This window comes from Uloborus diversus, chromosome 10 (genome assembly GCF_026930045.1).
Source record: "Uloborus diversus isolate 005 chromosome 10, Udiv.v.3.1, whole genome shotgun sequence".
NCBI classification, from domain to species: Eukaryota; Metazoa; Arthropoda; class Arachnida; order Araneae; family Uloboridae; genus Uloborus; species Uloborus diversus.
In genome coordinates this window covers 125068578-125190473 of record NC_072740.1, presented here as the reverse complement: position 1 = coordinate 125190473, position 121896 = coordinate 125068578, and the positions used below count along the sequence as shown (strand labels likewise).

The window sequence follows — 121896 nt, the reverse complement described above, 5'->3', positions numbered from 1 at the left end:
TTCAATAAGCACCTAGGAGAACAAGAAGAAAAGCGCAATTTTTGATGATCAGTCGCAATGTGTTGTTATTTTTATTTTTTGATTTTTAACATCAATGAAATTAAAAATAATGAGTATTTTAATCAGTGCGTCGCCCCTAGAGGTGTTACCGCCCTGGGTAAATCCTCTCCAGGCCCTCTCTTCAACCAGATCTGACTTTCAAATAGCTGTGACATGTGATGACATTTCTGAAAAGTGAAGACTACAATCAGGGCCCGACAAAGCCCGGACGACTAAAGAAAGCACCTCTTCGACTAGTTCCTTCTGAAAAATAATTTGTCAGAAGCTTGCACTGAATTTTCCCATAAACTCTGAGGAATAATTCGTCTGGCGCCTAACATTTTTTCCTGACTCCTAAGATTTTACAACTTTTGTTAGTCTCTTCGTGTATTGCCCTTTCCTGGAAAACTTCTAGATGACGGGTCTGGTAAACCCCCTACATGGAAAATGTCTCGCTCGACAAGCGATTTGAAGTGGATAGTTGCCAGATTGGCGGCGAGGTGTGTCGCCAAGGGAGAGAACCAGTGGCAACCTCCTGCCTTTGTGTGGTGCGTCCGGAGGAAAGGAACAAAGGCGTCCGCCCGTATTATAAAGCGGAAGAGGGCTTCCAGGCTGCGTCATTTGTACCCGCGCACGAGGATATCCATGGCTCAGACACTGCAGCCAGGTAAGCCCCTCTCACTCATTTTCCAACCGTTTCTCTCATTCTGTGTGCTCATTATTTCATTTATCAGTTTCAAATGATCGCGCGGAGAAAGTTGTTGTCATTCTGATAGAGAAGCGAGGATTTCTACTCCACTAGCTCCGTCTGAAACAGAGCTTGTGTAGTTGACGCGCGATTTTACGAACTCGAAGAGACCACGAAAAATCGAAATAGCTTTGTTCAATGAAATAACATTTTGGGACTGGGAAGATGTTCGTAAAATCGTGAGTGTTCGGAAATTAGAGGTTCGTAAAATCGAGCGTCAACTCAAATTCATCGTAGGGAAAGGGGATGATGGTGGACTAGCCTTTGTTCCGTACTTGGGGGGAGGAAAAATAAATAGATTCGAACAAACATGTGTTTTGAGTTTTAACGTTTGACAATCATAGTTAACAGTCATTTCAAGCTTTCAGAAAAGAAAAATCAGGCGGATGTTAGGGTTACCCCCCCCCCCTCTCCCCTCAAGAACCAAGGTTGCGCTCAAGCCGGTTATTGGGGGGGGGGGCAGTAGTAAACAATCAGATCATAGTAAACAGTCATTTCAAGTTTTGAGAAAAGAAATATCAGGCGGATATTACGTCACCCCCCCCCCCAGAGCCAAGGTTACACTCAAGCCCGCTATTAAGGGGGGGGGGTAATCCCCCTCCCAGATTTTAGAAACAAATTGCAAACATACATTTGTGTATGTATTTTATTGTCTTTTAGTTTTGAATGTAGACCCTGGTTGCACTGGCGCTAACAATTGTGTGATGAAATTGTATTAATGGTACATCTCATAAATTTTCTCTTTTGTTATATAACATACAACATTAAGAGATACATGCAATAAACCGATACATATACGTTATTGTGAAAGCCTGAAATTGCTGTGTATGTCAAAATTGACTAGTTAATGTGAAAAAACAACAAAATAGTCTGCCTTTTGCTAATGTATTTCTTCTGAGGTTGTTGACATTCACTGGCGAATGTCCACATTAACTAGATTTCGGTCTTTCATAGTAGCATAATATACTGTTAAAAAAAAAATATAGGGCTAACTTGAACAAACTTTTAGTCTTCAACATTAAAATTTGTTGAAGTTTGCTTTCTTGATCAACGAAATAATGACATTAAAATCTATTATTTTTTAAAAACATTTTTTTTTTTGTAAATTTTCATTGTTTAGTATGATCATATTCGTTAAACTTTAGGATAAAGTTTTTAGTTGAAGTTTCGCAGCTAATTTTCCTTTATTATACCATTAATCTTTATAAATAATATTGTGTTGAATTACTTAAAGTAGATTTATTTCTTAAGTTGATGCTTAACTTTTAAATGCGTTTTTTTTTTAGAAATATCACGGACAAAATCGATCCAAACTTGCGAAGTCACAATAAAATGTTACGCTCATTGAAGAATATGATATTAAATGTTTTAAAGAATCGACTATATGTCAGTAAGAAAAACAACCTTACAAATTCACAAACTGTTGTTAGTTTCAAAATTTGCTCATTGATAACGTTGTTTCTTCTGACTGGCACAGAGGAATTTATTCATTTCTTTTCTTGTATTTACTAAGTTATTACAATTATTATGCCTCTATCATGAATCTCTTGCCAATTTGTTGTTTTTCCACTACACTTTCCTTCCTTTACGTTTTGTAATAATCGATAATAGTAATAGTCTAACTTCGATATCGCATTTCATTTAGTTCATCACCTACTTATTTAACAACATATTTAGTTAAATTTTCACAACGTATCCTTTAATGATTTGACGACAATCATTAATGCACCATGAGCTTTGATGAAAATTTCTTCTTGCAAATAGTCTGAAATAAATGTTGGAACATCAAATACAGTACAACCTCAATTAACCGATCTTCGATTAACCGAGCCGATAATTTTAGGCAGTAGACTTCTTTAAAAAAATAAAGTAAATTAAATAAAGTGATAAATGTTCAATTTGAATTTAAAAATAGTTACTGGAATTTTTTTTAATGCATCTTTCAGTATTTATTTTGTCATTGAAAAAAAATTCAGTTGATTTTTTAAAACATACTTCAAGTTATTTTCTATTTTAGATTTAATTTTAAAACATTATTTTTATACGTTAATTTTCATCTTTAAAAAATATGCTATTGTATTTTTTAATTAATTTTAAGAAATGACAACCCTTTAGTTTTTATACGAAGTTTCTAATAATCGAGATTTCCGACATCCAAGACTCGAGCGAGTGGTCCCAATCAACTCGGATAATCAATTTTCTATAGTTCAAAAAAAATTTGAGTTGTTAAAATCTGAAAAAAAAATGTGATTTGTCACTTTGATTACATTGTTTGTACACCACCATGCACTAAACTGACTTAGTGCTAGTTTTCTGGCAAGAAAGAGATTAAAAATTTATTATTCAGAGTTTTTGAGAGGAGCCGCTATAGTCGACGGTAAGCAATATGTTTTCATTTTTCGAGATTTTTTTTTTTTTTTGCATTTTTCCGCACACTGAACAGCTAATTTGGGCTGTCCATATATAAATGATGTCATACCTTTTTTCAACGGTTTTGAGCCCTCTCCTTCCTTTGTCACAAAGTCACACTTCACCGTATCCCGGGGGGAGAGGGGCTTATTCACATGTCACGCTATTTTTTCATAAACATATTCTTACGAAAACAGCATGATGTCACACTTATTATTGCCCCCTTCCCCCTTGTCACAATTTCACCCCCCCCCCCACACACACATCAAAGCGTGACGTCATTTATGGACAACTCCTTTCAGGTAAAGCTTGACCACGGAGAGATGGCAGATGACCTTGAAGCAAAAACATCATTTGTATTATTTGTAATAGGTTCTTTCATATTATTTTGCAACAGATAGGATAAGCGAGAATGCGCCTTTTGCGACTCGGCGCTTTCTGGCCGATCTTACCTATTACAAAACGATGCAAATGATGTATTCTCTTCAAGGTCATCCGCTATCTCTCCGAGATTAAGCTTTGGTTTTGTTTGGGTTAATTCAAAACAAAACGTTTTATATTGTAATTGTGCTTGACAGTTTTGACGTGTTCAGGCTGATTAAAACTCGAAACTCATAGGGGGCTCGTACTAGAGGGAAGGGGGGGGGGGCAGCTGCCCCCTCACTAAAGAAACTTGCCCACTAATTTTTTAGATGAAAAAAATGATGATCGATTGAAAAGTGATTTGTTACAGGGTGGATTGATTTATTTCACGAAAATAAAAACTGAAGATAACTATTGAATAGACTTTTTTCATGTTATTTCAAAAGAATGGACTTTTGAATTGGAAGGGAGAAGAAACCGGGGTGGCCATCCGTTCTTATTTTGAAGCCATATTTCACATATTTTAGAAGTCATTTAATCAGTGTTGTTAAAATCTAATTATTAAACCCAATTTCACAGAAAAAAAATTTAAAAAAAAAATCAGCTTCAGGGGCGCCGCCACCTACCCCCCCCCCCCCCATTTTTTTGTGTACCTCCCGCCTGTGTCTAAACTAACGTTTTCAACCTGTTTTGGCCCACTGATCGAATAAAATTTTGCCAACCGGTATCGTTGTGAGTTTATCTTTTCCTTAAAAGAAAGCTTTACCACGTATCAGCTAACTGTTTGGGTTAATTGTAGCATTTTATTATTATTTACTAAAAATAATGCTTTTTTAAGTAATCTTTATTGCGATTGTTTTATACAAGTAAAAAAAAACGTTCTTTAGACCAGCCAGTGAATGAACAAGCGCACTTTCATTTTTAAATTTTCATAACGTCGTTAATCCTCGCATTTGGAACATGATAGTTAAACAATGATAGTTTAAGGTATCCGACTACGTTGATCATGTAAATGATGAAATATTTTTTGATTTATATCTTTTTTACCGAAAAAAGGTGACACATTTTTGAGAAATTTCTGGATGAAGTCACGTAATTTGTCATAAACCTACGAATTCTTGAAATATTTCTTAACCTGCGGTCTGTTTCATGTGTAATATTTATACATGTGAAAAAATCTAAGCAAATTGTTTATAGCTAGTTAATTTTTATTGATACAGTGTTTCTCCTAACTGGTAATTTTCAGTCATTTTTGCCAAAAAATCACCCATTTAAAAAAAGTTATTGATATTATGGTTTATTTTTAAGCAAAATACATGTTTTAAGATCATTCTGCTTCTAAAAAAACATTAATATTATTTCATAATAGTGTTTTTAAAAAAAAACTGCTCCGAACCTAGTCGGATACCTTAATTAATGAAAGTATTTAAAATTGGGAGAACTTTTACGGTTCTGCGTCAGCCTTTTTTTTATGAGTGGGGGGGGGGCGCCAACCCAGTTTATGACCCCCCACCCCAAACTAGAGGACTGACACAGCATTACCTAGGTGAGGTTTCTTTCGCAAATGTAAACTGTTTAATAAATAATTAATAATTTCGTAAAATGATATTAATATGAGTCATGGTCCCATAACACACACCCAGGATCCGGGCTGGAGAAGGGGGGGGGGAGGATTCCTGATCTGAACAGCGTATGGGCGAGACATAAATGTTGACTGGTACCCCGGTAGCACAATTTCATTCAGCAGTCTGCGACGCAAATTGAAAATCCAAAAAATAGTGTGCAAGATAAATCGGCATTAGATCAATCGTAAAACCGAAAGGAGCACAGAGAAATCCATGAAAATAAGGTGCTCTATTAAAAATTTACATGTACATGCCTCCTGTGGATAACATCCCAGAAAGTACGATACAAATCTTCATTTAGGTTCGCTAAAAATTTTATTATTTTTTCTCAAAAAAATTTAAGTTTATTTTCGTCCATAACTAAGAAATAGTCCGCAGTCTTTTTCTAAGAATCTGCGACGTACATTGCAGCGTCACGCTGTTTCTGCTATGGGCTTGTAACTATATCTAATTTGTTTATTTTTCATTTTAAATGGTAAAGAATAAAGTGATTTAAAAGATTCTTCACATTTACATCTAAATACATAAATATAACGTTCCTTCAAGAAATATCATTAGAAATAATGTTTTCCGCAGATTTTTTTTCTTCTGTAGTATTTTCTATTTTAAGCTGATTAACTCAAAGCAAGTTATATTTTATCTATTTTCTTCGAAAGTAATTGAATTTAGAACGGCAGTGGAGCTTAGCGAAGTTTCTGTCGTTCAGGGATCTATTTTATTCACCGGCACTGCCATGTGGGTGGGCATTCCTTTGAATGCAAGTGGCTCCAAACCTTCCGAAACGTAAACAGCAACTGGTCTAAAATTGCCGATTTTTTTTTGCATAAAAGAAACAAGCGATTGTTACGATTTTAATGACTTCCATTCAAAACAAAGATTGACGGTACCCTATTATTACGTGCGAAATAAAATCTCTTTAAGCGAAAAGAAGAAATAATCATGCAATTTGAAAGGAAATTCCAGACCAGACTTTTCAAGTAAACGTCTGAATTTCGTGACTCCCCCTTTCATTTTCCCAATTATTTCCTTTTTATTCTTAAGGAATTATTTCTTAGCTCAGCCTATAGGCGCCACATTTGTGAATCTGCCTCTGTGCTTAACTCCAGACTAAATAACTCGTCATTACTTTCTAGTGGAGCCATAAAACCAGATTTTTGCTTAAAAATAAAATAGTTCAAAATTGTAGGACTTCATCATTAGTGTTGTGAGGTTGGTGCGCTGATGTTGTCCGAACCAAACGAACAAATCTAGAACATTTGCAAAGTGGTCTCTTTCCCCCCCCCCCCCCCTTTGAGATATTTGTTATTTAAGGAGTTTTTTCTGCTCTTTGTTAGTAAGTTATGGAGGAGCGAAGTTATGAAAGTGAATAACAATTTTAAGTTGTCGGATAAGGTTTCTCTTCAAAATAAAATAAGTCTTTTATGATTAGCACCTAATTATACAATTAATATTAATCCCAGTAACCTTTTTTTTTTGCATTATTTGAACTGCTAGTTTCTATGCTTTAGTAGCAATTAAAAAAAAAAAACTTTTTTTTTCTGTACCTTTTTTTTTTTTTTTGGCATGCAAAAATGGGGCGACAAGAAAAGAGGTTGACGACTAATTAATGTTTCTACTAGCCTTTGACGACAAGAAAAATTTTCCGCTCTTAATCTTTATCACCTGACCAGGCAATTTTGTTTTAAAATTTGTGTTTTCGGATTGATTAAGGAGATACATCTTGAATAGTTAAGTGAGATAAACTCTAGGAAGAAAATCAAAAGTAAGATTTCTAGTATTCAAGAGGACTTCTAGGATTTAAGTTATAAATTGATTTAAAGCGGTTTTTTTTTAATCATTTGATTCTCAACTCACTGATTGTAAATCAATTGACTTGAATTCTTGACACCAAGATTAAAACTATAAGTAAAACACCATGGTTAATTTACGACATAATCCATTTGCTAGTTCTATCATAAGTTAAAGCTGCATTTTCTTTTGAATCTCTTTGGATTCTTTGTTAAAAATAAGGATGCACCGCATATTGATTTTACCGGATATCGGGAGTTTCTTTGTCTACCGGACTCGGATATCCGGCTCCACAGACAACAGTTGCTTTCAATTACCTAACATGCTCAGTTATTTTTATGAAATGCTACTTCTAAACAATAAATCAAACTTGTTTCACACATTATTTCTCACACATTCTTCATAAATTTAAATGTGTTTAATATGTTTTTAAACATATTAAACACATTTAAATTTTTAAAACCTCTATATTTAATGTATAGTGTACCGGAGTAATGCTGCATTAAAAAGGAAACACGAAAATGCTGTTTTATTTTTAGACTTTTCCCAAGAGAACTTTAGTTCAAAAAAAATTTCTGTACATACCTATTTAGCTTAAGTTTTGGAGCTTTTCTGTTTCACGGATCATTCAAATAAGTTATGTGTACAATACTCGCTTAAAATATTTTATTGATATTCTATCCATATCCATGTTTAGTTGATTTTCACAAAAAAATCTGAACTTAGTTAAATTGTTTAAAATAAATAAATTAATTAATAATTACTATTCCAGCTCGCTTACAATATTCCCCCCCCCCCCTCAAACAGGGTTTTGTGACTGCTTCGTTATTCGTTTGGGGCTGTCCAGGGATGATCTCATTATTTTTTCAAACTTCGTACTACTTACCTTGAGCTTGTACTAATTTTCATGAGTTATGTGTAAGTATCCTCAAACCAAGTAAGCATTCCCTCCCTTTTCAATAGGATTTTCTTCAGATATAAATACTGAATATCTACTGCCCCCCCCCCCCCCCCCACGGTACAAACAGTAAAAAGGAGCTTATATTTGTGGAAAGAAGTAAAGATTTATGAATAAAATAAAAACTAAAAACGCCCGCGTCAAAGCTGCATACAAACAATCAAAGTCATGTTGCACTCAAACGCAATATGACTTAGAAAATTACCAATTTTTCTATTTCGCATTGTATTAAAGTGTAAAAAAAAAAATGAGCGGAAACATTTTTTTTTTTTTAAATTATTATACCCCATTAAATCCCTATTGAAAATGGATCAAATCAAATATAAAATGTTTCTGTTCTAATGATTCGGACCCCACTCTAAGCTTTAGGTCCTCCAGCGATCAGTAGGCAAGTGGCAGGCGCCTAATTTACAATTTTTTGGACGGGTGAGGGCAAAGGATTATGTAACAGGTTTAATATTACTAAATGCATATTATATCGAAAAAAAGCGAAAACCATGCCCGCACATATTGTTGCCTCAGAGCAACAGTAAGACATCTTAGCCTCAAAATAACAGTAAGATATCCTACTGTTCCTCTCAGACGACGATATGCAAATGGATCGACTTATCTAAGCAATTCCTCTTCCTGACCTCCCTGAATGATGGGTTTGTCCGTAGGGGCACTTCGGGCTCTGAGATCGTTTAGGAAAATTTTTGTGAACAAGGTGGTTAGTAGTTTCTTTGTGCTACGAAAAGATGGCGGATGAACTGGAACAGAAAACTTCATTTTGTAGTTGGTAGGACCAGCGAGAACGCGCAAGCAGTAAAAACTTTACTGCTTACGCGTTCTTACTAATCCTACCTATAAAAAGATGAAATGTTCTGCTTCCGCTTAAAGTTCTTCCACCATTACAATCATAGAGATAGTCTCGGATCTCGGTAACCCTGCAGAATCTAGAAAACTCGGAACCACTTTGGCAGGAAGAAAAAGCTTCGCGCGAAAAACCTTACCCGGCTTTTTGTACTACTAACTCTGTCACTTTTCACACTAGGACTTTTAAGTAGGCCGAGTTTTCGAAACCGCAGATGTTAAAGAATTTTTTATGCAACATTTCATCAATTTAAGCATCATAGTGGTTTTTTAACGGCAATATTGAATTTAAGCATGACATTTAAGTTTAAGTGAAGGCATTTGAATTAGATCAACGACTTTTAGCGATGATTTGCGATGTTTATATTCAGTAACTCACATTATATTGCGTCTCATTTAATCGCTCATTCGGACATATCGTCGTTCTCGTGTCTCGCAAAAAGTTAAAAAAACTATTCTTTTAAATTTGAAACCTCTGAAATAAAGATGTTACATTTCTCAAGAAAACTCTTTTTCTTCCTTTCCTAATCGATGAACGCAACGGGAATGTTTTCTATTCATCAGAGAGCGCCACATTTAAGTTACAACTGTGGATTCTTATTTCACCAAACATAGAAATGTTTTCAATTCATTTATCTGAAAAGAGCAAAAGCTGATTTTTTTTCCTTCTTTAAATAAAAATAAAGAAAGTATTTCTAAGTATGAGAATAAACTTAATCTTTTGTAGAAACTTTTAAAAATTTCGTTTTTATTTAATCTGATGAAGCGAACGTTTAAAATTACAGTCGGACCTCCATATATCGAAGTAGCAAATTGCCAGAAAAAAATTCGATATACAGAAACTTCGATATATAAAAACGATCTTATTTTATCCTAAAAATCTCCTAAAACATTAAAATTCAAGCTCATCCCTATCACAATTTTCGTGTATGAAACCTAATTTATACGAGCATTGTATTAAATGAAAGTTAATAATTAAAACAATAACAGAAATTACATTTTTGCGCCTTCATACATCTTCATTCTTCGGCAATTCAACTTGATCCGCAACAATAGGGGATTTTCGTTTTGACGATGTAATCGCTAGAAAAGTAAAAAATCAATCTGTTTAACTTGAATGAGTTTTACTGCAGCTAAAAAGACTAGGAATGATAATCAACAGACAAAAGAGCTAACTTGAAACTGATTTTACAATGTTAGTGGTTACAACTAAGATATTTGAAATAAACTTGAGGGAATTTAAGAACTAAAGAACGAAACAACGATATCTACACACTCATCAACCCCAGATTCCATATGAGTTTCGTAGCAACCTTTAGTGAACATAATTTTCTCCCCTAACCTTTATTTTTCATGAGACAAACAGTTTAAAGTGGAAAAAAAATTTACGAATGTCTCGAAAAAAAATTCCGATATGTAGAGATTTTTTTGATATATAAAAACAATTTTTCTATGTAATGAACATAGAAATTTGTTGGGATTTCGATGTATAGAAAATTTCGATATGTGGAAGTTCGATATATGGAGGTTCGACTGTATATTTAGTGAATTCACACTGACATAGAACCAAGAATTAAATGCTCAACTTTCTCTTTACCAGTGGTTACACACAGAGCCCGACTATTATTTTTGAGGAGTCTGGGCAGAAAATTTATTTTGTGCCCGCCCTCTACGCTTATACTATGGAGGGAATCTATAAGCTATATTTTGATCCTAACGTAATAAAATCGCAACCAAACCAAATTTGGTAATGTTTTATACCACAAGATATAAACAGAAGTAATATAAGTATAAGTGATATGTAGGATAAATACTTTACAAAACGTAAGCTATCGTCATATTTTGCCTGATTACAATAAGATAGTGTAAATATAATCAGTGGCGGCGATTCCGGTAAGGGGGGGGGGAAGGGGGGAAACCGCCAACCTCCCCCCACTTTTCATGGTTAATTCATTTTATTTTCCAATTTAGGAACCTAAACTAGAAATTATAAAAACAACAGAAATGTCAAAATCTTCAGGTCAAAATTTTTTGTTTTACTTGTGTATCTGATTACGAAACATTATTTAGCACAAGCAGTAACTTTTACTTTATGTATTCATTGTTTAGTTATTAGTAAATCAATTATTTTACTTAAGGAAGCCATACTTGCTTAATGAAATTACCACCAAATGTTTGTGACATCTTAAAGTACTCTGGGGTAAATAATGTAAGTCTAATTCATGTCTGAGAGTGCTTTTGGGGAAAGTTTACATAATTCATCAAAATTTTAATAAGAACTAGTTTAGCTGTTAGATTTGCATCAATTCCCAGTCATATGCTCTCAAAACCAGCCTTAGCAAAATTTTACATTTTTTTTCTTTCATTTTCTTGCAGTCGCTAAAAATCTTATGGCTTTTTTTTTTTTTTTAATTTTCAGTCCAATCGCAGTCTCTGAATATAAAATTAAGCTTAGGGTGACTTCAAATTTTAAGGGAATCTTTTTTCTTTATTTAGTAACAGTGCGATACGAAATTACTGTATTTTATTAAAACTTTATTGGTGGATTTGGTGCCTCTAATTGTTGGTGCCTCGGGCCTGTGCCCTATGGACCCATGCCTTAATCTTACCCGACACCTTTTCGTTTAGTAAAAGTATGAAAAATCATAACCAGTGGCCGACAAAATTTTAAAAATCTTAAGAGCTAGGAAAATATTTGTAGGCGCCAAACAAATTGCTTCTCCAAGTTAATAGGAAAGTTCAGTATAACATTTGAATATAATTTTTGATATTTAAACTTTTAATTTAACCTTTTAATTAACTTTTAATTTCAACTTTTAATTTAAACTTTAAAAAGTTATAATTTCAAAAATTATAACTTTTAATAATTTTTGAAATATTCTTGTTCCAAAAGAACTAGTCCCCAATTGTTATTCTTAGTCGCCTGGGCGACCTGGCGCTCGGGATTTGTTGGACCCTGATCAAAACTGATACAAATTAAAAAAAAAAAAAAAACGCGTAGCTGCATTGCTTAGCCTTATTTATGTATATTTTAGCCCTAAATTATTATACACCCCCCCCCCCTCCACTTGCACAGAGAGAAGGTATATTGCGGTTGCGCTAGTGATCTGTGCTATTGTAGCAAAATTTCACTGCTCTCCACGATCCACAGTTTGGAAACCACTGTTCAGATGATAGACATAATTACATGATGACACCCCTTCCCCTATATTTTGCACGCAAGTTTTGACTGAAGGTTTGCACTTGAGTATTCTACAAAAAAAAAAAAAAAAAAAGAAAAAAAAAAAGAAAATGCGGGAGCAAAAATTTTTTACTCAAGTATCCTATGTTCCCTCTAATATGTAAAAAATAACATAGCATTGAAAAGATGAACAAGAGCTGAGCTTCCACGCAAGTTAAGCCCAGTTTGAAGGCATTGTTTTTGGATACATAAATTATCCCCCCCCCCCCCAAAAAAAAAAGAAAAAAGTTTCAGTCCGGTGTCCTTTATTACTCATAACTGGATCATCTGAAATCAAAAAACCAAACTGATTTTAAAAGTGAACAAGTTTCTGCAAGTAACTAAGTAGAGTTTTTCTAATGGAAAATCAGTATTTTGACTTCTAAGTGCTGCAAAAAATTGAAAAATTAATTTAAAAAAAAAAGGAAAAAAATAAAAGAAAACCTTTAACGTTGTTACCGAAAAAAAATTGTGAACTAATAAAATCATTTTGGTTTTTTGATTTCCGATGAGCTAGTGATGAGTTGTTAAAAGCAACGCAATGAAACAATTTTTGTTCTTTTGAGATTTCAGCGGAGATTCGCTGTCAAAGGCTCACATCTTCATAAAAATGAATGAAAAGTTTACAGTATTCATTAAATGTTACTTTACTATGCAATAATTAAAGAAGTAAGTACTATATCCAGGGGTCTGTCCAGGATTTTTCACAGGGTCCGTTTTTTGTGAAAAATCAAATAATTTTGTGAAAAATCAAATACTTTTGTGAAAAATCAAATAATTTTGCAAAAAAAAAAAAAAAAAAAAAAAATTTGCAAAAACGCAAGTTTAGACTCTTGAGATGGTGGAAACTGCATCATTGATACTTAAAGTTGAGTGTTTTCCCTCTTTTCTGTTGAGAATATCATTCTTTAGTGCTTTTCTAGTATTTGGGGGGGGGGAGGGGAGGCACCGCTCACTGGGAGATGGGCACCCCTCAAGTATCAATATTTATCTACCATTCTACATCATGTTAAATTATACTAGAAATGTTATTTGTATAGTATTTAAAACAACTGTAAGAAAGAAAAATTCAGTCAGGGGTTCAGCATTTAAATTTTTAACCCAAGACACTGCTTAAGAGCACAGAGTTTCGTTTAAAACTAATAAATTCCGTGATTTTTACAAAAATAAAAAAATATTTTGTTTACTTCTTAAGTAAGCGTACTAAACATCGAAAATGCGAAAAATCAGACTCCCATAGCGGATGCAAAGAGATTGCAATCCTCAAAGTGAAGGCATCAAAAGTATAAAAATGGCTTGTTTAGAATTGCATTTTAGAGCCCTATGATAAACATATCATTAATATCTGGACACAGTTGAAGCAAAAAAAAAAAAAAATAATAATAATAATAAATAAATAAAATAAAAAATAAACGATCGATTCAGCATTTTAATTTTTGACTCATAAAAGAAAATGGAATTCCGCTTTAAAAACCTGAAATAAGCTTTGTTACAAAAATAAAGAACCCTTTTCATTTATTTGCATCCTAATAAAGCGAAGTTAGCTAGAAAAAATAATGAAATATATCGAATGTAAAAAGATTTCGTTTTTCAAAATGTAGGCATCTATAGAAAAAAAACGGTAAATAAAAGAGTTTATTTTAAGTTAATTATCCTTTTTAGCATCGAAAAATCAAACCCATAAAACTTTCGCCCAAAATAACAATTAAACATCGCACCGCTAGACGCTGACCCTAAGTGGTGATTAGTTTGAATTTGGTAACTCTATCTGAAGCGATCACACCCCCCCCCCCTACTACCCTTTGCAGTTCTAAGTTCATTTCGCTGTATATTATTGTTATTAAATCATGAGTGGGGAGAAAAGTGCTTACTACGCCTATTCAGAGAATGTTGACGCTTTTTCAAAGAAGTTTACAACAACACCGCTGCATAAAACAAACAAGCAAAATTATAAACCAAACTGACTTTCAGCTGTTAATTTCTTTCAAAGAAACCAACAACAGGCATTATATTTATTTGGCCGTAGTAATTATTTATGGCTTGCAGGAGCATCACAAGAGTGCCGATTTTTTTTTTTCTTTTGCGAAATTAGCTGATTTTGTATAAGTTGATTCCTCTAGTTTAACTTTAAAAAAGGTTCCAACCATTATCGTTTTTATACAGGAAATATGCTGTATTATTTTAATCTGAGATTTGCTCTTTCAATAAACAATTTCTGAAAGATCTGTTTTTGTTTATCAGAATTTTGTGAAGGGTCCGTTTTGGTTGATCGGGATTTTGTGAAAGGTCCGTTTTGGTTGATTGGATTTTTGTGAAAGGTCCGTTTTGGTTGATCGTATTTTTGTGAAGGGTCCGATAACGGACCCAAATTTGCTCTGGCCAGACCCCTGATATCGTAAATCCAGTTCACAATATTACCATAAGGGCAATTTTATATTTTTGACGGTATTGTACTGCTAGCACGTTAGACTTCAAAATTCAACACAGCAGCAAGTGATTAAGTTTAATATTATAGAATATTTGCAGATATGGTCTTAAGAAGTGCAGCCTAACATTTGTTAGGTCTGCAATACCGTCATAAAATCAAAAACTTGCGGTTTTGGCGGTATTGAAATAGATGTGCGATATATATTAACTGCATCGTAAAAACAAATTATCGAAAGTATGCTTTGTTTTTGAATTGCCCCCCCCCCCCCCGTAAGTAAAATATTTGAAGCATTTTTCAAGATAATGATGTTTTTGTAGATAACTCTTCTGAGCCTAATGGTTTTAACATTTACACCCAAATTTTAACGTTAAAATGAAAACCAGTTAAGTAACTGCGATGTTTTCTTTAAATTTTTTCTTGGCTCCTCCTTTATCGACAGACTGCCATGTATTTACCTATTACCTGTACATCCACAGTAACTAGGGAAAAAAAAAGTTAAATCTCATTAAAATAAACGTTGGGTTAAAAAAAGGTTATGAGCGACTTCTTTTAAAACCAGTCTTGGCTTCTTGTTTTTGCGATGAAAACTCGTCCGCTCCGCGTGCTATCAAATTTTCTAATGACAGTACATTTTATCAGCTAGATGTTTAAATCTGTTACTGCGTTTCTTTCAAGGTGAATATTATTTATTTGGATGTATTATGTAAACCCTTTTTTTATTCCGCCCTACGCATAAAGGGCGTACCTTAAAAACTCAATTATTTGCTATGAGCATCTTCGAGTTTTCTTTTAACCCTGTAACCATGCTTCTCCCTAAGTATAGTGCCTCCTAAGATTTGATGCATGAAAATGAAAATAAGCTTCCGGGAACAATTGAGATACATACGCGTTTCTTGCTTATTAGATGGCATTGTGCGTCGTCGTTGTTATGTTGGTTTTGCTGAAAAGTTCCATGTTGTTTCTTTCCATTTTCGATTCTTATAGGGGAGAGTAGGAGCATGACGAAAAACAATGAACATTTAGCCAAATTACTCAAAAAAACCAAAAAATAAATAAAAAATGCGAAGCGTAACTCCAAAGCCTAAGGAACAGTTTGCAATCAACTAAATGACATAAAAATTTTAGTTTTTTTTATATCCTTTATTAAATAACAGCGTTGATCTGTGGAAAGAAAATCTGTTGGAAATTAAAGGATTTCATAATCAAATGTTTTGCTTTTATTCAAATAGAAAGTGTCATGTCGAACATTCTTAGAACTAAAAATGAGAAAGGTGTGCAACTTTTCTTTCAATGTCATCTATTTCATTTTAAAAAGTTTTAATTATTTTTATAGAATAAATCAATATTAAAGTCTTCACTGTTTCCGTATATTCATTCCTCCAAAATGTGTTTCACTCCTTTAAAAAAAAAAAAAAATGTCAAGGAGTCGCTCCTTAAAATTCTAGTCACATCTTTCTATGCTTGCGATACTGAAACTTTTTGCTTGAAAAGGGAAATTTTGTGTAGTTTACTATTTGGAATTGAGTTTTTAAGCAGAGGGGGGGGGGGGGATGAAAAAGAAAGGAGAAAAAAAAAGAGCAGGGTTCACCCTTGTCACAAGTCAAAGCAATCACCGATTATTTGCTTATCGGCACGGATGACTTATTTTACTTATCGTCAAGGAACTTGTTTCTCAGCGTGCTAGCTTCTCGAACAAATACTCCATGAACTGAATTTTCACAATTCTAAAAATTGTAACTGCTTCGTTACTTCTTTCACTCAAGTACATATTCAGATTCGATTGTTAAAAACTTCCCATTAGTTGATAGCGGTGTTGATAGATTGACATCAATATAGGATCGAGATATGAGTTGGTTTATAGCTAATAGTCAATTAGCTATAAAGTCAATTAGCTAATAAGTCAATTGCTTAAAACTTCTCACGACCAGTTGTCAATAGCCCTTTTCCATTTTATCTAATTTTCTACAAAATCTTATGAAAGCATGTTGGAAATTGAATGAAAAATAAACACGACACTACAGTCAAACCCCGTTAACACGAACTTGCATAACGCGAAATTTCGCTTAGCGCGAAATAAATGCCATTCCCGGTCAGATAAAGCTACAAATTAGTGTTAAATCAATCACTTAATACGAAGAGAATTTAGACGAAATCTCGCATAAGACGAAGAAGATTTTTTTGTCTTGAAGAAAAAAAGGAAAATAAAATAGAAAATCCCTATACTTTTACATGAAATTACTTTTGAAAGTCGAAAGATCTGCACTTGAACGCAAGCGACATGGATGGCAGCGAGAAAATTTCTCTCATTGTGTAGGAAAATCTGGAAAAACCACGTTGCATCAAGAAAGTATAAATTTTAGCTGTAGACTATGACAGTAAAAAAGATTTGATGAAAAGTGAAATCTTTAGTGTAGTTTTAGTGTGTTTCTTGTATCTAGGCTAACAAACCTAGACACAAAATTTCATCGTGGAAAAAAAAAAGTCTAATTTTGGATACCTGTTCTGCTCATGTAGAGGTTTAAGGTCTAAAAGCGATCAAGTGTTTTTTTACCCGTTAACACTACATCGAAAATGCAGTCTTGCGATCAAGGAAAAGTCAAATGTTTAAAAATGCACTGTCGTAGAGAAATGGACCGAATAGTCATTGCCTGTTTCGGATTACTCGTTTTTCTTACTTAAACTGTTAATTTAAATGCTTGGGTGTACATTTTTGTACAAAGATACTTTGGTTAATATATTTCCTGAGACCCCCCCCCCAAAAAAAAATCTACTTAAACAAAATCCGATAAACGTCGAAATCGGTTAACACGAAATATTTTGACGTCCCCGTTGAGTTCGTGTTAACGAGGTTTGACTGTATACATAATGAAACCAATTGAACTCTTAGGCCAACCTACAGCTCAGTTGCTTTAACACAAATGTTGCTATAATTCAATTCCAAAAACGGTAGAGCAAAAGGCTCTCGCACTATGGTCCTGGCTTCAATCCTTGCCGAGGGCATGGTTGTTATTGATCAGTATAGCATTTCTTCTGGTCGTAAGAGAATGATTCGGATCCCAAGTTCAGTCGTATAAGTCCTCGGCGATCCATACGGACATACATTTTGTCTGACGATTCGGCAAATTGGAAAGTACTAGTGCAGAATTGCGTTATTTTTATTTTCGGGTTTATTTTATGGTGCAGTGAGAAGCAAAGGGATCTAAGTAGGCTTTTTGAAGCTTTGAGTGAAACAGGTTTTAAGTTCAGACTCTACTTTCATAGATTTTTTTTTTCTACAATATTCTATATATTAGTACTTACAGGGCTATTAGTACCGTATCTTTCCCCCAAACAGAGGAAAAGTTCTCCTACGAATTGTATTGGTTAATTTTAAATTTTGGCTGCCTCAAATATCATCTCATTAGGTGTAGGTATCAGTGCATGAGCGTATTAAATTATTCGGTAAAATTTAAAGTTTCATTCGGCAAATTCAGAATTTTCTTCTCAAAAAATGTAAGTTCGGAGCGCCCTTGATTTTACATTTTAATGGTAGAAGACAAATGAGATTATTACTGGCGGGGAAAGCAGTACATTGAATCAAGTCTGGAACGTTTATGTCCTAGAAATATGATTGAAACTTCTGTGCAGATTCTATTGGTAAACAAATTGATAAAGATGGTGTTTGTTGGACTATCAGCAAAAAAAAAGCAATTTTTCAAAAGCTGCTCAGTAAAGACGTGTGCTAGGCACGGAAATCTCCAGGAGGCTTGAGAAAGTGTGTTTTTGGTTTGCCGGAAATCTATTCTTTTTGAAAAAGAAAAAGGCGCCCCTCTTCCGCAAAGGAACCGTCCCGCAGCAGCGGCTACTTCCGGCGCAAGGCACTCTCACGGATACCTCTAATGCGGCAACCTAAAACGAACACACGACCCCTTCCACTCCCCAGTTTCATTATTCCAAAACTACAAATGATCGCTTCCGTTTTTGGAAATCAGTTTTTGTTGGGCAAAAGGCAATAGATACAGGGACCGATCAAGCCAAGGGGGATGCCCAAGGTCTGGAAAAATTTGGTGCCCCCTCTCACAAGAAATCCGCAGTTTCAAAGTAAAAGTTTCCAAAAAAGTAGAAAAAGATAGAAATTTACCAGATTTTGGAGTTCCAAAAAGTGTGGTTCCCTGGACCAAAGATTTGCAAGATCGTACGTTAATCGGACCTTGAACACATAGGCATTTTTCCAAAAAAAGAAATTAATAAATGGGAATAAGAACTTTTAAAGCTTAAGATTTCTATATTGCAGTCATTTTCAGAGAAATTTTGGGTCACACTTTCTCTATTTTGAACTGCTTCCCACATATTTAATTAGTTTCATTGCATTTTTTCGGCCCGATACGAAAGAAACGTTTAAAAAGTATATTGCCGTAAGGCAGTAACGGCAAATTTTTCAGTTCATTGCATTTTTATCATCTATTGCACATTAGCTGTATTGCACAAGCTTATGGTTTTCGCTGGTAAAAGAGAAAGAAAAAAAAAGTAAAATTCCAACATTTCCCTGTTAGTATTGAATCCAAAATGAGTTTTTTCAGTACCTCGAAAACTCATTTCTGCTAGGTGGTTAGCACATGCATTGAAAAACAGGATTTTATTTCTAGAAAATTTGCTTTGGGATAACTTGTGTTTGTGCTATATTATCTAACATTTATCACTGTTCAAGTTTCCGGACCATCATATTGCACCCCGGCAAGGAAAGTGAGTGGCATAACTCAAAATTAGAGGAAAACGTACTTAATTTTGGTTTAAAAATCTAAATGAATTGCTCTGTCTTACCACAAAACTAGTACAAAGTTAGCTTAAATAACTGATGCGTGGAGGCAAAAAAAAAAAAAAAAAAAAAAAGATATAATCAATAGAGACACATCATTAAAATTTCATAATTTGAAAGAAAAATTTCGAATTTAAAGTATGTATTATTGATTTACGTAACAAAAAACAACCAGTAAACATCACATCACAAATTTTTTGCTCGTACTGTAATATTTGCGACGAGATCGCTCAAAACAACTATCTATCGCTTGTAAATCTTGATTTTTTTCAATGTTGTTTTTTTTTTTTTTTTTTTTGAGTTGTGTCCTTTTACTTGTCGGGGTGCGATATGGTCATTCACCATTCCAGAAGACCGGGCAACGCATTACCAGATACTACGGGGCGGAATAGTGTAAATAAAAAAAGGTTGTTTTAAAAATTGTCTTTGGACTTATTTTTGGACTTATCTGTGTGCTTTTAGAGAGCGGACTTACTTCAGTGAAAGGCTCGATTGAGCGTCAGGTCAAATTTCTTCTTTTAAATACATTCGTACAAGGAAAAATAAATTAATAAATTTAAGAAAAGGCAGTCATGGGACTGCCGACAGAAATGAAAACTTAAAACTATAAAATAAATTTGGTGTTTGTGTGTGTGTGTGTGCTCGCGCGCATGTGTGATCTGCGTTTAATATTAATTTAAAATTAATTGTAGTTTCAAAAATTAAAATTTTATAATTTATAAATTCAAAATATCAGCTACAGTCTAGTTTTTACGTTTATCAGCAATCCGAGCATCAATTATCTACATTTTTGTATGATCTGTTTCAGTTCATTTATAAAGTAAATATAAAATATTGAATGCAAATAGAGGAAATACTTGAAAATAAATTCTTAGTTTTGAGTTATTCAGTTTTCCATGCCATAAAAACAATAAACAGAACACATACTGAACTTTCCACGTAATCAATTTACTGTATTTAGCCCACATGCCTTAAGATTCACCAGCTCGCCGGAAAGTTCGAATTTGGAGGCATTCCAGATAATTTGGGGTTCATTTCGGGAAAACAATGAGAAAAAAGCGTGAGCGTATGGATGAAAAGACATTTGGTAAAAGCTTAATGCCGATTTGTCTAAGCCGATTAGTCTTGTTCTAAAGCCTTAAAAAAAAAAAAAAAATCCGACTGATATAAATAAAAAAAAAATCCCCTTTATTTTTCAAAAAAAAATCTTTTTTTTTTTTTTTCACCCTGATCATTATATTTCAAAAGGGTCAATCCATACAGGTTCGACGGATAGCTGATTGTACGAAAATAATAATAGTAAAGCTTTGCACCTTTTTTTAACACTTATAATAACCCTACATTAATATACCGCGGAGAGGCTATGGGAACTGTTCACATGTGCCCCTACATATTATGTTCAGAAGTGCCCCGTCATCAACCTTAGAACTAATTCTCAAAAATAAAGAATTCTTAATTTAATTTAAAAAAAAAAACATTGTCATAAATTTACTTATATATTCATATAATGGTTTGCAATAATTAATTTTAGCATAAAATATGTTTCTATATGAAGAACAGAGTGATAAAATTACATCAGCATCTGCTAAAACAAAGAAGCTTTCACCACAGGAACATAAACTGGCTCCTTGCTCTAAGCGTTTGGTGAAGAAGTAGGACTAGTGCTGCCATTACTTGAGAATTTTGCAAGATTTTTTGCTTGAACGTTATCCTAGTAAAATATAGCATGTTCACATGTGCCCCCTTTGCAAATCTTTATCTTTGTGGCACGTGGTAGCCATATCTAGAACCTAGTTCTGGGAAGGATTGATCTATTTTGTTGATCAAGCACAGACATGTGTTGACCTTTTGCTTGAATTGTAAAGCTTGATTACGGAGAGATGGTGGATGACCTTGAAGCGGAAACACGATTTGTATCATTTGCAATAGGTATAATCAGCCAGAAAGAGCCGTTCTCACTGATACTATGTGTTACAAAATAATAACAAACATCCCTTTAAAAAAAGGCTACAAATGATGATTCCGCTTCAAGGTCATCCATCATCTCACCGTGGTCAAGCTATACACTGTGTTCTGTTGCTCAACTAAAAGATGGAACATTCTAAAGTCGCATTCCCCCAAACAAATGGTTTTCAACCGGGTGATACGCCCTTTGGGGTACGTGAAAATCTGTACGAATTAGCCAGTTAACAGTCAAAATGTATACCAAATTATAGCAAGAATTTATTTCTGACAAAAGTTTAAATAAATATTGTGTGATTCTGCATTGAAACAAAAGTATTGAAGTACTTTGTTTATGTACTTCTAGACTTGTATTGAAAAATACGACAGAGAAATAACAGGTATGGCAGTGATGTACTTTCTGAAGTTTACTTGTGCGGAAGGGTTTTGAGTTGAACTAACTTAATGAGCAAGTATAGAAACAAAAATTACGCCTCCTGAAAACGTATTTCGCGCATTGAAAGTCGAAAATACGCCTCAGCGATTTAGCAAAGTGTACGTTCGCACTTTGTTTTTCAAGTAAAAATTTAACGTGTTGGAAAATGGGGAGAAAAAAAGCAATTGAAATTTTAAAAACATTACGTAGGGATGTTTTCTACATTTTTTTTAAGTTCAAAATGTCAAACATTCTAAAACGTCAGAAATTAAAATTGTACGCCTCTCTTCTTTAGTCTTCCGTTTCATCCTTAGAAAGTTTTAAAATGGAATTGATTATTACCGTGGTCATCGCACTTTTGTCGTATATTTCACTCCTCTGAGATAAACTATAATCTCAAAAAAAAAACTGAAGGAGTATTTTCACGCTTTGAAGGAATAAAAAAAGAAAAGAAAAACCCTAGAGCTATGTCTTTGATTGGAATATTTTTTTGTCTCAGTAGATATGTTTTGGGAAGGATCAGGCACTTGCACAGCCAGAATGTACGCACTGCAGGGGGTTCATGTCCTAACATGTATATAAAATACTGCATTAGGATAAGCTATATATGTTGAAACCAAGGGTTCTGGTGGTTGAACTGCACTTCACCCTGTGACCAGGTTATGATTTATGCGAGAACTCACTTTAGCTCAGCTACTGAACCTTTTTTTCGGTGAATTTCTACAGTTCAGATGGAATTTCATTCTATTTTATGTACATGAATATAAGTTTAGGAGAATATTGGGATCTTGTGGGTTTTTTTTTTAATCCGAAATCATATCCCGAGCATGATGTTCGCCAATATAATAGCTTAATTTAGCCAGAAATCGATAATTTTGAACTTGGAAAGTACTCGTCCTTTGGATCCTTTCATCGCTTGCTTGGCGCCATTTTTTTTCCTGTGTTTTCCGCGAAGAGCGATGAATTTTGTCGTTTGACACAGCAAAAACCCAGCGCACGTTCACCTTTCTCGGTTGGCCAATGACATTTGACGGCGAAGCTTCGAGGACGCGCGTTTTCCAGTGCCGGATAGAGTCACAATAGCGGCTAAAAGGAACTCAAAAAGAATTCTTTCTTCCCAAAATCCCGAAGACCGGCGATATACCTAGTTTTTTTTTTTTCCTCAAGAGGTAGAAATACTCCTTGACATTTTTTGAAGGTGTGAAACTCATGTTGGAGAAATGACGTATGTGAAAAGCGAAGACCATAAAAGAGATGAAGTCTATTAAAACTCACCATCTGAGGGTGAAATGAAAGATGCCAAAGAGAGAAGAGTTGTTAACTGTTTCAATTTTCTTTTAAAATTTAGAATGTTTTATTTTTTGTTAGAAGAAAAAAAGTTAACTCTGTAATATGATGCAGTGAGCAGCAGCAAAGAGATGTAGGTGCCAAAATTAAAAATTTTGAGATAATCAGTACAAATGGTAGGAGAACCTCTCGTCTGTTTTAAGGCAAGAGATGGTACTATTAGCTCTGGTAGGTGCTGTATAGGGTCATTCAACGCCAAACCAACGAGCCTCTGAAATTGACCCATCGTCGATTGCTACAAAATTTGCAGGTTTTGAGTCTACCCACTGGATAATCGAAAAAAATGTTTTCTTTTTTTTTAGGTTTTTTTAACCATTAGTTTTCTTGTATGAGACCCTCCAAAGTACTCGAAAAGTGGCAAAAAGTGACATTTCGGTAGTTACAAAGAGGAGTTGGAGCTAGAGTGTCGTACTAGGTGTCATTTTAAAGCTCTTTTAATATGCTTTCACATGGTATGTAACTTGGCAAGGTTACGTGACATTAATATTTCAAGGTCATGCAAATCATTATATGACCTTGAATATTTTTTAAAAAGTTGATTTTTTTTTTAAAAAACGTGAAAAAAAATTTTTTTTTCTTGCTTTCTAATGTGGTCTACACGTGGTAAAAATTTCAGAATGGAACAGGAATGAGATCGTACTGAAAATTAAATATTTCTTTTCAATTAGCAACCGCACTTTGGGAAAATTGCATTATTCTGCGGTATCGAAATATTTCATAATTAATTTTCAATACGATCCCATTGCTGTCCCATTCTAAAATTTTTACCTCGTTAAGAAAACATTAGTAGCCATTTTTTTAGATTTAAAAAAAAAAAATCTACTTTTTGAAATATTCAAGGTCAAATGATGACTTATATGACCTTGAAATCTATGTTATGTAACCTTGTCAAGTGACATATCACGTGAAAACCTATAAAAAGAGCTATAAAATGACACCCAGTACGACACTCTAAGTCATATATGAGCTGAGAAAAACTAATTTTTGTAACTACTGAAATGTCATTTTTTACCATTTTTCGAATATTTGGGGTCTCATACAAAAATTTAATATTAAAAAAAATCTAAATGTTTTATCGATCATCACGTGGGTAAACTCAAACCTGTAAATTTTGTAGAAATCGATGATGGGTCAATTTCAGAGGCTCGTTGATTTGTCGTGGAATGAATCTATGCAACGTGATTTATAAAAACCTTTTCAAATGAAAAACTACCTAGGCTCTGAACTTTAAACGCGTTTAACTTGAAACTTTGAAACGTCCACTTACACCCCTTTGCTTCTCACTGCCTCACAGGGGCACCGACTCCGGGGGTGCTGATGTGCTCAAGCACACCCAAAATATTTTTGGGGGTGCTTGTCACCCTCACCGCAAGTAAGCAGGAGAAAAGAGGGAAATACATCTTATTCCTGATTTCTTAATTAATATAGAAGAGATTTCTTTATGAGTCTAGGGAATATATAAATATACGATTCTGTTTTAATGTGTGACAATGCATAAAATTCGCATAACAAAAATGATTTTGAGGCAGGAAGATTAATTTTACACAGAAATATAATGCAAGATATTTGTGCCAAAAAAATTCTAGAAAATTTAGTAATCTCTTTAATCTCAAAAAAATATGCCATCGAATTGATTCTAGAAGTGGTTACATTTATAAAAATGTTATTAGCTGTTTTAGATATCACTTTGCGTTTCTACATGTGCAACAGAACGTTCATCGGAAGTTCGACTATTTGTAAAAACACCTTTAAAAATATATATATATATATATAATTAGTGGTAGTTAAAGGTATCAAACGCGTATTTACGATATTACTCCTTGGCTCTGAGGTGGAAGCTTCGCTTCTTATGCCGGAGATCAAGGGTTCGATTCCCAACGGAGTCATTGGTATTATATCCACTTTTTGTGCTGTGAATATTTCTTGTGTTGTCTTATATGTTGAAGAAGAAGTTAAACAACACAATGGCACTCCATACCTTCATATAAAAAATTATTATTAACTATGACAAAACAACTCCACAAAGATTTTTAACTCTGATTTATCATAAAAAAAACTTCCCCTTTCTCTCTTAGTTTAAAATGGCAGTAAAATTTGTGACATTTTGTTTTGCCCCCCCCCCTTTTTTTTTACTCAGTTTTGCAAAACTCAAAGATCAGATTGGATTATACACTTATTTTTAGTTTGCATTCTTTGTAGAATTCACTTATGGTAACAATCTAAAGAGAAAGTTGATGTTTTTCCTCAAGTGTTTCGCTTTTAAAACAAATTAAAACAAATCTTTTTGAAGGGTGAATTTAGAAATTTTACTTTCTTTTGGATTCACTTGCATTTCTTTTAGACCACAACCGCCACTAGTTTTCAAAACCCGGCGCCACTGCTGCCTGACATGTAAATCTAATTGCTTTTGTTTTCCATTTTCAATACGCAAAATTTAAATTTAAGATACAAAGCGTGAAAACACGCTTGACTAAATTTTGAGGCATATTACCGGTTTTTATAACTGTTGTAGAAGCGATATAAATATCTCTGCCAGTAACCCAAAATAGACTCAAACGCAAGCCAAAGTTATTAAGTGGGTCCTATTACCAATAGTTAAAACAGTAGCAGAAACGAGCGCTTTTTACAGTAAATTTACTTCTGTTTGATCTCGGAATGAAATGACAGTCATTCAAAATGTGTAAAACATGATCAAAAATTCTTAGTTCTAAAATATGAATAGAAACATTAATGAACGTAATTAAAGCACAAAATTGTTGAAAATTAAACGAAAGGAGAAAACAAAATTATTCACAGTTTGTGCTTGATTTTCGTTTATTTTTTGTTTTATTCACATCCTTCATTTGTGTGTGTGTGATGGGGAGAAAAGCTTCTTTAATGGGCGGCTGTAATGTTTGAAGATTAATTAATGATAACCCTTACTACAGTAAAATGTCATTACAGCGAATGTCAGTACAAGAAGATAACCATTTTAACGAAATCTTCAGTCCTGTTTTAATTGCCATTACAATTGCTTGAATTCCGCTCTACAAAGAAATTCCCGCTACCCCGAACAAAATTTGAGGTCCCTTGTAGTTCGTTATAACGAAATATTACAGTAGTTTGTTTTTTCGGTCTTACTTTTTCTTTTTTTCCTTCTCTCTCTCTTATGTTTTACCCAAACTTTTCTGCAATGTGTCCTTGTAAATTATTTGTACTGTGATCGCTTTTTCGTTGCGAAATGTTCAAGATTAGAAAAATTTCCTTGGAATTTTATATGAATCTGAGAAATGTTTAGTTTTATAATGAAGTAAAATTAATAGGAATAATATCAGGTATACATTTTTAGGAAAGAATGTTCAAACATACGAAATTTATAAGGAAAACTTACACTTTACAAGAGAGGAGTGTTGCGTTTTACTCAATGACCAATTTATACAATATATGTACGTAAAGGGGAACGCAATTATCTAAATCGATACTTAATATTGCCAAAAAAGTTACGAATGTGTAAGATATACAAGTTCCGTCTGGCACTAAATTTTCAATACTCGTTCAATGACAGTAGACCCTCGTCGGGTTTATTTTACGTGGTTTCGGTTATACGCGGTCTAAAATTTGACACTTTTGTTCTATTTTACGCGGATGAGTTTCGGTTTTATGCGGATGCGGCAATGCAAACAGATAAAATTTCCCCTCTTTCAAAATCCAAACTCCTAAAGATTGCAGATTACGTGCAATCAACTGCATTTTGACGTATTAATAATCGAGCTTGGGCCACTGCAGACATTTTATGCGATTGGTTCCAGAGCTCTTTCCAGAAGTAAAGTTATTAAACTCACACAGTTCAGAAATCACTGAAAGAAGAGTTTTTAGGAGTGACAAAGGTGGCCAAAACCAACGAGGATACCGACGCCGGTGACGAACAACCAAAAACGTCCACATTGAAAATTTTGAGCCATTCCTAGACAATAGAAATGATTTTTCTGATTTGTTAGTGAAGGAAGATTATATCATGGAAAGGACGTAAGTGATCATGGATGCGTTAATGCTCTGCAAAGAATTACAGAGAAAAATTCTTAATGACTGCCAAAAGATTAGCTTCTTTTTATAAACAGAACACCAAAATTAATTTATGTTTTCTTTATACATGTTGTGCATAAAAGTCGATAAAAGTACACATTAAACTTATTATACAATTAGTCACCACTAGAATGAATTATTTTGTTATCTACGGAACCAAACCCTTATTTTAACACTAGTATTAGGTCTCAATTTACGCGGTTTCAATTTATGCAGCATTTCCGTGGAACGTAACCCCCGCATAAAACAAGGGTCTACTGTACTTCATTTATTTCTGTTTTTTTTTTTTTTTGGTTTTCTTTTACTCTTACGGAAAAGGAGAGGCTAAAGAACACAGACTGAGAAATTGCAGAAAAATCTTTCCCCCCCCCCCCTGCTAAACAACAAAATCAATTAAAGGAAATCAAGGTTACTAATTGCTTTCTTCGTACCTCATGTGTAATACTTTAAAAAAATTTAAACTATTTGAATCATTTTTGGGGATAAGAAGAATCTAGAGGTGGGGGCAGCTTTAGCTCAGGGGTGAGTGGACTCAATTAAAAAAATACCTTCTGAAGGGGTTTTTTTTCCATCAAAAATACCTCCTGGAAGGGTTTTTTTCGATAAACTCCATTCTGGAGGGGTTTTTTTTCGATGAAAACTCCCATCTGGAGGTGTTTTTTCGATCAAAAATACCTTCCGGAGGGATCTTTTTAAAATCAAAAACTTCTGAAGGGGATTTTTTGATCAGCCCTTTCATATGAATAAACTACTGTATTAGAATTTGCATTTTTGTTAAAAACCAATGCATCTGGGAGAGTTTTCACCCCCAAAACCCCCCTTCGCTGCGATCAACAATTAGTGAGTACAGAATACTATAAACACACGAAAAAATAAGGAAACGTTCTTCCGGAGTGGAGTAGGGAGCCGAGCCATCGCTCAAGGCCAGGGCCGACGAGAGGGCACGTCAGCCCCCCCCCCCCCGCCCCCCGGCGACCAAATTGACCAAGGGGCCGTTTTTGCTGCCATGCCATTCCGCTGACCACTCGGCCTGTTCGGATACTTGAAATCCCGCCTATGTAAGTTATCTTTGAGTTGCGATTTCTGCCTGTGCTCGCGCTTTTTCGAGTGTCGTGAGAAGAGGAGGGTAGGTGGAGGGGGTAGTGCGGGTAGCTCCCTCTCTCGGGCGGCGTAGGAAAGCGCCACTGCAGCCTACTCTTTCAGCAGGTCCGGATGGCGGGCTAGCTAGCCCAGGTATAGGCCTTCTTCTCTCGCTTATACCATCCTAAGATGGCCGTCGCAAGAGGGCCATTTTGCACCATCTGCCCCTTCCGATGGCTGACAGAGACTTCCACACTTTTTGCTGGGCTGGATCCCATGCCTTCTCGCTGACACACCAGCGGCTATCCCCGTTCAAAGGCTCTATTTAAGGCGCACCTCAGATGCTCTGAGTTCGTAAGTACTGTCTCACTGATGAATGATACATTGACATTTTGCTGTAATATTTATTTATTTTTGTATGTGATCGACCTGTTACGTGATTGCCGCCGCGGATGTGACGTTCCACGCGTTCATGCTTTGGTCCGGTGTTTCTTCGTTCTCTCGGTTTATATCTTTGTATTGCGTTTCATTTCTTTTCCCGTCTAACTTTGACTCCTTTTCGTGAATGCATTCGCACAATCGCGAAAAATCACCGAGTACTGTCGGCATGAAGTACTTAATTTTTAAAACTCGTATTTAGTGAATCATTTGCACGAGCGATGTAGTTGGGTACCCCGTAGAGAAAAGTCAAAGATAGTATTCGTAGTTAGAATGATTTAAATTTTGCTAAATGTTAAAGCTTCGTATTTCAAGCGGAATAATTAATATTAGTAGCTCGTAAGAGTTTAAGAGTATCATTTGAATTCCCTCCAAAATTACAGTTGCCATGTTTGATTTTTGCAACGAAATCGGGTCTTGAAGGGTACAATTCTCCTTACAAAGCAGGAATGTAGATTCATTTTTTGTAGAACAGAAAACTAAAAAGTTGAACACTGCATTGTAACGTTGAAGAAAAATAGTTTTAAAAGCTCATACATCTGAAACAATATTTTGTACTTTCCCCCCAAATGAGTTGCGGTCTGGTCAGTTACCGGCTCGCAGAAAATTCTGGCATCAAATAAATGAGTTGCAATATGAATAAATTATGATAATAGCGATTCGGTACTGCTCCGCAGAAAAGTTGGGAATCAAAAAAATGAATTGAATAATAAATTATGATAATAAGGTTGCTTTTGTTTGATGTCATCTCATTTCACGTATAGTGTGATAACATTAAAGAAATTATACAAACTTATAAATTTAAACCGCACAAATATGTAGTTCGGTGTTTTATGAAGAAAACGTAAACAAATGGATTGTTATTTTAAAAAATTTAAGCAGGCGCAGTATTTCTTCTTTTTTTTTTCAGCAAGATATTTAATTGAGATCATTTTATATAGATATTTAATGAAGAATAGAATTTCATTGGTGATACTATTCTTTGAGATTTCTTAGTCACTCAGCAGTTTGTAAATACTGAAGCAATACTTTAAAAGTCGTTATTTACAAAGTCTAAAAAACATTCGTGGCAAATATAGATGCACACAAGTTATATTGTATATTCTGTGTTCTGCATGCTTTTCTTCTAAATAAATAAATAAATAAATAATAATAATAAATACAATTTTTTATTTTTCTTATTGTTTATAAAAGTGCTCTTTCGGTAAAAAAAGTTGTTTTGAAATTCAGAAACGTTTTGTCCACAAAAATCGCTTCATTGCATGAGAAAGCTTTTAAATGAAAGCTGAAATTTTAAAAACCTGTCATGCATTTAAATTTGAATCTTAAGGGGATTGTAGAACCTTGTTCCCTTTGTTTCAGTCATTGGCTATAAGACTTCCTAAAATCCTTTGTTCATTTTGAGTTTTATTTTATCTACAGCTGCAAAGCAGACTCATAGAATTCATTCATAAAAATAATTTGAAGTTATTTCTTTTTAACATAAAAAGCACTGCAAACACACATTGTGATAATTTGTAAAAATGAATCCTTAATTGATAACTATTGACAGAAAGTAGTAAAGCAAGGGCTCACTTCCTTATGTATCACAACCCTCCCCCCCTCCCCCAAAGCAAGAGCCCCCTCCCAGATGAGAAAAATACCCTTCGAAATAATCCCTGAAAAATTTCAATGACAGTCTGTGCCATGACCCTCCCTAGGTGGGGGCATTCCTGATTTAAGTTTAAAACATAAATTAGTTTTAATCGACTCTCCTCTATATAAGAGTTGCCATGTATATTGGTCCATGTAAAATCAAAGGCTGAGCACAGTTGGTTAGAATAATACTTATGAAATAATGTAAATTTTGTAAATGGTATTTTTTTTAAATATTGACTTATTTTTGCTGCTTGTACAGTCCATTTTATACTAGTTTGATCTTCTCTTATTCCCCCCTCCCCTTTTCTTGTGTTTCAATCAAAGTATAAAGTTAAATCTTGTCTGCATTTTTATTGTGACAAATATATTCATGTATATAAATATCTATATTAGCAACAAAGCATGTGCTGTATTTTCCTGTTATTTCTGAAATGTAATGGTTTTGTTACAGAGCACTTTGTCCTTTGATCAGATAGTTTTTCATTTGTTTTATACATAGGCGGATTTAGGACTGAGTTCTTGGGGGGGGGGGAGGATTTTTTTAGCAACATTTTATTGCCCCCCACTCCCATGTTTTTTGTTTACTGTGATGCATAAGTCCGTGCTTTACCTTTTTGTGTGTTGTTTTCATTAATGTGTGTTTTCATGCTGTCCTTAAGAGAGGGAGCTGGTATCAAGAGAGTGACGCAGGGTTACCTTTTACGTGGGAAATAGAATATCAACAATTTTAGGGGGCCGGGGGGGGGGGGGGTTCTTCCCCGGAGAAAATTTTGTAAAATAGATGTAAAATTCCGAGTTTTGTAGTCTTATAAAGGTTAATTGGATAGGCGTAGAAATTGATAACTAGATTATACAGTTGTACAGTATTGTTCAAACTTTGTAAGAATCACCCATTTTAAGTTTGAAAAAAAAAAAACTATAGATTTCTCATTACAACAACCTTTTTAAAATTATAAGTAGTGCAGAAAACGAAAAGGAATAGAGGTAGTGTATCATTTTTTTTTCCTGGCTAAACAGATTAACAATATAGGTCATTCCATGTCAAATCAACCAATCATTCAAAATGACCATCTCAGATTTTCATGAAACTTTCAGGGATTATATGTTTGACATTCTAAATTCAGATCTACTTTTTAAAAAAATATCTTTTTTGGTTAATGAGTTATTAATTTTTTAAATGTGTAAAAACTCACTTTTTTTTACTCATCTGTTGTGCTTAAAAATGCTACAATTTTAGTTCTATGGGGTCAATACAGTTGGTTAACAGCTCATTTTAAGGGCAGTTCTCAAAAGGTGGGAACAAAAAAGTTAACTTTGAGCAATTTCAAAAATTTTCGAATTTGATATCAATTTTGCTTTTATTCTATAGTATGCATACCTAGAACACAATATATGAACATGAAAAGACAGCAGGTATTTGTAAAAATTGTTAATTAGCAAATTAAATCAGCAATCTGTAGGTAACAGATTTTGGACATTGTTGTCCTGTAGGTAACGGATTTTGGACATCATCATAATGTAAGTTTCACCATTTTTGACAACTGTTAATCTGATTTTTAACTTTTCCAATGAAAATTTTATTTACTACTTTTTGAATTTTGCAATTTAATGATAAAGAGGATATTAATGAAGTACTTGAATGGCTATACATACTGCTCTTTACATATAATAAAGTTTTGGAATGATTTTGAAGAAGTTGATGAAAGGTAGAAAAAAGCTTCATGGAAATAATTATACAAACTTCTAGTTTGATTTATTGGGACAAATAAGGAATAAAAATAGAAACAAATACGACATATATATTTTTAAAGGAAAAATAAACAAAATATGCTTTAAGAAAGAATAAAAAATGACATCAGTTTTAATAATGAATATTTTTTTTAATGTCATAAGAATTAAAACGATGTCTAAAAAAAATTATTGAAAAAAGAAATTCGTATTTCTATTTCCAGATCGTTAAATTATGTTTAAAAGAAAGAAGAGAAAAAAAAATTCTAAAACAATAAAAGCGGCGGGAAAAAAAATTGCTAGCGCAGGTGATAACGTCGCCAAAACTGGTGCAGCTGACGATTAACTACATTTGTCAAACTGGAATCCCCCTCTGGTAACCTTTAGCTTTTCGTATACTGTGTTGTCGCTAACGGAGGTTTGCTTGGCGATTTTCGCGCAAAATGGCTTTCGTTCGATCATAACCAGCCATGTTTCTACTGTAATTTATGTATTGTTCAATGTGTAACGTATTAATTAGGCAAAATATTAATGGATTACAGAAGATAACATCATAATAATCTTTTTTATTGATGTTAGAAGACAGTGGATTATAAAAAAATTATAAATAAACGGACAGAATTATCGGCGTCAAGACCGTAACGCGATTTGGACATCTCACATGTATGTTTAAAAAAAATGATTTTTCTTCTAAGATACTGCATAAAAGCTTATGAAAACACTTTTAAACAATTGAAAACTGATTCTGAGGATCGATAAATACCTTTAAAACGAAAACATCATATACTTAGTTCTCAAATAATAGCATTGTAAAGATCGCAACTTTTGGACATGCATCAAATTTCAAACTTACTTTTTTCTAAAATCGTTTACAAAGTAAATTATCTGTCTTTACTTTTATTATTTGTGTAAAATATTAACAAAAAATTATTCATTGTAAGATTCATGCCTTTAATTTTTTTTTGAAACGTATGGAAATAATTAAAAAAAAATTTTTTTAAATGGTACATTTGCTCAGTTAACGTTTTGGTATGTCCAAAATTGTGCCATTTAGCAAAGAAAATATTTTTTAAGGGCATTTGAAGAGCTTTTTTTCCATAATTTATGTCAATTCTTGTCTCTATACAGCATTATAATTTACCTCAAAAATTTTAGAGTTAATTAAAATGAAAGTTATTTGGTGTTGAAGCTTCAAAGTTGAAGTCTGTGTTTGCTCCCACCTTTTGAGAACTGCCCTTAAAGAGAATTGCATGAGCTTTAATTTGACATGCAACTTGCATATTTCTCTTAAATTTTTAATATTTTTTTTTTAATTTAAATTTTTTTAAAGTTAGTGTCCTTTAAAAATTTTGAAATAAATATGTTTTTTAATATGGTTAAATAAATCCTAAAAATTTCAGAGTGGGGACATGATGGGATCAGCAGTTAACGCAAATAATACAATGACACTTTTTTTGTAATATATATATATACAGTGAAACCCCTCTATTACGGACACTAACGGGACAAACTTTTTTGTCCGTAAGAGAGGGGTGTCCGCTTTACAGAGGTTTTTTAAATTTAATTAACTTTAGTTATTTGTTTATGTTTTTTGAAATCTTAAATGAAATATGTGTGAATTCTACTCTTTCATATGCATAGATTTTTTTTAATTTACTAGTTTTTACCAACATATACATAATAAACAATTATTTTATCAGGTTAAATTCAAATATTACAGTTTTGCACACTCAAAGAGATTTAAATAACAGGTTCGCATAAAAATTACATACCTAATTTGTACTTTTAAAAAATTGTTCGATTGATGTCTGTTGATATGTTTTGATCGATGAAAGTCTTTCATTTTCGAAATGTATCTTAAGTTCTTGTACCAAGTCTAGTCCTTTAGGATCGTTGTGTTTAATTGAAAATTCCCTGAGTCCATCTAATACGCTTAAAGCTTCGTTAACATTTTTAATTGTTTTAACGTCTTCTTTTACGGACAGTTCATCTTCATCGTCGTCCTCAACTGTATGATCTTCGTTAATTTCGCGCACTATGCTTGCAATTTCTGTTTCGCTTTCTTCAGTGAAAACTTGGTCGTCGATGGGAGCATAGTCTTCAGCGGTCACATTTGTGAACCCTGCTTGTTGCATTAACGACTGCAAATCGGATCCATCATTGTCACAATCAACTTCGTTGTCAATTTCCTCTGTGGCAGATCCTTTTTTGAATCCAACGCGATTAAAGCAACTTACTATTGTTTCTTTTTTAACTTCCTTCCATGCGTGCTTAACCCAGCTGATTGCATCTAACACATCAATTGTTTTGGACAATTCGCTACTTGTTTTAGTTTCTTCCATTTTATTGATTAAATGCTTCATAACTAGTTGTCTGTATTGAATTTTAAATGCTTGAATTATCCCAGCATCCATAGGTTGGCATTTCGATGTTGTGTTTGCTGGCAAGAAGACTATTTCTATATTTTTCAAGTGAAAGTCTTTGGGATGGGAGGGCGCGTTGTCCATAAAAATAACAATATGCCTTTTTTCTCTCCCCAACTTCTTATCAAAAGTTACAAGCCAATCAGATATGACACTGGTTGTCATCCACGCTCTTCTATTTGAATACCAGTCTACAGGTAATTTTTTTATATCCAGTCCTTTAAAACACCGAGGTCTGGCTGCTTTTCCGATGACAACTGGTTTTAATTTTGTACCATCCATGCTGGCACCCAACAAAACTGTTAAGCGTTCTTTGGAGATTTTGCCACCAGAGCAGTTTTCTTTCCGTAAAGTTAAGGTTTTATCTGGCAGAGCTCTATAAAACAAACCGGTCTCATCAATGTTATAAATGTCACATGGCTCGTAATTTTCAATCAAACTAGGCACTTTCTCCAACCATTTTTCGCAAACGTCAGCATCCACATCCATGGATTCACCACATATTTTTTTTAAAACGATATCATGTCTCGTTCGAAAACGATCTAACCATCCATTGGAAGCTTTGAAATTTTCTATACCCATTTCAGTAGCTGCTTCTTTCGCCTTTTCTTGTAAAATAGGACCAGAAATCGGAATATTTTTGCTTCTTGCGGACACAAACCATTTAAACACAATTTCATCCACTGCAAGGGCATTACTTTTAGGAAAATCTTTTTTCTTCTCTTGGTTTCCATTTATGAACCATTCTTTCTTAAACTTCTCTTTTCCTTTTAATATACAGCAAATTTGTGTGCGTCCCACACCAAACTTTTCAGCAATGTTCCGTATTCCAATTTTATTTTTTTCTGCGAAATCTATAACTTCAATTTTTTCTTTAAGAGAAAGAGTACGACGCTGACGATGAGTATTCAGAGCCATTTCAATGAGAACGATGAAACAACTGAATGCTTTAACCCTTAAGTTTACTTTATGATATTGCATTGGCTTTACTTTTACTCTCTATAAAATATTTTTGTTAGATGGCGCGTCAACTCAACTCGGCTCCACTTAAACACAACACGCCTGCTTGTTAGTCATCTGAAAAGGAACAAGGCAACGGGGGAGGGTGGGGGTATACAGACAGAAACTTGCAGAATAATCATTTTCTCTTTTCTTTTCTTTTATTTTTGACGATTTGATGATGTTTTTTGGAATGCATTTCGGTGTCAAGCTGAAAATTTTTTGCTACGCAGTAGATGCAAAGTAAAATTGCAAAGAAATATTTTTTTTTATCTCCGTATAAGCTGGTCGACTTTGCATTAAATGAAGCCTTTCAATGGAGTAGCTATTTAATTCTCAAGTTTTAAATACTGTCCGCAAAAAAGGATATATCAATGTAAATGACTTCGAAAAGGGTGTCCGTGTCCGTATTTGAGGGTGTCCGTACGAGAGAGGTTCCTTATACATTAGGTTTAATGTCTCTCTGCCGGGGAATTAAAAACTGTCCGCATAAGAGGGGTGTCCGCATTAAAGGGGTGTCCGTTAGGAGGGGTTTCACTGTATATATATATATATATATATATATATATATATATATATATATAATTTTTTAATAGACATTTTTTTAGATTATTTTCTTTTACTCTTTTAAAATCATATTTTTTAAATTAAACTCTTACTTTTTAAAATTACTCTTATTTTAAATTGTCTTTAAAATTATTTTTTAATTTTATTTTTAACTAAGCAATTTCTAATTTGGCAGCATTTTATTTCAAAATTATGATGTAAATTAAAATATAATTGAAAATGAAATGCATTAAAACCATTTAAAGAACAAGCAGATCGTGCAGCAGCTTGTTTACATACGTGTTGAACACTCCCTGACATGTTCAAACAGGTGTGTGACGTATTAAGTCCAATAGCTGAAGGAAGCTGTTCATTCTTATTCTGGCTTTCAAATAGTAAAGTAGGTTGTGTTTGATGTATTGATAATTGTGGTTTTTAAAATTTTACAATCTCTCAGAATCTGAAAGTTCAAAGGCGAGTAAAAAGCTACTTTCGAAACTGAGGAGATGAAAGACTTATCTGCCACAAGGTATTTTTATTTATCGAATTCTACTTTGTGCTTATACATTTCAAAATTACATCCTCGAAGTTTCTGTGACAGTTCTGTTTACTGAACTTCAAAGGAATAAAAGATAACCAAAATTTTTTTGAAATTTAAAGGTTTTTTAATTAATTGAACTATTTATAGTTTTACTACAAAATGTTTATAATATTATTAAAAAAAACTAAAACATGTATATTTTGAAATAAATTTAAATTGTGAAAAATAGTTTTGTGCATTTAAAAAAGTATTTTTTATTTATTTATTGTTTTTTTAATTTTTAAACAAATGCTAAGTAGCACCATTGCATTATTTGCTATAACTGCTGATCCCATCATGTCCCCACTCTGAAATTTTTAGGATGTATTTATTAAAACATATTAAACATATTTTTTTCAAAAATTTTAAAAAACACTAACTTAAAAAAAATTTAAATTTTAAAAATTAAAAAAATATTAAAAATTCAAGAGAAATATGCAAGTTGCATGTCAAATTAAAGCTCATGCAATTCTCTTTAAAATGAGCTGTTAACCAAATGTATTGGCCCCATGGGACTAAAATTGTAGCATTTTAAAGCACAACAGATGAGTAAAAGAACGTGAGTTTTTACACATTTAAAAAATTAATAACTCATTAACCAAAAAAGATAGATTTTTTTAAAAAGTAGATCTGGATTTAGAATGTCAAACAGTATAATCCCTGAAATTTTCATGAAAATCTGAGATGGTAAATTTGAAATTTTTTTTTTTTTGGTTGATTTGACATGGCAGTAGAAGCATTGGAAGAGAAGCCCATATGCAGTAGAAGTAATTGGAGCCCACTTTGCTTAGGATTTTCAGACTTATCTAATTATTTTCAAGGACTCTAGAATAAATTAAATTCTTTAACACACTTCATTTGTACATTCCAGTCTCTGATATTTTAGTACTTGATTGTAAATTTTTACAGTCCTGTTCTAACTTTGTGAGAAATAGTTATTTTAAATTTAAAAGAAAAAACAAACCATAGATTTCTCATGACAACAACTTTTCTTCAGTTGCAAGTGGGGCAAAAATGAATAGAAATAGAAGTAGTGTGTATTTTTTTCCGTGCTAAACAGATAGACAATATGCAGAAGTAACTAAGATAAAAGCAATCAATACAAAAGAATTTCCAAAATACTGCATTCGGGATTGAATAAATAGCAAGATATGGAATATGCGAGTCACAAAAATTTATTTTAAATAATATGTTACCAACGTGAGAACCATGATTTTTACATTTTTAATACAGGATGTGGCAAGGAGCTGAATTTGACATATTCTGGCATTCCTCCCCCTCTACCATTTGTTAGAAATTTTAAAATTTAAGGTTTGTAGCCACACGTTTCCCCAAATATTCAAGGTTTTCAAGCACTTAAAAATGAAATTAGTTTTTTCAAGTAATTTCCATTTTTTAAGGAATGAATCATGAATTTTTTTGGGAGTTAGGGACCCACTTCAAAGCAGGGGCCGTAATCAATAGCTTGTTTATCTTATAGGCAAATTCGGTCCCGTTTGTAATTCATTCTTAACTGCAGATTTTTGCTTGATTTTTTTTTTTTTGTAATTTTTACGAAAATTCGTCAGTTTTTATGGTTAAAGGATTTTTACGATTTTACCAATCTTTGTTAGGTTTTTATAGACTTTTATAAAATTTTAGTAAATTTTTCTAAAATATTTGACTCAATTATTAAGATTTCAATAATGACAAGGACAGTCTCACTTAGACTTAGATGATTATGACTTACCTTACTTTTTAAACAGTATTTATAAAGTAAGTAAAATTGTACTCTCCCTCTAAGTAAAAAGATTCATTTAATCAAAACACTCAGGTCACTGAAATTTTTTCAGTTTGCGACAGATTTATTTTCTCTTAAGATAGAGAGAGAAGGAAAATGATTTTTAGGATTTATCAAAAGGTCAATTAATCTACTAAGAACACAAATATACTCTAAATGTGGACACAAATCATAACGAGTAGATCGTTTTGTTAGCGCGAATGGGGGAGGGGTTTTTTCCCCTTTGCTTTAGTTTCTAATTTGTTAAAATAATCAACAATTATTATAAGTGTTGCAGCTTGATGTATAGCTTGTTTAGTCTATATTTTCATTCATATACTTGCCCAAACGGTTTTCAGTCCAAAATACTGAATTTACACATTTTCAGCACCCCAGTGACAGTTGTACTATTTGTATTGAATGTTATTTTTTTTTTCCTTTTCTTTTCTCCCATCAGAAAAGGACATTCGCTTTTCTCTTCATTTTCATTGAACTATTCAAAAAAGAAAGTCATGATTTTGTTTTAAGATTTTGGAAGATGTGTTGTTACTATAAAAAGTCCTCCCAAAACTGGGGGGCATTGCCCCCTCTGCCCCCCCCCCCACAAATCCGCCCATGGTTTTATAGCTTAAAAAATTAAAAATGTTAACTTAATCTGTTTGAGTTTTTATTTCATCATTAATTAGTTGCCATATGCAGACAAACAATTTCCAGAAGGAGGGAGGGGTTATTCAAGTAGGGCATCTCAATTAATGTAATTGGGAAGTTAAATTTTGAATCTCTGTCATCAATGCTGAATTAAAGTGAGAAAAATTAATCTTGAAAGAAAATGTTTGATCATTATTACTCTTGTAACTTATTTTAGCTGGGCCCAGAGTGTGTTGCTGGTCGTCACATTTGTATAACTGTAAAAACTAAATTTTTTTTACATCATTGGGTAGAAATCAAAATGAAAAGATCATAATTTGAACAATTTTATTCATTGAAAGTTGGCTGTTGCACCAAAAAAAGTGGGGTCACAGCTTAAAAAAATGAAAGGGGGGGGGGGGGTGAAGAAGGCACAACATGAACAGACTCTTTCTTTGAAAATGTAATGTTGTAGGGTTTTAGAATCATAATGGATGAAAAGCCTCAAAATATTAGAGACACTGCCTCTAAAATCGTAAAGGATGGCAGGGGGTGCAAGTTTTCATTTTAACAGATTTCCATCATTTTGAAAAATTTTCGAAACGGACTGAGGCGGAAAAAAATAAAAGTTAAAAAGTAATAATATGTGAAAGAGTTAAATATGGAGAGATTCAGAAAAATGAGCTGTTCTTATTCAATTTTTATGATTTCAGAACTATTCTTTCCCTGGTGATGAATAGTTCTAGATTTAAAATAAGACAATTTAGTTAAAATTTTATTGCTTAAGCTATTATCTTCAATGTGTTCATTTATATGGGGGTGGCTATCTGGAAATGTAGAAAATAGAAAAGAATTGTTTTTTTTTTTTTTTTTTTTTTTTTGAGCAAGTCTGATATTCAGAGAGGATCTCAAATGAACCTTAAATGGTTAAATGCCACCATTCAAAAGAATGACATTTTGGAAATGAGACAAGTTCATAGCAAATTTTTGAAAATTCAAAAAAAAAGTCATATTGAAATACTCTTATCAGATTTTTATACAGAAGATTCGGCTTGATGTTCCAGTCATGGTAGCCTAAAATCTGATGATTATTTAGCAGGGTATTATTAATAGGACCGCTAAAAAAAAAACTCATGTCATAGCTTCTAGCCAATGAAGTATTCTGCTGTCTAATAACCCGCCACCTCACCCTAGTCAATTTTTAACAGTACTGTAGCTTTGTAAGCGGCTGTGATCACTTACTGCACATGTGTCCACTCTGAACTTGATCGCTTGTAAAAGTCAGCAGATTACATATTTTCCTTTAAAATAAGAGAAATCACACTAAAGAATGTCAAGACATTTTTTTTACAACTTTGTTACCTTCCCAAACCCTTAGGTGACGCTCAAATCATCACGTTTTCTAAATGGTGTAACCTTTAGCTCGTAATTAACTCACTTTATCTTAACCCATTAATGCCGGTTTCGAAAAAAACAGTGATAATTATATTAGTATTTATTTATTTTATGTCTAGTAAGTGCATTACATACAAATTTAATTTTTCCCGTTAAATTTTCTATTTTTATTTTTATGGTAGATTTTTCTACCAACCGACGTTTGTATGGTGTGAGCACATTTTGTTTGCAAATTTTACATTGTTTGATTGCAATAATTGCATTGATTATCACTTATAATTATTTATAATTGTAGAATATTACTTACACTTACATAAAAGAGTTTTCTTATTACAATTTCATTTATTTCAAAAGAAAAAAAATGTGTTCATTTTGTAAAATAAAATTTTATGAAATATGAACTTGAAAAAAATAGATACTAAAAATGTAGTAAAATTTCAAATTGAATATATTTTTAACCGAATATTTATGCATCACAATCTTCTCGGAATGAATAGCAAATCTTCTTTTCAAAAAGTCTGGAACATTCGCCATTCATTTATAGCACTTTGCAGAAATTGCCCCCCCCCCCCCCAAAAAAAAAAGTGACCACCACATTTTTTTTTCTTTTGCAACAATTTCTAATACCGTATTCTTCTACGGATCAAAAAGGTCTATCCGACAGATGCACTTGCTATGTGTTTCAATAACTACAATATTGGAATATTAAAATTATTTTTCTCAAAAGCATCTCATTTACTGCTTGATTCACATCATGTCCTGAATACTTTGTTGCTTGTAATTGCTACTGCAGTACTGCCGTTCCATTTTACAGCATCATCTTTATTGCAGCATTACCACATGCTGTTCTTGGTTGATTGTGTGTGTATTTCTTCCTTTCATTTCTTGAACCCAATGGAACATACATTTGTATAATCTTTCAATGTATAAGTTGAAAGAATATCATTTAGCACAGGAATAAAAGTAAAAAATTGTCCATAATGGCATGCGTTTCCTCTGGTACTTAGGTTCTTATTATTTTTCCATACTATACCAATATACTATACAAATACTATACCAATACTAATATTTTATGCTATACCAATTCGTTTAGGTGACGCAATATGGTACCGAAAAAAATAAAAGTCCGTATTACGAGAATAACACCCACAGCTTATATTCAAATCTAATCGAATTTCCTCTTATCAGCTTTTTGCGTCCATGACGTCCATAATAAATTAACAACACTACTAAAATACTTTAAAAATCTTTTGAAAATATCACTTATTTGTACAAATTTTAGATTAAACACTTCATTTGCCCGAAGCAAGACAGTGACTACATATTCGCCGATTGGTACAATTTTCTACCATTGAAAGTAAAAGAGAATTCATAACACGAAACAAAGATAAAAACAACGTTTTAAAAGTATATCTGAATCAAATACACTGTTACAATAATGGTACAATTTTTAAACCTTTTTGAAATTACTAAAATACATGCAAAACTTGCATTTTACTTTTTGACAGAAGACGAATGCTTTTGGAGTTATGATTTATTCAAGTTTTAAGGCTACTGTTACGACCGTTTTTAACAAAGATACAGTAAACATATTTTTTTCCCTTTTTGTGATTATTTACTATGTAAAATGTACAGCTATTGGGAAGATAGCATCATATGAGGACGAATTATAATTTTTTTCCCGGTTGGTATATTTTTGTACCAACCGGCATGAATGGGTTAATCTGATGAGCTTCAATAAAGCTGATGATAATTTTTTTTTATTAATCTGATGGGCAGTTCCAGAAGCATCCACCAACTAAAAGGGCCAACATTTGGTGTAGGTACTAACCAGGATATAAAATATCTTCCCAATGTTTATCTGACATGTTCGAGTAAATTCCAAAAACACTTTCGACTCCCCTACTATAAACTGCGACATTCTTGTCCTTGCTCCAAAAATGACAAATTAACTTGAATAAATTGTAGAATGCTTTGATGAAATTATTTGATGTTTGTAAAATTGGCTAAAACAAGCCGTGTTACTTATTTAAATATTTATTTACATGATAAATTATTCTCCTGTGTGTCCCTACCCCCCTCCCCCCACTTAAAGCAACATTAATTCTAAAATGTCGGGAATCCATATACACTATATAACCAAAAGTATTGGGACACTTTTTAAGGATTTCTCAAGAAATGACTGACCAATTGTTTTGTAACTTTTGTCACATAAAAGGTATGTTCTAACTGTCATTTTCCGTTGAAAGTTATATCGCCCATGCATACTTCCCTTGCTGTGCCACTGGTAAAATCTCATTGAAAACATTGTTTAAAACTTAAACAAATTGTAAAGCATTCATACCAGGTTTTTTTGTAAATCCATGGTACATTTTTGCAGACATTTTTCAAGAACCAAAGGTGAATTTTTTTCAAAGTGTTCAAAAATGTTCAAACAACTGTAGCCTAAGAAGTTAAGCCTAATTTTTTCCCAGAAAACAATGTTTATTAATGATATTTTGGCAAAGCAACATTGTCCAGGATGATGTCAAGATCGACTGAAAATGAGCTTGAGATCAACCGGTCGATCGAGATTAATGGGTTGCCTGTTGCCTACCGCTGCTTTAGGTGATGATTTTTCTTTTGTATGTACAATGTACAGTATAACTTCAATTTAACAAAATCCTCAACTTATTGATAAGTTTCACTGGTCTGGATTTGACTGCACTGAATGTCTATGCTCCTGGATTTTACAATAACTTTTTCCAGTCTCTTGACTATCGTTAAATCTGTTATAATGTAGTTATGACAAAATGTAAGTTAAACTTGACTTTTGTCACTCCCCTGTCCGGTGTGTGGAGGGGGGGGATGACAACAAAGATTACTTTTTTTTTGCAAAACCACATTGAATCACTTTTAACATACTTCAAAAAAGCAGGTTAAACATTCTTCTGCGGCTTTTTATGTATGTTCTTCAATTTCTCGAAGTCGTTTGGAACAATTTGAAAAATTATTTGTTTGAAAGGGTATACTTTTCCCAGGTGGTCCCATGGTAATTTGGTCTGGGTCTGATTAAGGGTTCTGGAATAATCCAAGAAACTTCCAATTTCCTACATTGTGGCTACGTAAATGACCCGTGTCTGCAGGTGGAGTTTAACGATATGTCAGAGGTCACATGGTTTTGCCGATGAGCAGTAAATCTCCCTCTTAACGACACCTCTCTTATGGGGATAGTTTTTAATTCTCCGCTAGTAAGGCATTGAGCCTAATCTATTAGAAAACCCTCTCGTACGGACACTGACACTTTTGGAAGTTATTTACATGGATCTTTCCTTTTTTCCGAACAGTTGAACTCGGGAATAAAATATAAAAATAAGTTCGAGAATAAAAGAACTAAACATTGGGAAGTTTGTTACGTTTATGCAGTTGATGAAAGCCCACTTGTTTTATAGAGTTTGGCAGAAAGAAACCCAATTTTAACAGACAGAAAGCTGCTCTGGTAAGCTATATTCTAAAGATGTTTAACATGACTTTTTAAAAAGAGCCTGGATGAATGGTGTTAAGTGAACAAGTATCATGTCAGATCAGCTTATGATTTTGGATAAAATGTCTGCTGGAGAAAAGAGGCATGTTGTTTTCTTAATTAATCAATGACACTCTATTTCAAACAAATTTGTAAACAAAATAGAGACCAACTTCTTGTTGGCAAACATTCCGTCAAAATGTCAACTTCTGGTTTTCGGAATTGAGTCTTCAAATTTCATCAGCTTGCTAGTTTTAATGCATTTGAGATATAAGAGTAAAAACACTAAAACTAATAGCCAGTTGCTCAAAACTGTTGATGTTTTGAATGCGATCAGCTGTATAAAGTGCGTATGGAGGGGGGGTTAAAACTAAAACTATCTAGTTTTTATTGCAAATCATGTTAGATTTATAAAAGGATATGTCAGAGTGGAAAATTTTGTGGCAATGATGAATCCAAAAATTTCCAGTCGTTATTGCATCCCGGTAAGGTTTGACAACTTGATATAACATAACCTGATAAAATAGTTGATATCTGTTTAAAAAACTAGTAAACTAAACAGTTGTGGAGACATTAAGTGTAATTTATAACTATTTAAGTTGAGTAAAAAATTAATGTAAAATAAACAAATATAATTGTAAAACCCCTTTCCTGCAGACACCTCTCTGTTACGGACAAGAATGTTTGTCTTGAACAATATTTGATTCTCTCATCCTTGAGTTAATTTTCAAGGGACTGCATGCTAATTTTAATTATTACTAAATATAACTAACAAAGCAGTAATTAAATGAATTATTGTATATTAAATGCTAGAATGATCTTACAAAAAGGGATCGTTGTCACTCAGCATTTCCACGGCTGTACAGATCCTTTTTGGGGAAACCAAGGTGCCATATCCATCCATTATTCCTGAGTCTTGAGGACTTCACTTCTTGATAAGCTCCAGGTGACCCCTAATCGAGGAAAGAAAATATCCAAACTCTTATTAGCTTGTATTTGACAGTGACTTCATTGTTATTTCAATTTCGTCTTGCATGAGCTTTGCGAGAGTTGAAATGTTTCTTCTCTAAGTCTTACCATAATTCATGTTGATAAAATGTTACCCCTATAGCTCTGCATGTACCACAAAAATATTTAAAATGTCCAGCAAGAGGCCTAAAATTTATAATTTTCTTGAAATTTTTTTTTTTCTATTCCTTTTAAAAAATTAAATAATATATTTAAATGAAAAGTTCAAAAATTATTAGCGAACACATTTTCAATTCAACAATTGCAAATGAATAATAAAAAAATAATTTTTCTTAAAATGAATGTTTAAACTTAATGGGAGGCTTAATATCGCAAGAGCAAAAAATTTCTATTCAACGCAAATTAGACTTTACTGTTTATATTTTTCAGCTTTATAACTTTCCTTACATTAATATATATATATATATATATATATATATATATATATATATATAATAATAATAATAATAATAATAATAATAATAATAATAATAAAAGTGAAAAATATTGAAAAGACCACACCAAGAGCCCATAGATGCGCAACCAGCAAAACTAAAAAGCCAAGTAAATATAAAATTAAGCAAACAGAATTTCAAATATTAAACAAATTAAAAATAATTAATGATGATAAAGAAAAATGCAAACAGCTATTAAGTAGGAAAAGATAAAGTGTGAATCCAGAGCTCATCAGCCATGGAGGATTCATTAAATATGGTCAAAAGACCAAAATTTTAACTATGAACTAAAAGAGAATGTTTAAGCTCCAGTACATGCAATATAGAGTAACAATGGGCAAAAGCACCACTTGCTAAACTAAAAACAATAAACTAGAGCTCAAACCTGAAACTAAAAGCAGGGGGTTTCGCCTCGACTAATTAGGAAAACAAGTTCCGATAATTAGCCATCCACGGGACAGTACCTGCCTATAACAAAATTGTCTTACCTTGAAATCCACGTAAACACAGCCAAGTCCATTATTCAACCTGATCAAGTTCATTCCAGTTGTCAACGAAACAATAAAATAACGATAAAAACATATCCAGAAAAACAATCCATAGACATACCGAGTTGCCTGTTGGATTGTTTCTTTAAAATCTGCATTATTACTGGAACAAATTGAAAAAATTCCCTCTCCCCCAGGTATCTTGACTAGGCTGCTAGAAAAGAATGCATACAATTCAATTAAAAATGCTCCTCATCCTCAGAAAAATTTTTCACTGAACTTTAAAAAGAAAAATAAATACCCCCCCCCCCCCCAAAGGCCTGATAGTTCAATTTTTTCTAAAAGGGTACGTGCAAAAGGCAAATAGTCGATGTATGTTGTGTCGAAAAAGAGGAAAAATTAAGCCAAATTTATGGAAATAGTTATTTTCTGAATGTGTCTGAGGAGGCAATGCCTCCCTTGACCCTCTCAAAAAGCGGACCTGTCCACCCTCCCCCAAGGAAAATGAACGTAACTATAAGAAGAGTGAATAACTCTAGAAAAAACAATTGTACACCACAAAAGCTATGTATTGCGGAATTTTAACCCGATTCACATGTAAAAACTATCTATGCTCCTCAAATGATGTATACAGGTGGCTTATATGTAACTTAAGATCACTAAAAGTTAATGACAACCTTGAACCTCAGTTGCCATATGGGCATGCCATACTCTCTTCAGCACGGCAGTACTCAAAAATTATATTGCCCTACGTGGCCCTGTGCATGTAAAAATTCGATTAGGCATGAATCTTTTGCTCTTGCATGCTCGGCTGGGCATGTAATTTTTTTTAATCTAGCATTTCTTTATCAAACTTTATAATTTGGTATTTCATTGAAAACTTAACGAATCCTTAAAATTTATCAATTTATTTCAAGCTAAAATCATATTTAGACAAACATAAAGAGTCTATTTAAACTCCTCATTAATGGCTGGATATTGTCGATATTTTAGCAACTCTGTTAACGTTTCAAGCTGACAACTTGATAATTTTGGATGTACAGTACAACCTCAATTTAACGATTGTCAAGGGACTAGAAAAAGTCATCGTTTAAATCAAGGTTGTCGTTGAATCGAGGAGCATATACATTTCAATGCAGTGAAATCTATCGTTAAATTGAGGACATTGTTTAAATCTGGTATCGTTAAACTAAAGTTAAACTGTAGTCAGTTTTGATCACAGGACCCCCCATAACACACTTAAGAGATACCACTGTGACTACTGACTTACCAACTAGTCTAACATGACCTCTTGTTGGCCCTCTCTGCCACTTACTCAGAGACGGCCTGTACAGGGGGTGGGGGTTGCAATTGCGCCCTTTACTTTTCAGGAGCTAAAAATTAATGATTGATTGAAAATATTTTTCATGAGGAGGATTGATTTATTTCACGAAAGACTAAAAATTTCAAATACATGAATTTTTCTCATCTTTTTTCATAAGAATAGAACTTTAAAATGGAAAGTGAAGTCTACAGTGGCCATCCATACCAATTTTTGATGCCATATTTCACATATAATAGACCAATTCTATAATTACATAGTCTCAGGGGCCACGCCCCCTCTCCCCAACACCTATTGTTCTTTTGACCCCCATTCTTTTTCATGAACCAGCCACTTATGCACATACTGATGGTTATCACATGAAAGCATTTGTGATTATGAAATACCTTTCTGATTATGTATTACTGTGTGTTGACAATGGGTTTCAAAAGTTTCAAAAATCATCCCCAATTTCTCTATTTAATATTTTTAACTTCAACTATTGGACGTTAGAAAATCCTGCTTTTGCGGCGTATGGCAATAGTGAAGTGGCTGAATTTTGCAGTCACTTTGACCAAAACCCTTAGTGACGAAGAACTCATTTGGCTGTAAGTGTATTTTAAAGCAACTTTCGACAAAATGTGGGCAACGTCATCAAACCTTCTGAGTTACTTACCTTTTTTGAAGAAAAAAGAATTTATTAATAAATATTCTTTTACTTATGTAGATTATGCCCTGCATTTCTCCCAGCAAAACTGCATTGTGTGAGAAAGGATTCAGTGCCGTGAATTGAATAAAAAAAACCCTCTCTGTGTTTCAGTTTGTCCACAGAGGCTAGTAGCAGTTTGATGAGAATTGCAGTTGATAGTGGAATCAAAGAATTTTGAGCCATTGGTGACAATCACTGGTTATTTTACAACAAAGAAACCGAAACTGTTGACGGACATGTATGTCAACAATAATATTGGCATACCTGCCAACTCTGCTGGATTTTCCGGGATGTTCCTACATTTTGAGCATTTCTCTCGCTTGTGTGTGTAATGTAAGGAACTTGCATTTAGTTTGTACTTGGATGGATACTGAAAAGTTTCTATTTTTTCCTGAATAACAATGAAAAATGTGTTATTGCTGTGTGTCTCAATCATCTACTGAATTTTTTTCCAGTAGATGTTGGCAGGTGTGTAATGGTAATATAACTTAAATTTTGTAAACTTTAAGGACGACTTATGTACTGTTTAAAACTAATTTTTTTTTTTTTGTCTTATATTAAAAGAATTCTAGATTCAGATATTAAGCTATTAAATTAATTTATTGTCTTATCAATGCTATACGACCAATTCAAATGTTTTTACTAACATACAGTAAAAAAAAAAAAAAACTGAGCATGAAATTTTTTTGGGGGGAGGGAGGGGGCATGTACTGTTTAGACAAACATGCCTGGCAGGCATGTAAAATTTTGAAGATTTTTCTAGCCCTGCAGCATGGTTACCACAACCACACCTTCAATTTGGTTTGCCTTTCCAGTCTGGTCGAGAGCCTTTCAGCTGCACTGACCAGCAACAGTTATGCCATGGAACTTTAGGCACCCTCTTCTTTTCTCGTCCGGGCTTGGGACCGGCAATGGCAGAGTTACTAAAAGTAACAATAAATAATATAGCCACAAGAATGGAAAATAATTTTTTTCATATTTGCAATTTATCATATTTACAATTTAACATTTACAATTTATCACACACTAACAATTACTATCATTCGTTCAAAAGCCATGGATCTGGCTTGCATTGTTATACGAATTTCGTAGTCCAATCTGTTATACATGTACAGTTCTGCAGCTTCTCCTTGACACTGCTTCGCTTAGTGCAGGTTCTCCCCAAAATGTCTTGAATGGCGATCAGTATTTGCTCAATTGTTGTGGCTGGTCGCCATCCTTGGTCCTCAGTTAATAGATTTAGCTGTATTTCTCCCGTTGGACGGACATTGGGATGGAATATGGGTGGGTTAAAGATGCATATTGGGGGAGTGGCAGGATACTCGTCCGAGAAGAACATCTGCATCCTATAAAATCCCCCTTCCCAGGAGGTCGATCGCTTCCCAGGAATCCCACACTCCCAAATCATCGGACTAGTAGCAGAAGGTCTTGCAACGAAGAGGAAGGGGTGCTTCTTCCTCCAGATTCTTCGCTCTGTAGCCAGTCTTGACCTTGCAATTCCTGCCATCATAATCTGTACTCATATGATACTGAAAATAGTAAACAAGAGTATTGTTGCCAAATCTCATCTGCGAATTGTAAACGTTCTACCTGGTGAATTAGACAAAAAACAGGTAATAGTTTTCTTTCCTCGAGAAAAAAAAAATCAATTTTCATCAATCAGTTTGAAAAGTATTGGAACATTTTAACATATTTAGACCTTTGTTTGGTCCATAGAATAACAGTACTGCATTTAGGCAGCACAGTGATGTTGCAAAGGAAAGTCAGACATTGAAATACAGTAAAATCTCACTACAGTTAGTATTAATACAACAAAATATCAGTTTCAACGAAATAAATTTTCAGTCCCGTTTTATTTGCCATTGCATTATTTGAATTCTATTGCAACAAACGAAATTTGCTGTCCCTTGAAATCGTTGTACAGGAACTTAGCTGTAGCTTTCATGCAGCTGCAGCAAATGAGACAAATGCAAAAAAGTGGGGGAAATTCTTTAGTCGTCAGTGGTGTATAATAATTTTATTAGTTGGCACTTTTTGTTTTTTTATTCAAAGAACTAAACGACTTTTAATTTGTTGAAATAAGCAAAAAAGACCATCAAATAGTATCTCTCAAATGCAGAATAATTCCGCAACACTATGTTTACTGTTTTGCCAAATAAACAAAATTAAACTACATTAACAGTAGCTGCTGACTGAGTGCTGCAGTGGTTAGATGCTGGTCTCTTACGCCCAAAGGTGCAGGTTCGGTCCTGACTTCCGTCGGTGGATTTTCAAGATGCAGAAAATCGACAGTGTCCATGTCGTATGGTTATGCGGCATGTAAGGGATCCCTCGAGTACTCGTTTGGCATGGAGTATCTCTTGGCAAAATTAAATTCCTAGTGCTGTTTCACATCAAATAGAGCCTTGTGCCTCCGTCTAGTGAGGAAACTAGGCTTCAAAATTCTCGTGGCAATGCCATCTTACCGATAGTGGGGCCACGTGAGAGTGCAGATAATCTCGCAAATCTGTTTATCGCCAAGCAACCCCGCTATCGTAACCCAGCTGAAAAAGCGAGCTCAGCGAACTCGATCCGATCAAGGGAAAAAAAAAGTCCCTCGATAAAAAGGAATCCCCCCCTCCCTCCGATGCGTAATAATCATTTTCTTTTCCGATATGCGTAAACACTCTTCAAAAACCAAAAAAATGTCGCCAAATCTACACAAAAGACAATGACATGAACAGTAGCTTTCAAATTGTAAAATATTCCTGCAACTCTATTTTTTTTTTATCTCCGATCTCGTCAAGCGACCGTGCTACAGCAACCCATTGATTAAGGATCCAATCTTTCTAATGAAAACGTTTAAACGAAATTTCTGTCCCCCTCCCCCCCCCCAGCAGAAAAACATCGTAATTAAAAAACACTACCATCCAGTAGGGCTCGACCGATGGCATTTTTTTGGCCGATGCCGATTGTTCAAAGATGGCCGATGGCCGATTGTTTTCCTCCAAATGGCCGATTGCCGATGGCCGATGCCGTTGGCCGATGGAAAAAAAAAAAAACCATAGAAATAAATTGATAACAATGTCAGGGATTTAAGCTATCATTGATTTATTTCACTTTACTTCCTTTCTACGAATAAGGAATTGTAATCACAAAAAAAAAAATCAGATTTCGATCTAAATTTCTATTTTACGACCACCCAATTGAAACTTCACAAGTTTTTTCGGCACATTTGTACATGCATATGTACCTAAGAACATATAGATGATCGAAATATCCATTTTGAGCGCCTCCTTAGTTAATTATCGTAAATTCTCTTGTGACGTCTTCATGCGCGTAAACTTGCGTCACTCAAAAGCGTTATGAAATCGTAAGTTGAAAACTCATACGAGGGCAAGTTGCATAAAACCTTACCCTGAATAGTTCACATTACCGAAGTACATCTATCTACAAAATAGTCACCTTGAACGACAATGCACTTCTGCCAACGTTCGTATAGCTTTTAGAAGGACTCCTGGAAGACATTTATCGCAACCTCTTGCGCTGCTGCTTTAACTTCATCGTGGGGAAGAAGGCGACTTTCATGTTGAGGATGCACGGTTCGATTGGTCAATACTCTGATATGACAAACAAATAACATAACGTTTTATCGGACTTAGCTCCGTGCGACTTGTACCTGTTCCCAGCAAAAAAAAAAAAAAAAACATTTGCATGGACGCCGCTTTCTTCCGTCAGGAGAAGGTAAAGCAGCATCACAGAACGTAGCGAAAAATGGCTTCCAGGAGTGTTTCCAAAAGTTATATGAACACTGGCAGAAGTACATAGTAGTTCAAGGGTAACCTTTTGAAGGTGGATGTGCTTCGGTAATGTGAACTATTCTGGGTAAGGTTTTATACAGCTTGTCTCCAAATTTTTGGATCGTACTACGTACAATCTGTATAGGGTGAAGTTATACTTCTCCTTTTTTGACTGCTGTATGATGGAAGACAAAGAACAACAGCTATAAAATTACAAAAAAAATAAAAAGAAAAGAAAAAGAAGAAAAACAAAGAGGCTGTTTAATAACCAACTGATTCGTTTTTTTTAAAATTGAACATATAACTAAGATTTCAGTAATATTATAATAATGTATGGATTTAGGTACACTGAACATAGTTAAAAATCATTAAATTATATTGTTTAATTATTCGAAAAGTGAATAAATAAATAAGAATAAAACTATGAAACCGTCAACAAATTACGCAATTAAAGTGGAAAGATTGCACGTAGACATTTTTTAGTCATCAAATTAAACAAAAAAGGTAACAGATAAATTACAATATTAAATCATAATAGTTATATTTTTATACTTATTTAAAATTTATGAACTGAAAAGTTTGCATTTTTCATAAAAGCTATAAACAGTGACATAAATTTTGCGAAAAAAAGAAATAGCCATGAAAAGAGCGAGGTTCTTAAAACGCAGCCACAATAAACAAACTCAATATTTAGACCAAGTTAATAACTGAATACATATACTACTCGATCTGATGTTTGCACACGTAATTTTGAACAATTTGATTGTTTAATCTCTTATGAAGCACTACAAACAAGTTCAAATTAAATTTTTCAATTTAACAATTTTCAGAAATTCAAAAATTTCCATAATAGAAAATCCTTCAAACTTTTCTATAACATATTATTAGAAATATGATGAAAACGAAAATAACTTATTCATTGATTTTATATAAATACATAAAAATAGTTACTTACAAGAGAAAAAAAAAATCGATCGCTATTAATGATGCCAAAAAGATAGCGCATTACGAAATATAGGTGAAACAGGTATAAGAAATACGCAAAATGATATTTCTTGATCAAAATAAATAATTGCTAAATATTCAAGAAATGCTTGAAACGACGAGTGTGGGTTAGGGGGGCCACCCTCTGATTTTGGAGTAACTCACAACATTAAACTTCGGCCCCAACTTCGGCCTCGGTTTTTTTTTTTTTTTTTTTAGTACAGAACCGCTACTACCAACGCCTAGAAGAGTTTCTGAAGCTACTCCAGCACTTCCGAAGAAAAAAATTCAAAAGTCCCTTTGATTTCCAAGTTATGCTACCATTGAAAACGTCTTTAATCAATTTCTTACATTAATGCTCTGAATTCTTCCTAAACAATAGATAAAGCTTGAAAAGAAACTCTAATTTTATGGATGATGTTAGTTTTAAGCAACTCAGAAGAACAACTAGAGTTTAATTTCAGAAACTGGGATTTGGAGGAGGGGCTCGCAGGTTTTCTCGGAAATACAAAAAATAGTCGTAAAAAATAGAGTTTAAAATAATCATAAACATTGAGTAGAAATACCCTTTTAAAACTTGCACCCGAGTTTGTTTTGACGTGCAGTGGGGGATTTAAAATATAGCAAATGTTGCAATTGCGCGTGAGGCCCCATAACCATACTGGAACCGTAGGAGTTACAACAATGCTTATGATAAATGTTTTACAACTTCTGTGATAGAGAAATAGGGCCCCAAACTTGTAGCTTCGCCGAAGCGATACAGAAAAGACTGCATTACTGTGATTCATAATACAAATATAGAAAAATTAAAAATATCCTTCCGTTCAACGGGAATCTAACAAAATGAAACAAAACCGGTTTCGCCAACTCATATTTGTTTCTATAGTCTCCAATTCGGCAATATATCACCAAATGATCGTCAGTCTGAGACGCTATATGAGTTTTGCATTGAAATAAGTAATTAATAGCCACAAAAAATGAGTAAATAGGATTTTTAGAACATCCGATCGAAATCAAAAAGGGAAGTGCACAACTGGAACGTACGCACATCCCACATGCGAAAATTTAGCCTTCTACAGCTTACCATTTTTGAGTTATGACTTATAAGAGATACATACGTACATTCATCCGCAGGAAACAACGCAACAATTAACTTGTTTGGTACCTGAATGCAGTATTAAAAACTCTTCCAGTTGTGACTAAAATAGAAATTCATACTGAAATTTAAGTAAACAATTTATATAAAAACAATAACTCCCTTTACTTTGTATTAAAAAGTAAAACAACAAAGGTCCTTTTTTTTTCAAAAACATCGGCCAATTCCATCGGCTTTTCGATGTTTTTTAAGGCCGATGGGCCGATGTTTCCTGCAAGTTAGCATCGGCTGCCGATGCCGATGGCTAAATTGTTGAACCATCGGCGCCGATGCATCGGTCGAGTCCTACCATCCAGTGGCGTAACTAGACGATAGTTTCGGGGGGGGGGGGGGGAGGTTACATCTTGGATCATCGCGAAGTAAAAAATGAAGCGGGGGGGAGGGATTTAGTCTCCTTTTCACACACGTGTATATATATACAGTTGACTCTCTGTTTAACGACGCTCTATTTAACGACGACTTTTCACGGTCCCAGATGGTTCGCTATAGTTTTAAAAGCATTCTATTTAAGAACGCTTTCTACTTAAGGACGATTTTTTGTGGTCCCTTTGAAGTCGTTAAACAGAGCCAACTGCATATATATAGGAAAGTCCGGACTTCTGTTTTCCGGAAATCTCGGAAAACCGAACATTATTTAAAGGATTTCTTCTTTAGTCAAAGGTAGAAAAGTTGCTAATAAATATTTTGAAGAGCATGAAAACAATGTTTTGAACGAATTTTGGATCCTGCATACACATAATTTGTTATCGTACATCAGAATGGTTTGCTGTAACTGGGGGGGGGGGGGGGGGGGGCGATTATCTTAAAGGGCCATTTTCGCGATTTTGTTAATTTTTGCTTTTATTTTAAAATAATTACGAAAACATTTTGCTTTTTAGGCTTTTGTAACCTTATTACATAGAATGCTTTTAAATGCTCTCGAACTTTCATACACTCAACAATCTGGAAAATTTGTGCATCAGAAATTCTGTATTTCCCGCATTTTTTGGGCAGTTGGAACTTGTGTAGTGCTTCTATTATTTCTAGGTCTAATTGAAATATTAGCAGTTGATCTCTTTTAATTCTATCAGAGCTAGTTTGAGTTTCGTATTTCATACCTATCTGCGATTTTTCAAGCAATTTTCTAAAAAAAAATAAAAAAATTTTTAATGCCTCCATAACAAGAAAAATTTATTTGTCTGGATTGTCTATAGATCTGTCTACAGTTCTACACACAAAGAAACACAATAATTAGTAATATGAAATAATGGCTCTCAAAAAAAAGGGGGGCGCCCGGGGTTTCCCCTGTAATTTTTCAGAAATTATAGATTGTCTATTACTGCGCTTTTAGAGCTATTATCTCACAGATATTAGTGGGGGGGGGGGGAGGTTCGAGGGTTCTCTCAGAAATGATCCAAAAGTTGAAGTCTTTAAAACTCGATAGTTGGCCTTTTTGGTAACGTTTGGGAAAAGAATGGTGTCTAGGGTCTCTTTCCAGCAAATTTTCGAAATAGAAGTTCCAAAAACGCCATTTTAGGAGATCTTCAACGATGTTACGAGATTCGGGGTGTTCTGAAATTTTTTCCTCAAACTAGCTCTGCAAATGCAATTCTAGACGACCTTGGTGATGTTAGGGGAAGGAGAATTTCATGGGATGTCCCCTCGGAAATTTTTCCAATTTAAAATCTCGAAAGCACGATTGTTAACTTTTTAGAACTGTTATGGAAAATGATTGTGTTTAGAGACTCCCCTTGGGGAGTCTCTAAACACAATCTCAATTAAATCTTGTGCAGTTTTTTGAAACACAATTTCCAACGATCTTAGATGATGTAAATGGGGAAGGGGTGCGGGGATTATTCTCCGAAAATATTCAAAATTAGCTCTAAAACGCAATAGGGAAGTATCAACCTATCAAATATTCCAATTTTAACTATTGCACATTGTTGACAGGTTTACAAAACACAAAAATTCACCATGGCCGGAATTTTAAAACCAACGATTGATTTTTTATGAATTTTTTAAAGAGCGATGCGCAAAAAAGAGGTGTGGCCTAAAACGTCAGCAGCTGACGTCATTTCCCTGTTCCGATCAGAGCTCCATTTCCATGCCGTGTTGCGCCTACCAGGAGGTGAATAGCACTGTCTTTTTCAGCCTTTTTAAAGCCTTTAACCAGCATTTTTCCCATCATGGAGCTAGGATTCACGAAAGATCAATCCAATAACCTTCCTCAAGTAAAGTCATTCATGGTGTTTGGCTTTTTTCGAAAGGACGAGAGATTTAATGTCCTTAGAAGTACGGGGAGTGAAACAACAAAGTTTCACCATTGTTATTCTTTAAAATTGTACGTACATATCCGTCTATGTTTGCAGTTCATATTATTCGCATTATTTTCCCTTATCAAGATTGATCATTTCCATTTGTGTGTCGATGGTTTTTTTATCTGAACATATAAATTACAATGTCAGAGCGCTATTCCAGTTCTTACTTGGCGGCTTTTAATGAGGCGCGCATTTTGTAACAACCCTACTGCAAGTGATTCCAGTACTAAGTTTTAGAGCAGTTTTTGCATGAAAATTTTTCGCTTTGTTGGCGATAAAAGTTGGTTTTTTTTTTTTTTTTTTTTTGTGGAAAATTGTTTTAAATCCATTAATACATGTTTATTATCCTTGAGTTTTTGTGCAACTTAGCAAAAAAAGGAAAAATATTTTTTTTTGCTCTTTTGATAAAAATAATAAATTTGAAAATGGTGTTCATTTCATAAAATAACTGAAAATGTATTTTTAAATTATCAATTTGTAATAGTTAAAATTTGAAGATAGTTTGAATGTTAAAAGAAAGTATTAATATTTTTTGCATTGTTATTAAAATGCTAATAGTAATGCATCTATTACTTTCTATTTAAGTTTATTGTGCAGGGTTTAAATTCCTTTGTTTACTTGCATTTTTAAAAAAAAATATGTCATATGCTTATTAAACATTTATTTATGAACAGTTGTGAACATATATTTCAAACTGTATTTCTTAGTCGACATAGTTTTTAATTAAAATGCAGTGCAAATTTTCATTTTCAAATTTTAATTAATAAACACACTTGAAAACACTTCTTTCGAAGATCCTGCTGGGACGGAATAATAACAAATCGCTTGAGAGGAGTTTTTTTAGATGTAGATACGCATCCAGGAACGAAGCAATACTTGTAATTGATTTTACTAGCCATGACAAAGAAAATCAAATTAAAAACAATCGCAAAATGCATTAAACCCTACAGACAGCAAAGGATTTTCACTAGCCTTTCATGCGCGCTGCTGTTAGAAGGCTCTTGTTTTCCCGCGCCTTCCCCCAAAGATCGCCAAGCACTTCTTTGTCCTAGCCAACCCCACCGCCTCGCAGCGCGGCAGTGACGTCAGTCAAAGGACTGATTTCGTTAACAAGCAAATGACGTCACTCGCGCGTGAACTTTAAAAAATTATTTAAAAAAAAGTATTAGTCGTATCGTAAAATTTTTTTCGCAGATGATGTTCATGTATGTTACTCTATCATATAAAAATAAAATTAGAAAATCGAATACTTCCCTATTCTGGATGGTTTAATGATGTAAGGGCCTCACATTGGAAATCTTTCTAAATTGAAGTCCTTATAACGCGATTGTCGGTCATTTTTGGTAGCATTAGAGAATGACGTGGTGTTCCAGAGATTTTCCGGAATTTTTTGCCATTTTAAGTCCTGAAACAACATTTAGGCGATCAATAATGATGCTGTTGGCGGGAGGAGGAGGGTCAGAGGGTTTTTTTTTTTGAAGCATATTGTTCAAATGAAAACCTTTTTTTTAGGAAACGTTTTGCGTTTTTTTTCCTGTGCAATTTTTTTCGGACATGCGGTTCGGGGTGGAGGGCGCCCCCCCCCCATAGTTATGCCACTGGTACCATCTAGGACAGAAAGAATTGCCGTACCTCCATATGAAAAAGAATTAAACTATAGAAAAGTTATCATTTGAGAAAAGGACAAAAAAAAAATCCCTCTCGCCCCTCTTCTGGTGTAAAACAATCGATAATCATATCAACTCCATTGTTTATCGCCAAATTAGCCTAGCGACTTTCAAATACAGTCGACTCCCGCTACAACGCGATTCGACTTACGCGAATTGGCTATAACGCGATTTTTTCCCCAGTAAAGAATTTTTGACCTAAGGCGAATCAATCGCCATCAACACTAAAATTTTCGGAAGTGAATCGTGGTGCGTAAGTATCGACTTTGTTATTGGCTACTAAAATTTTTTTTTCTTTTTCGCAAATGAACCTTCATTCCTTTAGCATCACTGACAGCTGAAATTCCTACAGAGTACTAATATGAACATCTCTTTGTTAGTGCATACTAATAACTACCATTTTCCATTTATTTTTTTCATTCTAAATGCGAAAGTTGATGAAATGTAGTGACACCTAAGACCGCTGTTATATCTAAAGTAAGGTAACACGACAATTGGGTATAAGTCACTCTTCCATACGCACAATTAAAAGTTAAGAAAAGGAAATTCGTAAAATTTCGCCGAGTAGTGTCTGAGCACAGCTCAAAAATGATGAAAATGGAAGCTGCTCTTGTGTTGTAAATTAAAGAAACCTGGAAGAAGGGTGTTGCCATAGATGGAAACGTTATAAAAGAATTAGCGATGCAACTGTATTTAAAATATCTATTCGAACAACGGTTTGATCCACGCAGCATAAATCATCATTATCTTTATTTTTTAAAGTTACAAATATAATTACTGGATCTACTGTACAGTACAATATAGTGCATTATTTTATTCGTTTGCTGTACGTGCCGTACTAGTTTATTTTATCCCTCTTTCCCATTGATCATTGATTTTGCATTGTAACAGTATTTTATGTCGAATAAAACAGCTTTAAAAGAAATAAATACAAATAAAAATTCCGTTCTTAATGTAAAAAATGGTAATGTATAGTTAAGGAATGGTTTAAAACAGTTTGAGGTGGTGTTAACAAGTGTCTTAAATGATTGGGTATGCTTATAAAAGTTTTTACGCATGCCTTTTTCCATAACGCGAAATTTCCGACTTACGCGAGGGTCTTGGAACGCATCCCTCGCGTAAGTCGGGACTCGACTGTAAACGACTGTAAAGCAAAACGAAAAAGGAAATCAATTAACATACGCACAATCAATTTAACCTAAAGTAATTACAGTACAACATCCTTAAACAATAATGTCAACTTCCCCAAAATGTTTTTAAAAAAGTAAAGAAAATGTGCGAAAAGCCATCCTTTGAGGAAAAAATCCCGTGTTGCATTCGAAAATCGTCGTCAGAAAAAGAAGTCGCATATTTTTTATTTGATTAAAATGCGCAATCTGTTATGTAAAGCACTCTATACGAAACTGAAGAAGGTGAAATGAAAATTTCACTCTTTATTTCTGTTTTAGTGTGGGAATTAACTAACAAAATACTCAATTTCAAAGACCTTTATCTTTTTTACAAACGAAATACACAAAACAATATATATAACATGTATAGCACTTGGGTGCAATATTCAATTGGCAAAGAAATTTTATTTTTAATTCCATCCCCTTTTGGTTTACAGGGGTCTAAAAATCGTTTGACATTTTTCCGAATTTTGAAGGGCTGTAATCCATAACGGGTAAACAAACTCATAGCAACAGTTACATATTCTTATTAGCGTGGTTCCAGTAATTAGTTTTTGCTACATTTCATTTTGTGTTTCCGTCCCCTACGCGAGTTATCTCCCTTCGAAATGGGTAAAATTTTTACATTTGACCTTGAACTTTCGTCTGTTGCCATTCTTTTAATAAGTTACAGCTATGTAACTCTGCATGTAAGACTATCATCTTATGTACTTTAACATCACGGCTTAAAATGAATTGCCGTAAATGTAATTCAATTAGATTTTGGGCAAAATGTAAAGGTCTAAAAGTCTCATTTTTGACTACGAAAATCACTTTTGATGACCTCTAAAAACTCAAAGGTCCAGTTTAGAGAAAAATTAAAAGTGGTTTTAAACATATTTAGTATGCAGCTTTAAGGAATATGATTTTCAAAAAAAAAAAAAAAAATGGTCGAACGCACCTATCTATCGAACTTGTATGGACTGATCACCCTATAATGATTATAACACGAGGTCAAGGTTATCAATTAAATCCATACCTCATTTGAGTTTTTGTAAATTAATTTATACTTTAACTATAAAATATTATGTGATTAAGAAAATCATAGCTTCATAACATATTAATTTTATTGAAGAATTCAGAAACTATTTCAGTGTGAATTTCAAAGCAGTTGTTGATTTGTTTTTAAAGACATGATACAGGAGTTGAGATAACATACTGATACTACACTCCTGTTTGTGAAAATTGCATCATCATGAAGGACTTATGCGAGTGAGCTGAAAATTGTAGGAAATGTAAAGTAGGGTATGATATGCAAATGATTCGAATTGCAGACCGGTAGCGCATGCGTATGCTGAGCATTGCCCTTTGAATGGCGGATCGAACCGAATATAAATAAACGGCTGTAGCGAGGCGTGTATGATTATCGGTGGTTATATGCTAGAGTAAACGTTAACTGAATCTTTACTATGCCTCTTCGATGAAAGAAAGCGAAATTTGAGCAAATTTCGGAGTTTGAACGGGACAGAATCGTCGGCCTTCGTGAAGCTGGATTGTCTTATCGTGCAGTAGCCGCTCGTGTGCAGCGTAACAGCAGCACAATTATGCGTGTTTGGAAGCAGTGGACGGACGAGGGTCGGACAGCTCGGAAATCCGGGAGTGGACCCCGAAATGTGACGTCAGCTCGCGATGGCAGACACCTGGTGCGTATGGCACCGACGAACCGCACAGCTTCTTCTAGACAATTGGCAGCACAGTGGTCAACAGCTACAGGTGTTTCTTTGTGTGCTTCATGAATTCGGAGACGTCTGTGGAAGCGTGGGCTGCGCGCAAGGATTCCTTTATACAGGATTCCTCTCACGCAAAACCATCGCCGCCTGCGGCTAAATGGACCAATGTGCATAGGAGCTGGCGTGTTGATTGGCAGCAGGTCGTCTTTTCTGACGAATCCCGCTTCAGTTTGTGGCACCATGATGGCCGAATTTTCGTGTCAGGCGCTATGCCGGTGAACGGCACCTTCCGGGGTTCATTATCGAACTCCTCAGTGGACGAACACCCAGAGTTATGGTCTGGGGTGCCATTGCATATCATGGACGATCACAATTGCTACGAATTGTGGGCAATTTGAACAGTACCCGATACATAAACGAAGTTTTACGGCCCCAAGCTATTCCTTTCCTGCAAGGATTGCCAGGGGTTGTATTCCAGCAGGACAATGCCCGTCCACATGTCGCTAGGACTGTCAAATCCTAACAGTAGAATATCCTACTGTTGCTCTGAGACGACGATATAACTTCTTTCATTTTGCATTTTTTGAAGTAAATAGCTCCCTGGATCGAAATGACTCTTAGGCACGCCTACACATTTCTCTTAAAATGTTAATTATTGGCTCCATCGAAGAGGAGTATTAATGGACGAATCGCGATATTACGTTCCCTTGAATTCGATACCAGTGAGTAAATGTAATCTGCAACTCTGGCCTCCGACTCCAGTATTGCTTCTTTAGCAAACAAAAATGCTCTTATTCAAAATATCTGTGTGCTGTGTGTTCTTTTTAAATAACTATATTTTAAAAACTGCTATAAAGAAGTCAATTTAAAATTAATAAATAGTTAAATCAATCCCTCCTTGGGGGGGGGGGGGTCTCCCTTCCCTAAAATCCGCTACTGCCCAAGGGCGGATCGAGAAACTTCTCAAGGGGGGGGGGGGGGCGATAGATTTTTAATATTTACCCCTTACTAGTTAGCGTCTTATCCTGATTTGCTCGTGCATGCACAAACATTATATATATCTATATATATAATGTGTGTGTACTATAACAACTGTCAACTTTCGTACGTTTCACATTTTCCAAACTCGCATCTGAAATAATACAAGGCAAGAGGAAAATAAATATGCCTTAAAAAATAAAAGTTTTACGCATTTAGAAGTAAAATATGCCAATTTTTTGAAAAACCATTCTTTCTAAATCATTAAAATTAAATAGTAAGCCAAAGCCAACCCAAGATCGTATGGTTCCCCAGATAAAAATTGATTGAGTTGTTTTAATTCATTGATAATATTGCAACAAGCTATATCTGATTCAGAAAAAAAAATGTCTTTCGAACGACATCGAATGCTAGGGGGTATGGGAAATCTCTCATCCCGGTAATAGGCAATTAATGTGAAATTCCTGCCTTAGAAATTAATTACAAAAAATCTAATTCGAAGTTTGAAACATAAAACCCCAGATGCAAACCCTGGGGGGATGGGGCTCGAAGTAATTTTGTACAAAATTTCAAGGTTGTAGGTGCTATGGGGTCTCCTGGACGCAAGCCCGCCGCAGACTTCCTTTCATTATTTCTTTGACCTTGCTTTTTTTTTTTAATACATAGAGAAAATATAAAACTGACCCCAGCTAGAGTGGCTCTAGTTAATTTATTCAATTTTGTTTTTTCTAATTTAATAAATTTTTGATAAATATTATCAGCCCGGAACTTGGGTTTTGCGTTTTCAAAGGCTACAGCAAGGGCTACAAAGGCTACAACAAGGTTTTCAAAGGCTTAAAACACAAATCGTCAATTACAGTTCACAACAATTTTGGGCCGTCTTTTCGATTTTTAATGCATGTGTTTATGAGGTGTTAAAAATATCTATGCACGCACACTCACATACAGACCAAAGCTTGTCGGATCGGAAAAAGAAAAAAAACGAAAAGAAAACACAAAATACGTAAACTTATCTTGTCTAACAACATCTGGTAGCTCACTAGTTTCATGGGCTTTTTCTTCGTCTTCTTTCTTGAAAATCCTAATAAATTGATTTAATTTCTTTTGGACACAGTCAACTTTTGGAAGTTAGATGTAACCAGTATTCTAAAGAGACAATGACTGAACATTTCTCCCTGTTTCCTAGAGTGACGCTCTACAGAATGACTGGCGTCATCAAAAAATCGGCGGCTCTCAATGTCCGGTTACGAAGGTTATGTTCACCCCCTTTATGATTTGCATTTTAGCCCGTTAGACTTTTTCTTTCTCGGTGAAGATCTTGAGGTTTCTGTTTCATCATATTTTCAAGCCAAAATTCAATCCCAACAAAGAAGAAGAAAAATATTCTTATTCCTATAAAGGCAAGAAAGAATGTTTTTTTTTTTTTTTTGGTTAATTTCGGTGAGTGCCCGGTTATTCATCTCTTGGCTCAAGGGGGGGGGGGAGATCCCCCCCTTGTATCCGCCCTTGCTACTGCCTCGTTGTACGTTCATTTGTGCCTAGTTTCAGGACAGTAAATTAGTGTTATAATGAATGCTTTCGCAGAATTCTGATAGCTAGATTCTGAGCTGTTGTTAAAATCAGGAAACAATGCATTAACTTTCATGGTGAAATCGTAGTTTTGGATTTAAACACGAGAGGCATCAGTTTAAATTTATTTATTTTGTTGCTTTATGACGCATTGCTGTTAGGTATAGCATCCCAAGTTGGATACAGAGTATCTCAGTTGATCAGATCTTCACAGGGCCCATTGAGGGATAAACGAGGCATTCTATTAAGCCGCCATGGCATGCGCTAAAGCAGGAGTAAAGGTGACAACTTGTATGGCGAGGGGGAGAAGATCACGATACCACGTGACTGAGACCTTTAAGGATTTCGGCGTTTTCTTCCCATATGGTCCTCACGCAATCACTTCCCTCGTAGTGATGCCACTGCATTTGAGAGATGAAATATAATTTCAATATTCAGTTTTCAGTAACTCTTAATAGCATTTTCGGAGTAACTAATCCAAGAAAGGTGTCAACTGGGGAGGGGGGTGATAAAATAATTGCAATTATTTGAAAAAATAATTAAAATTATTTTATCAACCTTCCCCCCCCCCCCCCCCGTCCAACGAAACGATATCACTTTTTTCACTTCAGCAACTACTTTTACACGCAATAAAACCGTGCGCTATGAATGAACTTCTTTGAAATAAGCCAATCTCTTAACTTGTGAAATCTACGGATAATTGAATTTCGGATTTCTCTTTGGAACTTTTTTAGAATTTCTAAAATTTTCTCGATTATTCAGCGATCGAATTATAAATAGAAAAAAAACCTTTGCTCAAAAGTAAAACCATAAGCAAGGTTCAAGCATCCAAATTTGGTAGGGGGGGGGGGATGGAATTGCAGTTCGTCTTTTGAAAGGTTTTCCCCAGGGGCGTAGCTAAGGGGGGGGTTTTGGGGACAAAACCCCCCCCGAAAAGTTAGTCTCAAAAAAAAAAGAGAAAAAGAAGAGAGAAGAGAAAGAAAAAAAAAGGAAAAAATTCCAAGCGATTATACATACATATATATATATTTATATATATATATATATATATATATATATATATATATATATATATATATATATATATATATATATATATATATATATATATATATATATATAAAAGAAGTAACCCCCCCCGAAAGTCGGGTCTAGCTACGCCACTGGTTTTCCCCCTCAACATTTAATTTATTTTTGAAAATTTTCTTTGTTTTTGCAACAGATAAAATCTTGATTCATTTCATTAATTTTGTTAAACCAAAAAAAAAAAACTTTTACGGGGAAGATAGGCTAAAAATAGTTAGAAATACTTTACCGTTTAAAGCATTTAACATCGTTTTCACAAATTTAATATTTTATTCATTTCCAGTAGGCATGAATTAGCAAAAAAAAAACTATCTTGCACTATAAAAGGAAAGGGAAAAAGAATAAAGTTTCCATTCCTTGTAAAGAACTCGACTATGCTGCTATTTACTTTGTTTTAAAAATGTGTGTGCTGTGAAATACTAACTACAGTCAGACCTCGATATATGGTCACCCGCTTAGAAGGTCACCCCGCATATAAGGTCACTTTTGTCTGACTTCTTTAAATGATTTCATTGCCTAATCGATTCACTTTCAAGAATTTTACGCGATATACGATCCTTAAAAAGTGAAAAGCCATTTTTCCTATTAACGTAGTAAATTAAAAGTAGAAAGTGAGTGTTACGACAGTGATACTAAAATATGGAGCAAAGTAACGTGAGCACTCAATGTATATCGCAATTTTTTACCAGTCATTAGAAGCCGAAGAAAATTTTCAGAAGATACTTAGAAACCATTGTGCTTAAACTGAAGAAAAAACGCGTCAGTCCTATATTAATGTAATTTTAAGCTAGGTAAGTTGCACATCAGTTCTTAGCTTGGGCATATTTGAATGCAGTTTTATTCTAAATTGAAGTTTTAAAAAAGCATTTCAAAATTTCTTATTAATTCCAACAATTTCAATTGGTTAAAATCAATTCAACTATATTATAATTTAATTAACTGTTTTTGGACGTATTAAATTTTGAAAAGAATTAATGTATACATCCTTGTAAATACATCCTTATTTATCAATAAATATATATGAATCGGTTATAAGGTCACCCCGCTTATAAGGTCAGTTTTGTGAAGTCCCGTGGAGTGACCTTATATCGAGGTCCGACTGTAATTGTTTACCATAGTTTAAAACATTAGAATTTCTTTAGTTTTTAAAAAAATGGCGTTACAGACGTAACAAAAAGCAGTACGTTACGTCCGTAACACATGTATTTCCAATTAAAAAGAAAAAAAAGCACAGGATGGGCAATGAAAATATAGTGTATGACATGCAATATGATATACCAAAACTTCTGATACTCTGATTTTCAAATTTTTATAAATATTTCATTTTATTTTTTAAAATTATTGAAATATACATCGTCGCCTCAGAGCAACATTAAGACATCTAATCCCAGGAATAATACTAAGATATCCTACTGTTGTTCTAAGGCGACAACATATGTTCCTCCCAAGGTAAGATTTTTTATCCTCTAAATCTATATTAATATTGTAAAAAGAGCGGGCGGTTTTTTGTCTGCAGAGGTCTGTCCAGGATTTTTCACAGGGTCCGTTTTTTGTGAAAAATCAAATAATTTTGTGAAAAATCAAATACTTTTGTGAAAAATCAAATAATTTTGCAAAAAAAAAAAAAATTTTTTTTTTTGCAAAAACGAAAGTTTAGACTCTTGAGATGGTGGAAACTGCATCATTGACACTTAAAGTTGAGTGTTTTCCCTCTTTTCTGTTGAGAATATCATTCTTTAGTGCTTTTCTAGTATTTGGGGGGGGGGGAGGCATCGCTCACTGGGGGGGAGATGGGCACCCCTCAAGTATCAATATTTATCTACCATTCTACATCATGTTAAATTATACTAGAAATGTTATTTGTATAGTATTTAAAACAACTGTAAGAAAAAAAAATTCAGTCAGGGGTTCAGCATTTAAATTTTTAACCCAAGACACTGTTTAAGAGCACAGAATTTCGTTTAAAACTTACAAATTCCGTGATTTTTACAAAAATAAAAAAATATTTTATTTGTTTACTTCTTAACTAAGCGTACTAAACATCGAAAATTCAAAATATCAGATTCCCATAGCAGATGCAAAGAGATTGCAATCCTCAAAGTGAAGGCATCAAAAGTATAAAAACGGCTTGTACAATAAATATTTTGGATAAAATTATTTTAGAATTGCATTTTAGAGCCCTATGATAAACATATCATTAATATCTGGACACAGTTGAAGCAAAAATAATAACAAAAATAAATAAATAAAATAAAAAATAAACGATCGATTCAGCATTTTAATTATTGACTCATAAAAGAAAATGGAATTCCCCTTTAAAAACCTGAAATAAGCTTTGTTACAAAAATAAAGAACCCTTTTCATTTATTTGCATCCTAATAAAGCGAAGTTAGCTTGAAAAAAGAATGAAATATGATTCTCATATCGGATGTAAAAAGATTTCGTTTTTCAAAATGTAGGCATCTATAGAAAAAAAACGGTAAATAAAAGAGTTTATTTTAAGTTAATTATCCTTTTTAGCATCGAAAAATCAAACCCATATAACTTTCTCCCAAAATAACAGTTTAACATCGCACCGCCAGACGCTAAGTGGCGATAAACAGTTAAACATCGCACCGCTTTGAATTTGGTAACCCTATCTGAAGCGATCCCATCCCCCCCCCTACTACCCTTTGCAGTTCTAAGTTCATTTCGCTGTATATTATTGATTATTAAATCATGAGTGGGGAGAAAAGTGTTTACTACGCCTATTCAGAGAATGTTGACGCTTTTTCAAAGAAGTTTACAACAACACCGCTGCATAAAACAAACAAGCAAAATTATAAACCAAACTGACTTTCAGCTGTTAATTTCTTTCAAAGAAACCAACAACAGGCATTATATTTATTTGGCCGTAGTAATTATTTATGGCTTGCAGGAGCATCACAAGAGTGCCGATTTTTTTTTTCTTTTGCGAAATTAGCTGATTTTATATAAGTTGATTCCTTTAATTTAACTTTAAAAAAGGTTCCAACCATTATCGGTTTTATAAAGGAAATATGTTCTATTATTTTAATCTGAGATTTGCTCTTTCAATAAACAATTTGTGAAAGATCCGTTTTTGTTTATCAGAATTTTGTGAAGGGTCCGTTTTGGTTGATCGGGATTTTTGTGAAAGGTCTGTTTTGGTTGATTGGATTTTTGTGAAAGGTCCGTTTTGGTTGATCGGATTTTTGTGAAGGGTCCGTTAACGGACCCAAATTTGCTCTGGCCAGACCCCTGGTCTGTTTATATCTTCGAGGTAATCTTCGAAACTACTGCACCTATTTGAAAAATTCCTTCACTATATGAAAGGTGCTTTCTTACTGAGTGACATAGGCTATAATTCGAAAAAAAATCCGATAAATAGTTCTTTTTTTATTCCAATTAAGGCCCAAATTTGACATAAATTCCCGAATATGGGAGTGAAAAATTACTTGCATATATTAATATTATGTATCGTTGAAAAGGGTAGAATTTTCAGCGTTCTGAACAATTTGTTTCAATGCTTTAACTTAATTACGGTGGGAGTAATTTGTTTTTAACTGGAACTTTTTTAGGCTTAGCTGAAATTTAGGCACTACTTTCTTCATTAAATCTATCAATAAAAAGTGAAGGAGTTGTCCCACAGTTTTTATTTTTGACGCCATAGGAAAAAGCGACATTTTTTACTCCAGATCTCTCTCGACCTATGTTCAAGACTATGGTTAAAAAACTTAGCTTCTATCTTCAAATGGAAAAAAAGTTACAAGCCTTTTTAAATCAAACTCGAAAAATGTCATCTTGATTCAGGTTGTCAAACATTTTATTTTCGCGTTTCCACGGTTACGCTTTTTGAATCCATTGTTTCTTTCCTTATTTTGTATTTTATTTCTTAAACTTATTTTATTTCGCGTTTCCATGGTTACACTTTTAAAATCCATCTTTCACATTTTAATTTATTAAAAGTATTTTAATATCTGTCGTCATTGTTTGGATGGGTAATTTTGCATGGTGTTTTTTTTTTTCTTTTATTTAAGCCTGATTGTTGAATATGTCACTTGACACAATTTTTATTTTCAAGGTAGACCGGGCAAAGCCGGGCAACGCAGCTCTTAATATGTAAAGATTTGAAAGCTACTGTTGATGTGGTTTTATGCTTTTTTGTTTGTTTTGCGAAACGTTTATTATTGCTAAAGAAAAAACATCCGCTTCACTCGCAAAAGGGCATGGCGCAAGGGGTTCCGGTAGCGTGGTCGCTTGGCACGTTAGGCGCTGAGCAGGGGGGTTCTGTTTAGGATTATTGTTTTAAAGAAGCCGTAAATATAATTCATTGTTTTGGTGATTTGTTTTGAAAGAAAAACTTTCGATTTGTTTTTATCCTAGTGAAATGTACGACATTTTCTTTTTTTCTGACGATGATTTTTGAATGTTCCACTGGATGTTTTTTTTTTTCGTTAGACGGATGGATTATGGTAGCGTGGTTGTTTGGCGATAAACAATAGAGTTGCGGCACAGTTTTTACATTTGAAAGATATTATTTGATGTCTTTTTGTTTATTCGGCGAAATATTTTAAATTGCAGTAAAAACCGCTTCAATCGCTAAATAGTTTTAAAGCTTCTGTAAATCTAATTTAATGATTTGACGAAAAGTTTTAAATTCCAAAGAAACTTTAAGTTTTTTTTTTTTTTTTTGAAACGGTGTGTACGCATTTTATGCAACCAAAAATGATATCGCTGTGCGGGTACTACTAGTCATGCAATAAATTCAATTGAAGTTAATAATTTTAGATTAGCAATTAATACTTAATAACTTGCATAGAAATATTGTAGAGGGTCCCTTAATTTCTCGAACTTTGCTTCATCAATGCACTATGACACAAAAAAATAGTGTCCTCCAAGTAGATTTTTGTGAAAATTACTCGATCATTTAATATGATGAAATCCAAAGCATTTTGTGTATAATTTTCATTAATAAAGTTTTTTTTTTTCAAAAAATTTATATTACATATATTAATTATAGTTTTTCTCTTCAAACTTCTATCATTCTGAAAGCATTGCCAAATTGATATTACTTCTTATTTAAAAACTAACTTAGAGATAAGAATTTGTCTTGTTGTTTAATAGTTTAAACCAAAGTTACTGAGTTACTTTGTTATTTACTTTCCACAAAAAAATTAATTTTTAGATCAGTTTCATTGACACATTGAATATTTTATAGTTTTAAAACTTAAATTAAAAAGCATAATTAGATTAGAGTTAAAAGTACTAAATATTAAACTAGCTACATCTGATCCTCATATAAAGCACATTTAGTTTTGAAACAAGTTTAAGATTACTTAGGCAAATGTTGGCCAAATGCATTTTTCCGATGTCGATTTCGACCGTTTTTTTTTTTCCACCTTTGGCAAAAACGTGCCAATTCTATTAAAAAAGCGATCGAAATCAAATGCAGCTGTTAAACTTAAAAAAAGAAATTTGGCATTTAATATATTTGGTGAGAGATAGAGAAAATCATCGAAAATTATCAAACTGTAAAAGTACTCCCTTGAAGAAGCCACCCCCCCTCCTCCATGTTCATGTTAAAAATTTGAAAAATTTATTAGTAACTGAATAATTAAACTATTGTTTTGCTTAATTTCCCCTTGGGTAATTTTACTTCTTATGATGCACCAATTTTTTTTTTTGCATATTTATTTACATGGTGGTATACGCAGGGAACCTTGCCCCTTACCTCCCCAAATCTTTGAAAACTATTAAGGTATAACTTAAAGTCAAAATAATGTGTTAATCTATACCATTGCATTCTCTCAACAAAAATTATTAATATATCTAAGTTTTATCTTGCTTTGTGCAATCAGCATATCAGACATGTTACGTTCGTAACACTTTTTTGTTACGTCCGTAACAAATGTATTAATTTTTGTCATACATTTTACAAACAATATCCATGAAAATTTTGTGGGTTTAGAAAGCTTGAAATCTGTAGAACAAGTATTTAATAGAAAATTTTAGAAATCTATGAATAATTCACAGGAATATTGGCAATTGTATGACAAAGTATACATTTTGTTGTTTTTTCAGTTACGTCCAATAACAGGCAGTTTTAATTTTTTGTTACTTTTTGTAGTCAAGCAATCTACACCCAAATTTTTGGTAGCATAAATAACGCCAAACTATACAACGGATTTTTTTTTTTTTTGTAGATTTTAATGAAACTAAATTAAAATTATGTGCATTTAAAGTCTGTGATTGTTACGTCCGTAACGGTGGAATTGCCCTGATGTTTCTGAGTCATGTGGAGGAAGAGTGTCCGCTTTTTGTGTTTTTTCTTGATTTCCGAGATTTTTAGGTTTTGAAAGCGATTTGAAAACCAATTTTAAAAGACGGCATAGTCGGTCATGTCATCGGCGAGACGACGTGAAGCGATATAGGGCGATATCATAACTTTCGGTTCGACGATGACGATACGATGACGACATCGCAACAATGCTGCATATAGGATGCTGCGATATAGGAAGATATCGCCAAAGCAATAACTATTCGATATCGTTCTCGTTGTCATCACAATGTCGTTTACTATATTTCGTATCAATATCGCACCTGGTGTCGGGGACATCGTTGAATATCGGGATCCCGTAACGTATCGATATAGTAATGGTAATTTTACGCCGAAATTTGCAAAAATGTTACTCTTCCAAATTATATATAAAAAAAAAGAAAAATCAGGCTGTAAAAGAGGGAAAAGGAAACAATTACAATTTAAAAAGGAAAAGTTTGTTGCAAAAAAGCTGCCAAAAAATTTATTAGGTAATATTAGACGTCACAATGAAAAAAAATAAAGTAATTTCTCCTGCTTTTGTGGGCTGTGGCGAATTGAAAGGCGGTAAATAGAATTGAAACATTTGTTAGGACCTTAAATAAATGCAAGCTTATTTTATTTCTTAAAGAAAAAAATATATTAGTATTTAAAAGACAGTGTAATATCTATCTATATAATTTTGCATAATATTAAATATATATATATGTGTTCAAATTTAAGCCGCACAATTTTTCCTCTTTTTGACTAAGGGCTGTTTTTATCCCTGGAAAAAACATCAGCTTAAAAAAAGCTTGCGTGCACATGTTTCTGTTTCTTTTAATGATTTAGTAAGATGTAACCGTATTTTTTTTTCTTAATTTTATGTTTGATATTACGCTTATTTTTGGAGGGAGAAACGTTAGAAGTCCTCTCTATCTATGCCCCACACCCGTATGTCTTGGTGTTTGCTTTTACCTTGTAGAAATTGAAAAGGGAATCTGATATAAAAATTAAAAAATCCATGATTTGGTGGGGGGGGGGGGGGGCATACGGGAAGTTTCTGTCTATTTGTAAAAATGGCTACATATTTTTTCTTTTGAAAAATTCCTATATTTTTTTCAGAATATTCCTATAATTTCCTATATTTTTTTGTCAAATGTCACTTCGATGCCTGATTGTAAATATGAAAATCTTATGTTCAAAGATTTATTTTATTGATGTAATAAAATAGTTTTACGATTGGCAAAGAGGCCACGTACCCCTTTTCCCCTATCATCATCGAACATCATTTAAATTGCATTTTTGGAACTTAATTTCAAAATATTGCCAGAGAAGTATCCCTGAACTTTATCCCTTTGACAATACATTCAAAAATCATTTAAACATCATCAAACAGGGTGTATATATAATTTTGTTTTTCAAGAATTCAATTTCAAAAAACAAAAAAAAGAAAAAATCCTTAGAGGAAAAATTCACAACCCTCTCCAATGTTTTCGCCTAATATTGTGATTTTGAAAAATATTGCTCTGTAAGAGTTTCTAAAACCGATCCCATCTCTTGACATTATCAAAATGACTTACAGTTCAAAAGGTTTCAAGGGGAAAGGACCCCCCCCCATTATCGGCGGTCTTCTAAAATTGAGTTTTTGGAACAATGAATTCAAAAATGAGTGTGGAACACTTGAAGTTAGGTTCATATTGTTACAAAAATGAAAAGCTTAAAACTTGAATTCAGCAAATTCTTTAATTCACATCTTTACAATCAACAACTTTTGACATATTTATTTTCCCTTTAGCATAGGGGTTTGTGGGGATGGGTGTCCAAATATTTTCAGTCTTAACCCATCGCCAAACTTACACCAATGCTTTGAAGACTTCATGCCAATGTAATCAGGGGAAAAGAAAAAATTTGGGAGATTATTACATTAAGACCTTAATTGTGAGAAAGAAAAACGAGGACTTTTTAGGGACCGCTCGCTCCCCGAATTCAGCCTTCTCTGCATTGATTTTTTTGAACTTTTACTGTGATTTATATTTAAATCATATAAAATAATATCAGAAGTTAAAGTCTAAACATTTTCTGGATCAATTTCCTACAAAGACATTGGTCTTAAGCATTAAGATATGTTCAAGACCAAATTGGTTAAATAATCAGGGTCAATGCATCTTGTTCAACCCTATAGGTATGTTGCCAAAAATAAGCCACAATTGTTAAGGTGTAAATGTAATTTAGGTTTTTATTAATTTTGTTAGGTATTTCAGTTTTTCCTATGTATATATGCTGTTTTGAATATTATACTAAAGTTTGTAAAAATGTTGCAGGTTGGTTCTTCCATTCGTTGAGGTACCTTCTATGATGGCATCACCTACTCCTTCTTTGCCAGATTCTTCACTATTTGGATCTCCTCACTTAGGGTCCTTCGGAGAGCAAGTCCCATCTGAGTCCTTGGGCACAGAGTGCAGCCTTTGTCACGAAACTTATACAGCTCCAAAGGTATTACCTTGTTTACACACATTTTGTCAGCCTTGTCTCGAAAAAATTCAAGACAATTGTGAGAAACTTCAGTGCCCAAAGTGTGATCAAGATTGCACACTCCCCCCTCAAGGAATATCTGGACTTCTATCTGATTATGCAATTACCAATGTTTTAGAAACTTCTGTCTTAGAAGGATCTCCCCTTTCCTGTACTGGCTGCAAGACCAAAGATACACATGCTGTAGCCCGTTGTTTCGATTGTGCCAATTATTTGTGTGGAAACTGTGTCATGGCCCATCAGTACATGCATTGCTTTGAGGGACATCAAGTTGTTAATCTAAAAGAGAACTCTAATAAGGAAGATTTCAAAGCAGACAAATTGATCTGCTGCCCACGTCATAAAGGAGAAACTTTAAGATACTTCTGTAGGACATGTAATACGCCAATTTGTAAAGAATGCACTAATGTTGATCATCCGAAGGGATTGCATGACTATGATCATCTATCTGATGTTGGTCCAAGACAAGTGGAAATACTTGGAGAATTATTAGAGCAAAGTAAAAGTAAAACAAATGACCTCAGAAATGCTGCAAAGTCAGTTGAACACTTCTCATCCCGTTTGCAAATGCAATATCATAAAGCACAAGCAGAAATTAATGATACGTTCAATTTTTATTGTTCTGTTTTAGAAGAGCGCAAAGAAGAATTGATGAAGGAACTTGAAGATTTATACAATACAAAAATGGTTTCTTTGAGTTTAGTTGGCAATAAGGTTCAAGAAATGGTGGAAAAGGTGCAGCAGATGTCAATGTTTGTAGACCGCATTATGAAATTTTCTAGTAACTCTGAAATTTTAATGTTTAAGCAGCTTCTTGACTCTAAACTACAGAGTGTTATTTCTTATAATCCAGAAGTTAATTTGCAGTCAATGGATCTTGAGTTTTTGTCCAACTATCAAGCCATCCAAGTTGGAGTTCGTAACACTTTTGGGTACATACGACATAATTCCGAGGGTGCTCCAAACAATAAGCCACAGCCAATAGCAAGACCAAATGGCGTTGTAAATTCTGATCGTGCCTATCAGAATGGCCATGTTTATGAATCAAATATCATATCTAAAAGATTTGGTTCTGCTAATAGTTTAGGACCATTCTCAACAAGCTTAAGTGACATCAGCCCATATGAAAAATGGTCTAGTGCCCCTACAGATTTGTTTCAGAATGGAACAACTGAATCATTTCATCTGAATGCTGAGCCAGTCATTGATCTGACTTCTAAATTTATTTCTGCAAGTATGTATCCTTTGAAATCTCAAATTAAAAGACAGAAAATGATTTATCACTGCAAATTTGGCGAATTTGGTGTCATGGAAGGACAGTTTACTGAGCCAAGCGGTGTTGCTGTTAATGCACAAAATGATATAATTGTTGCAGATACTAATAATCACAGAATTCAGATCTTCGACAAGGAAGGGAGATTTAAGTTCCAATTTGGTGAATGTGGAAAGCGTGATGGTCAATTGTTATATCCCAATAGGGTAGCTGTTGTGAAAACATCGGGTGACATAATTGTTACAGAACGCAGTCCAACACATCAAATTCAAATATATAATCAATATGGACAATTCGTAAGAAAATTTGGAGCCAATATTCTTCAACATCCCCGGGGGGTCACTGTAGATGTTAAAGGTCGCATCATTGTGGTTGAATGCAAGGTGATGCGAGTTATTATCTTTGACCAACTTGGTAATGTCTTACAGAAATTTGGTTGCTCCAAGCATTTAGAGTTTCCTAATGGAGTTGTAGTAAATGACAAACAGGAGATTTTCATAAGTGATAATAGAGCTCATTGTGTGAAAGTTTTTAATTATGATGGTGTTTTTCTTCGACAAATTGGAGGGGAAGGTTTGACAAACTATCCGATTGGTGTATGCATTAACCAGAATGGAGAAATTTTAGTCGCTGACAATCATAACAACTTCAATATAACGATATTTACTCAAGACGGACAGTTGGTTAATGCATCTGAAAGCAAAGTGAAGCATGCTCAGTGTTTTGATGTAGCTTTAATGGATGACAGTTCAGTTGTACTTGCTAGCAAAGACTATCGCTTGTACATCTATCGTTACATGCAAATTGCTGGGCTCGGAATCTAACTGAAACAAAACTGAATGTTGCATTTTTAAAATGTTATTTATTGCTTTTTGAAAACTTTGGCAGCTTTTGAGTTTGATTTGAAAGCAAATAGTGAGGGAGTAATAATAAGTGTTGGACAGTTGACATTTGTTGCAGTTCAAATTTTGAATTGTAATCATCTTGCAGTCCAGTCATTTGCTGGGAGAGCAATCGGCAAAATCTTGAAATAAGCTGCTTTGTTCATCAAAGCTGTTTATCGAACCGTCTGTTATTAATCTCCCACCCACCAATGGCACTCATAAAATGAGTGGCATTGACTATAAATGGCCAACAATTTTTATGCACATCCTACTACACATAGCGGCTGTCACTTGTTAGCGAAGGGGCACAACATCAGAACTGAAATAATTTTCTAAAAGTGTCCTCTATCTATTTCGACAAGCATTGTTATGTTGGATGCAAGATTAAAATAGTTTGAGATGTATTTTTTTGCAGTTGTGAAATATTACTGGCCCTAGTCATAATAGTCAGCAGCTATTATTAAATCTTCTTCCAATGCTTGTTCTCACATATATTTGTACTATGTTAAAATCTAACACTGTTTTAACTTATTTAATATAAGTGACACATTTTAAGAACTGGTAAAGCCAAAGATACATTGTAAAACATTTTCCTGTGATCTCTTTGAAGATTGGGGCCACTTGTTGAAAACAGTTGTTGAAACTCTGCCAGCCTGAATTTTCTGCCTTAATATAATGCTTCGACTAAAGCATCTACCTTTTGCCTTTCGGACCTGTGCCATGCATCAGGTCTCTTCTCTTCCAATACTATACAGGCATTTCTTCTCCTGTACTATTTATTTACATTGAACTTCCAGGTTTTATGAGTTGTGTTTAACATGGGTGCCAATTTCCCTGTTAATTTTAGTGTTTATTAAATTTTGTGTTTATTTATTATTTATTGCTTGTTCTTATTACACGTCGAGGAAAATTTTTAAATAAAGTGGTTAACCGTTGCCCAAGATCTGATGACAGTATCTAAAACTTCATAATCAGTATCTGTTGTATTCCAAATATTGAAGCATTAGGCTTTTTAACTAGTTACTCTAAATAATGAAAGTAAGTTACCGTTGTGAATTTTATAGAATTAGTTTTGTTTATTGTTTGGAGCGTTCGAAAGATCGCCTTGATCAATTGATGGACCAAGTTATCTGAAAACAATCTAAACCATTTTGGAATACAGCATCAGTTGTATTCATATTTGAGTTCAGATTTGTATGTTGCCTACATTATACAATCATATAAAGTTGATGTTTACTTGCATGTTAACCATAACTTTAAATAAAAGTTTGTATTTTTGCACTGGTCTTTAGAAATCGTGTTTATGCCTCAGTGTATCGAAAATTTTTAGTTTTTTTTTTTAATCAACTATTTACAACTTTTTTAGCAATAAGTGAAACTAGTTGAATGCAATAAATACTTATTTGTGTGATTTCGTGTTTGATGTTTGTATTTATTTAAATGCTTTACATAAAGGCAGCAGACTTAATTTTTTAATGTTGTGTCCAACAGTTGTATTCGTTTCTTACATTGCTTTTCATGTTTTTAAAAATTCTACCTCGATATTCTGCAATATAATTTGATTTTATGCAATCATTCCTTTATTATGATTATTATTTTGTTAATTCTTTTTGGATGTTCTTTTAATGCTGATTTGCATGTTTGTTAATGTTTGGTCGACTTTTCTTTTTTAATTTTTCATGATCTCAAATTATTTTTGATGCATGTATTTATAGATATATATGTATATGTATACATATATATGTATATATACACTTGCAAATTTTAATTTTTATGATGTGTTGATCTTTTTTCTTTTTAAAATCTTTTAAAGTTTAAGGTTTTTAATATATCATTTTTGACTATTGATCTGAGTGGTGAAATTTCTATTATTAAATGTTGCACTTTGATGGTAACTGTGACTGTATTCTGTTACAAAAATGGAGAGATTTGCATGTTCATCTCTCTCTTGAATGGGTACACTTATCATGTATATTGTGGCTTTGTTTTTGTAACTTTGCAATTTCACTGTTCTTTCAGTAACTCGTAGTCACTGTAGTGCTCAATTCTGTGGAACATGTAACAGTGCTTTTTACACAATGTTTGAACTTTTTGTAATGACAGTAATTTTTGTACACTTTTTACATTAATATATATTGTATAGATAAACAAAAATAATTGTTACATTGATACCTAGATTTTGATGTTTTAAAATAGCCTTTTTTAAATGGTTATGCAGTGTTTGGTTAGATTATCTTTTTTTGTAATGTTGAAAGCATTGTTTCCGATTTGGCACTGTTAAGAAATACTCGAACCCTTTTTAGTGCCAAGAGTTTCCCCTTTTCTGTTTTCTTAATTTATTTTTTTCCCTTTGCACGTGGCTGACATGTTAATCATTGAAAAATGCAAATTATTGCTGCTTATAAAGTGTTAGAACTTATTTTTGTACACTCTTGAGAATATATTTTCTACGTATTTTGAGGCCTTTGTTTGTATTCCCTTGCAAAGTGTGATGTCCTTTTATGTCAGCCAATAGTGCAGGCTCAATTTTCATTGTTCTAAAATGACAGATATTTTGTGTTAAGTTAATGGTTATGCTGTTTTGTTATTTTTTATTGAATTTACATGTTGAAAATTACAATGTTAAAAGCGTAATATATGACATCATTAATTAACATATCTTGTAATAGTGGTAGTGTTTGTATTGTATGTGTAGATAAATGATATACCTTGGATGTTAGTCATTTCAGTCATAATTGCCAGGTTTTTTCCACTACGCAATGTTTGTTTGGTTGAGTTTCTTTAAAGCTTTCTTGACAGAACAAAATGCCTTTCCGGTTTTTGATAATCGTGTTGAATATACAGATCTGTTAATTCTCCTGTTGGCTCTATTTTAAGCTGCAACTTTCGTGTTTCCATGGGCAAATCCATGAAGCACGTAGTTAAATAAATATCCTATGAATGTCTTTGTACTGAAAATAAGACGAAGCTTAACACATTTTAAAATTGCATGTTAAATCATTGTGCATGTGTGTGATTGGATACATCTTTATAGTGGTACAAGAGCTTACTACACATTTTTAGTGTACATTCCATTTTTTTTAAACTCAAAACCAGTATTACATGGTAAATTTTGCCATCGCAAGTAAGTTAAGCAAAGACAATAAATTTGTACTTGTTTTATTCCTCTGCAGTTATTGTAAATAGAGGCTTCCACAGCCCAGAATGTCGCCTGAGGTGCTTGTTATAATTTGCCTATCTTTCTGGTGCTTTAGAAAAGTTGGTAATATCTTTCAAAAGAAATAGTAGGAAAATATTTTCTTAAACATAAAATAGAAATCGGAAAGCTTGGAATTCGATCGCTGATTTTTAATGTTTTTACCTGGCTTGATCTTAATCCAAATATATTTTTTACAAATCCAGTGCTGGCCAAAAATGAATTGATGGCCTTGCTTTCTTATAACTAGTCAAAGTTATTAATTCTGTTGAATTCCTACTCAGGAGTGACTTGTTTTGTTGTTAAATCAACTGTTGACGTAATTTGTCTTTATCTTGCATTTTTGCCACACATCTGTAAAAATATATATATATATGAATTTAAAAAAAATGTGAGTAAAAAGAAAAAAAAAATGCACATAGATCAACTCAAGTGCCGTGGTGAGTGTTTGAGCTACCACATCCTTTTTCACAGAAAGTCATTTTTATTTTATTTTTAATTATTTATTACTTTTTTTTACTTTGAAATTTTTGTGAACTATGTTTTACTGTCTTTCATATGTTTGTTACTGTACTACTACTGCATTGAATAAAGTATTTTTTGTTTTGCTGAAACGTTTCCATTAGTCTCATTGCATGAGTTTCAAAGGATAAAACTTGTTATAAGGTTCGTATGTCGGAAGTTGCAATGTCTTATTTTGAATTTGTAATGACTTTTAAAGATGCTTAATTTTCATCGTAGATAATAATAGAATTTTACGCCAAGGCGCTTGGATTTCTTTCAAACTGGTACAAAAGTGGCCTTTTGAATCATATTATAGATGCGCTTAAATATTTTCTATTGAAAATCAAAAAATCTCTTGCTAAATACGATCTGCTTGATTAAAATACATATTTTGAAAAATAATATATATATACATGTATATATATATATATATATATATATATACACGCATGTCGGCAAAGAACCACCTTTTTAATGCAAAAATGTAGTTACCGGCGCCAAGCAGAAGTTGCCGAAGAAGCCAATTTTTGCGTCTTTATTGACTGAGGAATATTAATGGTAAATGATTACTTTCAGAAAGAGCGGCGTGTACCATTTATTACATTTTAAAAAATATGTAAAATTCATTAGATACTTCAGATGCACAGTTGCAAATGCGTATTATAACGCAAGAAACAATCAACATGTGTTTTGGTGTTGCCAACCTTTTTTCAGTAATTTTGAAATCATTGACTAAAAAGATGGTTAGTTTCTAAAATTCAGGAGCAATCACGTAAGTTTGAAAAGTTTATTGCAATAGATAAAATTTTTTAGCAAAATAGGTACAAACCCTAGTTATAAAATTAAAATAACTGCGTTTTTATATCGAATTTCATTCATTATTTTTTTTTCACATTGATAAAAGATGTAAAAGTAAGAATCGTAAAATTTTCAACTTTAATACACATCAAAACGTATGCTTATAATAGAATTATTGATTTCAAAACCGGTATTTTTTAAAACATGATGTAGAAATACCGGTACAGTGAACTCTTTTCTAAACATTCATGGAACCGAACAAAAGTGTTCAGATTATGGGGATGTTCAATATATAGGGAGACTGGAAATTCATGCGTACAAGCACGTAGCTAGAACTTCGTTAAAGGGGGAGGAAGGGGAAACCTTCAAGTTTGCACGAACTTCAAAAGAAAGGAATGCTAAAGCAGAATTGATAATTATATTAAGAGAAATCCTAATTAAAACTATTAGAATATGATAGTTAACGAAAAGTAATTACATAATTGAAATTGATATAGCCATTGGTTAAAATTAGTTAACAGAAATTTTATACTTCGTAGTAAATTTATTATTGTTGGTTTATAAAATTAACATTAAACTAGAAGTTATCTAATACATTAAAATAAAGTAAAATAACACAAAGTTTCTAAACATGGATAGAAAAAATTCCATCACATAAACATTTCTCGAACATTATGTTCTGATGCTTTTAAAATGGGATTCATATTAATCAAAAGATTCAATCCAAAAGATTCCTATTAATAAAAAGTTCACAAATGAAAATCGGAAAACGAAAACTGTTCTAGGTATTACTTAAGAAATGCACAAGTGATAATTTATTAAAATATTAAAGCTTTGTTATATATTTCAACAAAATGTGTACATTTTATTTATTATTTATCTAGAAGCTAAACAGCTTCACATACTTATGTTCATTTTGTTTAAAAAACACACACACACACACCTTAAATCTGTATGATGTCGAATGTATAACTGTATGAATGCTCTACAATATAACGTAATTCCGTAACCATGTCCGCTTTGAATAAGATTTCAGGCAAAATTCAGCTGCCCTCTCGACCAAAGTATTAGCAAGATTTCATTTTAAAAGCTTGAATTAGTTCTTTATTTGTTTACGTTTTTAACATTATTTCGATAATCCGAAATAAGAATGAAATCTATAATCTTATTACTCTTATTAATTTCTAATCTTCGTTTTCTAATTATTTCCAATAATCATTTAAAATCTTGAACGAACTATTCCTATTCCTTTTCAGAGTCACAACTGACTACAACTGTATATATGTCGAGGACTGCATACTAAGTGCCTTGCCTCCATTATTTTATACACCGATAGATGGCAGCACCATCACCGGATCGAACAGTTTATGAGAATTTAGAACTAGTTCAGGAGCTAATAGCTACTTGGTGCTAGCACCCCCAGAGGTATCGTTTCACTTGGAGGACATTGAGACCACGAGCATATTTAACGTCGCCCAGTCCCCTTTAATGACGACGGTGGATCTTCGACCATCGAGGTTCGAACTCAGGACCCTCCGGCCCCGAATCCGACAATCTACCGATCGGGCTACCACGGCCCCATTGAACGAACTGTTAACTCTTTGAGGGAGGCTTCCTTTGATGCCACCATTTTATTATTATTTTTCCCCCTCAGTCAACTTATAAAAAAAGATAAAGAAAAAAGCTTAAGAAAGAAATACGGGCCTCAAGCGAAGTCTCTGTGTTCCAAAAACTTCATATTATTAGAAAAGACGTATTACCGTCTATCATTCTCACTAATAATATTCTTTTTTACAACGAATTGGTTAAATAAGCTATCTTAGATTCAGTTATGGTATTTTTCTTTCTTTTCAACGGGGCTGCGTTAGAACGGTTTCAATGGATATTTTATTCTAACTTTTGCGAGCTTTTTTTCGCCCTCATGTTATAGAAAAACGCTATTTCGGGTCCTAAAAGTAAAATTCGAACGGTTTAGAACTTTTTTGGAGTTCGCAAACGCCTTCTCGGGTGCCCAAGTATATTTTAAATTAATCTTTGGTTGTGTAAGGTTACAAGAAGAAAAAAGTCGGGGATATTTAAAATCCAAGTAAAAAATTTCAAAATTGACGTCAAAAATCGCAAGTTTAGGATTTTTTTTTGAAATTTTCGGGGAAAGTAATGTTGAGGTTCTTTCCTGAAATTCTTTCAAACTTGAAGCTATTTTTGAAGAATTTAGCTTCGGAACGATCGCAGTTCATCCCGAAACTGATGAAGAACTGTTCCGAAAGTGAAGTTTTAAACATGCAATTTTGGGTTATCTTAGTTGTTGTTACTGGAGAGAGGAAGGTTCTGTCGTCTCCTAACGAAAGTTTTCAAAATTGAAGTCTAAAACGCAAATTTTGGCTGTCTTTGGCGACGATAGGGGATCCGGCTGCTTTTCCTCCGGAAATATCTCCGGCACTAGTTTTAAAAACTTATTTTTGGCTATATTTCATAACGATAAGAGGAAGCGCGTGAGGAAATTTGCAACCGAAATATTTTTTTGGAATTTAAATCAATTTTAGCCTATTTTTGGTAAGAGAAAGTTTGGAGTCTCTCTTCCAAGGCAAATACTTCTAAAGGCATAATTTGGTAATATCTTTCGTGACGTTAAAGAAACTGGGAAGCGTCGGTGGATCTTTCTGGATATTTTGCAGCAACATTGATATTTGAAAAATGCAATTATAGACTATCTTTGAAGACGTTAGGGGGATGCCCTAACTTCACGGAAAGTTACAAGAGCCAGGCAGTTCTCCTCTGAAAATGTTTAGAAATTGAAGTCTCAAAAAAGTATTTTAGCATTGTTTGATAACGATAGGACAAAAGCAAGCTGTGGTTCGGTGTACCCTCACGAAGTTTATTTGAAACTAAAGTCCATTTCAGGCACGTTTGGTGAAGATAAGGTATGGTGGCTTCACGGGACCGACTAAAAACGAAATTTTAAGTTATCATTGATTACGTTGGAGAGCGGGTTGATCCGGTGACCCTTCCCCGAAAGCTCTTCGAAACATGTTTGAAAACTGGAATTTTTCGCCAGTTTTTGAAGACGTAGGTGAGCGGGGGTGGTGAGAATGGGTTCCGGGGCCCTCCTTTGCAACATTTACAAAATTAAAGTCCTAAAAATACTTTTAAGCTATGACTTGATAATCATAATTTGATGATTTTAGGAGAAGGATTAGGGTTGGCTGGCTGTCCTTATAAAATGCATTTTGGAATTTGGAGCCATCTTTAAGGATTTCAGACATGGATGAAAGTAAATTGTCTAAAATTGAAGTCTCAAAAAAAAAAAAAAAAAAGTAGGTTATGTTTGGTCAAGTTAAGGCAGAAAGGATGAATAAGAGACTGATGATCAGGTTCTTAAGATCGGTGATTCAACCAGCAAAATTTTCCGAAATTAAAGTCCTAAAAACGCAAATTTAAGCTTTCTTTTGTCTCTTTATGGGGGCGGGGTAATGGCTTCCTTTTACATTTGCATTTTGGAACGACACTTAACTTTGCTACCGGGGTACGGGCTCCGTCCTCCAATCTGATCTGAATCGGGCAGTTCAATCGAGATTTTAACTAAATGAAGAAAAATTACTGTGAAGAGGGAAAATTATAATTTTTAATTCGTTATTCATACGTATTTCACTTTCAGGGGAGTCACAACCGTCTATTGTCTTCCCCTGTATCCGCGCTAACTGAACAAAGAATTGTTTGAAGTGCTTTCGAATGGTTCTTATCAGAATAGTTTTTTTCTTACTAAAATATGTCTTCATTGTTTAGGGACTATAAGAGCTTGGGGAGGGGAGGGAGCATTAGGGGCCGCCCTCGGCACTTTTTAGAAGACACCCTTTAATGCTTCCGGAGATGACTATTGCATTCATTGCGCTTTTCCCCTGTACCTGTGCCTGATCCCTGATTTCCAGCTCTGCCATAAATTTTGCAGTCAAATGAAGCATGCGTGCAAAGAAAAGATATTAATGGACAATGGATCAACAAACTGTTCTCTAACATTATATTTTTCTTAAACTTTGCCATGCTGTCGGAAAATCGAGACCTACTTTGATTTTTCAATAAAAATTTGAATTTCAGCATTTTTATTCGACTTACATTGTGAGAAGTTCTTGAGAAATTTTGCTTTATTAAAACTGTATGCGACCTGCGGCCGCCCCTTGCTTTGGCCGCCCGTGTGCGGTGCACACGCTGCACACCTGCTAGGATCGACCCCGGTTATTCCAAGGAATTCAATCTTTAGAAAAAGCAAATTAGTATAATGTTCAATTTAGCCATGAATTTAACAACCAAAAGCAAATAAACTGGTGGCGCCATCTCCTAGAAAATACGAAAAACTGCACATTTAATGAAGTTATCCGATTGGGAATGAGAACCAATTTTTAAATATGTCTCAGTGTGAATTACTTTGTAGTTTACTTAGTAAACTGGAATTTTTTAAACATTCTTCATAATAATATTATTATTTTTTATTTACTTTATTCATTATTATTATTATTTATTTATTTATTATTATTATTTTTTTTTTATTTATTTTTTTTTTGCAGTTAAAAATAAGTAATTTAAAGATATTTCTTTGTAATGAAATCACACACTGACAATTTAAACAGCCATTATTTTAATATTTTATAATTACTGACTCTGGCCCTTTGTGATTGCATACGTAAATTAAATGAGTAATTTAATATCTTTTCATTTTAAATCCTACAATTTTTATAATCATATAAATTGGTCTCAAATTGCTGGTTATAATCATAATTGGGGAGAAAACCCTGCTGGTAACGAAAAAATTTTTAATTAAAAAATTAATGATTAAAAAAAAAACAGATTCTTAAATTTGTGCACTCTACCCGTGAGCATATTTTGGGTCATTAATGCACATTTTGGTGAAATCAAAATTTTTAATTTCCCGGATATTTTTAAGTTATAATATCCGGTTGCCTTTTGATCCATCTATAATTTACGATAAGAATAATAAACGTTTCGTCTAAAATAAACACGATGAAATTTTCAAATGACCGGAAATTTACAAAGTTTTGATTTTTTAAATTATGTATTAAGTATTAATGAAACAAAATATGTTAATGAAATAGATTATTACAGAAGTTTAAAAATGAAATGATTTTTTCTTTTTTACGTTTAAAATCTTTCTTTAACCAGTAGATCTTCGTCTCAAATTATGATAATAAGTAATACTTGGAAAATAATATGTGTATTAAAGTTACACCTGTGCATGAATTAAAATGAAAATACTTGAAATAACTGAGTTCATGCTACTCAAGCATCAAGTAAGCGAAAGGATAACGTCAATAGTTATGAAATATTTACAGTAGGAATAACAGACTTTTAATTTAAATATCAACTATTTCATTGCAAACATATAAAATTAGTAACTTCTTATAACAAAAAATTAAACATTATGAAGAACGCGAAAGGAAATTGAAAAATCACTGTGTAAACAAAAAAATATTTTGCATTGATGCGTATACTAAACATTGATTCAACAAGTGGTTTAAAAACAGTTTACATGTCTGTCTTTTAAAAACAAAGGCTTCCATTTGCATTTATAAATGAAGTTAAGAGTCATGAAATACTATTGCACAGTGATGATCGTAATTCGAAGATTCTACAAAATGGGCTTTGGAATTAGAAGGGTGATGCACCGAACACGAAAAGGAACTCTTGATCGTCAAATTTTAACTCAAAAAGATTCGTTTGTTCTCAGTTTTTAAGAAAAATTTTAAATAAACTATTTCAAGCGATTAAACTAAAAATTTCATTAAAAAAATTTTACATGTATATGTGAATCAAATTAAAAAAAAACACGTGATTTTCAGGACCAAAGTTTTGTTACGAGCAGAGTTTTCTTTCCAATTATAATTTGATAAGCGGTACTTTGAGACTGATTTGTATGATTATAAAAATTTTAAGAATTAAAATATGAAAACATTTCAAGCTACTTATTTTAAATTACGTAAGCAGTCATCATGTATTGGATTAAGTCAAAAATTATAAAATATTGGATGTTTTAACTATCAATAATTTTTCATTAGAAAGAAATACCTATAAATTACTTATTTTTAACCACAAAAAATGAATATTAGTATGAAGAATATGAAAAAAATGAATAGTTTAGTAATTAAATTACAAAGTAATTTAAACTGACACGATTAAAAATAAATTCTAATTCTAATGTGCTTCATTCAATGTACAGTTTTTCGAATTTTCTAAGAAATGCCGCCACCAGTTACTTTGCTTTTCAAAATCGTTGTTAAATTGTACATTATAATTTGTTTCATAAAAGATTGAACTCATTGGAAAAAACAAAGATATTTTCGCTAGATACACTGAAGATTCAGTCAGAGATCTTAACATAAGATGTGAATTCCTATTCAGCAGAAGATTTAAGCTAGAGATATGATGTGTAAGACGGAATAAAAGTACAATGGCGTCGTAACTTTGATTGACGTCCAGAACAACAAATCAGAGCACTAGAAATGTCCCTTGGTCCGAACAGGAGTAAAGGAAGCTTATATGCTGCCGGGACCATCATAATGTGTTCAAAATATCGGGTTGTTCGCATTAGGGAGTGTTTAGATGGAGAGTTCACTGTATTAAAAATTTCAAAAAAGTATCAAAAAATATTTTGCCATACGTCATAATTTTGTGCCAAAAGTGCATTGATTATGAAAATTTATTGTGTACCAGTATAAAACATAAAACATACTATATAAAATGCAGGAACAACTGTTATAATGAAAAATCAACAGTAAGAAACTATTTATTGAATTGTCACTAAGCCTCGAACTCATTTTAGTGCACAAATTTCCTTCAGTTGAAAACAATTTTGAATTGATCAGTGATACTGTTAATTTTGCGCGACACAGCTCTCTAACTACCTCGAAATCCCTCATCTTCAATAACACTGGTAAACAAAGGTTTTTTGTTACATGAAACATTTATAGTATTCCTAGGGTAGTTTTTGACGCTGATTTCAAATATCTTTTTGGAATTTTTCCATCACTCACAGTTTTTATGTAATCATAGGTTTTAAATTATTTATTTCTCCCCTGTTTTCCTTATACCACTACCACATTATGTTAAAAACTAATAGACTGGTATACAAAGAATTTGTCAAATGAAACATTTATGGTTTATCTAGGGAATTTTTGACGCTGGTTTCAAATATTTAATCAGAATTTTCCCACCATCCACATTTTTTGTGTAATCATTGGTTCTAAGTGATTTATTTTACCCGTGTTTTCCTATATTACGTAATGATAAAAATTCACAACTAACAATTAAAATTGAGTCATAAAGACAAGAAATGTGAAGATAGATAGTCAGGTTTGCTTTTACTGCAGTGGTAACATGGTAGTCAGTCTTAATGGTACCTCATTTTTGTGTTATGCGTCTCCCTGAATAGAGTTATTTTCTGAAATTTTATATCTGAATGCAAACATAAAGAATTCGTAGATTTTTCTCTAAGGAAAATGCTTTAGTATACTGTAATAGTATTGACTCTAAAATGAATATGTTTGTATTTTAAGATGAGATTATTAACTCCTTCGAAATTAGTTTAAAAACTATACTATTGCATGATTGAAACACGTGCCTTCGGTATCACTAGCATATTCAGTCGAAATAAAGGAAACACATGGAGATTTGTAAGTCTTTTAGATAAAATTTAGAACAGCACATATCATGGGACAATTATTTCTGACCTAAAATTAAATGAAACAAATTTTATTAACTGCTAAATTATTAACTGCTCCTGTTTTATTAACAGGAGCCGTTTCTAGAATCTAACTCCAATGAGTAGGGTCCTGTCTCAGTTCGTGATTGCGAAAAACATAATTTGGATTCTAAATTTCAAAATTCAAATTAATTTTCTTTTTTTTTTTACTAGTGTTAGTTTCATGATCTTCAGCGATTTCCTCTAGATCAGGATAGGTTTAATTTACTTTTTATTTCCTCTTTAGTTAGAAATTTACTACAAATTCGTCTAATTTTTATTTTATGTTTATTTATTTTGTTAGTTTATTTTGTTCGTTTCCGTTTTCTTTTAAAAATTCTTTATAATTATTTAAATCTCTGAAAACATTTTCCCGTTCAGTATGCTTTTCCTCGATGCAAATTTTTAAAACACTATAATTACTAAATATTATCTCGCCAAGCATACAGCTAAAGAGTGAGATGGTACTGCACACCAATACCGAGGAAAATAAATAACCATTTGTTATGCTAACAAGAAAAGTTTTTTCTCGAAATTTAGTACCGTGGAGACAAATGTTTAATAAATTCTCGGAGGGGGCCATTTGGAAAAATATGATGCTTTGGAAATTTTTGAATTTTACAAGTATCAATATCGCCCACCTTTTAACTAGAACATTTTTTAAGGAATTTTCACAAGGCGACGCAATTTTAAACATAAAGGCTGTAACCTTCCCAATATTTTTCCTCTTTCTCTCGTGTGCATATATCGTCGCCTCATAGTGCTATTCCTGTAATCCGTACTGTTTGTTCCGAGGCGAATGTAATAGGAATTCTGATTTAAGAGGAAGTCGATATGAACCAACCGCAAGTACAATATTAGCTCCGAAGTAGAGGGGTCCGGAGGTTTCTCCTCCGGAAAATTTCGGAGTTTGTAGTCTTAAAAACGCATTTTAGACGATCTTTGGTGATGTTAGGGGAGAAGAGAGTTGGTGGCGGCTTCCCTGTCTATTTTTCGAGATTGTAACACTAAGAATGCAGTTTTAGATGACTTTGATGATGTTAGAGGGAGAAGAGATTTGAGGGCCCATCTAAGGAAATTTTTCGGATTTGTAATCTTAGAAATACATTCTTTGAATGATCGAAATTGAAACTTTAAAAACGCAAACATTATCTCCAATATTGTTAAGAAGAGGGAGGTTCGGGGATTCTCCGGCAGATTTTTTTTGCAATTGTTGAACTAAAAACCCTGTTTAGCACGATCTTTTCGTGATGATACGTGGAGGTGAGATTCGAGGGCTCACCAGGTGCGTAGATAAGGGGGGGGTTTGGGGACAACCCCCCCCCCCCCCACCGAAACGTTAGTCTCAAAAAAAAAAGAGAAAAAGAAGAGGGAAGAGAAAGAAAGAAAAAGAAAAAAAAAAATCAAAACGACTTTTTTCTGAGTAACAAAGGTCAAAAATTCACTTCGCTCCCCCCCCCCCCCCCCCGCCAATGCCATGGAAAATCTGCTCCATGTGTGACCCTCAAGCATAAAGACGTCTTTCTCTGCTGCGACAATTTTTTGATAATTGAGTGAAATTTGACACTTCGCTTTAGAAATGAGATTAATCTGTTAAATCCACGTATATGCAGCCTTTCTTTGTCATAGATTCTGCAAATTGTTAAATATATTTAATTGAATGAGCCGCGCAGTGGGAATATTGCATACAGTCGAATCTGTATATTTCGAATTTCACATTAAAGAAAAAAATCGAGATAAAGAGTTTTGAAATACGGGGGCTTAAGAAACTTTTTATAGAAATTTGAAATGTGAAAAATGATGGTGAAAATTTGAAATCGATACTAAAGACAATATGGACTCTTGATTAAAATTCCTCTTTAATAGTTTTGTTAGGTATTTATTCTATTATTACATTATTGAGTGCTTTATTACAAGTTTAAGGAATCATTTTGACAGTAAAAGAAACTTTAAGCATATCTTTTTCAAAAAAAAAAAGTCTTTTATTGCTTTTTGGACCCTGATTTTTTTTTTTTTTTTTTGGATTCATTATTTATCCTCTTGAGGTTAGCAATTGCAGCAAATCTAACTTGGCCAGTATTCTACAATTTTCCTTTTTTCATCCCTTGAAAAAAACTTATACTTTCTTTTCACTCCTATCATTTCGGTTTTCTAAGGAATCGCAATTTTAAGAAAGAGAGCAACCAAAGAACAGTACTAATCCAGATAACAGCGAAATGGCTTTTAACTTGAACCATGAACTTGAAATGTTCATCTTACATATGTCAAACCTGTGAATTTCACCCCTTTACTCTTCTTCCAAGAAAGTTCGGATTAAAAAGTAGAAAATAAAAAAGACTTCTGTTTATAATACCCGAAATTGCTGTTGCTCTCTCAAAAAGATATTTATATAAATTCTAAAACAGCTAATAAAATTAATAATAAAGACTTGAAAGGAGAACTGATGGTATGATGTTGAGCGAATAACTTTCTACCGCCAATATTTCTTCCCTAACTTTTTTATTCAAATTTTATTAACTGCTTTAGAATTAGCATAAATGTAAATACATAAAAAGCAACACATAAATATAACGATATGAAAAGCAATTTCATTTTTTGCGGGTTATAATTCAAGAAGTCTTTTTTTATTTTGTTTCATACTTTTAGTGCAAACCAAGTTAGTAAAAATAGTCTTTATAGTCTGACCACCGATGAGATTGAAAGTCAAACATCCAGTTTCCAGGCGGAAATGGAAGTATCTATTAGCTTTCAGGGATGGCTGCTTTTGTAGATGTGTGTTAGCCTCTAAACTAAGCAGTCACACTGAAATGAACGGAACACGCTCATCAGATATTTGATTTCCCCCTGATTTGGATCGACTGGTTTTGACAAGACCTTGCTAGAAAATTTCGCTTTAAATTAAATGGAGGGAAAAGAAAATAAAGTTGAATTTTCCACAACATTAAAAAAAATTCTTAGCTTTGTTTTGTTTGACACAAGTATCGGAATTGGGGCACCCCATTCCAAAGTATGTAAGATTCACTTCTCTCTTATTTTTTTTATATACTAAAATAATTTACATATATATACATATATATACATACATATATATATACATATATATACATACATATATATATATATATATATATATATATATATATATATATATATATATATATATATATATATATATATATATATATATATATATATATATATATATATATACTTATATATACATATATATATATATATATACATATACATATACACACACACACACACACACATATATATATATATATATATATATATGTATATATATATATATATATAGAAAAGAAGACCCCCCCCCCCCGAAAGTCGGGTCTAGTTACGCCTCTGGGGCTCACACTAAGGATTTTTTTAAAATTACAATTACAGTTTTAAAGATGCATTCTAATTATCATTAGTAATGGTAGGGAAGAAAGGGTTGGAGCATTCCCCGGAAATTGTTAGAAATTCTAGCTTTAAAAAGGCTGTTTTAGACGATTTTTGGCGATGATAAGGGGAGGAGAGATTAAAATGCCCATACCAGCAAATTTTTCTAATTTATAGACTTTAAAACGCATTTTAGACTATCTTTGGTAAGGTTAGGGTTTGAAAAGATTCGGAGGTCCACTGTGAACGAAAAAAAAAAAGATTTTTTTCAATTTAAGCTAGGAAAGAGAGTTTTAAAAAACTAACTGAAACTTCCTCTGTGTGGATTTATGACTCCTCGGCATATATTATATTCATGTTAGACTTCGAGGAATAATAAGGATTTTTTTTTAATATTTAGCTCTAAAAAAGGTTTTTAACTATTTTTGAAACTTTTTCAGGGTGACCATGCCCTATTGTTAGACTTTGTATGCGTTATAAGAGAAATTTTTTACATTTTTGCTGAAAAAAGGGGGATTCAAACTATTTTTGAAATTTTCTCGGAGGGGTCATGGCTCTCCATGGTCCCTCCCTGGATCCGCCCATGAATATATCATAAGGGATTGCTGCAGTTGATGGTTGGAACAAATTATTTATAGCACAAATACTTTTTCTGCTGTTGTTGCGTTGCCGTGTGCCACCAGCTAGGAAGGTTAGATGTCCAAAATAGACGCCTTGGTTAAAAAAAGAAAATCTTGGAACCACGGCATCAGACAACAATTTTAATGGAAAGGTTCATTAGTTTCAATTGAGTTCAAGTCGGCTCTGAATGGTTACTTGTTGTTTTTACGATTCTCAAATTGATACCTCAAAAAAAAAAAAAAAAAAAAAATCATATGAAGAAATATTTTACTTTTATTTTGAAAAAAGTCTTATTTGCTTATTTCACACAATAAATCTTGTGGTATCTGGCGCCGCAATATTCAGTACAAAATCCTAAAAAAAAAAAGAAAAAAGATTTAGGCACCGGCGCAGTAAGGGCACCGGCGCACAGTGGGGCGAAAACGCCAAAAAGCGCATAAAAATGTTTTTAAATCTCTCTCGCTTGCTTGTTTACACAGGCCTGTTATTATGGAGTTTTTTCGATTTGTTTGGGCTCAGGGTTCAAAGTTCGCAGGTTTACGCAGCTAATTCCTTTTCAGGGGCTTTCTACGGACCATTTATGACTCATTAATACTAATTTCTAAGAGGACATAAGGACATTTTTTTGTAGTGTTTTGAAAAAAAATAACCTTGAAGTCCCAAATTTTCGGTACTGATCAAAACTGATTTTCAGTTTCAGAATTCGATTACTCATTTTTTTCGTCCTATTACTGTCGTTGGACACGAGAGAAATTAAATATACCCGCCTTTAATAAGAAAAAAAATATATAGATTGCTTAAAAGCAATTTTTGTAAATTCTCGCACTCATGGTTCTTCAACTTTCTAAAGGCTCCCTTCAGCTTTGTAGTGGACGAATTGCTCTAAAATTCCAGTTCTGATTGCCAAAGAGGTAGGCTTGAGCCTGTGCAAATTTATTAATCCTCAATTGGTTTAATATAGTAAAAAAAATCCAATTATAAGCGCTTTTTTGGCGTTTTTGCCCCACTGCGCGGCGCTCCGGGAAGTTACTCGGTATCCCGGCGACCCAGTACGCCACTGATCAATTTTAGCGTTATTTTTTGACTATGTGCATGGGCGGATTTATGAGGGGGCAGTGGGGGGCAATGCCTCCCCAGTTTTTGGAGGACTTTAGTGTAGTAACAACACATCTTCCAAAAATTATTAATATATATATATTTTTTCTTTTTTGAATAGTTCAGAAGGGCATGGGTGGATTTATAGGGGGGGGCATAGGGGGCAATGCCCCCCAGTTTTTGGAGGACTTTATGTAGTAATAACACATCTTCCAAAATCTTATAAACAAAAAAAAACATGACTTTTTTCTTTTTTGAATAGTTTAATGAAATTGAAGAGAAAAGCAAATGTCCTTTTCTGATGGGAGAAAAGAAAAGGGGAAAAAAAAAACGAACATTAAATACAAATAGTACAACTGTCACTGGGGTGCTGAAAATGTGTCTAAATTCACTATTTTGGATTGAAAACCATTTGGGCAAGTATATGAATGAAAATATAGGCTAAACGAACATTAAGCTGCAACACTTATAATAATTGACGATTATTTTAACAAATTAGAACCTAAAGCAAAGTGGAAAATCTCCAACCTCCCCCATTCGCTACTACACAGAACGATCTACTCGTTATGATTTGTGTCCACATTTCAAGTATTTATTTGTGCATAATATTTATGTTCTTAGTATATTAATTGGCCTTTTGAGAAATTCTAAAAAACTTAAGATTTTTTTCCTTCTCTCTCTCTCGCTTTTTTTTTGAGAGAGAGGGAGAGAATAAATACTATCACAAACTGAATAAATTTCAGTTTTCTGAAAGTTCTGATTAAATGAATCTTTTTACTTAGAGGGAGAGTACAATTTTACTTACTTTATAAATACTGTTTAAAAAGTGAGGTAAGTCATAATCATCTAAGTCTAAGTGAGTCAGTCCTTGTCATTATTGAAATCTAAATAATTGAGTCATCAAAAGTTTTGGAAAAATTTGCTGAAATTTTATAAAAGTCTATAATAACCTAACAAAGATTGGTAAAATCGTAAAAATCCTTTAACTGTAAAAACTGACGAATCTTCGTAAAAACTACAAAAAATCAAGCAAAAATTTACAGGTAGGAGTGAATTACAAATAGGATCGAATTTGCCTATAAGATAAACAAGCTGTTGCTTAGGGCCCCTGCTTTGAAGTGGGGTCCCTAACTCCCCCCCCCCCCAAAAAATCATGATTTGTTCCTTAGTGGGCAGCATAACCTTCTTTATGTACTGCAACTTGAAATTTTGTTAATCATTATGTTCGTTGTTTGTTTTCTAAATTTTATTTATTAAAATGCTCTCACAGTCTACTTTTTATGCAAGAAGGATATGCAGTAAGTTCATTAACATTTTGTTTTCGCGCTAAATGCAGCATTAACATTATCATTCTGAAAATCAAAAGCAGACACAGGGTTGATAAAGTAAATTACAGATCACTCTCCCCCTCCCCCCCCTATCGATACGGCAATGGAATTATCAGGAAACGCATTATTCGGACTTAAAACATGCTGATTTCATAATTCATTGAAGAATAAAAATAAATATTCAGAATAAATTTTAGAATTAGCAAAGCATTCGAAAACAAAAATTTAATTTGTTTCAAACAAAGTTTTTGCAATCTTTTTTTTTTTTTTTAATTTATTCGTAGTACAGCGGATTTATCTATGTTTTTAAAAGTATAATAGTTTTGAATAAATTTCAGGTTTTCTTTTCAGATTTTTTGTTTACGCTAAATGTTTCACAAAGAACCCTAATGAATCGAAACAGTGTAAAAGTAAAACCATAAGAACAGTGATTAATGAGGACTATAAAATAGCTCCTTTTTCGATTTGTAAACTTCAACAAAACGCATGTAAATAACGTTTGAGCAAAAAAAGTCAATAAGATATGGGGTACGTCCTTCCTTCCGGGAACATGATAATTCTAAAAGGGGGCATGAGCAAAACCAAAAAAAAAAAAAAAAAAAAAAGCTTGAAAGTTGTTAAATTTTCTGAAGGAAAAGTAAAACAACATATATTCTGACGTAATGAGATGTCAAACACATATTCACATTTATACTGAAATAATCTTCCTATTAACCAACAAATAGTCTAAAAATGCGTTCCTAACAAAATATTTCAGGGAATGCCCGACAACTCTCCTACTACTCTCCTACTTATGTGCGAATGTTAAACAGCTCAAACAAAAAAATCCAATTCTTGACACTGCAACCTTTTGTTCATAAGGAAAAAAGTACAATTGAGGATCTAAATGGCTACTGAAAATACTTCACGAGTCCTCAAACAAATTAAGAGTTAAAAGGTTTAATTTGGATAATGGATCCTGATCCAGACCAGGATCTAGAATATTAGTAGGAGAAATCTTCCTTTTTTCTTCTTTCAGTTTTTTATTCTTCGTGCTTGAAACACTTACAACTTTCTTCAAACCCTTTGAATCATTATATATTTTGAAATAAAAAAAAAGAAAAAACATGTCATGCTTCAGTTAATAAAGTTTGGGAAATTTTTATTTTCGTAAATCGATTCCCCCCTCTATAATGCATGACTCATTCGCCCCTCAAACAGGATCGTCTGGATCCGCCAATGAGATCATGCGCTATGTATTGAATCGCCCATTCGAATGCTATGGAGCGGCCCCCAATGACAAGACTACCCAAATTACCCCCTGTCAATTTCAGGGGAAAAGACTGCACTTGTACCCCGTGTGCACCCAAATCAGAAGTATTTCCCCAGGATGACTCTCAAATGCTATGGAGCACGACCCGGTAATAAGCCCCCCCCCCAAAAAAAAATGAGATTTTTAAAAATTTACCCCCCCCCCCTCCCGAGCAATTTCTGCCAGGAGTCCCCATTATGGCACTCCTATCTTTTTCCACACAGAAATGAACTATCTCAAGGTCATACATCTTTTTATCAGAGCCGCTCATCTTGCACTGTTTAAAAAGGATAAAATTTTTGGATAGTGCGGGATATATATAGTGTGGGATATGTTAGTTGAACCTACTGGGGCTCATAACTGAGATTGCACTATAAAAGCCTTCAAAAATTACCCACATCCCCTCCTCCGGAAAAAAAAAAATAGGATCAATGAGGCAGTCAGCGTTAATAACCCTCTTGCTTTAGGAGGGTCATTTTAGAGGGTTTGGACAGCTTCGTTCTTTGGGAGTGTTTCATAGCAGTTGAGAGGTCTGTATAGGGCGGATGGGCTTTGTAGTAGCAATAAAATAAGATTGAAAACCTTCTAATATTACCCCCCCCCCACACACACACTCCAAAAAGAAAGAAACAGCGGTGCGGTCTGTTTGTGTCAGAAGTGCCTATGAAGGGGCACTCATGGTGCCAGTTCCGCCATTCTAATTTTGAAGGAGGCCATGTGGCCATGTATATGTACTGAATAAAATTGCTAAATAACAACACATCTTATGCTTTGGCATAGGCTTTCCTTTAAGCTCCAAAAATTAAAATTTATTTAAAATAAAAAATATTTGCACCTCTTTAAAAACATTAAATTTTAAGGGGGGAGCAGGAGGGGGACGATAATCCAGCTAATTTAGTAGAGAGATTTTATTAGGGCTCGACCGATGGCATTTTTTGGCCGATGGGCCGATGCCGATTGTTGGCCGATTGTTCAAAGATGGCCGATGGCCGATGGCCGATTGTTTTCCTCCAAATGGCCGATTGCCGATGGCCGATGGCCGATGGCAAAAAAAAAAAAAAAAAAAAAAAATCAAACAGAAATAAATTGATAAAATTGTCAGGGATTTAAAAGATCGTTGATTCATTTCACTTTACTTCCGTTCTACGAATAAGGAATTGTAATCACAAAAAAAAAAAAAAAATCATTTTGACCTAAATTTCTATTTTACGATCAGATCACCCAATTTTAACTTCACAAGTTTTTTCGGCACATCTGCTGTACATGCATATGTACCTTAGAACATATAGATGACCGAAATATCCATTTTGAACGCCTCCTCAGTTAATTATCGCAAATTCTCTAGTGATTCTCTAGTGACGCGTAAACTTGCGTCACTCAAAAACTTTATGAAATAGTAAGTTGAAAACTCATATGTACGTATTATGATCTAAAAGTTAGAGGACAAGTTGTATAAAACCTTACCCTGAATAGTTCATATTACCGAAGCACATCGATCTACAAAGTAGTCACCTATATATATACATATACAAATTGAACATATAACTAAGATTTCAGAAAAAGATTGTAATGATGTATGGATTTAGGAACACTAAACATAGTTAAAAAACATTAAACTATGTTGTTTAATCATTCCCCCCCCAAAAAAAAAAATAATAATAAAACAATGAAACCTTCAACAAATTACGCAATTAAAGTGGAAAGATTGCACGTAGACATTTTTTAGTCATCAAATTAAACAAAAAAGGTAACAGATAAATTACAATATTAAATCATAATAGGAATATTTTTATACTTATTTAAAATTTATGAATAGAAAATTTTGCATTTTTCAGAAAACTAAAACAGTGACATAAATTTTGCTGAAAAAGAAAAAGCCATGAAAAGAGCGAGGTTCTTAAAACGCAGCTACAATAAACAAACTCAATATTTACACCAAGTTAATAACTGAATACATATACTACTTGATCTGTTGTTTGAACACATAATATTAAACAATTTGATTGTTTAATCTTTTATGAAGCTTTACAAACATGTTCAAATTAAATTGCTCAATATAACAATAATTTTCTGAAATTTAAAAAATTACATAATAGAAAATCCTTGAAACTTTTCCATAAGAAACGAAAATAAGTTATTCATTGATTTTACATAAATACATTAAAATAGTTACTTACGACAGAAAAAAAATCGATCGCAAAAAAGATGGCGCATTATAAAATGGGGGGGGGGGTCACCCTCTGATTGTGCAGTAACTCACACTTCGGCCCCAACCTCGGCCTATTTTTTTTCAGTACAGAACCGCTAAAACCAACGCATTGGAAGAGTTTCTGAATCTATTTCAGCACTTCCGAAGAAAAAAATTCAAAAGTCTCTTCAATTTCCGAATAATGTCACCATTCAAAACGTCTTTAATCAATTCCTAACATTAATGCTCTAAATTCTTTCTAAACAATAGATAAAGTTTTTGAAAAAAATCTCTAATTTTATGAATGGTGTTAGTTTTAAACAACTCAAAAGTACAACTAGAGTTTAATTTCAAAAATTGAGGGAGTGGGAGGAGGGACGCGCAAGTGTTCTTGGAAATTCAAAAAATAGTCGTAAAAAATAGAGTTCAAAATAATCATAAACATTGAGCAGAAAAACCTTTTCAAAACTTGCATCCGAGTTTGTTTTGATGTGCAGTGGCGGATTTAAAATATAGCAAATGTTGCAATTGCGCGAGAGGCACCATAACCATAGTGGCACCGTAGGAGTTTGAAAAATGCTTGTGATAAATGTTTTACAACTTCTGTGATAGGGAAATAGGGCCCCAAAATGTATTTCGACGGGCCCCCAACTTGTAACTCCGCCGAAGCGATACAGAAAAGACTGCATTACTGTGATTTATATTACAAATTATCAAAAATACCCGGCGTTGCCTGAGTCAGTCATAATTGCGAGAAACAATCGCTACTTTCTTCCGTTTTCTGTTTTAACTGAAAGAACTCAAAACACATCGCTTTGACGTGATTAAAAATCAAGCTTCTTCCTTACCCATAAAAGTAAAATAGCAATAAGTATGAAGAACGAACGAATATTAATTTAGAAACGAAAGCACGAATTTAAGCATATAAAAATTTGAAGAATTTCCAAAATACGAACTAACAAAAACAAAGATCACTAAAAAAACCGTGCGCTTTATTTAATTAAATAGTACACACACAAAAAAAAAGCTCTCTACTAGGTTTCTTTAAGGGTGCAAAAAGTAGAGTTTCCAAAAGTTTAAATGACTTTAAACTCATGTTTGCTCCGGAGAAGCCTTGATTCAAAATTTTCATTATGATTACTTTTAATATTGCTGTTGTTAGGCAACGAATTTTTGTAACAATGGGTTTTATATTCGCGACTCCAGAGCTCGAATACGCTACCTTGCGGTGAAAAACCAATGCTAAAGAAAAAGGTAAAACATTCCATTCCACGTGTTTTCTTTGGGGGGTAAACTACAGGCTTCTAGCAGTTTGTGGTGTAATGTAATTTCAGAAGAATAGAAAAGAAGGCTTCTCACAAACACGATGAAAAATTAATGTCATTCACTACGCGTCAAAGCAAGTTTTACGGTATTTTTTTGTTTTACCTTTTTCATCCGCCATTAGACAGTGGCTGCTGCGCCCCCTATAGTTTATTGGAGTTGCGAATTTAATAATTTAATGGGGAAATTATGTGAAATTTATTGTTTTCCACCATAACTTTTTAAAACTAAGTTTATAAGGAATAAATTGTAGCCTAAGTTGCTCCCGGATAATATAGCTATATATGGTGAAAAAATTATTAAAATCCGTCCAGTACTTTTGAAGTTTACCCCCGGACATCCCCACAGAAGCAGCCATATATATATATATATATATATATATATATATATATATATATATATATATATATATATATATATATATATATATATATATATATAAATGAATGTTTGTCTGTATGTCATCCATGAACTCAAAAACTACCCGGCAGATTTGGCTGAAACTTTCACCGTTTGTTATTTTTGGTACTGGGAATGTTTATAGACCAGTTCGAAAAAAATCCGATCGATAGTTCCTTTTTTATTCCAATTTAAGTCACAATCCATTGGATAAATACGAATAAAATTATCGGCTGCAGAAATTAATTCGCGTGAAAGATCTCATTGATAAGAAGTTAACTGTTGCCATTTTTCTTGAGTTTGAACAAATAAATTCTTTCTTTATTGTTTTATGGCTTTTCATGCAACGGGGGGATTTAAAACTTTTTCTATTTGATATTTTTAGCGATTGATTGATCTTGCAAACTGCGTGAGTACAAAATTTGAGTATAGTCACGGCTTCACTTGATACCTGGACCGATTATTATGAAAATTGCTATATATGTGTATTTTTCCACGGAGAAGGTGCATAATATGCTCATTGAAGCCACTCACCACCAGGTGGCACTGCAGAGTAGCAACTTCTGTCCCGTTCAACCGATTGTCATGAAAATCAGTATAATGATGTATTTTTTTGTTGGCGTAGCAACGCGCGTCGGGTACAGCTAGTTTATGTATAAAGATGAGGATACAACTCCTAAGAAAGCAATAAATGTCATGCTTGCTCCGGAGAAGCCTTGATTCAAAATTTTCATTGTGATTACTTTTAATATTGCTGTTGTTAGGCAACGAATTTTCCTAACAATGGGTTTTATATTTAATCATAACATGGGGAAATTACATGAAATTTAATGTTTTCCACCATAACTTTTTAAAACTAAGTTTTTAAGAAATAAATTATAGCCTAAAATGCTCCCTGATGATGTAGCTATCTATGGTGAAAAAATGGTTAAAACCTGTCCAGTAGTTTTGAAGTTTACCCCGGACATCCCCACAGAAGTAGCCATTTATGTATATAGATATCGAAAAATTAAGAATTACCATCGGCTCAACCGGAATCTAACAAAATGACACAAAAACCGGTTTTGCCATCTCATATTTGTTTCCAAGGTGTCCAATTCGGCAATATATTACCAAATGATCGTCAGTCTGAGACGCTATATTAGTTTTGCATTGAAATAAGTAATTAATAGCCACAAAAAATGAGTAAACAGGCTTTTCAGAACACCCGATCGGAAACAAAAAGGGAAGTGCACAACTGGAAGTGCACACCCCACATGCGAAAATTATCCTTCTACAGCTTACGATTTTTGAGTTATGACTTATGAGAGGTACATACGTACATCCAGCAGCAAGGAACAACGCAATAATAAACTTGTTTGGTACTTGAATGCAGTATTAAAAACTCTTTCAGGGGTGACTAAAATAGAAATTCATACTGAAATTTAGTAAACAATTTTATATGAAAACAACCTTTACTTTGTATTAAAAAGTAAAACATCAAAGGTCCTTTTTTTTTTCAAAAACATCGGCCAGTTCCATCGGCTTTTCGATGTTTTTAAGGCCGATGGGTCGATGTTTCCTGCAATTTAGCATCGGCCGCCGATGCCGATGCCGATGGATAAATTGTTGAACAATCGGCGCCGATGCATCGGTCGAGTCCTAGACTTTATAGTTGATTTTCAGTTTCTCCTACCCTCTGAAACAGCGGACCTATCTAGATAATCAAAAAATTTTCATTTTTTACTGAGAATCCAAGCCAATCAGGGGTGCCCTCCCCCCCTCTACTGAAAAAAATCTCGACTCTCTGTTCCTTTTTTGTAGCTCATGTTTTTTTCTGTTTATTTATTTACTAGTGGTACCCGCACGCGGCTTTGCCCGTAATAGAAAAATTAAAAGGTCTTTTGGTTCGCCTGTATATTTACAAATAATGTATGGTGAATTTTCTCGCCAATTGGCTTGTACCCATGTTACGGTCCCACGTTATGATAATTTCGCATCTCGCTAATTGGCTTGTGCCCATGTTACGGTTCCACGTTATGATAATTTCGTAATTTACTCGTCCATCTTATGATATTTTTGTTCTTAAAATTCGATCAGAAAAAGAACAAAAACGAATTTTCAAAAAATCGCTTCGAGGTGCACACCCCCATGCTACAAACTAACTTTGTGCCAAATTTCATGAAAATCGGCCGAACGGTCTAGGCGCTATGCGCGTCACAGATATCCAAACATCCATTCAGAGAGACTTTCATGTTTGTTATTTAAAAAGAAAAGAAAAGAGGAAAGATAAAGAAGTAAAGAAAAGAAAGATAATTTTCAGAACAAATTCTTTACCATTTTATTAAATTTCTGTGAAAAATGGGCTTAAAATTGGAATAGAAAAAGAACAAAATCGAATTTTCGAAAAATCGCTTCGAGGTGAACACCCCCATGCTATAAACTAACTTTGTGCCAAATTTCATGAAAATCGGCCGAACGGTCTAGGCACTATGCGCGTCACAGAGATCCAAACATCCATACAGAGAGACTTTCAGGTTTCTTATTTAAAAAGGAAAGAAAAGAAGAAAGATAAAGAAGTAAAGAAAAGAAAGATAAAGAAAGATAATTTTCAGAACAAATTCTTTCCCATTTTATTAAATTTCTGTGAAAAATGGGCTTAAAATTGGAATAGAAAAAGAACAAAATCGAATTTTCGAAAAATCGCTTCGAGGTGCACACCCTTATGATACAAACTAACTTTGTGCCAAATTTCATGAAAATCGTCCGAACGGTCTAGGCGCTATGCGCGTCACAGAGATCCAAACATCCACACATCCTACAGATATCCTGACATCCTCCGAACAGAGACTTTCAGCTTTATTATTAGTAAAGATTTATTTATTTGAATATTTTTATTTACTTACTTATTTATTTTTAATTATTATTATAATTATTACTTTATTCGAAAAGTGCCAATGACATACCCCATATACCCGCACACACACGCAAACTAAAAAGTTAAATGAAATAAAATGTAAACAATAAAATAAAATAAATTAAAAAAATAAAATAGAGTAATAAATAAATAAAAAATAATTCCCCCCCCCCCCGAATGCCAATTACAATTTATATGACTAAAATACGCAGTTGAAATTATCTATATTCGCTTTAGCTCCCAAAGAAAAAATTTATACTTTAAAAGTCAGGTCACTAGAGCCAAATTATCAATAAATTGAAAAATTGAAACAAATGTTAACTATCAATTTTTTGAAATTTCATGCTTTATTTTAAAATATGTTTTCCCAATTTAAAGGGACGGCTGCCCTCCCTTGCCGCCCTCTAGATACGTCCATAGTAATAATGCAATTCGATTTAAAATATGTTTTTTATTTTACGTAATTTAAAAATATGAAACGGGGTTGGGTCCGATAAAACATTTCCTTAAAAGCACTATTTAAAACTTATTATGAACATTATTTGGAGTGACTTTCTTTCATTGAAGTACCTTAGAAACTAAACTTTAAAGTATCCAACAATATTTCCTTTACTATATTTCTGGTCCCCTTTCAGTTTCGGAAATCGGTCGAAAATGACAGGCTCCTCAAACAGAGAAGCGTCGCATCCTCGTAGGCTACGGCTGTGACGCTCTATTATTACTTGGAAAAACGTTTTTGGCAACACTTTGTGGAGGTGCGGTTAAACGCTTCCGGAAGAAAAGAAGTGAAAAGTGCTGTTATTGTAGTGTGGGTGTAACAAAGTTGTTTTATTTGTGTAATGCTTTGTTGCACTTGTATATTGGATAAGAATTACTGTATTTACTACAAACATTCAGTAAAATAGTAATCAATTGTCTGTTTTTGCATTATTAATTTGCATGAGAGTGCGAAAATGGCAGCGGCAGAAGTGGAGCGAAGCTGTAGTGTAAGTGAAAAGATCAATTGAATTTACTCAATGACATGTTTAATCTGAACCTGTTTTGTCGCGATAAATTCAGCTAAGTCATAGTTCTCATCTTATGTGGTATTTTTTTTTTTTTTTGCTATAAAATCAAACACTTTCCTTCTTTTCAATTGGCTTGTCTTATGTTTATTTTTTAGGTTTTATCTGTGAGGATAGTTTGGGTGGGGGTGAGGGAGATAAATAACTCCCTTGTTCTAAAAACTGACAATTGATAATTGTCATAACATTAGTCACCACATGGTTTGTTCGTACGTAAAGAAATAATTTTCAGTATATTATAAAAATTTAGTCTAGTATCGTTATAGCGCACTTCTTAGGACCAAAGGTTTTGCGTTTTACAGAGTTATAAATCATTTCACATATCTATTTAACAATATTCTGAATATTTCAGTATTGTTATTCATTAGAATCATATAAAAATAATTATAAGCATTATAACACAATATATGCAACTTATTATCATTCAGAAATATCTACACAATGTATTCAAAATTCCCGTTATTTTCCCTTCTAATTTTATACTTCATATGACAAATCCAATCATTTTGTCAAAAGTGTAGCAACAACAAAACTGGGTGTGGGCAATTGAATTATGCAAGGCCCCTGATAATAACAAAAAGTAATATTTGAAGCAAATCAAAACAAATATTGCTTTTAATGGTACGGAAAATTCATATAAAGTCGATCAATCAGCAATGCGTATAGACTTTGAAAGCATATTTCAGTATTTTTATTGATTTAATTTGCACACTAATACAGAAAATGCTTAAGCTTGTAAAATGCTTGGTGTTCGCTGAAAAAGTTTTTTTATGTCGCCACTCTTTCAAACTAGGTGACCACATGGGGAATGGAGACCACGAAACTTGACCTTTATTTTTCGTGCATAAAATTAAGGATTTCCTCACAAATTGCAATTTTTTACGTTTGAAGAATAGTGTGTTGCATCCTACCATATAAATACAAAAATAGATTAAAAATACACCATAGGATATATTATAAAATGGTAATGAAACTGATAATGTTACTAATGTGTTAAAAAAAAAGAGTTAATTAAAAAAAAAGAGAGAAAAAAGGTCACACAGAAGAAAATTAAAAGGTTAGGAGTATAATCAATTATTGTGATTGGATCTCTTTACATTGATTCTCTTTCATGCATTTATTACAAAATTGAATCACTTTGATTGCATGTTTCACAGAATATTATTATTTTTATTTCGATTATATAACTTTGGATCTTTGGGTATTTTATGACATGAATCTTAAGTTTTGTTGTGAGGCCCCTGGCGGTGCAAGACGATTCGCACAATGCCTTGCTATGCCACTTTCTTTTGTCTCCACTATGGGAATCAGAGTTTTCTCACTTTTGGCTAATTCCATGCTTTGTTAAGAGACACAAATAAGACACAAATAAAATTTCTTTTTAATTTTATTAAAAATTCTGTGCTCTGAAAATCCATTTTCCCGTGATTTTGCTTACATCATTATTTACTGACTACACTACCAAAGGTTATATATGTTCCTTAAAAAAAATTTCTATCGAATAAAAATACGTATAATTATCTTTAAAATATGGTGGTGTACTTTTCTAGTTTTCGTAACTTGAGTTATTTATGACATTTTAAAGCACATTTTAGCAAAAGTTTTGCATATTATTTCCTGTATCTGCTGATCCATTCATAGTCCCACTCTGAAAAATTTTGGATGTGTTCATTAAAATACAAAAAAAATTTTTTTCTTCAAAATTTTTAAAAGAATATTATATAATTAAATTTAGAATTTTTTTTCCTCAAAAATTTCTTAAGTTACATACCCAATTAAAATGAATGTAATTGTCTTTGAAATTTGCTAGTACAATAGGCGCTGTTTAATGTGATCAACGTTGTTATCATTCGCATAATGTTATCAGAATCATGAAGTCCCGCAACACTTGTAAACTAACATTTGTTAAGAAAATTCAGATATTGTGATCAGTGTCTTCATTAATTGTTATCAATTTTTCATAAACTTTCAGTTTTTCTCCTTTTTTGTTCCTCAACAGAAATAAAGGCAAACCCTGACTAGTAGCTTCTGGGAAAAGGAATTTTTTTCTTATTAATAAAGTAGAAGAATTTTTCTCCACACTAGAAACTTCATTCTAAACGGTCAAACATTTTAGCCATGGAGAAGAAGAGCAATGATTTAACTGTCAAGGGAAAAAGTGACATTTTAAAAGGCTTTGATAATTTAATCATGATGAGTTAAATAAATGCTGCGGACCAATAAACGTAATTTTTGTAAGTCACTAAAAGGTTGTGACGAGATTGAAAACAAAGTTATGAAAAATGAAACAGCATGCAAAACTGTGCTGGAAGAGATGGTGAAGTTCAATCTGCTTTTAAACTGATTTATGAATGTCAGGGAAAAGGATGTATGAGTAAACGGTTCGTTAATGCGGCAAAGAGCAGATGATCTTGCTTTTAAAATGGGTTAAAAAAAAAGACTTTGTAGCATCATAAGGATGGTTTAATCAATGGAGAATAAAAGTATTTCAGTCCTCGGCTGGAATTGACTGAGCTGGCGGTGTATTTCATGTAAAAGTATTTCATTCTGCTAATTTAGTAATTTATAATTTAAAACAGTTTAGTTGAGTCCTTGTAATTTTAATTTGCAGTTGTAAAAATAAATGTTTCTTAATTAAAGGCATATGTAGATGTACTAATTTCAGATTGGTTGATTTATTTTAATATTTCAGATGAATGAAACCTTCCGGGCCTTAAAACTGCAAGGACATGTTGGATTTGACAGTTTACCTGATCAGCTGGTTAAGAGATCTGTTCAAGAAGGATTTGCGTTCAATATCTTATGTATAGGTATGATTGGTATTTTTTTATTTCATTTCATTATGTCTTTTCCCCATTCATTTTTTATCTTTCTTTTTTTAAATATTTTTTTTTCCATTAATTTTTATTTATCTTACTTAGTTTATTTTCAACTTAGTTTCATTTTTATAATTCAGTCGGCATTTTTTCCTTTCTATTTGTCTTTATTTTTCTTTTTGCAAAATTTTGTTTTGTTCGTTTTCCGAAGTTTTTTTTTTCGTTTGAATTCAGTTGTTGAAATTGTCTTTTTAATTTTAACTTCGGTTGCTTAAACTTCCACAAATCGAATTTTTTCTTCCATAGGTTTTTTTACCTGTGAGATTGCTTTTGCTCATGGTTTGCTACCCTATTGGTTCTTTATTGGTTTATAATTTTCTCATTGGTGCTCGGTCAATCTGCTATTTTTACGTTTTGAGCTGCTTTCTTCCTCGTTGCTTTTTTCGGGTGTCTACCCATCCATAAGCTCACTTCTGAACCGCATTGAAAAAGGCAATCCTTGTTGTGCTAAAACTGTCTGCATTAATCTGCAAATTTGTGCAATAAAATGTTATTTTAATTTTACTTTTCTGCACAAAGGATGGAAAATAGGCATAAGTTAATTTTAGCTCTTTGTTAAAAGTGTGTAGCACTCTTTTTAGCACTGCTTATAGGTTATTGTCTTTATTATAATCTTCTAAAAATTAAAACAAAACTATTAGTAAAATATTCAGTTATTTTTTGACATTTTTGCTTTTCGAACAATTGTTGTGCTTACACTAGTGATTACCTAGTGCTTTTGTTCTGATTTTTACTAAATGATTAGGTAGTTAGAGCGACATTGTTGGATCTACGCGTTCAAACTCGATAAATTTTTCAGAAAACCAAATTAATTTCTTCTAGTGCATCAATTATCAATTTTATGGCCATTCCACAAAAAACGACCATTTTGTCCCGTTTGTAACTCCTCATATATGTCATTCAAAATAATACTTTAAAATATTTATGAACAAATATTTCTGATTTCCAAATTATAAACTTATGTGTGATATCTTTCGCAAAAAATATTTTCATTGCCCTTGAAAATTATTACTTTTTATTGAAATATATGACCCGTAATGTGCGGGGCAAGCAGTTGACTTTTCCGTGGAACAGCCCTTTAACTAATATTTCCTTTAATTTAAAGTTAAAAAAAAATGTGTATCTATTTTTTTGTCATTTGTAAAATGTAAATGTATTCCGTTTAACACGTAATGCTGATTGCCTAATTTTCCTGCACAATATATTACTATTATTAAACTTTGCTTGCAAAAATTAAATTGTTAATTAGTTTGTTTTTAAACAATATTTAACATTTTATATGATATACTTTGGAAATTAAAATACTGCAAAATTAAATATCCATTTGTTTTTTTCATACATTATTAATCACCTTTTGAAATATTTGTGAAATTATAAATATTTTCCTATTAGCTGCATATTAAAAAAAAAGAAAAAAAAATCTGTCACTTGAGTCATTTACAAACATTAATTATGAGTTTTTTTTATCCGGTCACTGCTACATTTTAGAATGAATTAAAGGTTAATGTAATCAGTGGCGGATCCAGCCGATTGTTTTGGGAGGGGCCATCCAAAATTTTTGAACAAACTCCCCAGGGCCGAATTTAGCTCCACGTTGGCAAATTTGAAATCTGCCACCTCCTCCCCCCTAAAAGAAGCAAAATATCCTTGACTCACAAAAACGTAAAAAAGTGTTCCCCAGATTCAAACTGTCAAACTTATGAAGAAATGATGGCGTTTTACATTCTGAGGCGCCCCGATGAAATGATCACTGATCTCCCAAAAAATTTCTTATTCGGCAAATATTGCTGACGATTGGGCAAATACCATGATTGAAAAACATTTGATTTTCATAAGATGTGTGAAAGTGATCATTATTAAATTACAAGAAAAATTGTCTCTGTGGAAAATGAAAGAAGGCTAATATTTTACTTTCAAGAATAACAATTTAATTAATAAAATGTGTATTATAATAGCAAATTTGCTGCGCTAGGCAGCTGCCTACTCTGCCTATTGGGAAATTGGGCCCTGATAACTCCCCAGAAATTTTATTAAAATGAAGTTTTAAAAACTCAATTTTCGGGGTAACGAGACATTAGGTGAGGGGGGTGGATTTAGGAATCTACCTTGAAAATGTTTCAAAATTTAAATGTCCAAGTAATTTTTGAAAATTAGGAAACTAAAAACGCATTTTGTTTATTTTTGATGATGTACGGAGAAAGGTCAGGTTTCGGGCGCTGACCACAAAATACTTTTTGAAAATAAAGCTTAGAAACCAAAATATTCTGTCATTGTACATTGAGAAGTAAGAAGAGGAGGGGTGCTCTTCAGCTGTCTAGCCTAAAAATGCACCATTAGGTAATGTTTGCTTACATTTAAGGAAGTGTGAAGGTGCTTAGAATCCTTCCTTCCTTTAAATAGTTTGCCTTTAAGGTTCTAAAAATTCGATTTTTAATTTTTTTAATACATATTTTAGAAAGGGATGGACGATTCGTAAGCTCCTCTAAAAAACCCCTTTTTAAAGCTATCATCACGATATAAACTAGGGAGGGAGGGGGTCCTATCAAAACTCGTTTGTAATTGAAGTCCCAAAAAAATTCATTTAGGTTGCTTTTAAGCAAGTTAAGTGATAAGGGTTGGATAAGCTAGTTTCTGTTGACATTTTTTCCGAATAAAAGACTTAAAATGAAATTTCTTGCTACATTTCAAGGCATTTGTAAAAGGGCATGGGAAAAGGGGGTTCTCCTCTCCTAGTTTCGAAATTAAAGCCATAAAAATGAACATTTAGGCTCTTTTTGGTCTTGTGAACAATATGTATACCCTGAGAACCGCAGCATTTAGAGATCGTCCAAGTGTCTGCAGTTAGAAAAGAATGATGTAAAAGATGGAGAAAAATTTTGGAAATAAATTGTTTTGAGGATAGGGATGTAATTTATCTCCCAATTAAGGCTTATACTTCTTTTTCAGTAAAATACATGTGTTAAATTTTGTTATCTTCTCATAATATTTTTTCTCTTTTTTTTCCTTAAAAAAATTCCTACAATCACAAGGCTTTGGAAGGGGCCATGGCCCCCATGACCCCCCCTTTAGATCCGCCCCTGAATGTAATGTGTCATAAGAGCTAAAAAAATTTAAGAGTGGCAAAATTGTAACTTAACATCTGAGTGTTTTTTGACATTAAAATTGTTTTGAATGTGATATTAGTAAGTAATAGTGTATTAATTTTGTATTGTTTCACTATACTATAACTTTCATTCATTGCCTAAATAGTATGTTTGTTTACCAATTGTCAAAAATTTAAATTTGTTTACTGAATATTAAATTATATATCTGAACTGAATAATCGTTTTGCCAAATAAACAGTATACCAAATATTGGGTACCTAATTGGTTGATGCTTCCTATATGCTGAATATCCTAATTTTTTCCTTTTCCAAAGTTGACAGCTTTTCATTTTGGAGAAATATTTTGAATTATTTGCTTTTGAATACTTTTGAGTGCATCCTGAAAATTAAAAATGTTTTAATTTTAACTTTCATGAATGTGGAGGCACCCTGGTGTTGTACCGATAGGAATAATGTACCAATAATCTTATTAACAATCTTCTCATGTAAAAAACTGGCTCTGATATTTATAACTTGATTATTCAATGAAAAAAAAGTTTTTAATTTTTTAAATAAATGATTGAATTGTGTACACCCTGTATTTTAAATATTTTTTTACTCACCTTAAAAGGAATCTGAGGCTCCACAAAACTTTTTATTTTGAGTTGGTGCAATCACACCCAACATCCATGATCTCAAATTTCAGTGAAACTTGTTATACTTAACTCTTTTTATGGTTGTAACAGGGGTCGAAGTAGTCCTATATATCCTATATCCTATATTTTCAAAAAAAGCATCAAAATCGTCCTATATTTCCTATATTTTTCAAAAATGTCCTATATTTCCTATGTTCCCGTTTTATACCAAATATATCTTTTAAAAAGAACGGTAAATAAACTTTCTGACATCGGATTTTTCGCTGAAAGTACGTGCCCAAAGGAATTTCAAATTAAAGAACTCAACTGACTAAATTCTGCTACAGGCATCATCTCTCATTGGCTACAGCAATGTGACGTCACTCTATAGTGGGTGGAGTTTCGAGAACTAATGCTGAAGTTGGTTTTAGAATTTTGCATTTGGGGGGGGGGGGGGGGGCAACAGCCGTTTGTTTTGTTTTCCATCATGGTTTTCGTTTCCGTTGGTATAATTTTGCGTTCAGTGCATTTTCTGATCGGAATGTTCTAATTTTCTTTTTGCAATCTTCTTTTTGTGGAATTTTGGGATCGTGGAATGGTTAGTTCCTTATGATGTTAAAACGTAGTTTGTTGTAATAAGTAGAATTATAATGGCAAAATCACATCGCTTAACAACATTTCGTGTGGAGCTGTTGAACCAGGAGGACATTAATTCTACAAATTTTGGTGCATGGTGCACTAAAGGAAAAGATGATTTTACCGCTTTTTGCCGTTTTTGCAACTGTTCAGTGCCCATAAGCAATAGTGGATTTTCGCAATTGAGGCAGCATGCTAAAACATTCAAGCATAAAGAAAACTCTGAAAAACGTCAGAAGGATCCTTCTCAAGCTCTGTTTGTTCTTAATACAAGTGGTAAAGGGTTCAGTTTAGATATAAAATCTAAGAGCAGTGGAATTAGTACGTGGGTCATGAGTAAGGAAGAAAAAATAAAAATTATCTTTGTTCAAATTTTGTTTAGTTATTTAGTCTATAAAGTACACCTTTTCAAAAATTATTCTTTCAACTACAGGAAAGTCATTATAGATGGTATTTTGTTGAGATGTAAGGTATTTTGTTGAGGTTTTTTTTAAACAAAATCATTGATAAGAATAACTGAATAATATATGATATGTATTATTTCTTTTTTCATAGCAAAAATATTCATATAATGTGTCCTATATTTGTCCTATATTTTTTGTGGAAAATGTCCTATATGTGACAAGGCGGTCACTTCTACCCCTGTTGTAAGTGACTGCCCAAAGTCTGTTCTCTATTAAAAGTAATTTATATTTTGTCCCTTTAAAAAGTTGCAATTTTGTAAAAGTTGTCAGGTATAGTTCTCTCAGATTAAACTGTAGCTATTTGCAGAAAAAATATTCCTCAATAACTAATGTTAGAAATTTTTTGAAAACTATTCCAGAAAAGAATAGTTTTCAAAAAATTTCTAACATTAGAATTCCCTATTTTCCCATTCTATTTCCCTAAGAATTGATGTATTTTGACATGAGGGTGTAAATAAATGTTTTTTTTTTTTTTTTTGAAAATGATTAACAACATGTGTTCTAACGTACCTTATGAAAATCTTTAGGGTACTTTGACAGATTTTCTCCCCCTATCCTCTTAATTTGATAAAAAGAAAAAAATCAGTTACAACATTATCAATTAAGTTATTAATAACATTAATGAAAATTTAAATATAAAATACGTTTGAAGTTTGAACTTGAATTAATACATTTTAATGATCTAGATTTTTTAAAGTAAAAGTTAAAACAGGGATGAGATTTTTCCAGATTTTTATGTTGGCTTTTAAAACTCCCCCCCCCCCCCTTTTTTTGCCTCTTTCAGGCCTCATAACAATCTTGCTTTTCTTTAAAATCTGAAAAGATTTTGATTTTTCCTTATTTTTGATCCCCGTTTTGTTATTCCCCCTCTAATTCCCCCTCTTCCTTGATGTCTGCCAAAAATGAAAATTCAGAAAACATGCCAGCGATGTCAAACACATGCTTCGTTGGCTTTACAAACTGTTAATATGTTTGGAATTTCATGATGCAACTGCAGGTTTTCTTTTTTTTTTTTTTTTTATCGTGAAAAAATATTTTGCTTTCAAACAATATGTGCCATGTATTAATTACTACCCAATTATTTCAAACATAATTAATAGGGAAAAATATTTGTATTATCTTTGAAACTGGTAAATTAACCTTTTTTCCCCTTGATATCATGACTTCTAGGGGCTATTTTGATGCAGTTATGAACATCATCCCTTTTCCGCATGATTTCATGAATTTTTTTGGATTTCATTTTTTTTTTGCTCTCCGACCACTCTCATCCTTGTTAAAAGTAAATTGGTAATTAACAACAAATGAATATAATGAAATTTAAAATTTACGTGCAACAATTTATGCACATGAAAAATTATTGCTTATGAAAAACAGCACAAAAGTGAAAAATTTAGTATAAACTCTAATTTATAATTATTTAATTCATATAGAATATTATAAATAGCAATAAACATTTTCATGATGGAAGTAAATATTTTGAACTAAATATTCTTCTCTTTCAAGCTTTGGAGTTCAATAAATCTTTAAATATCTATACAAAATAACTTTTCAAAAACAATCTGGTTAAAAATAGGAGCAAATATTCAATATCTGTTTAGGAATGATGTCTCTTTGCAACTGCACAAATATAGACACTTCCAGTTTGCAACTTTTAACTTGTTAAAGATTGCGACAGAAACTGCATAAATATTAAAATCATAAAAATGTTAAGATTGCAAGTAGCTATAAATAATTTTAATGTTGTTTAGGTTTTAACTTCTTGCAGAATGGTAAACATTTTATCTTCAATTAAAAAATGTTTGCACCAAATAACTAAAATTATTTATCAAATTTCACTGCTTCGAATCCAAGACAGTTGAAAACTATTTATGTTTAGTCTGTAAATAATACCCTCTCCCCTCAAAAAAAAAAAAAAAAAAAAAAAAAAAAGAAAAGAACAGATAAGCTGAGAAACATCCTTTACAGCAATTCATTGATAACAACATTAAAACAATCTTGTTTACCTAATATTTCTTTGTTTAATATCATGCTGTTCAATTGGAGTACATTTTAATGTAGTTTTATTGTATTATTATTCTTTTAGTTGGATTATTATTTCTTGCTTGCTGTTAAAGAATTTATTAATCTTAGTTTCTTTAAATGAAATTTATTTGTCCTGAATTAACGTTGTATTCTAGTTACATTGTTGAAATTATCTTCAAGTTTATTTTTAGAGTATATATTATTTTGAAAGGTCTAAGTATTAATATGTTTTTTTTTTTTAGGAGAGACTGGTATCGGAAAGTCTACTTTAATGGACTCCCTATTTAACACAAATTTTGACTCAAGCCCAAGTGCACATAACTTACCATCTGTGAAATTAAAAGCAAATACATATGGTAATGTTTAATTTTTAATGTGAACTTTTGTTCTTTATTTTTAATAAATATACATTAAACTCCCTGGGCCTGGTCATTTGTTTACATGTGTATGTAGTGTAGATCTAAAAATCAATAAGTATTGTAGATCTAAAGCAGTTAGTAGTGTAGATCTCAAAAGACTATAATAATAAACACCTAACTTGTTTCTTACCTTTTGTTCCCTTACTCAGGTTATTAATAAATTTAATTAAAATGCAGGCTACAAAAATCAGTTACAATCAAAATTTACAATGTAAAATCATCTTGTTCTACTTTTGAAGTTGGTTAAAATGTAGCTTATGTTACTCAGGCCATAATAACAAACCGATTGACACCTTATTCGTAAAAATTGGATAAATAGTTTAGGCGCTGTGTTGAATCATATGTAAATACAAGACTGCTAATGTCAAAAAATAGTCTCCTGTTATTGTTGAAGTTGGTTAAAATGTAGCTTATGTTACCTGGGCTATAATAATGAATCAATTAACACCTTAGCCTTCAAAATCAGATGAATAGTTTAGGCGCTAGAAGGGAACATATGTAAAGACAAACATACATAGACTGCTAAAATCCTAACCCTTCCTTTTGGCTTTGACATAGTCATGTTGAAACAGCAATACATTTTTTATAAATTTATTTTCTTTCTAAAATCTGAATTTGGAGGAATTGAAATAATTGACACTTAAAAGTTCGGAGAAGAAAAAAGGGGCGGGGGTGAATACACATTTGATAATTTTTAGCAATTCAATTGCTGCCTTGCACTTGGTGGAGTTTAGTTAAAATATGAATGTCAAGCTTTATGTTCATCAAATTCAAGCAGGAATCCCCTTTGAAGCAAAGGGGCTTGAAGATGTTTTTTGACTTAAAGAGGCTGAAAAGAGTTATCAAACTTCTACAGGTTCTGAAGAAAAGAGATCTAAAATCTGATCCTTTATTCCTAGCTTTGACCCTAGTATTAAAAATCTTGATTCCAAGCTAGTTTTTAACAGGCCAGGGGATCGGTAAAATTAGGATTTCGTCTTCAGAAATTTCGTTATCAGTCTTCGAATATTTTTAAGTGCCTGAGGGCTTTTTATGATCAATGTTTGCCTTGTGAATATCAAATTTGGCCATGAATGATGAAATAATATCATCGGCCATGATCAAGTTCAAATTAGGTGTGAGGAGTAAGCTCTTGAACTTTAATTATATTTTTTTGAACTCATGATTTTTTGTCTGAACTTGAAACATCTGTTGCATTTAGATTTTCAATGTCGATATTTGCTTGCTTATTATTATGTCTAACTACTCACTATCATCCTTCCCAAATTTATCTCCCCATTGAGGAGCGTAATAGCCTCTTTAGAGGCGATTGTCTCCCAGGTTAGGAGCCTCTGCTTTCGACTGAGGAGTCAGATTAGCATTAAATGCCCTGAATCAATCAATCCTCTGCTCAATCTTTCCCTTTTTGTATTGTTACGACCTACTGCTTTTAATTAATATTTAAAAACAATTTGAGTTGATCATTGTTTTAAATCCATATTATTTGTAAAAAGCAATGTTCAATTATTCCCAATTTTGTGCTAAATAGCTCAGAATAAAAATCTGTCAAAAGAAGTTAGATATAGTTGCTGTAAAAATAATTACTTTGAAACAAATTAGTGAATGTTATTAATTTTTGTTATCAGATCTTTATTTACCATGTATGTAGTTTAAAAAGTAATAATCAACTCTTCCCTCTTTGAAGTTGGAAAATAATTGCAAATAACTAATTCTTTATAAACCTACTCATTTCAAAACATGTTATTTTAGATATGTATTATCAAATTTTAAATTTGTTATGAAAAGCAATTTTAAACTTTTCATTCTTTTAAATCAATGAGCAAATGTAGCATATTCAATAAGCAATGTCATCTCAATTTCTGAGAGTCGCTACTTTATTTATCCTACCAAAGCACTGTTTAACTGTAATTTCATTTGCTGTAGAATATTTATTTAAATTAAATGCTGTATTCTGGAGTTGATCTGGTGGCTAAATAACTAAATTCTTCAACTCTGAATTAAATTCCCAACTATTAACTTTTTTGTTTGTTACATTCCACACACGCAAGTCAATATTACTTTGCTTATAAATGATCACTTTACTTGGAATTTTTAGACTGTAGAAAGAGTGATAACTCTAGATAAAAAATTATTCTTGTTGGATTTTTTTTTTTTCTCATTGTAAAACGACTAGTCACCTAGACTTTTTTTAAAGCTACCCGAGACATCCAGGATTTGTTGGATCCTGTCCACGATATATTTTTTAGGGATTGTTATAAATATGCTAATGTATATGAAGAGTAAGAGACCATGTGTGCTTTACCATGAGAAGGTAAAGCGCAGTATGTCCAGAAATGACTTTTGAGATATTTAGAGGAACACCTTTTGGAATCTCTACTAACAATAGTGAAATGTTGGAATTTGACATTTTTTTGTTCTTTATTTCTAGCAAAAACCAAATATGCAAGCTTGTACAATAAAGCTGAAGTACAATAAATGAAAAAAATGCAGGAAAAATTTGCAGATTACTTCACTTTCCCACTGCAGTATAGTTAAATACATGATCTTTTTAGTTTTTTTCAGATTTAATTTGTTTAGTTTCAAAAATCAATGTTCTTTCCTATCCCTCATAAACTATAGTCCTTTCGTTTTAATAGATCTGTTTATTTTCAAAAAACGATGTTCTTTCCTATCCCTCATTAACTATATTCCTTTCATTTTAACAGATCTTCAAGAAAAAAATGTTAACTTGAAATTGACTATCGTCGATACGATTGGCTATGGAGATCAGATTGATAAACAGGATAGGTAAGTTATTTTTGGTTTTACCTATTGAATATTTTGCTAGGGTTTTTTGTTTATTTTTTCTGTGTCAGACATTTGATAAGTTTATTCTACGTGATAAATATATAGCATGAAACTCTCTTCACATACAATTTTAATAAATGATGAAATGCAGGCAAATCAAAAGTAACAGGTTCTTTTGATAATTTTCCATCACTTTCTTCTTTTACTCACCATGTGGTGATTTTTCAGGTTCTAAATTTGTATACCTCTAACTGTATGGTTCATTTGAATTATAAACTTTTTTGCTTCAAAATTTATATGACTCATTTTTTCCATCAAAGTACATATTAATCCTGGAACCCAGATTACCAACAATTGAGAGCATACTCTCTTGTCTTTATAAGGTATATAAATAAAATGCCTTATTGTCTTCATAAAAATCTCAACTTAAAAATATCAATTTGTATAAGTCAAGAAATGGATGTTTTTAATTTTATACAAGTCAAAGCATAGCAGTAATCATTTTGGGGGATGGAGGAAACACATATGTATGCTTATGTATAGCATTGCCAGTTATTCTGAGTCAAAAAAGCTCTGCATGTACCAAAAAAATCTGCCACTCTTCATCTGATCCACTACTCTGTAAATCAACATCCATATAGGAAAAAAAATTCTATGTGAAATGAACTTATGGGGTGTAACTAATTTTATCGCATTCTATTGGTTACAGGAAAATTTTTTGCAAATTTTGACCTGCATATATTTTTTTCTGTGTGTAGGGATTAATCAGTGAATAAAGAATTGGTATTGAGATAAAAATAAATCGTTATTGTGTTGTTTGTATTGCATTTATTTTCAGGTGCGTTCTGGGCTATTAATTTTAAAGTGTTCTTAAGTACCGTATATACTCACGTATAAGTCGACGCCCCTACTTTTAGGAGAAAAATCGGGGGGAAAATTGAAAATCTGCATATAAGTAGAGTCCCAAATTAAAAAAAAAACTGGATCGTTTTGTCTCTAATTTTGTATTTAAACAATATAAAAAGGAGGAAAGTGAAATGTAATGAACTAGTGATGTGCCGTATCGTTACAAAAGTAAATCCACGGATATGGATCATTAGTGTCAAGATCCGCGGATACGGATACGGTCCTCAATTTTTTTTTTTAACCCAATTCAACTATCCAAGTGTAAAATTTGTTACAGAAGGTATTCCCAATTGAATAATGGCAGTTTCTTAAAAAAATGTCAACTGCGGCAAAAATATAATCCAAAACTATGATTTACTCTCCTTTAAACATTTTCATCACTGTACCTCATTTCCTGGTATCTTTGATCCACAGTACAAGATCAGCTTCTTTTTTCCATGTTTACATTTTGTTTATACAAGCTTTTAGTCTGTAAACTTCAATATTGAAACTAAGTTCTGAGCTTTTGTGGATTTCCTTTTCTTGACTTTTAATTGTATGTATGGAAGATTCACTCTTACCTAATTTCCATGCGACCATTGACACTTTTTAATTGCTATCCAGAATCTTGACCTTTTCTTACATTGTCAGAAACTCTCTTTTTCTTTCCTTCTTCATGAACTTAAGATGAAACAAGCCTCTTATGGGCTCATATATATCTTCAACTTTCATGATGAAATAAGTTAATAAAAATGCAGACTGGTTATTTTTATTCATTAACAAAGCGATTCTTAGACTAGTAGGGTGTAGGAACTTCTGTTGCCAGTTATACTAAAGAGATGAAATTCCATTCATGTTAGCTCTAAAACTAGTTACTTGAGAAAAACTCACATTACAGCCGTTTCCTGTAAGTCAAATTGCATTGAAATGCGAGTAATTTAAATTTTTTTATTGGAACTGTTTAGTTCTTTTCCGCAGACTGGAATTTCTAAAACTCAAAATTATTTTAAACATAAAGAAAATTAAAATTATTTGTGTTAAGGTTTGCAATTGTAGTTATTGAAATATTTCTTAAAGATATTGTTTAAAAGCCAGAGGTGCGGTTTCAGGCATGAAGATAATTTTGTAAATTATTAATGCTACTGTAGATAGTTTATGTTTCAAAAGTTATAACGTACTAATTTTAGTATGAATAATTTTGTCGGAATATCTAATTTAGACTTAATTCAACCTTTTTTTTGTTTCAGTGATAGCAATGTTCATCCAGAAAAAAAATATATTTTGTAAGAAAGTACTAAAAAAAGTAACATTCATGAAATTAATCGTGTATTTTTCTCAAAAGCGTAGGTTTTTTTTTTTTTTTTTTTTTGGCGGGAATGCCATAACTTTGTTAGTCCTAAATAATTTATTTCAAAGAGTTTTTCACCCCTTTTTAGGTGAAAAATGAAGAAACAGTTTACAGTTTTTGTGTTTTTAATGAAAAATCGCTTTTTTATATATTTTTAATTAAAAATTCTTGGAGATATAGCTTAGTGAAACATTATTTGCTTTGTATTGTATTTTGGATGCCTGTTATTGTTTTATTTCCTTATTTGTAATTTTAACTCAGTTTGCAAGAAAAATTAACAGTGACTTCTGTTTTTCAGCTTTAAAGCTATAGTGGACTACATAGACACTCAATTTGAAATGTTTCTTCAAGAAGAACTGAAAATCAAACGTTCTCTTGTAACATACCATGATACAAGAATTCATGTGTGTCTATATTTTATTTGTCCAACTGGTCATGGGTATGTTTATGCATTTGTATAATATTTCACGTTAGTATAGAGGCATATGTAATGTTAATATTTAAAAAAAAATGTGATTTATGTTATTTTGAACCTCATGCTTACTTCTTTAACTGAGCAAACTTATTAAAGAATGAACATTTTTGCAAAATTTGCAAATCATGAAAGTTTCAAAAATGATCACGAAAACCTTAAAGTTTATATGAGAGTGTGAAAGTTTGTCTTGATTTTTTTTTTTTTTGTTATTTTAAAAGATTTTTTTTTCCTTACTAAAAATACACTTCTTCAAATGCTAAGACAGCAGTTATCGAGGATAAGTATGAAGGTTCTCTGAATATACATGTTTGAAAAGCAAAAGAGTGTCAAGAATAATAAACATCCCTTTAAACTGGAGTTCAATGCTTTTTACCATTCAGAGGAATTGTGTTAACTTTCCTCCACACTAGCAACCATCTTGAGAGCTTCCTCAAGCTCTTATTGCAATTGCATCACATTTTATATCCCACATGTTTGCAATTGCAACTAAGAGGGTTAAAAAAGGGGGACTACTTGATGTTGTAATTAGGTTTGGGTCTGATGCACTTTTTAACAAGTAAAAAGCTACTTTTTGATTTGGACAAAAACTATTACATTAATACTGCTTTAATTCAATACTTAGATGTTAAAATTGCTATTCTGTGAAAAACTCATTTAATCATTTCCCCCCTAGACTATATTATAGGAAGTGTTCCAAGGAAGATGATATTAGAAAGTGAGACCCAGTTGGGAGTTTAGCATGTCTCAGTATTGAACTAGATAATGCATGATTTACTCTACATGCATCTATATAGAAATTTCAGAATCGCTTTTTGAAGATGTTGTTGTATTGAACTAAAGCAGCCAGATGTTCTTTCATTGAAGATGCTCTAAGGACAAAGCCTCTGCCAATGACTTTCCTATGTAGAATTCTTGATAAAATTGACTTTAAAATCAGTAAAACTTGAAATACACCACCAGCTCAGTCATTTCCAGCCGAGGACTGCAGTTTCGTGCTTATTAGCACTCATCAGCCCTGCATAGGAAAGTGACTGAGCTGGAGATGGAAAACCACTTAAGGAAGCCAAGAGTGCTTATTAGAATTAGCTTTAGCCCTGGCTAATGGGCGGTAATTTACTGAATACAGTAAAACTTCCTTTAATGTTTTGGAATGAAAGACACATGTGGTATTTCTCAGATGAGACATTCTTCAAAAAGTGTAACTTTTCTGTCACATGCCTTTTACAAAAAAACCTTTAAGGAACAAATTATTTAACAATGCTTTGTAATTTCATCAAAAATATATCTATTTGAACCTGTCAACAATTTTTTAATAACAGCTTTTATTTTAGTATATTTTTGGTTCACAACACGTGTGAATTCTCACTACCGTGGCATGTCACACACCTTTTGTGACTGTTTATGTTGCTTAATAACTTGTTTAATTAAAAGTACATATTTATTTATTATTTCCAATCTTGGTTGGACAACTAGGGTAGTTGTAACAAGCGTCGACTGTAATAATTAATAAAGTTAAAGAAGTTAATTCATTTGCTTTTGAAGTGAAACTTCATATTTTATCTAAAGATAATGATCATTTTTGAAAATATTCTTAATCAATCCCTCTGTGCATCCTTTTCCATTTCTAGTTCAAGCAGAGATAAAATTTTGTAAGAACAGTGTGTTTTATGAGTGTAAAAAAAAAGCAGCTGCTGTGGTATTTCAGTAAAACAAAAATTTTTCCTGCAGTGATATAGACCATTGATATCCAATCATTTTCAAAATCTGAAAGTCTACCTTACCGTCTCTCATAATGTCAAGTATACTTTTATGTACCAGCCATACCTAGGTGAAGTAAGCACTTGATATTCTTTCTGGATTTGCCTACAATTGGACTGAAATATTTATGGCATGAGTTAACGATGGCCTTGTTTCCCAGCTATATGCGCCTAACATCCTATAGCATTTTTATGTAGAAAATGTTTCATGGTGTCCTCTGCCTTACTTTTGAGACTCACTTTTAAACAAAAGTGAAACATTTTACAGTAAGCAATGTTAGAACTGGACTGTTAAAATTCTTAAACAGATTGCAATTTCATTTTAAAAACATTTTTCATTCTTTATTGTTGTTGCTATAAACTCTAAAAATATTTAACAGTGTTGTAGGTTTTGTTAAAACACAGTTTAACTACATCAGATTTAATTGCTTTTAGAATTGATGTCTCTACACTATTTTTTGAATGGCTACTGAATTTTTTGTGTGTAATTGTTGTGTATATTGGTGACAGTGTAGCATCAATCATATATACAGTTAAATTTTTTTTTAAATTCTAGTTTGAAGTCTATTGACCTTGTGTGTATGAAGAAATTGGACAGTAAAGTCAATATAATACCCATAATAGCAAAGGCAGATACTATATCTAAAGTTGAACTGCAAAGATTCAAAATTAAGGTACAGTATTAATTTCTTCATTAAATACTTAATATTTTTGACAAATAAGGGGCATGTGCTTCCAGAGAAACTTCCATTTGAATTTTTTATATTTTTAAAAATTATATCAAAGAACGGATCAGATTGATCAGGGGTCTCCAAATTTTTGGCCATAGGGCCATATGTGAGAATTTCTCTAGACTCGCAGGACCCTCCTCTCCTCCCAATAGGGACAACTCATCATACAAAAATCCATCATACAAACATCCATGACATTAAAATTTTCATAACTGATCATTATTAGTTATTCGTGAAAAAATCATTCATTGTCTGTGAAGAACATTTTTTATCTTCTTAATCCCTTATTGACTTAAGAAAATTCTCCAACATCTTTTTCTTGTAGAGGAGAGTCAAGAGAAAAGGGACAGTGCTGCATTTCTGCTGAAATTAAATGCGAAAAATATTTCCAGCTTGTCCAGTAGACATAGCAGCTTTTACATTTACTGTTACATTTACTGGACAAGCTAGAAAACCTTATTCAGATTTTATCTTGGAATAAATGCAACACTCCCCCATTCATCCCAACTCTACCTTACGAGTCTAACTTTTGTTTATTGGTGGTCTTATTATCCTAAATTTTGAATGAAACAATGCAAAAAATGTAATGATTATTTTAAATGCTAGATTAAGGGGCATATTCAACTGTTCCAGAATTTTATTGAATCAAGTATGATCAATTTTATGTACCAATAGCATAGCCAGAAATTTTCCTTGCATCATCAAGAAGCTGTTTTTGCTAGGCTACTGGCAGATGGAATTCAACATTAACGAGAACATAATCGAGTTGGATATGGCCCTAAGATAAAATACAGGAACTGAATTACTTGATGATTCTGAATGTTTTAACAATTGATATTGCATTTATCCAATTTTTGCGA

At 33.0% G+C, this 121896-nt stretch overlaps 2 protein-coding genes across 3 annotated transcripts in view; both read left to right on the top strand.

Moving 5' to 3' along the window:
* The first annotated feature begins 649 nt into the window (after window positions 1–649).
* Window positions 650–75007, top strand: LOC129231267 (B-box type zinc finger protein ncl-1-like). Of its 2 annotated transcripts, none has more exons than XM_054865549.1 (2): window positions 650–706; window positions 72700–75007. In XM_054865549.1, exon 2 carries the CDS (start codon window positions 72731–72733, stop codon window positions 75005–75007), a length of 2277 nt encoding a protein of 758 aa, XP_054721524.1. In that variant the 5' UTR covers window positions 650–706; window positions 72700–72730. The 2 variants fall into 2 exon arrangements, with proteins under 2 accessions (XP_054721524.1, XP_054721525.1); XM_054865550.1 differs by lacking the exon at window positions 650–706 and adding an exon at window positions 28334–28445.
* Window positions 75008–102618: 27611 nt separating this feature from the next.
* Window positions 102619–121896, top strand: part of LOC129231268 (septin-2-like) — a 33681-nt gene continuing 14403 nt past the window's right edge. The window contains exons 1-6 of the mRNA XM_054865551.1: window positions 102619–102841; window positions 105612–105729; window positions 112877–112990; window positions 115759–115840; window positions 118372–118512; window positions 120862–120979. Of these exons, the coding sequence (XP_054721526.1) occupies window positions 102809–102841; window positions 105612–105729; window positions 112877–112990; window positions 115759–115840; window positions 118372–118512; window positions 120862–120979 (606 nt within the window). The 5' untranslated portion in view covers window positions 102619–102808. The remainder of the gene's footprint in view (window positions 102842–105611; window positions 105730–112876; window positions 112991–115758; window positions 115841–118371; window positions 118513–120861; window positions 120980–121896) is intronic.

What these genes read in the sequence shown, in the direction of transcription:
- LOC129231267 (XM_054865549.1), top strand. Translation starts at nt 72,731, where the DNA reads ATGATGGCATCACCTACTCCTTCTTTGCCAGATTCTTCACTATTTGGA.